Genomic DNA, 102,617 nt, shown 5'->3' on the forward strand with positions numbered 1-102,617 from the left:
GGAAACCCTAGGAAATCATTAAACACCTACTTTATAAAACGTTCCAGTGAAAAGTTTTAACAGATATCGTCATTAATCGCCAAGATTCTCGTCGAGAGGCGATTACCAGAGACAATAGAGGTGCGCGGTGATTAATACGCTCCCCGGGATGAATGTCCACTGAGAACTAGCAGCGTTCGCGCTAATCACCAGTCTTTATCGCCATATTTGAATAATTGCTTAATTTTATGAATTTATTTTGATTTCATTTAATTGCTATATGTTCGTTTTGACGGTGGAATCGAAAGCAATATAAAAACTCACAATATTTATTTACTTAGGCGTCCTAATAATACAGTAAAGCTTAACGGGCTTTTTCAGAAAGATGTGATGCATAAGCAGATGAGATTATACATTCATAGGCATCTATTTTCATAACATTTTGGTGGAAACCCCCCATTCCCATCAACCACAAACAAAATACCAAACAAACCAACTTAACAACAACAACGCAAGATTTAAACTAAATCCCCTGGCCAGCTCTTAATGGTTTTCGAATGAATCAGCCGCCCTGCTATCGGCCACATCTACAAATCGTACTGCAAGTAACTAAATAACGTTGAGAATTGTACTATGCACCTGGCCACCTGGGTGCTTTCGTGAATAAAGATTTATTACAGATTACAGAGATAATGTTATATTGATTCGTGTTGATGTTATTGGGAAAATATTGAATGTTTAATTACATGGACTTGGTCATAATTAATCCTACTCATTAGGATTGCGAAGGTAGCTCTCTATTAGGATTTCACGCAAAAACTACTGAACATTTTAAAATTTTCTTAACCAAAAATTTTCTTAGGATCTAAGCCTTAGATGCTAAGAAAAGACGTAGGCTACTTTTTAGGGGGAAATAGTTTACCTGGGGACGCGGCCAGAACCGCGGAGATAGAGTAAAGAGGAAACACTGTTATGTTTGTTTGTACCAAGGCTCCGAAAATACAGAAACGATTTGGAAAATTCTTTCACTGTTAGGAAGCTACTTTACCCCCGAGCAACATAGGCTATATTTTGCCCAGTTGCGAGAAGGTAAGGGACGTTACCGAGGGAGGTAAGTAAAACCGCGGGGAACAGCCAGTGGTTAATATTTAGAGTTAAGAGTGATCAGATTGCGGCGCTACGGTGAGGAGCCGTCATTACACGGCGGCTATTGTCACGCGCTCGCAGACATCTCGGGAATTCATCTGCGGCGCCCGGGGAGACAGCTGTGCAGCGGTTTGGACGCCGCGTTTTGTTATAATTTTATCATTTACCTAGTTGAGACAAAAAAAAATATATTTATTTTTTTATTATTGTTTTAGCAGCAGATTTTAATCTTGAAAAAGCAGGTTTGTTATTTACTAAGGAGTGTGAGTGATCGTGGGGGTACCCACGTTAGTTACTTATTTATGTAACGAATATTTCGAATAAATTCTTACAAGGTCCATTCGTCATTATAAAACACAGTTACTTGACGCATCTATCGATCAGTCTGTTTTTGTTTGCTATGAAATCAAAACCACGCAACTAAATTGATGAACGAATTTGCTAAAATTAAAAACTGAAAAATCAGTTCATAAATGGTTGAAAATATTAAAACGCGCTATCATAACCGCGGAGTCGCGACGCACCTTATCTGCTTGGGTGCGGCCGCGGGTATTCAGCGGCTATTCCAATTATACGTCTTATGAAATAGCGGCCGGTGTCTTTCGCCTCAGCCCGCAATATCGCGCCGATGCGATAGGCGATTGGAATTTTTGTTGGAATTACTACGTCAAAAGCGGAGCGGTTATGTTGGGTTATTTTTATTTTATTAAAATAAAAATAATTTCTTTTCTATGGTGTACATTTTAGTCAATAAAAGTGCAACACTCCCTTTAGCTAGCCTGGAAGAAGGGTCGCATGAAATCCAAACACAATTTTTTTTTTGTTAATTTTTGTTTTACGTCACACTAATATTATAAAGCCGATTGTTTAGTATTTGTAGCGATTTTGATGAAACTTCGGAGTTAAAGGTACCTACATAAGAATAATAAATTGGCTCCATGTTAATCAGAGGCGAGAAGTAGAAGTTGATTAAACCGCTGCCCGAAGCCAAAACTAAAAATGTTCATATGTAAAAATCTATATATCGCTGTATCTATCTACCGCTGCACGTGCTGTCGGCAGTTAGGGTGCTTACATAAAGAAACAGGTTTCCGGTACAGACAAACCTGTACGGGTAGGTACCGATCAGTGCAGGTATAATATTTCAATACAATCCTATTCACTCACTTATAAAGAAACAGGTTGTTTACCTGTTTCAACTTACCTGTTTCTTTATGTAAGAACCCTAAGATAATACTGTCAGGTCGCTTCAAAATAGTTCTTTTACCCGCTCCCGCTCCGCTTATCACGTAGTTCTCTCCCGAAGGCACCTCACGCGCCCCACGCCACGAAGAATGAGAGATATAGCGGCACGACCAAGCTTTTTAAATTCAGCCCAGGGATGCTTAGCGGAAGGACAATTCATTTATTAGAATTTTTCATTTCTTATTGGTATTCTTTTGAAAATTATTATATCTATTGATTGGGAATTATTTGGGGTGAGGGAGGTAAGTAAGTAAGAATTTGGTCGATGTAAATAGGTGAGTACCTGTAGCTAGGTAGGTATGTTTATGATTATTTTCATGACCCATTTCCCTATTTACTTTTCTTATCAAAAATATTGTGTGTCAGAGATTGCATATTGTGGAAGTTACAGGAGTACCTAGGTAGTTAAGTTATCGGTAATAGACGTTTTTAATTATATAAGTCGAAAGAATTATGTTAAATAATAGGTAGATATATGATACATTTCTGAGCAGAAACAGTCTCTAACATGTAGTTCCAGATATCATCTTTGGTTCTACCAAGTTGTCAATTGTTTGCCCGTACTAACCGAACTATTACAACACGAAATTACAACACGAAAAATAAAGAGGAAAATTTACGAGAGCGAAAACGCTGTTTTTATTATTAAAAATAGGCAGCAGAGACAACTTACCAAGGTAAGTTTCACATACATCTATGTCTCACCCTGAGATCTCACTTTTCGTGCAAACCTAACTGAAATAAGATTTATTTGGGCTAGATCGGAATGACATTTCATGTGCAATTAAATTTGACCTTTAACACACTACACCTAGGGTGGTAAATACAGATTAAACAAGTCTTATACTAGTACTTAATACACGGCCGGTACGGAGACCCGCCGCCGGTAACAATCTATTCGAGATTAAACCGAGAGCCGGCTCTAATGTAGTTAACTGTCCTATTAAAATTAACACCACCTGTTGATTACAACTTACAACCACTAACCGTTTAGTTCTTAACCTTGAGTTTATGGCTGAGGTAACGTACAGCGAAGAAGACTTAGAAGTCTTAAATTTTGACGGGTGCTGGTTGCAATAAAAAGACATACCTAATAAATAAATGAAACCACTTAATATCCACATATAGTTTTAGTAAATCAGCAAACCGCTGAAATCTTTGGAAATTCTGATAAATAGGAGTAAAACCAGAAAGACAACTCGTCCAAAGAGGTAGTCCAAAGTATATACAAACTTTTTTAGCTAAACCTTTTTCATTATTATTTTTGAGGACGTCATAGAAATGACTTTAACAATCAAAACGTCAAAACTTTAGAAATCACAAAAAGTGGTGTTTATTTTTTACTTTTTTTACAAAAACAGGTACCTAATAATCATTATGTTACATTTATATATTGGTTTATTACGCCGCAGAATGTGTGGCGTACCTACTTTAAGTGTTGTTCAAACAAATTTCTGTAGGAATCTACTTATCTACGACTGAAATGTAGCGTTGTTGTGTGAAGCTATATTCTTCCTCCTGCCCTGTTCCCTGTTATTTGGGGTCGGCGCAATATGACGTCATCCTCTTCCATTTTCCCGTGTCACTCGTCATACTGATACTCACTCCCTTCCTATTCATGTCATCTTTCAGGCAATCCATCCATCTTTTCTTGGGTCATAGTCTGAAGCTATGTTATGTGGAAACTCATGCCGTTTTCCTCACGATGCCTTTTCCTCTGCAGCAATCCCACATATATCTTGAATCTAACTCCTTGAAATAGGCAAGATCTTCTCCACCAGTCTAACATCCTTCTTCCTCACATCCTAGGCACAATGACGGAAGGCAAGTGCACGTTCGGCACGCGGATGCCCATTGACATCCACATGCTGAATGAGATCATCTACAGAGAAGTGAAGAACTTCAGGAACTATAAGATTTACAGGCCTAACTTCGGATGTAAGTGACTTTGCGACGGATTAATAGATGAGTAATTGGCAAAAGTTGCTTTTTATTTATTTCAAAACTAGCTGATCCCGCGAACTTCGTCGTTCAAACCTTCCCTGGACCTCTACAAACATTTTAAAACCAAAATCAGCTCAATCGGCCATGCCGTTCTCGAGTTTTAATCAGACTAACGAACAACATTTCATTTTTATTTATATAGATATGAATCTCGGAAAGTAAACTACATTGGTTGAACTCTCTTTAACCTAACGTTATCTAATTTCGGCGCCCCTGGGAACTTCTCTGCCCAGCCTGGTACAAATCCTACCTCGCTTTCCCTAAAAAATGGACTATCTAACTCTGAAAGATCTTTTAAATCGGTTCAGGAATTCCTGAGATTAGTTAAGTAGTAGAAGCTAAGAAACTGCTCAGGTTTATTTATAACACTAACAGCCAATTTCTTCATCAAAAGTAAAATCCAAAGTAAAAATCAAAGTAATGGTCTGAAACTGGCCGTTAGTAAGTATTAGATGTTCTTCATATACCTAGTTGGTCTTTTTTGTTATGGGAAATCATCAAATGATCCCTCCCGCTGTGAGTTAGCAGCGCAAGGGAATGTCAGACTCTGACTTAATCCCACCATAATCCTTTTGGAGCCCTTTATGTACCAGGGCCACGAAAACTTTTTCGAACAATCCCGCAGCCCTCATATTTGGTGTTCCCCAGCAATCCCGGTGACCGGCAAATTCTACGCATACCACGATCAGATGACAGCTGAGAGTGAGGAGCAAACGGAGAAGGTAGCTGATTACCACAAGAATGTGGCGCAGACCAGAGCCATGGGGCCGCGCAGCAAGTATGATGCGCCGGCTACTGAGAACCAAGTGTAAGACTTACTGTTATTTAGAGCCATTATTTTGAAGGTCAGGTAGGCAGTCGCTCCTTGTAAAGCACTGGTACTCAGCTGCATACGGTTAGGAAGCCCACCCCAACATAATTGCGAAAAAATCGCTTGTTTCTTATTTATTTAAGAACAGAGAGTAAAGCTCTTTATAATCCATTATACAATAGGAAAGATCCTCCGACCTACTGCCTGAATAACTTTGATTGTGCTTTAGGGCAGAGGGTTGTTTCTTCAGAGACTCAGCAAATTCCAGTGGGGCTCACAAGGGCAAAAGCCTGCCGGGGCTGCGGGTTAGTTACCGCGGCTCTGGTAAATAAAAGGCTCAAGAAGAAGACTCATGGCCTCATGAGAAGAGGGCTCATGGTGGGTTTCAGTCAGTAAGAGTCTGAAACTTCTTCACGGACCCTCGGCGGGCGAGGTCATTTGATTTCCCAAAATAGAAAGAAAGCAGTATGAAAGATTTTTACTAATTACTTATTTATTTTACCCATACATACACATACATTTAGTAGCTTTTGTAAGCTACTGAACTGACTATGTGTCTCAACGTTCCACTCGTAGGTACATATATAGTGAACATTGTAAATTACCTCGATACATTTACCACATTGATTCCCGTTCTTTACAGTTACGGCTGGTACGACCCACTAATTCCTCTAGACCGAAGCGACAACCGATTCTACTATCCCCAGCAAGAAAGCAAGCAGACCAAGATTGAAATCGTTATACTTATGTCTAACCCTAAGAATAAGAAGAATGAATGATCATAAGGTGCCTTCAATTATGTCGAGCGAGGAAAACTGAAAAGCCGATCAAAATGCCGTCATTATACGCTACAATAATTCATTATGGTCTCCCGAGCCTTTTCCCAACTATGTTGGGGTCGGCTTCCAGTCTACCAGCAGCTGAGTACCAGTGTTTGACAAGGAGCGACTACCTATTCAGATAGATAGGAGTTCAGCCTCCTCAACCCAGTTGTTACCCGGGCAATGAAATAAAATAATCGATTGAAATATCATGTACTGTTCTTCTGTTGAAAGCACCTGAAAATCTATGCTAACACCCTCGTGTCCTGAAGAAAGTACTTGCCTATAATAGATAAGGGCTATATAGTCTATATATTGTACTAATGTATAGGTACCTAAGCTATATTATATCACAGAAAACTATCATTAAAAGCCGTTTAGCAGTTTGTGTGAATGAAAAAAAAACACATCACACACTAAGGCGATTATCACACTGCCCCGCAAAAATATCTCCGTTTGTATGGAAAACACGCATAGTCCAACACACTGAAAATGCATCCACGCGCGTTCATGCGGATCACGCGCATACACGCGGAGAAACATGCACCCCCGCGCGTAGGTGCGGGGCGAGACGCATGGTAGTTGGCACACTGAATCCCGCAGTGCCGCGCGTGATTTTGAATGGGCGTGAGGCGATTATCACACTGCCCCGCATGATGCAGCGTAGTGCGTGGATGCGTTTTTTTTCCGTTGTATGGAAATATCTCCGTTTGTATGGAAAACACGCATAGTCCAACACACTGAAAATGCATCCACGCGCGTTCATGCGGATCACGCACATACATGCGGAGAAACACGCACCCCCGCGCGTAGGTGCGGGGCGAGACGCAAGGTATGGCACACTAAATCCCGCAATGCCGCGCGTGATTTTGAATGGGCGTGACGTGTATATTTGAAAATGGAACTCGCTGAGCGTGAATTTACAAAACGCACCTACGAGCGTGAGTGCGTGAAAAACCCGCACGATGATGCAGATCTGCACTCCCGCAGGAACGCGCGTAGGTGCGTCGACACGCAAGATGCAGCGTGATGCGGGGCAGTGTGAAGATCACCTAACGTGTATGTTTGAAAATGGAACTCGATGAGAGCCGCCGTGCGTGAATTAACAAAACGCACCTACGCGCGTGAGTGCGCAAAAAACCCGCACGATGATGCAGATCTGCACTCCCGCAGGAACGCGCGTAGGTGCGTCGACACGCAATACGCAGCATGATGCGGGGCAGTGTGAAGATCACCTAACAAATCATTTAAAACAGAATGCTTATAGTTTGTTGGTTGAAAGTATCTCATAGCAAGCAACTGGCTTTGCTAATTTTTTAAAAGTCCTTTTACAAGTATTTTCTACACGATTTTATTTGTGATTATAATAAGGTTATTGTTAACTAACCGCAACACCTCAAGAATAAATAAATTTATATCAATAATACAAAAGAGCGGTTTTTTATTTTTCTTAAGTTTTTATACCTTCCTAATTTTTTGGGTTTACACCATTTTCCCCCTGCAAGCGGGGAAAACTGAACTTTTCATTTCAAGGATGTCCAGAAATTCCCCTTAGGGGTGAAATAGAACCAGTTTCTTTACAAATCCATAAATTCCCAGTTGGTTCATTCCACTTTTCCCCCCCCCCCCCTAAAATATTGTATTAGAATGGCAATGCCATTTCTTGTTAAGTGTTTTTTTTTTGTCGCTAAGAAACCATGCATAAAATTTATTGTAATGAAAATAAAACACGAAATAAGTAATTATGAGCACCGTTTATCGTTTATCGTCATCTTCAGAATCAAACTCATCATCTGGGCTCCTCCGTTGAGTTGAGTACTCGTTCCACTTACGAGTGCATTTCTTCTTGAAGTCGCTATGGCCTAGCGGGTCCAAATGTGCTGCAGCCACGCGGTCCCTGCCAACGAGTATTTATTTAATTAAATATTCGAAAAAATATTCCTTGTTTTTTTCTACTTCGTGAGACTTTTGCAGCGGTCCTGAAAGCCGAATGAAAGAAACAGTCATAGTACTACCAACACATTTTGGAAAGTCACATTATTTTTACATGGTTTTGTCGTATGTGGAAAACCAACAAACACCATTAAGTCTGTTATCACCGATTTGCATTAGCGAAATCGAATCTAATATTATATTCATATCACCACCGTCAAGAGCAAGCTAATATAGGTATATAGCCAAGTACCTAATAATAATTTATGCAGCCTAATGCATCATCTACTTACGCAAATTCTTCATAAGTCTTGGCGGTTTGGATGGCATCACACTTCACGCTGTTCACCTTCCAGTACATATTATCCAGCTCCACAGAAGACTTCAGCTGAACTTCCATAGCTTTAAAATCGTCCTGTGTCAGAGGTTCCATGGCGGGAACTAATGTTCTTCAGTATAATCGGCAAGACCTCGTACGAATCTATAAAATTATACTTTGCTATCAACTCAAAGCAAATTTGAAACGAACTTCGAGGTATTGGTTGAATATTTTGGTTCATAATAAATGACAACATGCTGGTAAAAGTTGGGATGATCAATCTAAAATGATCATGGCTTTGGAGCCAGTGAGATGGTGACGAAACGATGCCATAATGATAATAAATTACCTTTGACGATTTCCACTGCAAGCAAACTATTGACATATTTGACCGTTGCTATGGCAACGATTTCTTTTTTATATGGCATCTTGCTCCTATTCAAATTTGGTAACAAACCAGTTCGATGCGCAATTTATTGATGTAACAAAAAATAAATATGAAATGAAAACCTTCACAGAGAGTTGGTCAAAGTGCAAAAGCAAACACAATGCATTGGCTCGATAAAGTGTGAGCTAACTGTTTGTAATACGATGTTCTGTAAATATACACACCTAATGTAGAGCGATCAATCAGATTAGGACACCCAGCTTTGAAAGAGTGCTCTGAAGAAAAATATTTATTGGAAACTATAGAGGTTTATGATCAAGGCTTACTACTATCGAAATACCTTTCATAAATAATTGGTGTGGAAAATGCTGTCCCAATTTTTCAAATCAAACTACTTTCACAGATATACCTAGGCGTAAGATGGACAAACCTACTCGCTACTTTAAATTGATATCTTCTATTCGTAGACAGAAAGCAGCTCCTGCCGCAATACACACGACTGCTTTTTTTTAAGTCGTTCTTTTCCGTTTCTACGTAAACATCGGGTGTTAGAACTGGTGTAACTTAAGTTACACGCTCAGTCGTGACCAAGGAGTCAAGCGGTGGATTGTAGCTAGCGACATTTCCGTTCTCTCGGAACCAACTAATATGTACACACGTAAGTTTACATTTGATTTTAGTTTAAAAATACTAATCTATACAAAATATATAAAATAGGAGCAAAGATTTAGCTGTTTATTTGTACATTGAATTAACTACACCTATGTAGGTTCGGGTTTGATTTGAAAAAATATTTTCACTGTTGGGAATCTACACTATCCCTGGGTGGCATACTTTATTCAGGGAAGAAGTTTCCCTGGGCTGCTTGAAGGATCGGGAGTATTCGGGAGACATGGAGATGAAATGGAAGGCATTGTATAGTCGTGGGACAGTTCGAGTGAGGAAAATTTTTTTTCGTAACTTTATTCTTTCAAAAAAGAATTGATTCAAGCTTCAGTCACCACGATTGAAGCTTGAATCAATTCTTTTTAGATAAAATATTAGCCTCATAATATAATGGTCGAAATAAATAGCTATTTCTGCAAAATCAAGATGAAATCTCGTTAGCCGGTATTATCAAACACACACCACAATCTGTAAACATTTGCGATAAAACGACTGTTGCTGTTGTTATAAATTGTAAACTAAAGTCTCGACTCCTTAGTTCTAGACCAACCTAAAATCTGGTAAAAAAATGTGAATAGCGCACTTCGCATTAATATGTTCATGCACTAGTATATTTACATTAGTATATACTCGAACTTTTGGCATTCATTTCGTATTCCCAGTTTAAAATATGTCTTGTACTTAATTGTTTTGAGCGTAAAAAATATCGAAACATTACTTGATATGAACCAATTAACAACCCTCACGATCCACCGACCCTTAGAACTTCAAATGTTATTCTTCATTGCCGTCGACGGCTAGAAGTATTTCTGATAAAGCGTCTGCAAAAAAAACAACTATAACGAAAATAAATAAAAAACCGTCCAAGTGCGAGGCGGGCTCGCGCACGGAGGGTTCCGTACCAGAGCAAAAATTACCAATAAAATCACGTTTGTTGTATGGGAACCCCCTAAAATATTTATTTTATTCTAGTTTTCAGTATTTGTTGTTATAGCAGCAACAAAAATACATAATCTGTGAAAATTACAACTATCTAACTATCACGGTTCATGAGATACAGCCTGGTGACAGACGGACGGACAGAGGAACGAAAACAATAGGGTCCCGTTTTACACTTTGGGTACGGAACCCTAAAAACCAGCCATTGAAGAAAAAGTTGCCCATTGCAAAAAAAATGTAAACAGGCAGACTATTGTATTTATCAATCTATGTATAGCTCAAACCTGTAAAGTTTCTTTGGTTTCCAGATCTAGCAGTGCTTTCAATAAACCTGATCACCTGTACTTGTTACGTGAACTACGACCTTTTTCGAGGATTCGAGGCTACCCCAACTCCTGGGAAACACCACAGCACTCTGGTGCCTGTCATTGAATCTGGGCAACGTATGGATAATACGGAAGAGACGGCTGCAACTAGCGCCATTACAAAAAACCATTTAAACTTTACGAGTGCTGGTGATGATGTTAGTATATTTCCTGGATAAATCACTGTCAGTTCTTATTCTTGTTTCCAAGTGTTAATATACACCTGCCGGGGCTGCGGCATTGTTCGAAAGAGTTACTGCGGCCCTGGTACGGGTTTTAATCAGTAAGAGTCTGACACTCCCTCACGCTGCACCCAGCGGAAGGGGTCATTTGATAATTTCCCATAAAAAAAATCCTTAGTAGGTAGACAGGGACCAGCATATTCCCAAGTTTAGACTTTATTGGGTCAAGAAGTTTGCAAATCCCTCTGTCCATACCCTTATTCGATTTGATTCTCACTTCAAGGATGAACTGTTCGTAAGTAACTAAGTCAATGAAAGCATTTTTTTATTTCCCAACAGTTCCTGATCACACCAGTAGTGAGAAGAAGGAGGCCAAAAATAAAAGTCAAAGAGTTCCAACTAAAATGTCCGGAAGATGAACGGCCTATGGCCATCGGGACGTACGAGATACCAACGCAACGAGACTTGGTGTTGTTCACCAAGAGAACTCTGATGAAGATGTTCAACAGCTATCATAAGAAGACACTGTACTTGCTTAAGGATATTAAAGAGGTTCGTGATCGTTTTTATTCCACTTAGAATATAAATAATAATTATGGACATTGACTACTGGTTTTGAATATGTAGACCGTTTAACATGAACTTATGGAACTCATAAAGTACTTATCAACGAGAGCAATTTCCAGATTGAAGATGGTTTTTACTGCCCTTAGGACTAGTTAGGACATTACGTCACAATAGCAACAGTTCCACTTCGATGTTCTATGGAGCCTTAAACAATAGGTACATACTCGACAACGGCGACATTTCCAATGACATGTATGAGATTAGCTAAAATACACTGCGGCCTCGCCATAATGTGTAAATGCCCTTATGGAAAGATGAAAGGAAAGTTGCGGTGATGATGATAAATGTTTGTTTATGTATATTAAACCCATTTGCAGGCTACCAAAGCCACTGTGGAGGTAGAAAAAAAATGTCACGGTAGGGGCAAGATAATGTACAAGAAATGTGTGAAGCAAATTAGCAAAAAATGTGAAGTCATCACCAAGGATCTAGTCCAGACGCTCGAACACCAAGAAGCTGAAGTCGCCGCTTTAACTGAGGTAAAACCTTTTTACGCCTTTTATTTACTAAATAAATTCTTGATGAGTTCTGTTCACACAAACTTTTAAATAGTGTACTTATTACGAACTTTTAAATAGTGTAGTATATATGTTATGTAACAGTCCTATGTTAATATTTGCAGGATAAAATTTGCACCATGGCATCCATGAGAACAGACCCCATACAGCTTATTAAAGTACTAGCCAAGGACGAAGCAACGTTAGACTTTGCATTACCAGCCTTTTTGCGACTTCTGGGTGGATGTACTGCTTATTGCACTAAGTAAGTAATTCCAAGCGATACCTACATAATATATGAATTTATAAATAATACGCATTTTAAATGTAACGGTAATTTTGCAGTTCAATGCCTCCCGACAACCGCCCAAGGCTACGTCAACTTACCGATCAAGAACTAGTCGTAAGACATTTTCTAACCAGAAAAACCTACATGCAACTTATTAAGGACACGGATAAGTATGTGTAAGGATAAAAGAATGCAGTTATTGGTAAACTGGATGCATTCCTAGCATTCATTGCCAGTGAACGCACCCACTACGGATCGATCGAGCTTTGTCGTGCTCCGCATGCCTTACGCTAGATGTCGCTACTATCAATGAACTTTTGACGTGAACTTGATTGAAACTTAGAATAACTTAACCAAAATATTCTAAGCTTTTTATGTGATGTGAATAGTGATAACTGTGGGAATACGTATATAAATATCAACATTTGTAATACTATGCGTGAGAAATGCACATGTGTAGTTTAAATCGTAGAATACTACATCCTGGTTCCTCCTTCCAAAACTTTGGACCAAACCTTAGGATAAGGTATGTTGTGTTATTTACTAATGAAATAAGCATGACTTGTAAAGTTATAAAGTTAATTTAGTCTAAATACAACCTATTAATACACGTATGCAGTAAAATTTATGTATTATCAGTTGGCGAAAGTCATATTAGCCCACTTTCTCGCGCGTATCCACTTATTATCAACTTAACTACTTACAAATTACACGTTGATTTTATTAGTTTTCTCTCTTTTACTGTACTTCGAATTATTCAAGATTTATTTGTACCTAGAATGAAACTTAGTTATGTTATTATTGTTTTAAAAAGCAAATTATTTTGAACTAAGCATTCTTGTTGTAAGTTTTGTAACTTTATTCTGTGTTAGTTATTAAAAAGTGTCTTATTTGTAAGCAAATTACAAATAATTAAAGTGTGATGGTAACTAATAATGAAGGTATGGCTAATTATTAAATCCTTTATTCTTATTCAATGTAATGCCTAAAATAAAAACAAAGCTCTTTATGTTCAACTTAAGAACAGCAGCAATCCAATATTCTGAGTAACATATAGCATCCTTGGTTTTCTTCATGCAACACCTAACACTCTTAAATCTTGCATGTTAGGTACCACCATAAAACACAAAAAAGACTTAAATAAAAATATGTAAAGGAAAATTTGTAATTTGTGTAAGGCTCTTGTTGATGGCAGTGGATGAATACAAGCTACTCGACCCAAGACTAGACTTTTTGAGCTCACTGGAGAAGCCTAGATTCAGCCATGGGTGGCAATGGGCTGATACAGTAATCATGTAATTCATTTAAGAGTGGTAGCAACACCTGCCGATGTCCAGAACCCCAGAAAAGCTCAGTACATTGTTTAAAAAAATATTACACTTTTAAATACAAATACTCTTTATTGTGGTTGTAAAAAATGGTGTTATTAAATAAAAGCCATGAGAAATCAAAATTATTGCTTTAATACATTTGTATTATATAATCTATGGCAAAACAATTATGGTCTTACTACAAAAACTTAAACATGTGTCTAAGACTTGTCTAAAAAAAATGTGGCTGCAAAATGGACCTTATTTCAACGTCATAATCTGACATTTTTTTAGACAAGTCTTAAACTGACGTTTAAAAGTTCTTGTGGTAAGACGGTTACCGTCTTACCACAAGAACTTCAAATTATGACGTTAACATATGGTGCATTTTGCAGCCAAAATTTTATTAGACAAGTGTAAAACAGGGTTTAAAGTTTTTGTAGTAAGGCCCTTACAGTATATTTGCACTATTTAACTTATTAGTCTATTTGAACATTACAATAATCAGCCTTAGTTTCAATCTAAGTCCCACTTACATAGACAAGTATGAGATATTCAATAAGGGTCAATTCCCACTGAAAGAGCAGCGGCCGGCAGCGGCCGTAAGAGCACGGAAAATGTAAGAGCGCGGCGCGGTGCGGCGCCGCGCGGCGCCGCGCGGCCCGCCGCGCTCGCGCTCAATCCCTTGCAATTACGGCCGCTGCCGGCCGCTGCCGGCCGCTGCCGGCCGCTGCCGGCCGCTGCTCTTTCAGTGGGAATTGACCCTAAGTGTATTTATTAAATTAAAAATAGGTTTTATTGATTCTAAGATAATATTTAGGGTAATTGACAATTATAACATTGATTAAAATATGCTTGTTCCACATCTCCTTTCATAAAAACTTATTACAAAAATTACATAGTCACTAATTGATTTAACAGAGCAACACCAGTATACAAAGTCAGTATATTTATTTAACAGATACAATAAAATTATGGATACATGAATGATACACACAAAAATCAAGATACAGAATACACATTATAATCAACTAAAAGGCAACCATAAACATTATTTTCTACTTTTTTTCCTTTCGCTATGAGACTTCTTGGATTTGGACTTCTTAGATTTCTTCCTATGCTTCCTCTTCTTGTCTCTGTCTGAGTCACTGCTGGATGTAGATGATGTTGATGATGATGATGAAGAACTGCTCGTTGATGAAGTACTTGATGACCTGTGCAATGATGACATTATATTGGTACCTTAATTATAGCAAAATCATGTTTTTATTGCCCATGTTGCAATCACTTTCCTGATTTATTGTATGGTCCCACAAATGTAATTATGTTAAAGTTAGACATAATTTATGTCTTTTAAAGGGAAAAATAAAGGCTAAAATAAAAGGAAAATACTTGTGCCTAGTGTGGATTAAGTTCATATGAATTCAAGTGATAAATAGACAAATACTTTGAGGTTGAGGAAATCATATTTAGAGAAAAAAAAGCCACACACAGGCAGAGAAAAATGAAACACGTTGGGAGAGACCTTTGCACAGCTATGGGACATTACAGTCTAAGTAGTAAGTGCATACCTAGATCTCTTCCGCTTTTTACTCTTCTTCTTCTGCTTGGCTTTCTGCAGCTTTTCCTGCAGCTTCTGCCTCAGCTCTGCCTCTCGTAGCCTCTGCAGCGGCGTGGCATACTCCTCTTCACTGTCACTGCTTGTGCTGCTCACGTCTAACACTATCTCTTTGTTAGGATCCACCTGTGATAACAATGTTAATGAGTTTGAGCCTTCCTTATTATCATCTCAATGCAGCTAATGATACTCAGCATGATTTACATAGAGCAAGTGAAGTTTGACTGAGTCTTCCTAATAGTTGTTTTATTTTGAAAAGAATGCAAGAAATGAGATATGTGTGTGTGAGTGCATATGTGGAAAGGAAGTCTGCAACAGCTTTATACGTAATTTTGTATGTAAATAAACTCAAAATGTTAGAACTTTTGTCTGAACTACAGAAATACTCTTGTAACAACAAACTTTAAAACTTCGTCAAACTATGAAATGCACTTCACACATGCACACATATTATGTGTCACACATGAAAAACCTCCCAAAACGTACAAAACTACAGAATATTCATAACTCTACTACGGGCAATGTTAAAGAAAGTAAGTTTACAAGAACCCTTACCTTTATAAAGTTTCTACATTGAAACGTAAGATGCCCCGCATAACCACACTTTTTACACGCAGCCCGAGACGTCTCCTTGCCGAACTTATTCACTAAATCTGTATAGTTAGACATACTTTATCGAAATAAGTATAGAAATATCGGAATACCAAATAATATTAGTCTAAATAACAAACAAAATTCTAGTAAACTCTAGACTAGACGTGAAACGTCAACAAACAACTCCCGTTCCGTTTTGCTAGTTGATGCGTCACATCGATCGTCGTCGTGGCATATTATTTTCAAACTGTATTAACTGTATACTGAAAGAACGTTGTAAATGATGTAAAATACCTCTAATCATTCGTCATTATTCATTAACTATTATTTCATAATACGTTTGATAGATTTTTCTACATATTTTCAATGTTTGCTTCAGAATTTATAAACGTGCCAAAGTATTACGTTAAACGAAATGTACTTAAAAACGTTCCGTTGCACGAAATGATTATCTTTCCTTTTAATATTATAAAACTATAAGAATAAACCTTTTTTCACAGTAAATGACGAAAAATCTCCAAAAATAAGTAGTTAAAAGAAATGTTTGGAAATGGCGGAGTTCCTGCCGCTGTGCGACGTGCTCTTCAACGTGATCTCGCTGGCGGGGTACTTCTGCGACGTCGTGTTCGATGTCGTGATGGGCTATGCGCTGCTTGAGAGAGGATATAAGGGCACGTTTGCCGCCGCTATATCTATTGTTATTACTTCTCTGCTTATATCTCAGGTGTGTATGTTTTAGTAGTATTATATTGGCACTTTGCCTTTTGAGCTACTTAAATTTAAAAAAAAAAATACAAAGGCCAATTTAAGTTTCACTAGCTTCCGCAAGCGGCTTCGCCCGCGTGGTGTTTTGATAAAAAGTAGCCTATGTGTTAATCCAGGGTATCACCTATCTACATACCAAATTTCAATCAAATCGGTCCAGCCGTTTTAGCGTGATTGAATAACAAACATACATCCACACATTCTCACAAACTTTCACATTTATAATATAAGTAGGAAGTAGGATTTTATCAGAAAACTTTACAGTAGGTACATTAGTAATATAAAATGATTTACACAGCTTTTAATTTTTTAATGGGGTTTAACGTATTTCGATAACACATTTCATCACTTCTAAAACTTCTCCAGGTGCTATCTCTCCGCTGGTACCTCCACGTATGGTGGGCAGGCGAGGGCCGCAAGGGCCGGCCGCCATGGCTGCCCATCCTACTGCATTGTCTCCAACTAGGCGTGCTGTGGAGGTACGCCAGGCTGCTGGTGCCAGTCGAGCTCAGGCGGGTCAAGCATCAAGTGCGGGACTTGTGTGAGTAGCCACGTCAGTACTATATGAGCTATAGGCCGCCATGGCTGCCCATCCTGCTGCACTGCCTGCAACTCGGCGTGCTGTGGAGGTACGCCAGGCTGCTGGTGCCAGTCGAGCTCAGGCGGGTCAAGCATCAAGTGCGGGACTTGTGTGAGTAGCCACGTCAGTATTATATGAGCTACAGGCCGCCATGGCTGCCCATCCTACTGCACTGCCTGCAACTCGGCGTGCTGTGGAGGTACGCCAGGCTGCTGGTGCCAGTCGAGCTCAGGCGGGTCAAGCATCAAGTGCGGGACTTGTGTGAGTAGCCACGTCAGTATTTGTACATATAGGAATATGTATGTTTCTCAGGGTTAAACATGCCGAAGAGTTTTTTGTTTTATTTTTGAAAGCGCTAAGCTCTGGAACCTTTAAAATGGTTGTATCCGCATTCATCTGGTATTCATTAAATATATTAATAAAAAATATAATTATTCATTAAATAAATACATAAGCGGGTACACGAGGGATTATATACCGAAAGCATACAGGGGCTTAAATGTGACATCACGGGCGAGCAAATTATGTTTTTTGGCCCATAGTGGCCACGACGATTTGAAAATTCTTTCGTCCAAAAATCCAGTCAAAATTTTATCCGGGTGTACGAAATAAGTCCCTTTAAACAACAGTAAAATCACGGGCGAACCTGGTTAGTCAAATGTAAGTATACCATAATGGCCCATTGACTAAAGTTCCACAATTACCTTCCCTCACCAGGTATGCTCCGCCTTGTGCACGCGTTCTGCGAGGCGGCGCCGATGCTGCTGCTGCAGTTACACATACTGTTCAAGGACGCTAGTCGGGAGCCCGTCAGCGACCTCGCTGTCACGCCGGAGCCTAGCATTGATGAGCCTTCAGGTAGGAACATCAACTACTTTGGACAAGATCTCTGCTAAGGAATAATGAATTAATAGACGGCGTAAATCCTATTGAGTTCTATTAGCATCACTTTTCGTGCTGGTCTAGAGGCTAAAGCACAAATACGAGGTGTATTCGATTCCATGACAAATTAGAAAGTAAATGTTAGTTGGACACCAATGAATGAATGAAGGACCTCAGCTTGAGGAAACCAGGACTTTAAAGTCTAATATTTTCTGATTCGGTTTCAAAGAGCGTGATGATTAACGCTCATTCCTCTGTGTGCAAAGAATCCTGTTCCCTACATACACTCGCTCTTAAGGCTGTTGCTTTAACCTCAGCCCACCACGACTTAAAACGATACACAATCTCTATTAAAACCATTAAGCTACTCATTCAATACCATATTTTTTCCTTCTTTTACCTAGAAAACAAAGCGTTTGCGGAACTGAACGTGATATCAGCATCACTATCCCTGTTCTCCGTGTGCTGGGCGCTGGCCAGCTTCAGCAAGAACGTGCGGCTTCAGAACGTGCACCGCCTCGTGCTGACCTGGCTCGGGGTTATATTTCAGGTAACATAGAATAGTATGGTATACTATAGTTCGGCCATTCAGAGAATGCGTTCCTGACACGTCGCGATTGAACTGACGACGTAATAACATTCATTGATTATTGATATAATAATGTTGTTTTAATGCTCCTCAATTGTTAAAACGGTAAACAACCAGCAAAAATATTTTTATCGTAACTGCAACGCCATTGCAAAGTTACGTCGTCAGTTCAATCGCGACGTGTTTCTCGCATTTGACGCATTCTCTGAATGGCCGAACTATAACACTATGAATAAGTTGCTACGATGTAAACATTTGAGAGCTGCTTAGTCAATCACGGTTTCGAGTTGCCTCAGTGGCGCAAAATAGCGCAAAAAATAGTGGCCTAAATAACCTTCAGTTAAGTATAGGATTTTTTATTTTTTTTTATTTATTTATTTGCATCAGGCATCTGAGGCCCATAGAAAATACAATACTTAAATATAATAACATTAAATTATAAAACACTAATACATAATATATAAATAACTTAAAAACTAATGTACACGAAGCGTCGGCGTCGTGTTACGCTGCGAGGTGTCGCGTAGCCTGCCTCGGAACCTCCGAAAGGCGACACCCATCGGCCAAAACTCTTCCTTGAGGAATGTCTCGACGTGATGAGTTGGAACTCGCACCATGAACGAATTGAAGTTCGTATTGTGGCGCGACTCCAACTTCGCCACCCTCAAGGTCCAGTCGGTCTTGGACCGGACATACTCCACGATTTGCTCCACCGTCGTGGTGTGATGTAGACGGGACACTACAACTGCGTCGTTGGTACTGCAGGACGCAGCAGGATGTTGGGTCCAGTTTGTGCGGTACCGCACTGATTCGCCATCATCGTCAGCGACATCGGCGACCGGTGACGCACTTGAATTCGCCGACTCGAAACTGATGACGGACGCGTTTTGCGCCCCGCGACGAGTATTCACATTAATTACTTCCAATGCCCCACTTACAGAAACAGCGTTGCGCAACAACGCCACTTCACCACGCAGGTCATTGATGGTAACCTGTGAAGCTTCCATCTTGCACTTCATATCCTCCAGGCTTGCCTTGAGACACATTATATCTTTCAACAGCCTGGTGACATCCACGTGATCGAACGTGACGGGAGGCAACTTATGTAAGTCCTTCGCCACGAATTCAGGCACGTCATCAGGATCCGTCCTCTTCAGCAGGGAGATGATGTCCTGCAGGCTCTTGTCGCCACTGTCCCTTCGGCGGGATGGCATCTGCTCGAGTTGTCCGAGCGACTGGAAGAGCAGCAGCTTTGCACTGCAAACCTCCTCCTCTTTGTAGGCTGATCTGCAGATCTGCACAATGCTGACCTCATCCATATAATCAATGGCATGATTAATGAATGCCAAAACTTTGTTGGCGATGAGCGGTTTAGAACTCATCGCGACGCTAAGACGGGCAGCGGCTATTGCCGCGCAAAACGCGAATATAATACTCGTAGTGTGCAGCGAAAACGCGACCGTTCTCGAGCGCGCATCGCACTGCACTGCGTTTGCGCGTGCAACATTTGAGTGGCGTTCCAGTATTCGACTGATAGTATACTAACACAAAATTGGAAACTTACATTAGATATTGAGACAATAACATAAGAAACAATAACATAGAATAACACTAACAAAGTTACATTGTGCTATCACTGTTTCTACCTGAATACACTAACACTAGGTCTGGTATAGTTATCGGCACGAATCTTGAGCTCTGACCTTCACTTGCGCAGAAGTAATTTATTGGGTCCCTTTTGTGGTATGAAGTGAGGCGCGGGGGCGGGGTAAAGCGGTGATTGGCCCTCAGTGCATCGCGTCATAGCCGTCACTCGGGATTGGTTCTTTGCTAATAAATCATTTCTGCGCAGATGTAGGTCAAAGCTCAAGATTCGTGTCGATAACTATACTACTACTTATGGTACATACATACTAGATAAACTCTACTTACATAGCTCTTAATATATTACCGTAAAATCCTCCTGTAGTTGTTGATGTTTGTCCTCAGTTCCTGTGGCGGCTGGGCACGATATCGGCGCGGATCTGCGCGCTCACGGTGTACGCACTAGTCTACGAGTACTGGGTCTTCTTAGTTATAGGTGAGTCACCTAAACTGTATCTTCTCAAATCTTCTAGAACTTAGACAAGTGCATAGTGTTCTAACGTCCCAATTTTCAGTTGCGAAAACATATGAAGCTAATATTGGTATAAATGAAACCTGATACTCTGATAGCCTAGACGCTAGTAACGTATATCAATGTCCTTTCTTTCTCAGGCTCTAGAGCAGTGGTTCTTAACCGGTGGTCCGCGGACCACTGGTGGTCCCTGGAGACATTCCAAGTGGTCCGCGAAGCTTAGCTTCGCGACGTTGCTATACGTTATCTAACTTAATTTTTATCGACTTATAATTGCGAGCGGGGGTTTTCGCATGGACGTATATCGGGTGTGTCGTACCTAGTCCCCATTCATGAAAATGTATGTTTGGGCTACATTTTACGTAATTTTGGTTTTGAAAATTTTAAAATTTCGCGCTCGCTTCGCTCACGTATTCAGAAACTGTATGCCCTTACTTTTGCATTTGTCAACAAACAAAAAGTTAAGTACGTTTGGGCTAAATTTTACGTAATGTTTGGTTAAAGTCCGATAAAAATTTCGCGCTCGCTTCGCTCGCGCATTTGGAAACATAGGCAAGTTTTTCTTTATTTGCTTACCTACACAACTGCCGACATGCGTTTGGCTTTGAGTAGAACTGACCCAAAAATTCTGTTTTTTTTTGATAAATAATAAAGAAATGAGTGCTAATTTAGGTACCCCGATGAGGTGGTCCCCGGCAAGACAAACTTTAGTTAAAGTGGTCCCTCATGTCAAAAAGGTTAAGAACCACTGCTCTAGAGTCTAGTACAATAGATAGCAAGCAAGTAGATTACGTTTTATGCGGGTGCGTTAAGTAGTTCAAGACGTGGGTGGAACTGCTAGCAACAGCTTGTATTATTGTTTTAATCAATTGTCTTTCTATTGTACATTTATTATGCGATATATTTATGTATCTATCTATGAGCAAATTTCAGAAACAAAGAATTGAATTCAATCTCCGTTTATTCATCACCAGGTCTCCACTGGCTGTCCATGTTCTTATGGCTGATCTCTCCAAAGAACGTGTTCCACGGCGAGCGCATCAGCCGGCCGCGCAAGGCGTACCTGTCTGCGCTCATAGCGTTCGTGTACGTCTTCGCGTATGTTAACCTGCAGGAGTTGAACCATCGCCAGAAGATGGTGAGTTGATTGTAGTTTTACTAAGTACCAGGTAATCTTTCCATATATTAATATTTCAGTGTTCAGTCATTTTAAGTAACCTACATTTTTTTTTATTCAGCTGACGTTCTAGTTTGTTGGTTGGAAGTCTACAAATTAAGACCTACTTTATTCTAATACCCACAATAATGCTGCATTTTGCAGTGTGACCCGCTATTATGTTAAGTGACACCATTTGGTAATTTGACGTGATGTCCCCAAAATAATCTTACCTCCAAGTTCAAAGCGAGTTACACTTCAGATTGTAACCCATCTTTCACTATATGCAGGTGATGCTATCCTTTGTGATGTTACTCACACTCTAGGTGACATTCAACTTCACGATGTTGATTGGTACCTAGAATTTACACTGTAACCCCACGTGTCGTTCTATATAATTTACATACACTATAATGACGACATCACATATACATGACGACGTAACTTTGCAATGGCGTTGCAGTTACGATAAAAATATTTTTGCTGGTTGTTTACCGTTTTAACAATTGAGGAGCATTAAAACAACATTATTATATCAATAATCAATGAATGTTATTACGTCGTCAGTTCAATCGCGACGTGTCAGGAACGCATTCTCTGAATGGCCGAACTATAATACATATAATGGATGGGTTACATACTTGCGTAATATGTAACTCATCCACTTCAAAATTAATTGGTACCATGTTGTTACCCACCCACCTATATACTCGAGACTATGACTTATTTATTTAGTACACTATGGAGAACTTACAGCTAAACAAAAACTAAACAGTAAAAGGAAGTCATAGTCGACAGAGAGCCAATTAAAAGTCCTCGCTTATAATGAATAATAACCCACAGATGAAGTTCGAGGTAGGTACAGTGTTGCAACTCAGCCACATACTTCTTCCGACTTTACACTGTATCCTACACTGTCGCCCTCAGGCCACTGTAACTCTGTAAATGTAACCCCCCAGGTGACGTTCTACTGCGTGATGTGCGTGGAGAACTGGCTGCTAGTAGTAGCGTGGTGGTGGTCAGGCCGAGCCCGTCGTCCCGCGCCCACTGCTGCCGCCGCCGCCGCCGCGTTCCTCGCTGGACTGACTTTTATGCTTATTTATTATAGGTATAGTGTGATACTATTGATATATTTGAAACTTGTATATCGGGTGTGTCGTTCATAATCACATTAAATTCTATCACATGTACTTCATGATATTCTATAGAGAATTGTAAAAAAAATAACAGAATCCATTCAGTGGTTTAGGCACAGGACTCATTTTTCGTTTTCATAATTTACAACATCATGTGTAAAGCAGAGATAAAGTTAGGATTATCGAATGTTTTGATCAGTTGACAGCTGTCAGTTTTCAAGGGAGAATTTCAGCTGTTTGTAATGACTGACTTCTATATGGTGTTCTAATTTTCGCACATTTTTATTCTATTTACTTTGTTTGAAAAATGCATTTTTTTATTTTCACGTATTTTTCTTTTTTCTTGGTGTTAATCGACATATATTAACCAGTATAAGATGTTTAAAGAAAATTTTAATAAAGTTTTCGAAGAACCGCGTAACGGCTTCATAGGATTACAATCGTGAAAAAATTACGTTATTTAAAAATAAACATTGTTTTAGCAAAGATTCGAATTTCTTGCAGTAATCTTAAAATGTGTTATGTAATAAAACTCCCGTAACAAGCATTTTTTTAATGAAAGAAAAGAAACTTTTAATTTTTTTGTAGATAAAATTAAGCATAGGTAGATTGAGAGATACATATTATTAAGACTGTATCTATAGTATTTTTCTATGTAATTTTGCAGATATTTCCACGTACGACGTCTGGGATACATGTTAGGAGAGCATCAGCAAGGAACGAATAGCACCAACACATCCTCACAAAATAAAGATTGTACGTTAAACTTTAATTATTATGATAATAAAATAACTCCTTCATTAATACCTAATCAAAAATATTTACTGTAGGCAGTTTTATGCTTTAACCGACTTTCAATATAGAGAGTTTCTCAATCCGAATGTTTGTGTTCTTTTCATTTAAAATCTTTTTAACCGTAGAATATTAATTTTAACTACGAACAATTTAAAATTTCAGGTAAACAGTCGAACCAGGCTGATAACCCGACGATACCAGGAGTGTTCAACTGTCGTTTCTCAAATCCAGTCAGTAACAGGTAAGCTAACTAAAATTTGTGTTATTTATAAACAAATAATAGCCTTTTGGGCGCAAAGGGTATTGAAATCTTTAGATATTGAGGGATTTCAGACAGATTTTATTTATCTCCAGTCCTTGAATAAAGTTTAACTTGCATCCCTCTTGTGTCTTGACCTCTTCCTAGATAGCTGTTCAAAGGTAACTTTATGAAATACCTCTATTTTTTTAAACATTTACAATGTTCAGGACAGAAAATAAGAATATTAATTAAATGTTGAAAATCAATACTACATATTAATAATCAACTGTATACATTTCCAGCGCGGGTAACGCTCGCAAGAAGAAGAAGCCGACGTCATTCGTGCCTCCCCCCGCCGCCCCCGCCGCCGCCTTCTGGCGCCGACCGCTGCCCGCCGCGCATAACCATCATGTCAGTGTCACTAATTATGTATTATATAGCACTTATTTACAGTGCTCGTCAAATTATCTTGCTTTGAAATTAGGTATTCTTAATTTCACAATAGTAGCAGTAGCACCAGATCTACTATAGAGCTATGGGTGTTCCTACTAATCTCTTCTTTTTTAGGTTCTCCCTTATGTACTCCCCCTGTAAAATCCCTCATATGTAGGTACCCCCATGTTCTCCCTTACATACTTCAATCGTTAATCCTCTTATGTAGGTACTACACCTATGTACTCCCTTATACACCCCTCCTATATACTCTCTAATGTACAACGACTATAGTACTCCCTTATGCAGACCCTATATTAATGTGTACAGTATACCCTTATGAAACCCCTTATATCCTTTCTTATACAGCCTCCTTGTATTCCTCCTATAGGTGCCTCCTTGCCGCTCTTAAGCTTTGCTTATGAGCAGCATCAAATCATCAGAATACAGTTGTCATGACCAGCTTAAAAGACCAGCAAAAATCAATAAACCATACAATACAATTTACAGGGCGGTTCATCAGAAAACGAGGGCTCAAGCGTCGGCTCCCGAGTCAACATACAGCAGAAACTGCAAGAGAAGAAACAAAAACAACTCGCCGAACTACGCGTCATTGAGGAAGAAATCAAACAAGGAAAACTCGCTAAAACAACACCAGTCGCTGCCGAAGAAATCTACAGCAGTTTGCAACGACAGCCCATCCCTCGAGCGAAGACCCACGCCGAACCAGCCTGGCCTAACCTCGACCCCACACATTCTTACCAAAACTACCCAGTCTGTAACATATACCCAACATACACAGAAATCAAACCAGACTTCACCCCCGAAGCCCCGGACATCACAGACCCCCTCAAAATCCGAAGACTCCCGAACAGATACGACAACACCCGAACGTTTTACGAAAACCCGGCGAACATACGTAATGACGTCACTCGTACTCCATTACGTTCCCCGAACTATTTAGCGTTAGAGAACAGGACTTATGAGACGAATTGTGCGACCGTCCTGAACAATAGTCCGAGAAATTATGAGAATAATTACGAAGGTTTGGAGAAAAGACTTGGGAACTCGTTATATTCTGAAGAAAGGGAGGGGTACGGGGGGTACTGTGAGGGTAATGGCGAGTGCGGGTATGGGGCCCAGTGTGCTCGTGGTCGGAGGGCTGATCACTTGCGGCGGTTGCAGAGATGTCGGACCCCGGAGATATTACTCGCGCCGCATTATCTAGAAGGGTGTTCTAGACATCTGTGCTGCCATTGGGGACCACCGTACACGTGAGTTTCTAGCATTTTCCTATCATCCGGGTGCTGAGTACCAGTATAACAAAGATAGTCCTGGAAAGACGGCATGATCCCAAAGAATATTTAATGGGTGGCCTGAATTGAGTGATACTTGCATGTAGAACCCACTTTCCAAAATTAACTTTCTTTACTTGATCATGCGTAGGTTTTTTTTTAATTAACGTTTAACGTTTTTCTAGAAACAGAAAGAAAGAGGAAGGAGGAGGAAGCAGCGGGGAGGAGTCTAGTCCGGATGGACCCACCAGGGAGACGCCCAGACCGCCCAGTGATATCGATAGCCAGGTATCTACAAATCTATCAACACCAACCAATTTCAATTTTGTATTACATTTTATTTTTTGGTGAATGATTGGTAAGCCATAATCTAATGTGCAAGGTAATTCAGATAACTACAGTTCATGCCAAATTACTTTGCTAACTTTGCATTTGCCGCCTAACGCATGTGTAATCTTTTGTTTTTTTCTTCAATATAGTCAAGTAATCGTAAGTAATTAGTAAGCCAACGATAGCCAACGTGTAGCAGTCAAATGCCAAACTTCAAAATTGCAAAGTTATGTAGACCAAACATGTCTTTTTAGTTTTAATTTTATGTTATAATAATCCTCAGATATCTCTGCCTCGTTCGTACACACTGCCGCGCGAGTTCCGCTACTGGCGCCGACGCCCGCGCCTGCGCGATGCGCATGTGCCCAGCAACAACAGCAGTGACGGTCAGTGCACATACACTAATATTGAGTACCCAGAATTTACTGGGCAAACATAACATAATATTTTCCCCTCGAATACTTGCTTAAATACTCCCTTATATACTCCTCCTATGTGTGTTCCTTATAAACTGGTATACTACGCCTGTGTTCTCACTTCCATGCAATACTCCAATATTCTTCCTTATTTACTCTAATCTCTCTCTTATATCTCTGCGTACTCCATTATGTAGGTCCTATCCTACCATGATAAACTATCTTATGTACTCCCCTATATGCGTCCTTATGTTGTCTCTTTTGTGCTCCCACCTTAGGTAGATATACTCGACCTTTATGAACTCCCTCCACATAATCCCTTATGTATGTTGAGTCCTGTGTTCCTTCATTTATGTATCTGAATTTAATTATTCCGAATTTTCAACCTTATATACAATAAAATACCCGGATACAATAAAACTCGTTCTGAATAAAACACACCGCCGGCACGGGATATCCCTCAAACATTTACACAATCAAGAAAACTAATATTCTAAATATAATATCCCAGGCGACGTCGACAGCGCGGATGACAACGACAGCTCTCACCGGTCGAACTGTTCAGCCGCGTCGCAACTGCAGAGCCCGACTTACGAGTACTACCGCCACGAGCGACACGACCGACACGACGACTATGTGTGCGCCCGCACGCGGCGCCCGCATGCGCCCCGCAAGCAACCCGCTAAGCCTGAGACTAAGCTATAGTGTAGTATGCGGCTTCAAATCATCAGAAGTTGGGTATGTTACTGAGGTACATACCCATAATAATGGTCGTCAGATTTTTTTGGGAGATGGCAAACATGTGATGAAATGTTCAACTCAATCTTGTTCTATTGTCTGCCAAAAGCCAGCCTTCATCATCTCAACTTGCAGATCACCGTCGCCGTCCGACCTTTGGTTGCAATTTGATGGATTGAATATTTCAACTTTTTTTTAGTCAACAATGGTGGGCAGCTTGCCTTAATCATTATAAAGTTTTGTGACTGATGACAACAATTCCCAGTAAGAAAGTATGTATACTAATAAAAATAAATATTAAAACTAATATTTGTATATTCAATTAGTCAATTACTGTCAACGGCGGATCCAGGGGGTAGGTCACAAGGTCATGACCCCCCCCTGGGCCAGGTTCAGGACCTAAGAGGACTAATAATTGAAATGGTTAAACACGATGTTTTTGTTATAAGTATAAGATAATTTTTATTCCGAGTGAATAGGTAGAGTATTTTTGCTGAAGAATTCGTGCTCGCAACGCTCGCTCTCTATTCTTTATTTACTCTTTATCCGTACCCAAAAGGAGGAAACGGGACCCTGTTACTAAGAATCCGCTGTCCGGGTTGTCTACATTACATGCTGTATCTCATGCAGGGCCGTCTTAACCTATGGTGCAGGGTGTGCGAATAACCCGGGCGCCTCGGTCTCAGGGGCGCCGCGGGACGCCCCACCACCAGGAAATTTCGAAGAAATTACACCCGTTCGATAAGGAAGTTCCACATTGTATCAATGATACTGACAAAAAAGCCGCCTTCGCTTTGTTGGATTGATCATTTTGATTATTTTTAACTTTTAACATCCTCCAACTAAGTGAAAAAATTCTAGCTCGCTACGCTCGCGAGTAAATGACTATGTCTGTGCTGTATTTCTGATTGTTTATTATTTTTATTGACGCACCGAATCAACGAACACAAATGGCACTCGCTCTAATCACGGTTCCTTTTTATTTGTACGTAATTCCCAGTCTGATTTGTGAGTCTTCAAACAAATAATCTAAAAAAGTTCGCGCTCGCTGCGCTCGCGGCTACTTGTTGCTTTACAATGTACTTAATCAGGTGCTTTTGTGTCGTAGGCTCAAAAAATTTCGCGCTCGCTTCGCTCGCGCAATATGAAGTTATCAAGGCAGGATACATATCATTACCTTGCCTTGATAACTTCATAAGTCAAATATAGCAAAAAAAATATATTAATGGAGTCCTCAAAAACAAAACTGTTTGCGCTTCCGACTGCTTGTTACTTTACAGCGGTTTTTAAAACATATAAACTTTTTGTGTCCCAAAATTAAAAAATTTGCGCGCTCGCTTCGCTCGCGCTAATTTTTACAATTACGTTGTCCTGTCTCGAATTTCATAACTTAAATCTGGCCAACAGTTTGAGCCTACAATGATTTGGAAACATTTTAACCTACCAAAAAAGTGACTTTCGTTCGAACGTTCTTATTTACATTCCTTGTAAAGTACTTCGATCAATATGTACTACTCATAATCTTTCAATAGATACATAGATGGCGCTGGGGTGATGATTGCACCCAGGCGCTATATGAGCTAGAGACGGCCCTAATCTCATGAACCCTTACCAATAGTAAGACAATTGAAGTTTTCAAAGAAAATGTTTTGCTGTTGCTGCAATAAAAAACGTACGCGCCCTTTTCTGCGTACACAATACTTTTCAAACGTTAAGTCTTCAACCTGAAAAAAATCTCGCGCTTGCTATGATCGCGCTTTCTTGTATTTGTGCTGTATATTTGTTATACAGCAAGAAAGCATTTTCATCTACTTTTAGTCCTCGAACTGAATAAAAATTTTCGCGCACGCTTTTTTCAATTTCGCATCTGTGATTATGTCCAAGAAATCGCGTTCGCTCAGCTCGGACCATTTTCTAGATAAAAAAACTTTTTTAACCTTAGTCCTCGACCTGAACACAAAATTTTCGCGCTCGCTTCGCTCGCGCTTTTTTGTTTGGCCCCTGTGTGTAGTATATAAATATATACGAGAAATTGCGCTCACTCTGCTCGGGCCATTTTCTACATGAAAACACTTTTCTTAACATTCGTAAAAATTTCGAGCTCGCTCCGTACGTACTTATTGTATTTATACTACTACTTTTAATATTAAAAGAAGTATACGATACAATATAATATTTTTTGTGACTTGACCATGACTGGGTGACCCCCCCCTGGCGCCGAAGCTGGATCCGCCCTTGATTACTGTACATACTAACGTTTGTAATAATCCGTCCATTATTGGATCTCGATGTTAGAAGTTTTCATATAATTGTAAACAATGTATGTTAAGTTTAATTTAAATGTAGCATACCTTTGTATTTTTGTATGATAGTGTATATTAAACTAATAGACTGCTGAATGAATGTGTGGAAATAAAATAATACATGACAGAAATTCATTTTATTTATAAATTCCATCATTTTCTGTCTGTCACTTTCTAGATCCTTTATTTTTCCTTCACAAAATACATTTTTATAGGCATTAATAAGAAGGAAAATTAAAACTCTTGTTTGAACAATGAAACAACAAAGTAAGTACTTTAACTATTTAATTTTCAATCAAAAGATTATTATTATCACAAACATGAATCACTTTGGAAGAGTCGTAATTTTTACCTCAAATTTTGTATTCGAACCATACATTCTACAGTAACAGATATTATTGAAAAGATGCATTATTATGGAGTAATTTGAAAATACATCAATTTCTAACTCCTATCCAATTGAGATAGGACTACAAGTACATTTATTATAATAACTACCTTTAAGAAATACACATAGGCTTAATAAAGTAGCCTAATAAAAAAACATGTAAAGGTAGTAAGAACATAGTGGAAGTCTTCGGCTGACGCGGCTGAGGACTGGCGACGCCAAGCTCAAGTTAAGTATATTTTGGTATTCATTGCAGGATTACATTATCTGATTAGCTGCAACAAACATAACATATGATAGATATTACAAGCGATTTATCAATATTTAATTAAATTCAGTTCTGACAACAGAATTTTAAAATCAATAGTCTTACTGACCCGCCAAGCATGAGGACATGGATTTTATTCAAATATTTATTTATGCATTTTGTGTTTCTTCAACTACATATACTTATAAAATTTGAGGTTCTGAAACTATAAGAAGCTGCGTTCTCCCCGAGTAACACAGGCTATATTTCATCTCATTCATTTCATTTATTTTGTGTGCGTTCGCGCAGCGGAATGTTGTTGAATTTAAAGATTTTAATTATGCAGATAATTAGTGTAAGACGTCCTATAATTGTGTATGGTAAATAAAAATTTGTGTATGCAGCCATTGTGGAGAAATTCACCAAAAACAGATTCCGCTGGGCGAACGTTGGCGAACGTTGTCCTGGCGGAACTTTTTTTAATCCATAGACTTTAGAAGAAAAGAGATGTGTCCGAAAATTAGTGTGTATTTGTGTATAATTGATTATGTATGAATGAAATCAGTGCATGCATAAACTTGGGAGAAATTCAAGTTTCCGCTACGCGAACGTTTGGCCATTGGCTAGTTTTCATTTAAAGCGCTTACATAGAGAGCTGTAGATTTTTACGTACGTTGTTTTGAATTTGTTTATATTTGTTTAAAAAACAGATTTAGAAAAAGTCGTAGGGTTTAAAAGATAAAAATATAAACGTAAAATACACTTATTAGGTCTTAGTTCTTAAAGTATGCAGTTTGGGGTCTAGATTTTTACGTTTACACAAACCTTGTAAGTGTCTCCAACATGTTGCCAAGTATCAATGATGTTCCGTTAGTAATTAAAAAGTTATAGGATATTTTACCATGAACAGACCACTGTTTACAAAGCAGTCGAATATCACGACGTTCTAAAGGAATTGCATGGTAAAATGTATGCCTATAATTAGTTTAATCATTCAACTATTCACTTGCAAAATTTCATGTCATTAAATTCAGTAATTAAAGAAAGACAATTATAATACTGACGGAGCATCGAAACCCTACATAATCCGACCAAGTTCGGATAGCTACAAAAAAGCGGCCGTGCCATATGTCTAAGCAACGTTCTTAACTTGGTAGGTTAGTATTTATTAATATGGTACAGTTGCGTACACAAGCGTTAGGAAAAAAAACAATTGTATTTCTTGATTGAAAAATATTTTTTTAATAATAATTTGCCACTATCTACGATAAAAATAAATCTTCAATTAACAAGTACTTCTCTATTTAAATATCCGTGTACAAAAATATTTTTATTATTATTACTTACATAAATTACTTGACTACGTGATTAAAAATAACGTTAATAAACGTTACGTATTTTAACTAAAATGTCGTAGATAGTGGCATTATTATTAAAAAAATATTTTTCATTCAAGAAATGCAATTGTTTTATTTTTTCCCAACGCTTGTGTACGCAACTGTACCATATTAATAAATATACTAACCTTCCAAGTTAAGAACGTTGCTTAGACATATGGCACGGCCGCTTTTTTGTAGCTATCCGAACTTGGTCGGATTATGTAGGGTTTCGATGCTCCGTCAGTATTATAATTGTCTTTCTTTAATTACTGAATTTAATGACATGAAATTTTGCAAGTGAATAGTTGAATGATTAAACTAATTATAGGCATACATTTTACCATGCAATTCCTTTAGAACGTCGTGATATTCGACTGCTTTGTAAACAGTGGTCTGTTCATGGTAAAATATCCTATAACTTTTTAATTACTAACGGAACATCATTGATACTTGGCAACATGTTGGAGACACTTACAAGATTTGTGTAAACGTGAAAATCTAGACCCCAAACTGCATACTTTAAGAACTAAGACCTAATAAGTGTATTTTACGTTTATATTTTTATCTTTTAAACCCTACGACTTTTTCTAAATCTGTTTTTTAAACAAATATAAACAAATTCAAAACAACGTATGTAAAAATCTACAGCTCTCTACGTAAGCGCTTTGTATGAAAACTAGCTAATGGCCAAACGTTCGCGTAGCGGAAACTTGAATTTCTCCGAAGTTTATGCATGCACTGATTTCATTCATACATAATCAATTATACACAAATACACACTAATTTTTGGACACATCTCTTTTCTTCTAAAGTCTATGGATTAAAAAAAGTTCCGCCAGGACAACGTTCGCCAACGTTCGCCCAGCGGAATCTGTTTTTGGTGAATTTCTAAACAATGGCTGCATACACAAAGTTTTATTTACCATACACAATTAAAGGATGTCATACACTAATTATCTGCATAATTAAAATCTTTAAATTCAACAACATTCCGCTGCGCGAACGCACACATTTATTTTATGGTTATTTAGATAATTATGGTTTTCAGCTCTCCAAATAACAAGGATTTAAGGCAACATTATAAGACTAAAGTATATATTTATCCAAACCTTTTACAAAAGTATATAAGATGTGCAGAAACTCACCGACATCACCGTTGCCCGGATCATACTCTTCTTCTTAGTAAGATTGAAGTCCGGGTACTTGTTGTATACTTGCACATACACCATCTTCATAGTTATGTGTTCCAAGTTTGCGTTCGCCACAATCTCCCTCACATAACTCTGGATTTCCTCATCCTAATAAGAAAAAATAATATGTACCTTTGAAAAATTTGTTCAAATCGGGTATATTATGTTTACAAAAACAGAAGTATTTTTGCTACATAAGGTGGTAAAATAAAATCAGACCCATACTGGGTCAGTGAGTCGTCTTAGGGGATTACTGAATAAAGTTATTCTGTTTTTTTGTTATTTCATAGCAATATTTTGAGTTAATTTATTAATTTTATGTAGGAACTTACACTGGGAGGCTGCAGATCCCTCATGATCACTTATTTCCTCCTCTCCTGACCTCTGCCGAGCTCTTGAGGCGCAGGCGGCCAAACAAAGTCAAAACCAACAGGATTCTTCTCAGAAACTTTGTTATTTTTTGATAACGATTTAACGAATAATAACAATTACACGTGACAAAATGACAGCCACTGACAACTACAAAATAATAACAAATCAATCGATACTACTTTTGGAATGGGCAACTAGAATCAAACTTAGTTATAATTTTGACGTTGACGTTCATAAGTGCTTGTAAAGGCCTAAATGAAATAAATGATTTGACTTTGACTTTGACTTTGATAGTAAATTCAGTGCTGCCAACTTATTAGAATTCCTGCTTCTGAACTTTGCAGTTGTCATTTCGTATTTAAAAAATGTTAATTTGTAGGCATGTGTGTATATATGTTCTATCAATTTCAACATTTATTAATACAAGGGCTCACTCTTCATGAAAAGATTGAAAACATTTCTTGTTTAGAAGGTGAACATTGTGTAGGGAGATGGAACAGACACGATGGCGCCCACTGCACCACACCGTCAATCTCACTGCCATGCCTCGAACAAGATTTGTTCAATAAGAAGACTACTTTTCTTCCCGCTATGTAAAGTACCAAGAGCACTTCCGGGAGTATTGCACGCCTATCCATGACCTAGTAGTGGGGCTTTTTTTATCTTGGCGAAGCAAGCAGTTTTTGAAAAGGAGCAAAGATAATGCTTGCCTACCCGCTTCTAATTGATAAAATTCTATTGTTGCTTAGCTTGCTTTCTCAGCCCTCTGAAGTGCTACATCGTAGGGCTCATTTCAAGCACACTAATGCATATTATGCTGATATATTGAACTCTTCATCCGGTAGTTATCGTCTGGTTATCATTTATTGAATAAAGAACCCAAAGAGGAATAAACTGATTTTGTAAACTGAACAAGGTGCAGAATAAGGAAGAGCTATATGACCACTGTATATGACCAATAAGGGGAGTTTAGAAATAAAACAATACATTTCAAACTTTTATTTATTTATTATCTATTATCCAATTGTAAAAGGGGGAACCAGTCACTCGCTATCACTCCATGTCACTACGTCGCTACAGATCTCAGCCATTTACACATTTATAAAGAAACATCAACCGAAATAAGGTTAAAAATTCACAAATACACATTTAATGTTGATTAAACCTATCTTATAGCTAAAAGGCTCGAGCACGCGGGGAGACGGCTATCAACTCAAGGAAACTGAACATAGGACATCGCTACAACCCTTAGCAATAACATGATGTTGAAAGTCTAGGGTTGCTCATCACCAATGCGGTTCACGGATAGAGATTATCGAATATAGACAAAAACAGGTCACCTCTACGAGTGAAGGCATTGCACCGCGTCGCCGCGCGGCCGAGCCCGCACCTACGTTAGCTTCACCCACGGGACTTGGCGACATCGGCCACAAGTTACATCGAAACAATATCAAATGCTATAGCAGCACCTAAATTATAAGAAGCTATTGATTCTTTCACAAAATAAACTTATGCACTATTTCATGTAACGAGAGAATTGCCTGTCTTAGGTAAGCTAAGCTCGGATTGTCACACAGTGATATGATGGATGACGGTCAATTATGTATGTATTCGTTATAGATACGATTATTGCACTAGGGGGGACACACTTGGCGGGAGTGGCGTGTGGGACACGAGACAGTGTCAGTAGCGAACATGAACACATTATGTACTGAACATTACGCTAACATACCGGAACAAACTAATTTACAACGCGGTACACGCACACAGTGAAACCACGCATTTACATGAACGTTTAGCATCCATCGTCTCGTTAATAGTACATGAAGATCATAGATACAATGCGACGATTACAACTCCACGTATTACATGAATGTGCCAAACACTTCACACGCATCATCCCCATAAATTGCAAGTACTGTGTAATATTTACACTTCTTAAAGTACACTTAGCCGACCCTTAATCGAATAGTTATGTGATAGTGCCGAACTGCGAGAAAACTTTTACCGCCTACGTCCGCGTTAAAAAAATATAAACTTACTTTCCCGAAACACCTTGTTACAACAAAATTAACGATTTAAACAAAATAGGAAAAATAATATGGTATTTTACACATACCTATAATTTTTGCATACCTAATATATTTGTGATAGAGTAGGTACCAGTTAATTATAATAAAAAAAAATGCAAAGGCAATGTCTTCTCGATCCCAATAAAAAAATAATTAATTTTGGATTTCATAGCACTAGTATTTAAATCCTTAATATAATATGCGGATTATTACAAGTGATATCACTATATTGAATTAATTTTGGATTTTGTCAAAATAAATTTATAAATAAATGAGCACATTGTGCTAATCAAAATTCCTGAACTTTGTACATATAATTGTATATTTAAGGGCTTAATGACTTGTGAGCGCAAGTGAACGCGGCTCGACAGTTAGGAATACGCTTACATAAATGTACTTTAACATAGATCATTACAAGCATGTGCTTTATATGTTGCGGTTCGTTTACACTCGAACTCGACACAAAGCTGTTGTCCGATTGTCAGCTCTAAAGCAAATAATAATCAAGTTATGAAAACAAAAACAACATTTTAAATATAAAACTTATGAATTTACGCTAACGATCGTGCGGCAGCTTCATGTTGTAAATACAAAATCGTCATCTTATTATGTAACTGATTATGAGAAAAAATAATATTCATTTTATTATCGAACTATAACTTATAACTCTAGGAATAATGGAAATACATCAGAAACTAGCTAACGAGCCGCATTCTTCAACATAATCAACGAACGTGATCGTAACTACTAATACAGGCACAGTTAAAATAAAACGTTCTTATATATCCTAGAGCTGTTTTACTTGGGTTATCCTTACTCTAATGGGAATTATTCCTACAACATAAAAATTACATAGGCCCGCGGCGCCGGCTGAACAGACTGTTGTATCTAGGAGTAGTATGTTGCGGTGCGGCTGCGGCCGGCTTGCGGGCATTAGTCTAAGTATTTTAAGTGGTGCTTACTCGACTATGTATGTGTTTGCGGCCGAATAGTCACCTGCTCACGATGATATGAGCTGCGGACAAATTATATATATGCGTTAGTGTTACGTACTAATAGTAAATTATATTCTGCAGAGCATTCGACACTGAGACACACATGATTTAGTTTAGTGTACCATACCATGTATGTGTGACATTCCAATTCACACATGAACATCACACAATTTAAACAGTAATGAAAAGTTTAAAAGATAACAAAATCTTGCAATAATAAGGTTGGCAATCAAACACATTATCTGGTTGTAACATGATTATAAATTCGTAAGGACAATCCCAAATAATATTTTTAAGTTATTAAGATGTAGGTAAGGTTTTTCAAAACGCGACTCATCTATAAATAATGTTACATCCGTTTCAAAAAAGAAAAAAAAGGCAATAAAAAATAAAATAAGCAAAACATCTACCTTGTAAAGTAAAGCGGGTGTTTATCCGTTCCACTTCATTCATATTATTTTTATTATTCATTATTCATAATATATTATTATTGTAATAATATATAGCTATTTCCTTTTATAATCTATAGGTATACTATGTAGACATCTACACTCCGCTCTTAACTCCTATCATCTTAAATACACTGCAACAAACAAAATAAAAAAATAAATTAAACATAATTTTGAAGTCATGCAATTTTAGGATCTAAAGTTGTTACAAAGCATGCAAGGGAGTCATAAGTATTATTACATATTCCTGTAAATAAAGAACCACGTGGACAAAGACAGAATTGTCCTCGCTATATTTCCATTTCAGGAATTCCCCTTGAATTGCTACTCAATGCAAAAATGGAAACTATAAAAAAATCGTAGAAGTTTCCATTAGATACAAGACTGAGAAATCCAAGTAGTAATGTACTCTCAAATTTTGATGATGTGAAGTTTGTAATTTCATAGGGCAAGTTTCGTAAGGTAAGTTTGTAATTTCGTAGGGGCTTTTTATTACGATGGTAAAAATCAAATGATCCCTCCCGCAGCGGGTTAGCAACGGTGAGGGAGTGTCAGACTTTTACTGACTAAAAACCCATCCTGTTTCCATAGGGGCTTGAACCAATTTTGAAAATTGTTTTACCAACAGAAAGATACATAATTTTAGAATATCTTAAGCTGTATTTTATGGATACGTGAACTAGTTCCATTGGTCATGTGTGGCGGAGTTTCTATGGGACACGATATATAAGGAGCAGTTACTAACCGACTTGACTGTGGCCTTGATGAAGTCCTTCTTGTGCGCGAGGTCGAAGTCCGGGTAGTGGCTGTACACCTGCTTGCACACCGTCTTCATCGTGATCTGCTCCAGGTTCGCGCCCTCCAGGATCTGCTTCACGTACTTCTTGATCTCCTCGTCCTGCGTCATATGTAGTTACTATTAGTTCCAGTAATAACATGGTAGATGTAGCCAGAAACGTCTTCTAAACAAATGTCTGGTGAACTTTTTATTTATTGTATAACTATCATGGTTCATTAGATAAAGACTGGTAACAGTCAGACAGCGAAGTTTCATGTCAGAATGTGTTACATTTATTTTTTCTACTTTGTCTGGTGGTGTATTCTGGCAGGATAAGGTATATAATGTTGAAAAGGCGATATAAGTCTGTTTATGTTTGTAAAAATCTTTGGCTAAGTTCAGTGACCGAGTTGCAACTATTTAAATGCATTGACTTGACTCACAGTAGGCGGCCGCTTGGCCTTCTTGTCTGCGGGGGTGTCAGACTCGTCTCCGCTCTCCTCCTCCTCGTCACTGGCGTCCTCCTCCTCCTCCTCACTGCCCTCCCCGGACTCCTCCTCAGAAGACGCCTTCTTGCCCTTCTTGGCCGGCCGCCCTGCAGCCTTGCCTGCTGGGGCCTTTTTCTTAGCTAAATCCCAACATTTTATAAATCAAAATAAAAACAAAAATAAACGAAAAATAATGGTGTCTCAGGAATGTAAAACATAGGAAAGGAAAATTAATTTCTGCAAAAGTTTACATAAGCAAATGATCTTTCTTGAGACACAAATTAAAACAAAAATTGTGGGCAGTTATACATACCTCGTGGATCGACCAACGAGGTGTTTCGGAAAGGTCGGGGGATGGATAGTATATAAAATATGCTCGATAGAGAAAACAATGTGGGTATAAGCAGTGTGACATACCGGGCGGCGTGGGCGCTTTCCGCTTGACGGGCGTGGGCTTGGCGGGCTGGCTCTTGGCCACCGCGCCCTTGCGCCCCTTCGCCGCCGGCGCCGCCGCGCGACCGCGCTTCGACTTCGGCTCCTACAACAAAATTACATTATATTATCTCTTATCACACATATATAATAAAGAATTTGGATCATCACAATGAATCTTCGAAAGTCTTCTACGGTAAAAATATGGACAACAACATTGTATGACCTACTACGCCGTTTGAACAGAACATAGGACGTAAAGTTTTGTCTGAGATCAGACAGAAAATATGCGGGCGTCATTCTTTGCCGAATTCGATCACGCAAATTGCAACAAAAAATAAAGAACATTTATCGACACAACACAAGACAAACACCAATAATTGAATAAAGTACACCAAAAAGAAATATGTATGCCAAATAGGTCCAGTAGTCATAAAGATATTGTACTCACATCAGACTCCTCTCCCTCGCTTCCAGACTCGTTATCGCTCTCACTCTCCGACTTTTCACTCTCCTCTTCACTGTCGGACTTTGCTCGTCGGCCGCGACCTGATTTACTTGGCTGCGCAACAAATACAAATCATGAAATTAAATATTTCCAATATGAATATCTACTAACTCTTTTATGAAAAAATATCTTTTAAAAACGAGGTTGGTCCAGTGGTATGGTATTGATGCAAAGTTTCAATATTGTAGTTTTATCCAGTAGTCTTATAGAGATGGCTTGTCTATGGCCCTTGGCTGATTTATTGTAGAATGTACTTCAAGCAAAGATTCAATCAGTATTACTGTGTCAATGAAAAATGTTATTAATCATACAAGATTAAAACTGGCCCTCACACAGCCGTAACTTGACAATCATCTGCCCTGTACACAGAACAGAATTTTAACCAAAATGTCGGCCGTATTATCTGGTAAAGTATCGTAAGGTCAATGCTACATACCCGTCCCTTCTTCCCCTTAGGCTTGCGTCCCCTCTTAGCCGGCTTGGCGGAAGAGCGGCGCCGGCCGGCCGACTTGCGCTTGCGGCCCGGCCCGGCCGCCGGCTCGCCCGCCTCCGGGTCGAAGTCCGAGTCCGCCTCCTCCGACCCGCTCGGGTTGAACGAGCCCTGCAATGTACATTCACTTACTCTACCTATACGTTGACATAAATACTCAAATTTTTACACGATGATATGCTACCAATTCATAAAAAAAAATCCCAATAAAGTCATGACAACTAAGAAACATTCTGGCAAACCATGTTTTCAATTAAATTCAAGAAAAATTGGTTGATCTGCTTCGGCTCCATGATTCGTACAGACCATATGTCCCAGTAAACTGTGTATTGGTTAAAAGTAATGGAAGTTCAAATAATGTACTTACATCTGAATCTTCTGAGCCATCTTTGGCAGGCTTGGGTCCCTTCACTTTAGTCTCTGGATCTGTCTCGTATTCTTCATCAGAGTAGCCTGTTGGACATTTCAATTAAATTATAGAATTCGTTTTGTCCAATCTTCAGAGACTAACTATTTACTACGTTATAGACTACTAGCTTCTGCCAGCGGTTTCACCCGCATATATGGGAACTACTTCCCGTACCGGGATAAAAAGTAGCCTATAGCCTTGCTCGATAAATGGGCTATCTAACACTGAAAGAAATTTTCAAATCGGACCAGTAGTTCCTGAGATTAGCGCGTTCAAACAAACATACTCTTCAGCTTTATTAGTATAGATAAGCAGGTTACAATTTGGGCGAAGTTACAAAAAAAAGCATAGTTGGTTAAAGTATTTCCATATTCTTTTATTCCCATTTGCTCCAACGCAGAGCTTGCGTTATCTATCTATATATACAGCATGTATTAGTTTGTTCAGAATCGTTTACTGAATCGATTTTTATCATTTGTAATATAGGTCATTTTTTTCCCAAAAATAATTAAAACTACGAAAATTATTGTCATATTAACCCTGTACAGGCAAAACAAATTCAAATAGACCGTAACTCAAAGTAATAAGACTTCGTGTATTGTCGGCTTTTTCCGTAGTTTCGTTATGTTGTGTCGAGTCGAGCGACGCGCGGCGCGATATTTGCGTGCGTAGTAGTATGACCAAAAAGTTCTCCAAGAATTGGTATAACTAATTTAGTAAATAACAGTGCATATACATGTTAAATTAAAAATTCAGTGTATGTATTATGATTATAACATAATATTCTAATTGGGGTGTTTGAGGGTGTGCGTTAATTACGTTACATGTTGTATATAAATATAGATAGATAACGATACGATATATAAATGAAACCCGCATTCCGTTGTCACGACATAACATGAAAACGGCTCAACCGATTTGGCTGAAAATTAGAGGGGAGGTAACTTAGACCCGGGAGAAGGATTTTTAGGATAGTTTTGGCACCATCCGGTTACGGGACGCGGGTGAAACTGCGGGCGAAAGCTAGTTTTTAATAACGACTTAACGCATTCCCACAATTAGGGATTGATTGACACAATTGATTTGTTTTTTAGTTTATTTTGTCTCTTTAACCTGTCGCCATGCGGTCTACAACTCTTGTATATTTGACGAAATATAAAGTCTAGTTTGCTTAATTTAAGGTTATGTTTACCTCTGTTGTGCACCTTGACGGCGGCGGAGCGTCGGGGCCGGCCGCCGGGCGCGGCGGGCGGCGCGGCGGGCGCGGCGCGGGCGACGCCCCGCGCGTGCGGCGAGTTGGGCCCCGGCTGCTGCAGGAACCCCACCAGCCGCGCCGCTAGCTCTGACGCCGATCCTGGGGACACCACATACGTACAGTACACACTTATTTGAGCTGCCACTCATAGACAAAAAGGAATACTAGCTGTGCAGGACTATATCACGTTGACAGAGAAAAATAAATAACTTGCTTGAGAGGGCAGGGTTACACAGGTCTTGGCAATATTCTTGGTAACATTGTATAGTCGATATTTTTAATTATAAGAAAGAAATCTAAACATAATATTATAGCAAACAATCAAAATTAACTAAGTTCCTTCCTTAACTCAGGTTTTTATACAAATGATTAACATTCCTTTACTTAATTTATGGTCAATAGAGGACACATGATGTAACTACACATCATTTTTCTAACAAAATTACCCCCACTCCACCCTAAAATAAATAATTTTCCTTACCTTTCTTATCAAGGTCCAACATCTCGCACATGGTCCGCAGCTGCTTGGGCTCCATCTTAGTGGTTTCCTCAAGCTTGGCCTTGTATTCTGAGGACCCAATGGCCCACTCATAGCCCTTGAACTTCTTGATGTTGCGTTTCACGTTGCGGTCCAGGCAAAGTTGCTGATAAAACATTTCAATATTAATTAATATTGTGTGATGACATCACTGTTTATAATAAGGAACAGATTTTTTAGACACTACTTAACTATTTTGTCATTTACACATGATTTTTAATTGGGGAAATTAGCTTTCATTTACTTAATTATCGAATTAGTCAAACCATCTTTATTGTCCTGGGTAATTTAGTTCAAATTTTCGAATTATTTACAGATTGCAGACAGCGGCAGCTCTGAAGTGTATAAAAAGTGTTTTCTTTTTTTGTGAATATAATTTAAAACAATTTTGAATAGTATAGCTGTAATTTAATTGTAATAGACAGCTGTGTTGCTGGGAAGTTTGTTCTTCAACACTTCTTTTTCCCAGCCATAAAACTAGGAAGTGCCGAAAGGCGTTTTGTGGGTGCTGCCCTTTTGTAAATTTGACGTTTTATCTAAAAACTGGCTTATTTTCAATAAACGTTTTTGACTTTGACTGTCTAGTTATATCATAAAATGCATAATATAATATAAATGATCTATTCTTGGAGTACAAACTCACCCCATACAGATACTGATGCAGCAGTTTCTGGTCTTGAGTCTTAAACCTGGATAGAGAGACCTCCACTTTGCTGATGTGGCCCAGAGGTATGCCCTTGCCGGCCGGCAGAGGGACTGGCGGTTCTGTTGGCTAGAATTACAATATAGGGATCATTTATTTGCTCTTAATATAGGTATTAGTAATAAGGATGTTACAGAAAGTCCTGGTTGATAAGATTAAATGTTGTTAAGTAAATACTCGAAACTATTAGTAGTTGGTAGAATGTTAAGGGCGCCTACACAAAATTGCGATGCGATGTGAATTTGTTTGGCAGCCCGTTTGGTAGGTAACCATAATTTCAAGTGTATCATTTTTGGGGGCATGGGGCATGTTGATAATATCGCAATTTTTGCATGGGAACCCTAAAAACTTCCTACAAAAAATCGGTTCGATTATTATCTGGCCTAAAAAGTCTGATGTGATCGTTCAGCCAAAGTTTGAAGGAACGCGAAGAGAAAAATGAAGTGATGTGTCTAAGTGTGGTGTAGGTTACCTCTTTCTTGGGCTTAGGTTTAGGCGCTTCTTCTTCTTCCTCCTCCTCCTCTTCCTCTTCTTCCTCCTCGCCCTCCTCCTCGTCGTCTCCTTCGTCGTCATCTTTAGCTTTCTTTGCGGGCTTCTTTACTCTGTAAACATCGTATTGATTAAGCAATATAAACATTTTAGTCAGCTATAAAGACAAAGATCTGAAAACGGCAGAAATATAAGTGAAAGGCGTAAACATGACAAATAAATATACACTTTTCATCAGAAAAATTTTGACAACTTGGAGGTTTCTGTTATGAAAGGATTATCAGAAAAAAATATCTATAAATGTATGTCAAATGCCATTTATACGTGAAGGTATAATATAAGGTTTCCAAATCCTAATGCAAATTTTCTAAATATGTGATCAGCAACTTACTTTTCTTTAGGTTTCTTGGGCTCCTCCTCGTCTCCCTCGTCACCCTCCTCCTCCTCCTCTTCCTCTTCTTCCTCCTCTTCTTCATCTTCCTCCTCAGTGTCCTAATAATGAGAAATTTTATTTACCACCAACATGTTTTAACTAATTAGGCTGCCTGCCAACGATAATTGGGTGACCGACTTTTTGTAAACTGATATCAATAATGCAAAGCACATGTCTTACAAAAAGTTTTGTCAGAAAGTCCTAGTAATAACGAACTACAAAAAATCGGTCCGATTATCTGTACTACAAAAAGTCGGACGTGAGCTTTCAGCTTTGGGTTTAACTTGAAGTTGTTACGGTGCGTCCTATGCGAGCGATCTGAAAGCGAACGCGAAGCAGCGCGACGCGACACGAAAACAACAAACAGTCGATTTATCTTGAAGTACGCTTCGGATCGCGTCCACTTTGATACGTCCACAAAGGACGCACCCTTACTCCCATGAAACGGCAAGACAGTATTTTTTATATAAAAAAAAATAGCTTCCTTAGGACATCCTTACCTCTTTCTTGGGTTTCTTCTTAGGGGCGGGTTTCTTAGCACCTTTGTCGTTAGCCTTTACGTCATCCTTTTCATCTTCATCATGCGCCTCGCCATTTTCTTCCTAAGTATTGAAAATGAGTTTTAGAATTATTGTAAACTAGCTCCCCCAAAAAGGAAATGAGCTATATTCATCCGTTATGTACGAAATAAAGGCTATTTGTGAGAGGGACGCGTCCTTGACACCGGAGGTTGTGTTATTTTCAGTTCGCCGATACAATTCTGATACCGACAATTTACCTGTATTTTCAGAAGTCGGTAAACGTTTAAGCTTTCTAAATGTACTTTATAACAGGTTTAATGACAAATTAAAATTATATTACGTTATTTTAATATGGCTGATAAAAAGATGAAGTAAAACATCTTGAGGAAACCTGGACTATAAAGTCTGAAATCACCAACTCTCATTGAGCAAGCGTGGTGATTAATGCTCAATCTTTCTCCGCATGAGAGGAGGGCCTGTGCCCAGCAGTGGGACGATAAAAAAAAGGCCTAAAGACTTTTTAACACGCATTTCGATCACTATGTCATAATTGTACGAAAACTATATTTAACAAAGAACGCGAATATCTAATGAATGAATAGAACAAGCTAAACCAGTTTTCTCGTATTTGTAGCGATGTAATATTAGCAAATGGTGATTTAGTGTGGCCATTTAAAAAGCAAGGAAGTTTTGATTCCTATTAGTTATTATTGTCTTTGCTTTATCATGAATTAAATAATTACACTTATTTAGTTTCGCTCTCTTCACAAACTGTGTATGCATGTAACTACATAGGTAGTATGATAAAGTAAGTATATTTTTTTATGAAATTACATAATACGAAACTGCCTTTATCTAGACAGCAGACTGATTTGCTTATGATTTGAGAGGCGGACAATTTGCTAATCTTTTATTCTACTATGCAAGATTACTGTTGATTAGACTGGAAGAGCGGAACCGACCGCGGAACACATTTTCATTTTTTTTTTTTGTCTAAATGACCCCTCACTTTAACGGACTGTAAGATGACTCAAACCCACCTAACCTATGTACCTTCTGAGGTCTGGAGAATACGATGCATGAGCATAAAGGAGTAGTTCTTGGGTAACTCAACGCAATTCTTTTCATACTAACTTTCAGAAACGGAAATTATCTTTGAAGTTTACAAGTGAATGTAATATGTTTACGTCATTAGATTGCTGGTAAAACGAACAGGTTTATTTTGCGAGATAGAGTGTAGGGTGACTCTCATTTGCATATATTTATGCACCTCAGAAACCTTGACCTGACGTTGATCATGCATTTTATTTAAGTATTTTTCATTTTGCTATCATAAGGCGATCATGTTAACGAAACCTTCTACTAGTATAAATAGCTCATTAGGAAAGTATCATGTATAACACCATGCCAAAACCTCCATTAAACACTTTGCTCGCTTGTCGGGACATAAATGAACAGTTTTTTCGTACCATAGACCCACAACCAAAAAGGTTATAAGTACAATTTTATTTCACTGACCTTTTTAGAATCTGCATCGGCCTTCACATCTCTCTTGTCATCTTTGGAGTCATCTCCTGCGCCGTCATCATCCTTGCCGTTAGCCGTTGTTGATTTTGAATCACCTGTGCGCGACAAAAAAGTATCGTTGTAACATTTTGTATGACATATATCTGGCTGGTAAGGACCCGTATTTGGAGATGCCGCGCACAGTTCGTGTAATAAAATTATGTACATTTAAATAATATGCCAAAATTATAGCAATAAATAGCTAGTAATTCGTATAATACACTACGCCTTACTAACATTTACAGTAGTAATAAAAAAATAAAGTGCGACATTAACCACCAATTTCTATAGGAGCTTGAACTTAGCATTGGAAGCACGAAGGAGAAAAGACTAGCGGAGATGCCCTAACGCAGGTAGGTCACGCGCCTTCAGGTAGGTCAAATACGTCACGACTACGTCACGGCAGGCGTGGCTGGACACCGCCCATATATCGTTCTTTACATCAAACTGACATCTTGTCATGGTTGTATTTTTACCACAATTTCAACAGATTTTATTTGTTACTCGATTAAAACGATGAAATGCGCTATCATTAATTGTAGAAATTGCTCAGGATCCAAACTCAAACATACCATAGGATAACATTTCACGTGTAAGTAATATTTTAGCTTTAAAACATATTTTTTGCTAGAGACATCTGTCGTCGAATAGCTGCATTTCTAGAACCTCTAAGTGAATTTGTATTATTTTCGTATCAATCTTGTATCAATGTATATTATTGGTACCAATTTTTGCCTTAAAAAGCAGCTTCATTTTCCCTTGCATCCTACAAGTTTTTTTTATAGATTATTTACAAACCAAAACATATGATATATTATCATGAAAATTTAATATTATAAAAACACCATCTTTCGGTAAGTAGTCGACTTACGTATATTTGAAGTAAAATTGTGTTCATCAAGACAGAGAGACCCGTTACAAAATTAAGTGCTACCAGACATCGAAAATGCAATCACCCATTCTTAAAAAAGGTCTTATTTAAAAAAGCTGCAATTATCTTAAAATTAATCATAACTCTAACTATGTAGATTTATTTATATTCATCACTAGCCGTTTTCCCGCGGTTTCACCCGCGTACCGTGGAGCTACTGCCCGCACCGGGATAAAATATAGCCTATGTTACTTGCAGATAATATAGCTTTCTAATGGTGAAAGAATATTTAAAATCGGTCCAGTAGTTTTTGAGTTTATCCATTACAACCAAACAAACAAACAAAGTTTTTCTCTTTATAATATTAGAATAGATCAGCAATGTTTTACATAGGTATATCTCTCTTGCCGTACATACTTTTTGAATGTACCTTTACTCAGAGCAACATCGGACACACATAATGTCAGCCACTTAGTGGATGCGCCGTTATGATATAGTTGTGAAAACTCTAATTTGATAAACACTGTCCCTATAATTTTAATTCCCATTTTTCTTGGTGAATTTCGTAATGTGGCAACATCGAAAATAACAACAGTCATCGCAGCACGGTTTTAGACATGTTCTAGAACAAATAGAACGAATTTTCGTGCTTGTGATGCCATAGTGGCTAGTAGACGAACTAACACAATGCCATAAGTTGATACTTAAATTACACCATGGGGGTTTTTAGACCCGTGGTGAATAAAAATGATTTTTCATCGAGTCTCCGTTTAATGGTTCCTAGATACCTATTTCATTTCTTGAGGAGTAAATAAATTGTTGTGGGGCAAGTTCTCTGCACAAAATAATACTTATATAACAATTAATTTTCTAACTTTTTTATCTCTCTCTTTTTCTTCGTTCATTTCAAATGAATGCTTCTTTAAACTTTCTAATTGAATTACTATTTTAAAAGAATTATTAATTTTGAGTATTTACTTTACTTTTGAGTATGTCACTAGTGGTCGATGTTAGTTTAGGGTTAGATTTTAATCATCCTATTCCACGCTAGATGGATTTACAAAAAATGGGTGGCTTCCCATAAAAGGCGTATAAGGGTGGAGCACGGGTGGAGCCAGTAACGTTCCTCGTCCCCCGCTCACCCGAATTTTGGCGCGCTGCTTTGTTAGGAGATTTTTCGTTAGGGCATCTCCGCTAGTCTTTTCTCCTCCGTGATTGGAAGTCTCAATTACTTAGAAGAAGTCGAGAGGATAATTTGAAGAGGTGAGATTCAGTGTTTTACATTAACCGAACAATATTTGGTGATTAAAATATCAAAGCGATATCGTACAATGGCACTGTTTGTAGATTTTTATCATGCGATAATTTGAGAGACGCGGGCCATACTGACTGCATGTTTTTAATGCTATTCCTGTTTCCAGATTTGTTTTATTACAAAGATCATAGTAGGTATCTATTTTGTGATACTAAAAAATAAATCGAAATAAAAATATGTACATTGCGTAAATCAATGTACTCACTAATCATTTAGAACTCAAATTGGTGCAGACACAAAAGATTTGCGAACGCGATAAGCGGTCGACGATAGCGGCTATCAATTTAATTTATATAATTTACACAAATAATAGTAGCCGAGATAATAATGTTACGGGTCCATAGGAACAAAAACTTGGTGTATCAGCCTGTTGAGCGTGCACTGAGATATAATTACCATCAGGGGTTCAACAGGGTTTTGATGGCTTAACTACGATAAACCGATTGAAAATACCAATCTTTGAGATATGATCGCTAAACCTTGACGCTTCAAGAGCTTTATTTTAAATAGAAAATAATACGCGGATCGAAGTGGTGAAATAAAATGGCTTTCTCACTGTCTACAAATGTACAAAATATTAATACAATATTAAAAAAAAAGAAACTTTAATGAATATAGCCTAATTTATGATAGTATCATCATTTAATTGTCTTTATGCTTTTCTTTTTGCTGGAAATGAATGTTTGAAGAACAGAACAAATCTGCTCTCATCATGTATAGGCCCTACCTACCTATATGGTTATTGTATAAAATCTTAGCAATGTACGATCAACGATGTGTCAATGCCCTTTGGTTCTAAAGCTACAATCAATTTGAATGTGCAAAATGTCCATCCATTTCTCTTTACGTGTTAGGAAATGTTCACACGTAATAATTGACTTCTCATGTATCTTATATTTTTCTGTATCTATAAACGAAAAGGGCTTTTATAATTTATAGGCTTTTTGGTTGTTTGCTGTTTTATGTTTAAATCTAATTCCAAAAGGGACGCCTGTATTAAATTAGTGGGAGAAAAAGTATTTTAGGCTAATCTAAAGGACGGTCTAAATATTTTTGTTCTTCATGCTTATTGTAATCTAAACTTATAATAAATCTCTAGTTCCGAATATAATCATGTATCTTGATCTCAACTGACGTAATCTTAACGCATTTACAAAAACACAAGCTAACAAATTCCTGAAAAAAAAGCGTCGACCCATTAATAAAACAGTAGTGTTTTCTAAATACAACTTAACGCATGAAATAAATGTACTTAGCGGTCGCGGCTGTGCCCACACGATTGGCTAAATTGCTCGACATGCTAACTGAATCTCGCCGGATAAAACTAAGTAGTTAGTACTTGATGCTAAGAGATTGTTAGTAAGTGAACAAAATGTTCATGAGGTGCGGACATTATGTAGAAATCCTGATATTGTTATATCGTAGTCATTGAATTGTGAATGAGTGATACATTTCTCTCATGCATATTAGGAGTCGAGCACACTGCGTGAACATGTATTTTTTACATGAGACGATGAGATCGCGAACGTAATTTTAAGAACCTTATCTACTTTTTGCGTAAAACAAGACTACTTACACTAATAGACTACGAATTAGCAACGTCAAAAACTTGAAATAGACACAATTTCGTTCTAAAACCGGTATACATTAAGTCCGGCCAGAATAATCATAAGACCAGTATAGAAAGAGCCCCGATTTCTCAACGTTGTAGTAGTGAAGTGGGGTCAATGTGTTTGCAGGCTCGAGTGAGTCAGACTTATACACCCAGCCTGAATCAGTAATTACTAATATCACACACTAATGTAACACATTATAATGGCGTTGGATTTATCTTCTAGTTGAAGTGCCACTACCGGGTGCGCTTCGAATGATTATCTCTTTAAATATCCATCAGTCGTTAGGTACACTACATTTGGTTTTGTAAAACATGAGTACCTACTTTAAACATTTTGCTTAAGGCACCTAATTCTAGTCTAAGTTCTCCTGAAAAATATGCTCAGGCTCAGTGGCGGATTTACAAATTTGCCGCTAGTAGGCCATTCATTTTTTGCCGCCCCTAATGATTGTGAACTTAATGATATTTCTGTCAGTTACTAGATTATTTTTGCAACCCGCTATGTACCGAAGAGTTTAATGTTGACCTAACAAGTTTATCTGACGGCGACTTTAAAGCGTAAAACCTCTGTAACTTTTAAACGGCTCAATTGATTTTCATGAAACTCGCCCGTAAAACACCTGTAATACAAAAAAAATACTAAATTAAAATCGGTTCATTCGTTCGGGTAGGTACTATATCAGAGGCGCACCCATCGGGTGGCACCCCCCCAAAAAAACGACACAATATAATCACGGACTAAAATTGTAATTGAAGTACTTAAAAATTGTGTAGAAATCATTCATGGTGCTTTTTGCTAGGTTTAACATAAAGAAACCGGAGTCATACCACTGCAAAGTTATAAAGCGCTAACTAGTTTTATAGAAACCAGTGTCAAGTAAAAAAGCCGCGAGCGCAGCGAGCGCAAAATTTTTAAGATTTAGAACAGTAAAGTACCAAAACGAGTTTATAAAACCGGCCTAAAGTGAAAAAGTCGCGAGCGTAGCGAGCGCCAAATTTTTTGAGTTTTGAGGACACAAAAGCGAAATTATTTGGGACACAAAAGTCCTCCACCTCCTGAACAGCTTAGAAATCGTCAGCGTAGAGCGTCAGTTGTTTTTGCTACTTCGGTGCTTTAACTTTTTGTTAGATTGGACTCAAAGAGCGCAGAATAAACCAGAAAAGATGAAGAAACCGCGAGCGAAGCGAGCGGATTTTTCAATTTATTTTTATTGAAACGCTATTGGAATATTTTAAAATTCATGATCACATAAACCTAAGCATATATTAAATAAAATAAAAAATAAAATAAAAATAAAAATAGCTATGACTCTAGTTTTATTCTTGCTGTACTGTTAGTGTATATGCTTTTTTTAAAATCCTAATGTATTTCTGGTCGACTCCTTGTTTCTTCAGACATTGCCAGATACTGTTGTGTTCTATTGATTCAAATGCCTTGTTGAAATCGATGAAGCAACAGTAGAAGGGCACTTTAAACTCTTTGGCTTTTTCAAAAAGTTGTCTTACCGTTAGTATATGGTCCAATGTTGAATAGCCTGACCGGAAGCCAGCCTGTTCCTTGGGCTGGTTTTCATCAAGAGTTTTGGTTATTCGCCTTAGGACAATTTTTGCAAAAATTTTGTAATGTTCGACATTAGGCTTATTGGTCTGTAGTTGTTAATTTCTCCTTTGTCCCCCTTTTTATGGAGTAGGATTATTGTTGATGTAGTCCACTGTGCAGGAATTTCCTCGGTGTGCAATATGTCGTTGAAAATGTGTTTAAGTAGTGGTACTAGCTCGTTTTTACAATCTGTAAGTAATTCGTTGCTGATATTATCAGGGCCGGGAGCTTTATCCTTCTTCTGTGTTTCTATTGCCTTGTATATTTCTTCTATTAGTATAGGTGGAACCGCGTCGGTGTTATTTAAGTTGGTGTTTACCACGAAGGAGAAAAGACTAGCGGAGATGCCCTAACGCAGGTAGGTCACGCGCCTTCAGGTAGGTCAAATACGTCACGACTACGTCACGGCAGGCGTGGCTGGACACCGCCCATATACCGTCCTTTACATCAAACTGACATCTTGTGATGGTTGTATTTTTACCACAATTTCAACAGATTTTATTTGTTACTCGATTAAAACGATGAAATGCGCTATCATTAATTGTAGAAATTGCTCAGGATCCAAAGTCAAACATACCATAGGATAACATTTCACGTGTAAGTAATATTTTAGCTTTAAAACATATTTTTTGCTAGAGACATCTGTCGTGGAATAGCTGCATTTCTAGAACCTCTAAGTGAATTTGTATTATTGTCATCTTGTATCAATGTATATTATTGGTACCAATTTTTGCCTTAAAAAGCAGCTTCATTTATCCTTGCATCCTACAAGTTTTTTTATAGATTATTTACAAACCAAAACATATGATATATTATCATGAAAATTTAATATTATAAAAACACCATCTTTCGGTAAGTAGTCGACTTACGTATATTTGAAGTAAAATTGTGTTCATCAAGACAGAGAGACCCGTTACAAAATTAAGTGCTACCAGACATCGAAAATGCAATCACCCATTCTTAAAAAAGGTCTTATTTAAAAAAGCTGCAATTATCTTAAAATTAATCATAACTCTAACTATGTAGATTTATTTATATTCATCACTAGCCGTTTTCCCGCGGTTTCACCCGCGTACCGTGGGAGCTACTGCCCGCACCGGGATAAAATATAGCCTATGTTACTTGCAGATTATATAGCTTTCTAACGGTGAAAGAGTATTTAAAATCGGTCCAGTAGTTTTTGAGTTTATCCATTACAACCAAACAAACAAACAAAGTTTTCCTCTTTATAATATTAGAATAGATCAGCAATGTTTTACATAGGTATATCTCTCTTGCCGTACATACTTTTTGAATGTACCTTTACTCAGAGCAACATCCGACTCACATAAAGTCTGCTACTTATTTAGTGGATGCGCCGTTATGATACAGTTGTGAAAACTCTAATTTGATAAGCACTGTCCCTATAATTTTAATTCCCATTTTTCTTGGTGAATTTCGTAATGTGGCAACATCGAAAATAACAACAGTCATCGCAGCACGGTTCTAGAACAAATAGAACGAATTTTCGTGCTTGTGATGCCATAGTGGCTAGTAGACGAACTAACACAATGCCATAAGTTGATACTTAAATTACACCATGCGGGTATTTTAGACCCGTGGTGGATAAAAATGATTTTTCATCGAGTCTCCGTTTAATGGTTCCTAGATACCTATTTCATTTCTGGAGGAGTAAATAAATTGTTGTGGGGCATGTTCTCTGCACAAAATAATACTTATATAACAATTAATTTTCTAAATTTTTTATCTCTCTCTTTTTCTTCGTTCATTTCAAATGAATGCTTCTTTAAACTTTCTAATTGAATTACTATTTTAAAAGAATTATTAATTTTGAGTATTTACTTTACTTTTGAGTATGTCACTAGTGGTCGATGTTAGTTTAGGGTTAGATTTTAATCATCCTATTCCACGCTAGATGGATTTACAAAAAATGGGTGGCTTCCCATAAAAGGCGTATAAGGGTGGAGCACGGGTGGAGCCAGTAACGTTCCTCGTCCCCCGCTCACCCGAATTTTGGCGCGCTGCTTTGTTAGGAGATTTTTCGTTAGGGCATCTCCGCTAGTCTTTTCTCCTCCGTGGTGTTTACTATTTGGTTCTTGCTGGAGTAAAGGTTTTCGTAGAATGTAGTTGCTATTGTTGCTATCATATCTTTTTGTTTTCGTTTTCGAAAGTCGGTCTTTCATATTGGGTATCCAGTTTTTCTTTTCTTTTAAAATTTTTAGAGCTTTTTAATACCTCCGGTTTTGCTTATGTATTTTTCAAAAGTTTCACGCCTAGTGCGTTCTCTGTCTTTTCTTATTTGGTTTTTGATTTCTTTACTTATTTCGCTTATTTTGTTTCTGATAATTTTTGTTTTCTTTGTAGTATTTAACAGTTTTGATCTTGCTTCTAGGAGTGTAATTACTTTCTCTGACAAGTTTTTCTTATCCTTCGTATTATATTTAGTATCAGGTTCTGGTCTCAATGTCAATATTTCATGTGGTATGTTGTACTTCTGCTGAGTATTTATATCCTCAAAGGATGATTCTGTCACTAATTTCAGTTTGTCTTTGATGGTGTTTAACATTTGTTTGTTATTTGGTGTTGGTCTTCTGACTTTGAAGGGTCGACTTTTAACAGTGCCCATTGACCTGCTCAGACGTGCTCTGAGGACTCGGTGGTCGCTATTAAAATTTAGATAAATGGTGCCGCAGTCGTCAATTAATTTTGGTCTATTTGTTAAGATGTAATCAATTTCGTTTTTGAAACTGCCGCCTGGCGATTCCCAAGTCCATCTTTTTGAAGTTCTTTTCTTGAATAGGCTGTTCATTATCCTCATGTTATTTTCCATCGCCATTTCTATTAGTTTTTGTCCGTTCCTTGTTCTTTTCCCTCTGATGTAAGGGCCAAGTACAATATCTTCTCCATTTCGTGGACTTCCAATCTGAGCATTGAAATCTCCCATTACTATGCAGTGTTTGTATGTGTACTTTTTTAGGGCGATGTTGAGAGTTGAGTAAAATGCATCGATTTCTAAAGTAGATGACTGCTCTGTTGGTGAGTAAGCTTGCACTATAGACCATATTTCCTGTTTTGGAGGAATTTTAATATTTAATTTGTTGAGTTTTGAGGACACAAAAGCGAAATTATTTGGGACACAAAAGTCCTCCACCTCCTGAACAGCTTAGAAATCGTCAGCGTAGAGCGTCAGTTGTTTTTGCTACTTCGGTGCTTTAACTTTTTGTTAGATTGGACTCAAAGAGCGCAGAATAAACCAGAAAAGATGAAGAAACCGCGAGCGAAGCGAGCGGATTTTTCAATTTATTTTTATTGAAACGCTATTGGAATATTTTAAAATTCATGATCACATAAACCTAAGCATATATTACAGTGAGTTTATTAATCGTTTATTTATATATGGATTGTGTACTCGTATAATTATAAAAAAAAAACTGTAAAAAAATTCGCAAAATTTGCCGCCCCTCTAAATCTGCCGCTCTAGGCACTGGCCTACTTGGCCTATTGGTAAATCCGCCACTGCTCAGGCTTCTTATAGTTTCCGAAACGTTTACATTATAAATTCAAGACCTCAATTTTTTAGGCTTTCAAGATTTCACTTAGAACCGCTCCTAATTGTTTGTTGTCTAATTCAAGTTCTCATAATTTGCAACAAATGCTACTACTTCATAGTCTTGTCAAAACAGAGTAAATTGTCGCGCTCACGTGTATCCCTTGCATATTTCGCTCGACAGAGAGTAGGTACATCCCTATTCTTATTCAACAGGTTTACATTGCGCGGGATAGTCATGTTAATTTCATACTACATAAATAGACCTAGATTTATTTAAAACCTGTTTTTACGCGAGCAGAGAGTCCTTTCACTGACAAATATTTTGGACGCTTTTGAGCTCTTGAAATCCTTACTCGAATTCCGAAAGAAAATTTTCTATAGATCATATTTTTATCAGAGGAGTTAAGGATTCTTTATTTGAGTACAAATATAAGCTAAATAGTTTTGGGAACGATTCGGTATTACTCAGTACGCACTAAAACGTCGCCATTGAAGCCTCCGTGAATGCTATGCAAGGAAATCAATAATGACAAGGTTGCAACTTTACTATTATAGCAGCGCTTTCGACAGTTTATTTACGTTTCTACATGTTGATTTATCATGTTATGGGCTCGGGTTTTTATTCTGAATGTTAGTAGAAGCGATTCAGTACATATCTTATGCAACACATGTCGGATTTCTATATATAATCTATCTGTCGATTTGACTAGAGATTGAATTTTGACATTAGCTCCACGTAAATTATATCGAATTTCTCGGAACAACAGATGAACATGTTACCTATAGAAATTGCAGTTAACCATTTCTGTATCATTGTATGCATTTTGTTGCTTCGGGAAGAGGGGACTTTTCGGGAGGGGACTTCAAAATAGGCAAATTATTGCTATTGAACTAATTATAATTATTTCACTGAAGTTTTTTTAGTGTCGATTAGGGAATAAGCCGAAGTCTTTTGTAACAGATTGTTATTTAAATAATGGCGGCAAAACCAATTGTAGGTACAGAAAAATACGAGAACAGAATTTTTAAAGTTTTTTTTTTTTGCATTGAAACTTTCATTTGACTTATGAACAGCCAAGTGCTTGAAATTGCCAGTTTAGTTTTTTTTTTCACTTATTAGTATGAAAAAATAAGTTATTTTTTATATTGTGGTTTTAAATGTTAGGCACTTACCTTTGATGCGGTCCAGAGATAAAATGGGAGGTGTATTGCGATGTAAAATTAAAATACAATAATATGATATGCAAATACAATACTAGTGAGAATGAGCTCTGTACAAGTATTATATTGCTGAAGTTATTCCTATTTTTTTCTATTTTTTTTCTTGTCATGCATAGTTAAAATTATATAACATTCTGAAAAAGGACATTTTTAAGTTTTTTTTTTTTTTACTTTTGTTTTTTTTTTATAATGAAGTTAGAGCTAGTAATGTATTTAAAAAATATGAAATGACACAACACAATTCTTTGCACGTCAACTTTGATCAAAACGAGAGGACATACAGACACAAACTGTTAACAAACACAAATGAAAACACCAAATATTTTTTCCCCTCTCAAAACCCAAGCAAGCCCACTAGCGCCATTGCGGCGGCAGTTTTAAGAACTACAACTTTTTTTCACAAAGTTAACACGCAAATGAGGTCGAGATCAGCCCAAAAAGGTTAGTTGCCATGTAGATGAACACCGACTTGTGAACACATTGACCAGACTGGGGGGCTGGTGCCCGAACCTGACCTTCTGTAGGCTGGGTTATAGGTGGCTTATCTTCCTCTTTGGTGTCTGGTTGATCTACATCGGCGTTACCTTGGACTGGGGCAGGGTCCGCAGTCGCCTGCGACTCACCCTTCGAGTCTTGGGACGACTCGTCTTCTGTTGTTTGGCCATCGCCTGTCCCAGACTTCTTATCTTCATCCTGCACACAAATACGTACCCATTGGAAATTGTTTCATGTAAAATATCTTATCTTTTTTTATATAAAAATACAGCTTTTTATATGATGCAGTAAAACAACTTGTGAGTAAAATATTTGATCTCTTTCATATATTTGCATTGATAATGAAGCGAAGGAGGTACAAATGGTATATTTCCCATACAAAATTACATCAGAAATTTTCTACTTCATAATTAATTACTTATGTCGCACAAGGCTACAAATTAAATAAGTTTATATGTGGAATAAATTGTACTGATGCAGTTGCATGTAATAGATTCTAATTTCATCATTGTCACAGTTATTAGTAAAACATACATAGATATTGATACAATTATTTCTAGAAAACATTACAAATTTTTTATGTTAACAACACAAAAATACCATGAGAGACAATTTCGGCCAAAAATTGTGAATAGCATAGAAGTGCTGCCGGTAAAAGAATAAAGCAAGTATTAAGTGTATGTTTTCACAATAGCAAGACTGCTTTGTAAGCATGACCATAATACATTCATGCAAGGAGGTTGCTCTATTAACGAAAGCAATTAATTCCAAGATAGTGAAACAATTCAGTACCTGTATTGCAAAACTACTTGACACTTGGGAAAAAAAATCATGATTTTTTGCATGAATATATCAATTTATAAATTTTTGATAAAAAATGCATCATTATTAAATAAAAATACAAAATATTGCAATTATGTATTGCCAAATCTGCATGTCGAACACCATTCTATTGGTGAAGTCGGCGTCACTTCCGCGCGCCGCCACTCAATTATCAACCTTATGTAAATAGACATAAGTCACAAACTTCAATACTTCTCCTTCTAGCACTACAGTAAGACGTATACAGCTGTGTACATACAATATCTATCTATGGATTACATTAAAAGGAATATTCTACATCTCTCCTGTCAAATCCGATGAGCATTTCAAGATATTTCTTGATAATTATTTTGCGTTCGCGCCATAAACGTGTACTAACACAAAAAATGTACCGGAAAAAAACTAAAGAGGTCAGCAATAAAGGCCCCCGAAAGGATACTTATGTTTTATTTACATCGCCGGCCGAGTTCCGAGCGTAAATAATGAGTCGCGAGGCCGCGACTCAGTGGAACAACAACATATCACGCTGCCTCTAAAATGGAATAATCGCAAGAAACGAAATATCAAGGTCATGCGGATTTCATATCAATGTCATATAACATCGTGCACATTAACAAAGGCCCTGCAACGAAATGCAAAGGGGCGGGGGTGGCCAAAATATGCGAAATCCTGAAAAATATCCCATTAGAATCAGTTTCGATAACTGATCAAGATGGCATTCACAGTTTTTATTGCAAAATATTGACTAGTATCACAACCCTCCGTGGCGTAGTTCCCGCTTTTAGCGGGAAGCAAACGTTCTGTCAGCCATGTTGAGACGCAGGCAAACATTAGTGATATAACACGGAAATAACACCACTACACAAGTTAAATTCATCTTATTAGACGCGCACTGTTACAGAGAAAATTAATACAAAAACATATTTCACAACTATACCTGATTGTCACTGATTTTCGCTTTATCGGTATCACCCGACATTTTTCCTACGAAGAAATTGAAAGCGAATTCCAAGCGTCTTCAAACACCGGACAACACAAATGCACGCACCCATAACATAGAAAAAAAGCTAGAACGTTTTGTTGTCTCCGGTGCATCGACCTATCATTTTCAATTTGAAAAGCCTAAAATGGTTTGTTTATCATATAATTCAACCATTTTCATCACTTAATTGGCATCATGGATAAATAATAAATTGATATTTGAATTAACTACCATTTTAACAAAGATAGAAGTTTTATTTTTTTTTATTTAGAGAGTGTACGATATACCAAGCACCTACAATTAGATTTATATATTTTTAACAAGATTGAGTAATAATGTAAATGCTTAATTAAAAACACAGATTTACAAATCCATAATTAAATATTTCTAACCTATTCTGATGAAATAAACCCTAATCAATAAGTTTGTCCACATGAAATTTTGTGAAAATGAAACTTTTATTGCCTATGCTAATGCTTTCCATTATATTTTTGAGTATTATGTTGGTTATTTTTTATCCGATTTTATTCAAATATTGTGTGGTGTCAGTGTGGATTTTCTGATGGAAAATTGAATACCGTTTATTTTTTCCAAATAAATCCTCCTTTGGCAAAGTCTATGACAATAACTAAACGTAGTTTCATTTACAACCAAAGACAACGTTTTTGACTTTTCTTAAAATTGAACTGAAGTTTTTAGTATGAAAAATAGCACAACTATTGTTCTATTTCAGATTGCTAAGGTTCAGCTATATTAGGGAACTCATTAATTGCACAAGTTCGTAGATAAATACAAAAAGAAATACTTTTGGTAAGCGACATTTAAAACATCTCTCATTTTGTCTATGGTCCGCGTCTTTCTCGCAACGAACTTGCGTTGCGAGAGAAACCTTTCATAAAGTTTTTGGGTCATTTTGATCCTTTTTAATGGCTGCGGTATTACGCGGTTGAATGTGAAATTGGGTTCAAATATGAGTGATTATTCTTCTATGGCTACGCTTCAAAACAATAGCCAAACGGCGGGATTTGCGGCTGCTGTACAACGTGCTAGATTGGTAAGCGCATCTTCTCTTTACAAAAATCGCGTCTATTGACATTTACGTGTTATTTATCGTTAATAATTGGTGTTTATACCCTCAACATGGTAATTGTCAATAATTAAAAGTAGATTTTATGCCAACCTACCCCTTTCTGTGCATACTATTGATGTTCTTTTGATGGATCGTTGGTAAGATGCTTTTACCTAACCTACTTATTGATTGTATTTTTCGCGATGGTTTCGTGGGTGCAATTCGCAAATACTATTCTGCCGTGTTGTTTAGATGTAAGTCCTTGCGGACCGGCTGATTTCGATTGGCGTACATGCCGAGCGGTTGTGCCGTTTCGCGGCAGGTATTATTGCGTTGTGGCACACAATAGGCGCGAATTAATCATGAGACGGCAAACTTTAGTTGCTTAGCCTGAATTTGATTCATATTCTAAATTCACCTGTGATAATACTACTCTCATGGTAATGTTCCATCAAATTCGCCATAAACGTATTCTATTTTCTATAAAATTTGTGGTGAAGCAAGAAAATTTTACAAATTAGTTGCTACATTGTTGCTAAATTATACTGTAGCTGCCAATGGATACTCTTTGGTTCCCTCTATCTTGTTAACGACAGGATGCAGATTGTTCATAACACCAGAGTTATCTATGAAGTATTTAATCATAATGCAAAAAATTGTTAAGTCCAAATACTATTGTGGCTTTTAAAATATCTATTTGTAAGCTCAGCAGACTATTCAATGTTCAGTGATTCCAAGTAAGAAATGTACAAACTTGAAATGCTGTGTACGGTAGCCATTAAAAGCAACAAGATAAAACTGTAGTAGCCAATACAAAATGGTCTCTTTTAGTGGCATTTTTCATATAGCTGATACAACTTGTCTGGTCTATGCTTAAATACCTCACATCACTATAGCCATATGGTGGCTGGCATATGCGGTAGTGTTTTGTTTCCACATTTTGTCTGTTCTCCAGTCTATAGAAAGCAACTTTGGAATGGAGCAGTAAAGTTACATGATGTGAGCTCAAGTGTGCTGTATTATTATAAACTTGCCAAAATCCTATGACCAACATTCGGTCAGCGGGTCATCTTAGAGGCAGATTTTAACAAAAAGTGTAGTTTTAGTAAAGTTTTGTTCATGTTTGTGCGATTCTACAAACAATCTCACTCTTAAAGCATCACTTTAGCATTTACAAAAAAAATGTGTTTATGAGGTGTTAGTATACCAAGTCATGATACTAAATAACTTTTGTCATTGAAAAATAGGAGTGTTTATTCATAAAGTTTACAATTTCTTAGAAAGTTCATGACCACTATTACCAGTAAATTGTTTATCTAAGTAATTAGTCATAGTACTACAAAGTAATGTTTTGTTAATGACCTACACAAATGAATTTGCAGATATCTTTGTGAAAGGAGACTTATATTCCTTTATTTTTTAATATCTCAAAATTATTCTTGACAAATTGGGAAAGCCAATTTGATTTGCATTTAGTACAATATCTATGATGCTAACATGCTAACTCTGTCACCGTCATGATAACATTCTCTTATTAATTTTATCTTTAACTCAATCCATTAATTTTCTTATCTTCTCCCTTTCCATCCATTCACATGAACACTTAACTTCACTTGTTTCATCCCACCTCACACTAATTCCACTAAAACACACTGACCAAAAAAATACAATCTAAATAATAATCACTTAAAAGGGTGATTTTTCAACCATCACTTACCTTACACCTCATCCTCCGAGCCTTTTTCCTTACCTTACACCTGAAGAATATAAATGAAAGTTTGACATATTTTCTATACAAAAGTATATTCTTCAAATAAAAGTTATTTGGCAATTCAACATTTTGCAAAGCATTTACAGCCTTACTACAAAAACTTAAACATCTGTTGAACACTTGTCTTAAAAAAGTGTGGCTGTAAAACGGACCTTATTTCAACATCAATAATATCTGTAATTTTTTCAAGTGTTCAACAGACGTTTAAAAGTTTTTGTGGTACAACGGTTATTCTTTACTTAATATTTCAGTATAAAATAAACATTATAACAGTATCTACATACTTAATTATTCTATACAGGTTGCTGCTAAGCTCGAAGGAGGTGGAAGCAAGAGGCCATTGGAGGAGGGTCCAGAACCGAATGCGAAGAAATTAGCTTCAGTTGAAGTACCGTATCAACAACAACAACCACCAATGAGGTAGCATATCTTTGTCAACCTCTTCAGTTGCTCCTTTATTACATGACTAGCTTCCGCCAGCGGCTTCGCCCGCGTGGTGTGTTGATAAAAAGTAGCCTATGTGTTAATCCAGGGTATCACCTATCTACATACCAAATTTCAATCAAATCGGTCCAGCCGTTTTTGCGTGATTGAATAACAAACATACATTCGTACATTCTCTCAAACTTTCACATTTATAATTATATTATAAGTAGGATTATAATATAAATAGGATTGTCAAGGTTCCACATGTGTCTCAAGATATTTATTTTCTGTACCCTGATAAAATATAGCCTATGATATTCCCACTTAAGAGCCCAACAATTGCCAAACACACAATCTGGAAATACCTTTTAAAAATATTAGTTTAGATAGAAAAAATAGTTTTTACATTGTGTCTGACTCGCTGGAATTTAATTTTTGTTTTATTATAACCTGTTTTACGTATTATATTTTTTTTTGTTATGCTAAACTAAGTGCTCACCTTTTATAAATGAATGAAGCATGGTACTGATTTTACCAGTATAAGTAGGCTGACAAGTATTAATGATATGAGTACAAGTACAGTTTCATCTTTGTAACTCATAAAAAAATAGTTAAGAAATACAGTAGAGTAGTGTTGCCCAAATGCAAGAACAAGACGAGACTTAGCCAGTCTTGGTCTTGGTCTTGCGCCAATACACCTGGTCTTGGTCTTGGTCTTGGTCTTGCGCTCCCAGTCTTGGTCTTGGTCTTGGTCTTGCAGCAAGAGTCTTGCAAGTCTTGCAAATACCTATTAGTCTATTACTATTTATTAAAGTTTACTTTAAATCTTAGAAAAACGTATTAGAATTGGAACATTGTGAGCTTGAATTAACATAGCCATAGTAAAGATCAAGCAGATTATTAAATAACTGAAGATTTGATAAGAAATTCGAAAAATCAACTGACCTACATGTCGTTTTCCATGGAAGTAACTGTTTCTTAATAAACATTTATGATTTATAAGCTTACATTTGCTAAAACATGTAAAAAAACAAATTAATTACAATAACTTGACTGTATTTTAAAGAACAATACTTATCTGTCTAGAAAGAGATTGAACCCTCGACTTATAAGAAATTTAATAAAAGAGTTTTACGATTTATCATTTATTTTTTACATATAAGTGAATGTTTTGGAGTACATCTATACTAATATTATAAAGCTGAAGAGTTCGTTTGTATGTTTGATGACAGAAGTTTTAAAATAAATAAATAAGTCCTGAACATACCTCCAAAGTTACTATTCCTCGTGGACGAAGTCGCGGGCACAGCTAGGAAATACTTACTCTCATCATCTCTCTCAGAGATATTCGGGCTGGTAAGTAATACAAAACTCTTATCGCAGGCTTTTTATTTTATTAGTAGGTAAGTACCTACGCGTTTTATATTATTTTATTAGTTTTGTAGAATTAATTCCAATTAAGAAAAAAAAGAAAACACTTAATTCCAATTCTTCCTTCATACTTTTACGGGCTTAGGACCGTCAGAAACATTTTTCGTAATAAAACCGAAACAAAGTGATGTAAGTTGACAATGACGTATTATCAGGCCTCTGTCACCCTCTGTACTTGCGCGCGATAAATGCCTACCACTCGCTGGGTTACCGGCAGCCCCACGCAGCTCAGGGCGCACAACAGTCACACGCGCCGCGCGCAACACAATATTTTTATTTCGTGCGGGTTGATCACTCCTCGGTTGCGTAACATTATTAGATTGTTAGGCGCAGCGTACAATCTTCTTGCTACCCTTAAATTGTCACCAGCTATTGCGTACACGCGTACCATTTGTAGGTACTCGATATTCGAGTAGCGACGGTTCCTATCACTCATCATGCAAGACGTTTTAAAACCTATTTTTAAGTAAAAGGCGGCATTTATCAAAGTCCACGTGGACTCTTTGAAAAGTGCCGTCGTCGTCTTTGGCGGTGCCGTCGTGCCGCTCGTGGAATGAATCTCATTGGATGACAGTCCACGTGGACTGTGCTAGATTGGCTTACGATATTTTGTCTCGTAAAAAATGGAGATGGAACGATCACTCGACTCGAGCGCTGGGAAGGTACCTACTTTCTACCGTTTGATACGTAAACATTATTAACAGAATGTTTCTTATTTCTAATGTATTAATTATTTTTCTTTGCACCTATTATCTTAATTAATGCTGTAAAAATAATAATCGTGCCTAGTGGTATTTTATGTCGGATACATTGAGTGGACCACCTTTGTAAGACGACTAAAAAGTCGCGGTGTATTTAAAAGTGGCTACAATATTTATTAAACGGGTGATATTTGAACACTTTTTTGCTATTTTTTCTTGTAAAAACTTAAGAAATATAATGACTAAATGTACAATAATAGTACCTAAGTAATTAGTTTAAAACCATATAAGTAATCAATATTATAATATATACTTACTAGAATGAATTAATATGACATCTACTACCTATCCTTACCATTTTATCCTAATCATAATACTACTTGCTTGATCAGTATAATGTATTCATTTTCATTCTAAGCACTCTGAAACTTATTTATTCTTTGGAACACCTGTATGTACTCTACTAGGAAATTATTTTGCATGAGTAACTATTATATAATCTGTGGTACCTATTACGTACGCCCTATGGCGGCAATCAAATAGTGTCAAATGTTATGATTTCGGCGTGGCGGCAACGATTGTTGTAGATTTCAAAAGAAGCCGCCGGCGCGTGTATCATAACCATGTACTTCCGAAAAGCGGCAAACTTTGAGAAGTAAGTACAAAACCTTTGATGCCGCATTATCAAAGTGCCGATGGTTAAAACATAACTAGGCATGCACTCAGTTTGATTTTAATAGATATTTTTTTATTCGCTATGTTTATGGTATTAGTCGTAATGCGCATAGGTCCAGTTTTTCATATTCTTTGATACAGTTTTTAGCGTCTCATAGAATTCCTAAGCGTACCTACCTATACACCGAACTGTTACACCTAACTACTCAGTGAAATAGCGCTAAGTCCTAGCTGCAAGACGCAAGAGTCTTGCAGGCTAAGTCTTGTTCTTGCTCAAGTCTTGCACGGTCAGTCTTGGTCTTGGTCTTGCTAAAAATACGCGGTCTTGTTCTTGGTCTTGGTCTTGCAAAAACGCAAGAACAAGACCAAGACTGCAAGACCAAGACTGAATTTGGGCAACACTACAGTAGAGAAATTAATTATCAACGGTAATGTTAACTATATGGTCTGCCAAAGTGCCAATTTGTCAATTCACACTTGTCTGTCTGTGGTTTATTTATAGACTTCTTTTTCTTATAAAAATAAAAACTTTCCTTAGTCAAAATTCTCAATTCTACACGATTTAGTCTTGGCATCAATTATTCATTTTTTTTTTAAACAATGTTTATTACTGTCTATGTATTTTTGATTTAGCAAACTTGTAATAATTATTTTTATTCTGTACGTGAATTAGTTCCTAAATTAAGTGTGTGAAACCTCAAGGACCATATAATAACACATGCGTAGTGATATGTTCAGTGCACCAACCGCCGCCCCGGCCGCGAGCCGGTCGGCGCCGGCCGCCGCGGCCGCCCCGCCGCCGCCCCCCAGCGCTCCGGCCAGTCTTATGCCGGATCAGACGCTCAACGAATACATACGGGTCCCCGATAAGATGGTTGGGCTTAGTAAGTATACACTTTTGTTTATATCTTCCCCACACACATAGGGCACTTATCCACAGAAACAAAGTGAAGTTGCGGTTTGGATAAATTCAGAAATATTAGCCAATTAGCATATAATAAAACAATTCTATTTCACCGTTTTTCTGCACTCTCTCCGCTTCTGAAGGCAAGTAGTCTTATACATGGATATGTATTATCTGCCTTTCACCTTTCATGGCTCATAGGAAGGCTATCAAAAGATAGCTAAATTTTAGCAAGACCCAGTAAACAGCACTGTGTAAAACAACATAAAAACCTTTTGAGTAGTCTGATTTTCTATCCATCCATGACAAACGAACTACGATAACACAGTTACTACCCAAAGGAGAGGTCTATAAGCTAATCATTCATTATAGTTCGGCCATTCAGAGAATGCGTTCCTGACACGTCGCGATTGAACTGACGACGTAACTACATTCATTGATTATTGATATAATAATGTTGTTTTAATGCTCCTCAATTGTTAAAACGGTAAACAACCAGCAAAATATTTTTATCGTAACTGCAACGCCATTGCAAAGTTACGTCGTCAGTTCAATCGCGACGTGTCAGGAACGCATTCTCTGAATGGCCGAACTTTAGTTGACTCAACCTTCACAGAAATAAAATCTACTTCCTCCTATTTTTATTTCTATCTTTAAAATCATCCCTTTACCAACAGTTATCGGCCGCGGTGGTGAGCAGATCACGCGCCTACAAGCCGAGTCTGGCTGCAAGATACAAATGGCGCCCGACTCCGGCGGTCAGCCCGATAGGTTGTGCACCCTCACCGGATCTAGGGAGGCTATACAGAGAGCCAAGTAAGTCAACTATGTAACTAAGTCATGATAAATATATACAAATAGGGACATTAGGCCTCGAAAACTACAAAACTTTAATATACATATAAATAGAGAAATTAAGCCCCATAAACAGAAAACATGTATCTTTAAAGTTGCTGCTAGATGCCACACTGAGTTAAAACAGATTTCTTATGAGTGAGTTAATTGAGATTGCTTGCAAGCCATCGTTCTAACTAACACTGCAAACTGCAACATAAGGGGAATGAAGGAACAACATGCAAACTATGTATTACTGAATACTGTACCATATTTATATCTATTCAGCAGCCTAACCTAACTAAATGTAATCCCGTCGCTTGTTGCTGACCATTGTTTTCATATGATCAGCAAATTCCTTATGATAGGAAGCATCTTAATACCTGAATGACTTTGCAAATATATGTATTAGCTTGATTGGAGTACGATGGCTGAATGAGTTGATAGTGCTCATACAAAAGTGAATAACTTTGGACATAAACATGAACTATGTTTTCATGGGAAAAAAATCCATACTGTTACGCTTTCACGTTTCTACGCTGACTGAATATATTGACATAGAAGTCGGTTAAAAATATATGTACGTTGGGCAGACCTCACAGATTATTCTTATGTTACACCTTTTTTTGCACACTTTAATGTTATAATGTATTTTAGGGAGCTCGTGAACCAAATAGTAAACCACCGCGGTCGAGAGAACGCGCCGCAGCACCCTGAGGGACAGGGCTCCGGCGGCGGCGGCGGCATGCCCCCCATGCCACGAGGCGGCGGCGGAGCACTCGCTGTAAGTTACCTAAAACTGCACCACCTTAGATTTTGAATGGCAGTTAGTGAATTAGAAAGCAAAAGTATATCAATTTACTTACGTCCATGTTGTTATATTTGTTTTTATACAAATTCATTTATTCGATGAGACCATTGTGTTAGTAACAAAAATCTTTAGACTTTTTTAGTATGTACTTGGTAACGACCTGGTACTATCGTTCGTATTTAATATGGACTTGACCAAGAAGAAATAAATAAAACTTCACATAATTGAGAAATTAAGTACATATTAAACATATTACAATATAAAGGTTAAGGTATTAACTTATAATAACATTGACTAACAAGCTTTTCAGCTGGTTGTGGAATATAACAAAGCTCGGCGGTTAGGCGTGATCTATGTATGTATATCCTGTACATTCGTCACGACTTCGCACCCAATCTGCTGGGTCGGCCCATGCGATTCCGTTCAGTTGGTTCTTGCTAATAATTATCTAATAAAATGAACTATTTATGTATTAGGAAATAGCTAAATAGATGAAGGTCAAAGTCAAAATCGTTTATAGAAATTAGGCCAATGTAGATTTGCACTTTTTAATGCCTTAGATTTGAGTTTTTGACAGTATACTAAAATATTATGGCTGGAAAGAAGCGATGAAGATGAAATTTCCCAGTTGCTTATTATAAATAAATATTTTTGTTAAAAATTACTTTTTCATCTTGTTTGAGTATACATTGATGTAAGAAACCAAGATTCTAATAATTGCGTCTATCACCTATTGTGCAGTCTCTGAACAATGAGATGAGATGATGCAATATTACTTGCTCTCTCTATTAACTAGGCAATCTATGTTATTTTTTCCATAGTTTGAGTTAGGTCCTTTAAATTCAGGGAGACTGTCAGTCAAACCCAATATGTATAATTTGTTACTTAATCGACTAAATTATAGCTTCCGCACGCAGTTTCATAAACTACTCGTGTCTACTCGTCTAAACCTTTAGCCTTTTTCGATAAATGGACTAACCAAACCAACACTGAATTGTTCAAAAAAGTCCAGTAGTTGTCAGATTAGGGTGTTCAAACATACAAAAAGTGTACCTTTATTCCTATATAGATTATATTTTAAGTGTAGTAAGAACCACTGAATAGCAAAGAAGCGTGGTCGACTGGTAGGATAGGAAGTAGTGACTCCAACTTGCTTGAATCCGCAGGGCAACCTACCAATCGGACGCGCGGATTGGGTGCAAAATTGTGACGTGAGTAAACATTTGCATTCTATCTATTTATATTCATTTTATTTAATCACGTATTCTGTAGAATTTACGGCTGTTCCCAATATTTTGCTTACAAGAGACAGAATTGTACATTAGCCCGATACGAGTAGCGTCAAATTCCTATCTTTATAGTAAGAAAAAGAATAGATAGATCGAATATTGGGAATGACCGTTCGTCGATTTGAATGGTTCGTGTAAATATGCACACTTCACTTTAGATCTATATGTATCATTTAATAGGCCATTTGTGTATCTTTAGACATTAAAAAGACGGTGGATAGATTTTCTTTATTTATAGATTGCATGTTAGAATGTAGTAAACTAGTAATTTAATAACCATGTATAAAAATCAATAATAATATGGAATGCTTTAAGAAACGCATAGTTTTAAAATTATCAATATATTGGCGTAGATATTTTTCTTTTATTTTAAAATTGTCACACATACAAAAATATTTGTTTCAGTAGTGTAAGGACACTTAGAAATATTTAATCACCTAGTTTTAGTCCACACACTGCTTTGTTTCAATCAACAACATTGAACAGTCATTTAATATTTCCCTTTATCACTCAAGCAGGATGAAATAATGCTGCCAGGGCCTAAAGTGGGGCTCATCATTGGCAAGAACGGCAAAACTATTAAACAGCTCCAAGAGCAGTCAGGAGCCAAAATGGTGGTTATTCAAGAAGGACCCAATACAGAATATGTAAGTATAAAACCATTAGAAGTCGTTTATATGAGGCAGATAGATCAATCTCTAGCTTTTCAGGTCTTCAATGTGATTTCAATCATAATATACCATATATTGTATGGGTGCCAATCTTTCAAAATTCAATTTCAATGATAAACGAAAATGTGAAAAAGAAACTATTGTGTCTGGTCATATATTTATGCCGCTGCTATATATCCTTCAATTGTTTTCGCAAATTATAATAAGAAAGAAGACAGTAAAGGACTAAGATGGATTGCATAAAATATTGTGAAAGAAAGGGCCGTCGCCGCAAATTACGTGCTATTATGTATACTCATGTGACCCATACCCTCGTACATCTTTTAATACGTATAAATGGTTTCTGCGCAGAAATTCACGCGACATTCCGAGCCGACATACTTAAGAATTATAACATTGTATAACATACATTATGTACTAATAAATATTTTGTTTAAATACAACTCAAAACTAATAAAGTTCCAATACAAATTCTCAAAGTTTCAATACAAATTCTCATTTACATATTTTTCTGTTCCTGTATAGGAGAAGCCGCTCCGCATATCAGGCGACCCAGCCAAAGTTGAGCACGCCAAACAGCTGGTCTACGAGCTGCTGGCCGACAAGGACATGCAGCAAGGCGGGGGCCAGCGACAGCCGCAGTACGACGACTCGTACCCGGGACACGATCAGGGCAACGGACTCGCTACTAATGCCACTGAGGTGAGGGGTACTTTGAAGGTGGAATAGGGTGAAGATTGAGAGTAAAATGGATTTGAAAATCACTGTGTACAAAAGACGCTACAAACACAACATTCTTGATTATATTCGAGTTCGAAAGTAAGTTTGAAAATAGTGTAAGTTTCTTTTCTAGTTGTATTTATCTCAACCCAGCTTACAAGTAATGGTTGACAAAGTTGACACCTCAATATCATGAAACCGTTTTATTAAGTTTCTTATAAAAATAATTAAATTTTACACACCAACGATAATTAAAGTACACAGAAACGATAGCGAAACTCCGCGTACAACATGAAGGATTCAATCATTCTTTAGCTATACACGAACCAGGCATTCCTACGTACGTATTCAAAATTTGAGCATTCAAAATGTAACCGAATACATTTTGAATGCTCAAATTTTATAAGCAGGGTATCGCTAACTATTATTTCTGTTTATGCGGAACTACAGATGTATATGTATAGAAGCGCCTAGTCTGTATCTAGACCATAAAGTAAATAACCACTAGAGAGCGCACTCGCCAATTTCTTCTAAGAACACGACTCACCACTGCGGGCCGGGGGACGCGGCATAATCCGCGGCTACTATTGGTCAGTTCAAGGTCGAGTTGCATGAGTACGCTCAGCAAGGGATTGCTCTCTTTCAATTAAAAAATATCGATAAAATGTATTTCATCGTAGTAATAAATACTCAATAAAAATCGTATAAGAATATTTAATAAAAATCAGTCTATTACAAAAAAGAACTCCGTACAAGAAAATAATTGATTCTTAAAAAGTATTAATTTAGTATAAGTTTTTCGAATTAATGTTTTAGGGTCTTGATTGTTTTTGGTAAAAAACGATAATAATCGAACGTCTACATATTTCTTGATATATTATAAATAGGTACACGATGTAATTATTCCAAAATTATGAAGTTTATAAAAACTTACTAAGATAGGCAAAAACATCGTTGGAATCGCTGAACTAAATAAACGTCGGCATTGTTTTAAATATTCAAAACGATTGGGAGTAAAGTGCCTCGAGCAAACAACACTGTATTTTGTTGGGGACCAATTTTCCATATTTCTGGAATCTTAAAAAATCTAAAATGATTTTTTTTTTTTTATTACATTAAAAGTAATTTGTGGAGGCACCAGGAACAGCTGCCTCTAACGTCGCTATGGTCAGTTAATTAACTCATTTGCCAAAATAAAACATATTTTTTTATTAATATAAATTTACTATTATCGATATCCACTTCATCCTTAAAGGTAACAGCCCAAATTTCATCGATAGGAATACAAAGGGCAAGAAAGAGATGGACGTATTAGAATTTCTTAATGAAAGAAAGGGACTTTTCCAAAAGACATCAACGAGCGTGAGCGCGGTTCACCAACCACCAATTTAAATAGACCCCTGTGGTATTTCGTAATATAATTAAATCAAAGTCAAATTTTGGTATTGATACTTGTCGATGCCATCCTTTTTGTGACTAGATATCCTGGATGTTTCCCGCACCATTTCATCGCACATGTAGGCATTTTTTTTAGTTTTTACTAAATAAAATCCTCAATAATTTAGCGTGTTCGCAGGTCTTAGACTTGGTCGATCGATTGGTTGGCTTGGTTGGTTGATCGTACTGATCGTAGCCTTGTAGTACGCGCAAAATCACTAACGTTTGGCGAGCGTCGGGGCACTGTATGCGCAGTCAAGTGGTTTTATAGTCTTTGATCTAGACACACGGCAGTGTGTCCGCCAAGTTCGAGCAAAAAAAGCGACACGCCGGCCGTGGGTTATATTACACGAACCATTTCGGGCCAAATTCGACCCCCCTATAACTCAAAATCTATTTTATTTACACATTTCAAATTTCTAGTATCTGTTGAGACCCCCTCACTTATCTAAAATACAAAATTTCATTAATATACCTATTGTAGATCTTGAGATGTTGACGTCAGAAAATCGCTATTTTTACTATACACTGATTCACTGACTCACTCATTAAAAACCTAGACCACTTTCAATGGTCGTATTGACTTGAAATTTGGCATGGAGGTAGGTCTTTATGTCAAGGTAAAGGGAAAAATCTGAAAATGGCCAAGTGTGAGTTGGTTTCAAAATATAGAAGGTGTAAAATACCCAGTGTAAATTTATACCCCTAAGGAACTAAAACGAACTAAATTTATCTATATTTATATAATATATCTTCGAATGGTCGTACCGATCTGAAATTCGTTACAAAGGTTTGTATTTAGTCAAAGTAAAAATCTGAAAACGGCCAAGTGTGAGTCACTTTCGAAAATAACGAATGTGTAACTTTGATCCACGAACATAATATATGATAACATGTCATGTCAGTCAGTTGGTAAATCTAGTCCATTTAGTTAATCTAGTTCATTTCTTTGTAAGAAGCATAGTGCATATTCAAAAATCTGAAAGATAGTATAAATGAGACATTTCCTTAACTAACTTAATCATAAGAAAAAAATAAAATAAACAACCTAGTGTTACTTGGCAAGTTTTAATAGAAAATTAAATACTTGATTCATTGCGTTTAGTAGGTTTATAAGAAGGTGTGTGAAAACTTGCCTCACTTCTTTTATAGGCGAAGGATTTCCATATTATCGAACTTGGCAGCCTTTCACATTTTTGTTTTGGGCTTTATAAGGATTGATTTTCTAAATATGATAAGTGCTCTAATACAAAACATTGTTAACAGGTGCTAGTACCGAAAGTAGCGGTAGGCATCGTCATCGGACGCGGCGGCGACATGATCAAGAAGATCCAAGCGGAGACAGGGTGCAGGGTTCAGTTCCACCAGGAACGAGACGATGGACCCGGAGACAAAAGGTATATCTTCACGACAGTACATGAAAATATCCGAGGAATGGCTTCTTGTAATTGGGTTGTTAATGTTTTGGTGTTGAAACAGATGTTACCTACAAGGCAAGCCGCATCAAGTTGACCAAGCCAGACAAATGATTGAAGATCTCATCTCTAGTGTAAATGTGAGTATGCTTATCACTTAGAACTACTTAGAAGTTAACTGCTATTAAATACCTGTCTTTGGGCATTTCAAGATGCACCAGGATATCGATTATAGTTTACTTGAGACATGGGTGAAACCGGTGTCGAAAACTAATGACTTTAATAAGGATATTGTGTAACAGAGACGCGAACAAGAGGTGCGGTCAGGACGCGGACGCGGCGGCTCCACGCAGCGCAACGGCGAGCGCGGCGCCGGCGACTACTCGCAGTGGCAGGACTCGCACGACATCCGCGTCACCTTCACCGTCTCCAACGTCAAGTGCGGCCTCATCATCGGCAGGGGTATGTACTGCAGCCACGGCAGCTGTTCTTGAAGGAGATCATCGTACACTCTAATAAAAACGAAAAACATGTATGACATCACCCCACAAGACATAGTGCTTTATGTATTCCTTCACTCTCATAGTTTGACCGCACAGCAATCCGGTAGGGCCGTCAGAAATGACAAGCAGGACCAACAGTCTTAATATCTCCGGGCTACTAAGTGGAAGTTCAGCTTGACCCAGGAATCGAAACAGTCTGCTTTGAAAACACTTTATTATTGAGCAAAGGCCTTACCTCTACCATACCTGCTTTCTTGCCGGATTGTTCATGAAACACCGTGTGTGTTTTCAGTAACTTTATCACGAAGTGTAAGATGTATGTACCCGTATTCGCAAAAATAAATAAATTTGAAAATTTAATTTTAGTTTGAAGTGCCATAAATAAGTGTGAAGAAACTTGCGTATCTGGTACGGGTCTAAAACGTACAACTTTCCCGCACAGGTGGTGAAGTAATTAAACAAATAAACGCGGCATCGGGTGCTCACTGCGAGCTGGACCGCCGCGCGCAGGGCTCCGACCGCAACAACCGCACCTTCTACATACGCGGACATCCCGACGCCGTCGAACACTGCAAGAGGATCATTATGGAGAAAGTCGGCATGGTATGTGCATGATATGTACAGGATTTTGATAGTAGTTTGATTTTTGATTGCAATTGGTCTCAAAATTATTTGACAACATGAGAGTGTTTTAGGATACAATGTGATTAACTGACATGCCCCTTCAGGCTTATTGAGCTTATGCGTTGTAAAGTGTTCAACAACTTAGAAATGGTATCACAAAATATCACTATGTGACTCAATGCATGAATTTTTCAATGTTCCGTAATCTTACTGTGCGGCATCACATCTCAGTTTTGAGCCGAAATTGTTACTAGATTTTACAACAAGCAAAGATGTATTGTTGAAATCAATTCAAGAAGACTAGTTTCAAAGACAATTTTTATATTCTCCACAAAACATGACTAATAGATATTATAACTTATGTACCCTTGCAGCCCGTAAACTTCATCCAAGAGGGCGGTAACGGCGGTAATGGCGGCAACGGTAACGGTAACGGCGTGGGCGGCGCGGGCGGCGAGTACTACGGCGGCGGCGCGGCCGGCCCGCCCGCCTGGGGGTACAACCCGCACTGGCACCAGCCCGCGCAGCCGCAGGCACCACAGGTACGCACTGGTTTACATATAAAATAGCCACAGATACCCACCTATAGTGGCTCAAAATCACCACTTTATGTACGTCAAATGAACAACAGAAAGGAAAATCGCCCATCACTTACCACTTCTTAAGCAATTTTGGAGATTAGCACACGATAGACAGAAACAGAGAGAGTTTCACTTGTACAAGGACAAGAGGCTCCTTAATTAAAGAAGGAGCTTTCTTAGATACAACTGCTTATTAATATTTGGTCCAAGTCTGCACACTATTCACGAACATCAATTTCCTCTTAAAATAAGTTTCGAATTTCAATTGCGGTGCACTGTAATATCTCCTACATCAACGCGAAATTATATACAATTTAATATATATCACACAATTCAATATCATTTACCGTCTACATAACTTAGGCATATTAGTTAAACCCTCTTCTATCTGAATATATAGCAACAAGTCCAAATAAACCCGGCGACCGGTCAGCCGGACTACTCGCAGCAATGGATCGACTACTACCGCTCGCTCGGGCTGATGCGCGAGGCCGAGGCCATTGAGCAGCAAGCCAAGCAGCAGCAGCAAGGTATGGATGGTAAATATCATTTTTATATTACTTATTTTTCATTTATGTAAGTAGTTAGTTTGGTATTAATGATCATTCCTTGTCGGATTCAGAAGAAGTCTTTATGTGGCACCTTAAGTCATGGATATGGCTACTTGTTTATTAAATTGCAGAGAGGAATTAGTAAGGGGAAAAAATGGGGCTGTGGGTGGTAAAGTCTTATCCAATGTCCTATGTTGGGATTGGATTCCAGTGTATCCAGATGCAACTGAGTGTCAGTGTTTCATATTGAGTGATTGCCTATCTGACTTCCTCAATCCAGTTACATGGGCAACACAATACAGCTTGGTGAGACTGGTGTCAGGCTTTCTGGCTTCTGACTACCTGTGGAACTTGTGAAAACTGCCAAAAGTGTTCAAATGACAATCAGGACCCACCAATTTAATGTGTCTTTTTCATTTTTTTTGTGGTTCTCTCATTATGTAACCCCAAAGTTCCCCATCTCATAAATCCTGTTTCGTTCCCTAGGTGGCGGCGGCGGCGGCGGCACCCCGCCGGCGAGCTCGGGCCCGGCGGCAGGCCCGGGCGCCGCCCCCGCGCCCCCGGCCGGCGGCTCGCAGCCCGACTACAGCGCGCAGTGGGCCGAGTACTACCGCAGCATCGGCAAGCTCAAGGAGGCCGAGGCTATCGAGGCGCAGATCAAACTTAAGGTACTCACAAAATCATATTTTGATCAGGTAGAAACTTGCACTTATGCAACAAATTTTCAGTCCATTTCTCAAAAACATTTTCGTCACCTTCTTATCGAATCAGACGCAGGTTCAATCACCCAAACAAGCTTATGTGTCTGAATTTTCTTGAATCCATCTCGAAGACAGCTTTTTTACCTTTTTTACCGTAACTCGCCGTTGTACATCAATTGTCTTTACTCTGTATATATTAATTGTTAAGTGTGCAATAAAGAATAATAATACTTAACTATTCACAAATGTGGTATTATTCATTTACATTAGACACTTTCACCCTCGATTACATTTGAAGATATAATAACTTGATAAAAACTTTAATAACTGTAAAGTGTGAAGGTGATAATAAGGGATTGTTTTTTGTCCAGTCAAGCGGCGGCGGCGGCGGCGGCGGCAGCGGCGGCAGCTCGACGCCGGGCGCGGGCGCGGCGGGGGCTGGCGGCGCGGGCTCGCAGTACGCGCAGTACGGCGTGTACGCGCCGCAGGTGTACCCCGGCTACCAGCCCTACCCCTACCCCGCGCAGCCCAACAGCGACCACCACCAGCAATAGGCCGTAAGTACCGCACCCTACACTCAAAGCTCACAGACACACAAACATACACGCTGGGTGTGACTGGACGCGAATGTAACAGCCATAACTAGACTCAAATCTGAACTACACTAAAGGCGGAAACACTTACATGTCGTGTTGTGACGTGACGCGCCAGAAGCATATCGCTTTCATACATATAATATGGTTAGAAACACATTTGTCTGTCGTGTCGTGTATTTGAATGTATGAAACCGAAAGCTTCTGGCGCGTCACGCCACGACACGACACGTAAGTGTGAGATGACGTGAAGTTTACATGACACAAAAATGTGATACATATTTTTGAAAATTGCACACGGTGCTTGGTAAAAGCAATACAAATACGTAGATATTGTTAATATAAGCTTACATTGGTGTCCAGTCATACTAACAAATTTCTAGCCCCACACAAGCCTACATTAGTTACAGTAAGTTGCACCATTTAACTATAACGATAATCGAACCATTTTCAGTTGGGGCAAGTCAATGGACGGCAAGTATACGGCTGATTATGGTTGGGTTATCGTTATAGTTAAATGGTGCAACTGACTGTTAGCTTTTATGTACATACAATATGTCTATCGTCTCGTATACAACCCACACATGCCTTATTTTATTTAGTCACCGCGCTTTCTGATTGTGACAGTATTATAGCCGTTTATGTATATTGGTTGATTATATAATAATATGTCAAGTGTGCTTAGGGAAATTGTCGTTTTTACTGGTTGGTAATTGATAAAATATATAATTATGTGATTGTGTTCGTCTATTGCCTGTTTCATATTATAATGGTCTTATGTACTAAAACGTTGAATGCTTTAATCGTTTTATGGCGTAGTTTACTGTTGTATTTCCTGTTATTACAAAAATATGATAAATCGAGTGTATTTCAGTGAAAATGTATCTTAATTTTTTTATACAAATTAGACTTATTATGTAGACATGTTAAACTAAAAGATGAAATGTCAAATAACTATTTATTTATGTATGCTTATTATCGGTTATCGTCGACTAGTATTTTACTAAAACCGTTTAGATCAATTTTTACACGATTTATAAAGTATGAAGGAGGTTTTTTTACTCTGAAACGTATGATATTATAGTGTTAATCAGTTAGTATTTTAAACACAGCATGTTATGATATATTTTGTGTACATCTATCATTGGTGATTGGTTTATTTTACATTGCAAATTAATCTTTATTTTACAGGCATTTTCCGTTATATATCACAAAAATAATTATATTGACGAAATGCATGTGTTAATTTATAATTATATTTTGTTTCAGTTTGCATGTATTACGAACCTATTGTAAAGTATTTGCGTTACCGAGGTGTCTAGTAGTGTCTGATATGTGTTGACCGGCAACTATTTAGTGTGTGTAGTGTTACAGATGTAGGCCAGTTCCGGGGTTGCCTGCTCGTGACCGCAAACATCTACTATTGTTTCGTAGCAAGTGTTGCCATGTTCGTTTGTTTGTGTGATTGCAGAGCGCCGACGGAGGGCCAGGAGAGCTGCCGCCGCCTGACACCCCCGTTGTAAATTCTAACGAAATAGTTTATTACTCGGAAAATGAACGCATCATACAACTTCTGCAGCGCCTAGCTACTGATGACCCACAATAAATAACTCAGCCGGCGGGGTTTAGATCTGAGTCAACCTCTAGTGCACCCAGCCCTCAATTCAGATATTATAACCATGATTCGATCTGATTTATTTTTACCACTTTAATTGTTATTTATTACTGTAAATAAATGGAAAGACTCGGCACGATGTTGACGTCACTCACATCTAAATTCACGTAATCATGAACAAACATACTTAGGCACATATCACATATTTATTTCTTGTGGGTAACTAACACATGAATATTGTCAACATAACGTACGGTTGGCGCCAAATGACTTGGTATCTGAACTTATCCATTTGACTATAAGCGCATTTGTTTGTACAGAACTTTATAGAAGCATTGTCCGAACTAAAACGTAGAACAAAACGCATATGCGTGGAGCGTCAAATGGCTAATTTCAGGAACGCAACGTTATTTAGCGCGAGCTCTATTAATGATTCTGATTGATGAGATTATTTTTTATGATCATTTTATTATTTAAAAACTTACGAACGGCTGTGTGGTTTATTCTTTTAACTGTGTTATATCATGTCCTATTTATACTGAAATGTTATGATTGTTTATGTGCCAATATTGATCATTTGACATGCCAGTCTGTCCAGGTATAAGTTAGAAAGCCACACTGCCTTAAAAGATGTAACAGAATGATCCGACCTACCACGGAGCTATAGAGAGAATGAACGCAAAGCGGACTACACGCCGCGAGGAGTCGAGGTAAATGCACTGTGCTGAGTGACTAGTTGACACGCATACTGTCCTATGAACACATGTGTAATCCACGTGAATTTGGAGATCGCACTTTTATTTTTCCAATATGAATCAGTTAGCAATCATGAGAGAACTCCCAATTCATGTACGAACTATGTTTAGCATAAGTTAGGTTATAGAGTTTGGCGCCACATCTCTCTTGACAGCTCGTAGGTTGCGCTGGTATCAGATGTACGGTTATAAAGCCTCGGTTTAATTACGTGTTAGTCTATGTGAGAAATAAATGAGAAAAAGGTAATGTAATACTATCTACATTCCTATCGACACTGTTCAATTATGGTTCGACGCGGTAATGACGCTCGACAGGCACCGAGGGCGCGAGCCCCCCCTTCAGACTTGTATTAATTTTTAAGCATATAAAGTGTATATTGATTCACTAGTGTGTTCATTTTATTTATAATCATGGTTTCTGTCCACAGTCCCTGGAGGTAAGTGACCCTAACTCTAATAATATACATCGTTGTGTATTTATCTCTTTCTGAATATTGCAAGGTTTATACGTGTCGTTGGCATTTTATTTGGTGATATTTTATAATTTCTGATACGATTATTTCGTGAAGATATTTACTATGCCCTGATTTACAATATTTACAGTTACAATTTGGCGTATGGCAAAGTTATAAGGTCAAATTCTTTAGAAGTTAAATCATTCGTCAAATATAGTGACCTCTATAATAATTAGCCACACGTCAAGAATGCTATACAATCGTCTTTATTTGAGTTATCATCACAGTACTTTATTCAGTGTAATTCTTACGTTGACATCTCGTAGATACTATCATGGCTCACTGTTGTATTCTATATCGTATGATGTTTGCATATTTTAAATGTGCTTTTCACAGAATCGCATATATCCAGAGATTTGACATCACTCTTATTAGCAATAAAGACGTTACTTCACCACCAAGGCGGGACATCTCTGGCATTTAATCAACATTTTTTAAACATTTTACAATGTTTTTGTGTTACGAATTGTAACAGTTCCACATTTCTCTGTATGTCCTAATCTTATGAATGTATTTTTTACATGATTGTGTACTTGCTATGTTGATTTTGATAATTATCTTGTGTGTATGCTATATTTGCATCTCATCGTGTGATTGCATCACTGTCCTCATTGTTGTCGATCTGTTAAAGGTGGGAGAAGTACTGCCACTCCTTAATATCATTGAAAAAGACACAAAAATGATACAATAATGTTGGATTATGGCGGAACGAGCACCAATGCTGACATAAAGGTGGTATTTCTGAGATTGTCTTGGTAAGTCTTACTATAAATGAAACGATGAATTGAACTGTGATTTTCTTACTGGTTATTCGCAAATATCATGTTATTTTTACTGAAATGATTCAACAATAATGCCTTGCTGATACTACTGCCTGTACTTTTTATTGAAAGAAAACTGAAACCGTATTTTCTTAGGAAGGATAAGACAGCAAACTAATTGGCATAGGGTCACTTTGGGTTCCATAATAACTCGTCAAAATTATGGGTCAAGAATTTGGTATGCGTACATCTTAACACAGGGGTTTTTTACATTATTCCATTCAAATATGTAATGACGAACTGTTAAAAATTAACAAAATCATCTCTGCACATTTAATAGCGGGCTATGGTGTGCAGATAGTTATGGGAAGCGCCTGGACGCACTTACAGAGCGACCACATTAATTCCAAAGACTATGAACAATCTCACTAGCCGAGTTAAGTGCGTCCACAGCTTTATGTTATAGACAAACCTAATGTCTAGTCATAATCGTAATCGATGATAATTTATAATGTTTATGTTTTGTTATTTGTGTTCAACTATTTCATTTCGCATTTTAGTTTCGTAGTCATCGTAATTTGAAATAACATTAACATATCTATTCCACATTATTTTATTTTCATGTTAAGTGCATTTTTACATATTTTGAATTTGATTGCGTAATATTGGTTTTCACAGCAACGAGTTAGGGGCGATATAATAAATTATATTAAAACTATGTTTTGTTTTATTTTATCACAGATATGAGAAAACATAGTTACACGATAAGTCCTGCCTTGTCTTCACGTAGTAAATACTGGTTACATCTAGTCAATAAATATATTTATTTTCTTGCTATCACTGTTAAATTAAAGCTAACGGTCATTTCCATCTACACACACACAAAACACATGAAACTATGTTTAATCGAACTTATAATAATATGAGTTATAAACACGTATTCTAGCTCTGATGACTAGGTAACAACTAGGTAGGTATATTATGATGAATAGTTTATCTCTGAAGTAATAAGTACTACACATCTAAACTAACGTAGAAATGCTAAAAATCTTGAAGATGGCAGTGAAGGCAAACCTTCCGGAATTCGTAACACGTTAGTATCTCCGTCGTGTTTGGCTGTTAGAGTCATCGTCTGACGTATGGGAGTTGAGCGATGCCGTGGATGCACTAGATGTCCTTATGAGCTGAGAGAGTCGGGACAGCGGCGCGGTTGCCCAAGGCTGCAGAGGACTGCCTGCCTCGATGACTGGAGAAGGAGATACCCTGTAAAGAACGATTCTTTGGTAACACGCTACGAAGTCATGTAACATGCTTTTCCTTGACTGTTTGTACAAGAGACAGCAAAAACCGTTAGATTGTGCGCTAAACGCTCCAAAACTTCTGAACCGATTAGAAAAATATATAACTGTCAGTAAGCCAGCTAGACTATCCACGAATAATATAGGCTATACCTATTTTGGCGTCGATGAAACCGCGGGAGTTAGTAGGTAATTAGATAACCTAGGTGCTATTATATTATTGATCAAAAGACTTGCCTATTTCGCCTAGGACGTGCAGTTTTCGGTCTCCGAGTTTTTACGTTTTTGTTTGCCACCGGAATTGGCGCAGCACTTTCGACGTCAGCTCCATTACCGGACCCTGTTTGAATATATAAAATTCCAGATTTTATGGGGTGTATCTTATAGGTACCTAATAATTAGTACGATCTTTATTTACGAGCAAACAGAACTTGCCAACAACTAGCATTGAATGCTGCACATGTTCAGGCCCAGGTGCCCCAGTAGCAGACAGGATGCACAGAGGTCTCGCGGCTCTAATGCGAGCCTTGTCGCCCAGGGCTCTGATGAAGAAGTTTAGTAGGTAGGTATAATAAAAGATATTCATTTAGTAAGTGAATATTTTAATTAAATGTACTCACGAGTTATTGCCGGAACTCTGATGGTCTACATCACTTTCCACAGCACTGCTTTCTGATGCCACCAAGTACATAGACCTGAAATTAGAGCTGTATGAAGTTTGTAATATTTGTAATGTTCTACACATTACAAATATTTCACTAGGTACTAGTTTCTGCCGTGTGTGATCGCGCAGCGGAATATTGTTGAATTTAAAGATTTTAATTATGCAGATAATTAGTTTAAGATAATATAATTTATGTATGAATGAAATCAGTGCATGCATAATCTTCGGAGAAATTCAAGTTTCCGCTACGCGAACGTTTGGTCATTAGCTAGTTATCATATAATGTGTACTCAACTGTACCAAAGTCAAAGTCAAATCATTTATTTCATTTAGGCTTTCACAAGCACTTATGAACGTCAAAAAATATAAATAAAGTTGATTCTAGTTGCCCATTCCAAAAGTAGCTTCCTATGGAGAAGAACGGGCAAGAAACTCCATGGTTACTCTTTTTAAAAATAATAGGTATTACAGCTTGTATGTATTGATACATACTATAATAACATGCGAAGATCATGTAGAATCACAATACACAAAGAATATGAGAATAAATAATAATAAAAAAGATTAAAATGCTACATGGTGTTCACATTTACAAATCAGTTTATATTTTTGTACAAAGTTACAAACAAACAATCAAAAGAATAACACAATCTTACTAGCGGGTGTAATTTTAAATTCGCTAAAATTTGATACTGTCAGTGCGTCCTATGGAGCAGGACCAGCATGTTTCCAAGCATTTTTATCTTGAATATAATCTTCTAATTTATAATATGCGTTTTTACAAAGTGTGGCTTTTATATGAGCTTTAAACCGCATGTCATTTAGTTCTAGAATGTTGTCTGGTATTTTATTATAACATTTGACACAATATCCCATGAAAGATGTATGTACTTTAGATAGTCTCTAAACTGCGGGATAGCTATTTTATTTTTATAAATACCATATTAATAAATACTAACCTTCCAAGTTAAGAACGTTTCTTAGATAATGGCACGGCCGCTTTTTCATAGCTATCCGAACTTGGTCGGATTATGTACAAAACGTTCGCGTAGCGGAAACTTGAATTTCTCCGAAGTTTATGCATGCACTGAACCCGATTAAAAAAAGTTCCGCCAAGACAACGTTCACCCAGCGGAATCAGTTTTTGGTGAATTTCTCCACAATGGCTGCATACACAAATTTTTATTTACCATACACAATTATAGAACGTCTTACACTAATTATCTGCATAATTAAAATCTTTAAATTCAACAACATTCCGCTGCGCGAACAGACACGCTTCTGCCAGCGTTTTCACCCGCATCCCGTGGGAACATCTGCACGAACCCGGATAAAAAGTAGCCTATAGTCTTCCGCGATAAATAAACAGGCTAGGTATCTAATACTGATTTTTTTTTCCTATCGGACCAGTACTTCCTGAGATTAACGCGTTCAAACAAAGAAACAAACTCTTCAAAGATGACGATTAAAATACTGAAGTTATAGTTACTTAACACAAACCTAAAATTCTAAGGTCATCTCAAAAATTACCTATATCCCAGGGGCCCGATTCTCCTAATTTTACTTAAGCAACATACGATTCACGTTCGACTCGATTCGACTGATATCCAATCCCGACTCGATTACGATTGAAACGTATGTGGCATTCCGCTATTTTTTCTTTGAAATAAACGTTTTTATCCTTTTCTGTCATTCAATAATGAATCATTTTGTCTGCAAATGATTTACGATTGCAAAATGATTGTACAGCAAACTACCGTATTGACCAAAATCACCAAAATAGCAGACCAATCGCACACCAATCAAATGTCAATCGAATACGATTGGTCTTTTATTAGTAGCAGAATGCCTGATATGGTTAAAACTGCTATTGCGATCATATTGCGATTAGATTTCTATTCGATTTTGACATTATTAACTTAGGAGAATCGGGCCCCTGCTTTGCGTTGATATAGTATTTAACTCTTTATTTATTGGTAAAAACCTCTTATTATATTATAATACATCATTATAATATAATAACTATAGTACTATAGTAACTATATATATATAATGATGTAGTAGTCTACTACATCATTATATATATAGTTACCGTTACTACTAGTAGTAATACCTGGGGCCCGATTCTCCTAAGTTAATAATGTCTAAATCGAGTAGAAATCGAATCGCAATAGCAGTTTTAACCATATCGGGCATTCTGCTACTAATAAAAGACCAATCGCATTCGATTGACATTTGATTGGTGTGCGATTGGTCTGCTATTTTGGTGATTTTGGTCCATACGGTAGTTTGCTGTACAATCATTTTGCAATCGTAAATCATTTGCAGACAAAATGATTCATTATTGAATGACAGAAAAGGATAAAAACGTTTATTTCAAAGAAAAAATAGCGGAATGCCACATACCCTTCAATCGTAATCGAGTCGGGATCGGATCTCAGTCGAATCGAGTCGAACGTGAATCGTATGACGCTTAAGTAAAATTAGGAGAATCGCGGCCCTGGCAATCAGTGCGTCCTACCTGTCATGACTTACGGAGCCGAAACGTGGACACTGACGGTACGGCTGGTCCACAAGTTTAAAGTCGCTCAGCGTTCTATGGAAAGAGCTATGCTCGGCATTTCTCTGAGGGATCGCATCAGAAATGAGGTAATCCGTCAGAGAACCAAGGTAATCGACATAGCAAACCGAATCAGCAAGCTGAAGTGGCAGTGGGCTGGCCATATTAGCCGAAGAACTGATAACCATTGGGGTAAACGAGTTCTAGAGTGGAGACCACGCCTCGGCAAACGTAGTGTAGGACGTCCTCAGGCACGGTGGCGTGATGACTTGCGCAAGACGGCTGGCAGGAGCTGGATGCGAGCAGCCGAAAATCGATCTCAGTGGCGTGCACTTGGACAGGCCTATGTCCAGCAGTGGACAGCGATAGGCTGATGATGAGTAATACCTTTTTTTTTTTTTTTTTTTTATCGACGTAAAATCATCAAATGACCCCTCCCGCTGTGGGTTAGCAGCGGTGAGGGAGTGTCAGACTCTTACTGACTAAAATCGTCGTGTTCCGTCATAGGCCTTTTATGTACCAGGGCCGCGGTATCTCTTTCGAACAACCCGCAGCCCCGGCAGGCCTTGGCCCTGCTGGGCCCCGCTGGGGTTGCTGACATCTCTTTGAGGAGCGCGTGGAACAACGCGCGCCGTCGACACGGGTCTGTCGTCTAGAAAGACAGAGGGACGATGAGCCACCCGAACTCACCGCCCACAGACCCACGCCTACGGTGGCCGGGAGTCATCTCGCGACACCCGGCGCCCATGGTGTCTACCTGGTCCAGCGCGGCGGCCGGGATGAGAGGTGCGAACTCTCTGGCGTTCCGCCTCCTCCTTCTCGAGCATGACCGCTTCGCAGAAGGAGGCGACGGCATCCCATTCCCTCTCGCCCCGGACCATGGCCTGAACCAGGGCCGGACGCGAGAGGTCGCCGCCGCCCAAAGCCTCAACGAGGACCCGGCGGTGCCCCTCCCATGCGGGGCACACCTGGACTGTGTGGTCCACCGTGTCCTCGGGGCTGTCCGCACAATGGTGACACCCGGGCGCCTCCTCACGACCGATGCGGTGCAGGTACCTCCCGAAACAACCGTGTCCGGTGAGGACCTGCGTCATGCGGTACGTGAGGGCGCCGTGACTCCTCCCGAGCCACTCCTCAAAGAGGGGACTTACCGCCACGATGGTGGCGTGCCCTCCACGATGGTGGCGTGCCCTATGATGAGTAATACCTGGCTGGGACATATAGATGAGGCGGCGGTGGGGCTGCCCGACGGGACGCCGACCGGGCTCGGCGAGCTCGCGACGCTCGTCCCAATAAAACAGATTCTGTGAAATAAAAATCGTATTTGATTTTAGATGTAGCTATGATGGCTGTAGAAAAGGTTAGCATAAAAGTTGTAAAATTATTTTAACACAAGCCGACAATCTTTTCCTTAGAGAGGGAAAAATAAAACCACTCGTATTTTCGTGCAACGATAAAATGTTGTCACGACATAGTGGGAACGTGTTCTAGATATATCTATCGATGTCTCGTCTGAGGTCGCAACATAGAGTTTAGCATCGCCTTAATACCAGCGTATAGGTACTTAGTCGTCAAGGGGTCCTAAGCCCAATATAAGTGGGGTCTACTGTGTACCTGACAGAGAATCGCTGTGTATTCTTAGTTGTCAAGGGGTCCTAGGCCCTATATAAGTGGGGTCTACTGTGTACCTACCTAAGTTAATAATGTCAAAATCGAATAGAAATTGAATCGCAATATGATCGCAATAGCAGTTTTAACCATATCGGGCATTCTGCTACTAATAAAAGACCAATCGTATTCGAATGACACTTGATTGGTCTGCTATTTTGGTGATTTTGGTCTATACGGTAGTTTGCTCTACCATATTGCAATCGTAAATCATTTGCAGACAAAATGATTCATTATTGAATGACAGAAAAGTCTAAAAACGTTCATTTCAAAGAAAAAATAGCGGAATGCCACATACGCTTCAATCGTAATCGAGTCGTGATTGGATCGCAGTCAAATCGATGAATCGTTTGTTGCTTAAGTAAAATTAGGAGAATCGGGCCCCTGACAGAGGATCGCTGTGTATTCTTAGTTGTCAAGAGGTCCTAGGCCCTATACAGGGTGTGTCGTTCACAATCACAATAAATCCTATCGCATATACTTTATGATATTCTATGGCGAATTGTAAAAAAATAACCTAATCCATTCAGTGGTTTAACCACAGGAGTCATTTTTCGTTTCTATAATTTACAACATCATGTGTAATAAAGCAGAGATAAAGTCAGGGAGTATCGAATGTTTTCATCATCGAGCTTAGAATGTTTTCATCTGTTGACAGATGTCAGTTTTCAAGGGAGAATTTCAATTGTTTGTAATGACTGACTTTTATATGGTGTTCTAATTTTCGCACACTTTTATTCTATTTACTTTGTTTGAAAAATTCTTTTTTTTTAATTTTTACGTATTTTTCTTTTTTCTTTGTGTTAATCGAAATATATTAAGATAAAGATAAAGATACTTTATTTTGTAAAACGTGGTACAAAGCATAGGTGTTATAAGTAGTATCAACTCATGTTTTGCCTTATGATGGCGTACAAAATTTCAAATGGTTCTTAAGCTAGCTTAAGATATTAAAATTGAATATATATAAAAAAAAAAAAACAATATTAAAATATGTAAGTAATTAAAGAAAAGACTCAAAATAAAAACAATCACTAAAGAGAATTTAAAATATAAAATATGTGTGTATAACTCACTTAAAAATTCTTGTATGCTATAGTAGCACTTATTTATTAAATACCCTTTAAGATTTTTTTTAAACATTGTATCTGGCATTTGTGTTATTGCTTTGGGTACTTTGTTATAGATTTTGGGCGCCAAAAGAAAACACTTTTATTCTTCAGGGTAGTTTTTGAACTCACTATGCTGAGGCAATCATTTTTCCTACGGTTACGAATTACAATGTCCGATTGTTTTTTAAAAATATGTGGATTGGTCCGAACAAAATTTGCTACTTCGTATATGAAAAGTGATGGCAGAGTCAATATTTTGTGTTCAATGAAAAATGGTTTGCAGCTATCTGTGGTTTTTAACCCAAACATAGCTCTGATGCATCGTTTCTGTGACTTGAAAATGATTTCTCTATTTGTTGAATTTCCCCAATATATAATTCCGAACCTGAGGACTGAACCAACAATACCGTGATAGGCCGTGCAGAGCGCTTCTTTAGTTATAACTCGAGAGAGTCTATAGAGAGCATAGGATGAGGAGCTGATTCTCGTATTGAGGTCTTCTGTATGAGCTTTCCAGTTAAGATTTCTATCAATAATAATACCTAAAAATTTTGTAGTATCAGCTTTATTGATAGCTGTCCCTTGGTATGTGATGTTAATGTCTGGCGCAGCTGATTTTTGGCTGAAATGCATTATTTTAGTCTTTTCTAGATTTATTTTTAAATTATTGTTATTTAGCCATTCTATTACTGATTTTACTGTATTATTTATTTCATTTTCATATGTGGTTTTGTTAATAGACTTTATAGTTATTGTACTGTCATCTGCAAAAAGAGAAATGGGATTATGAGTCACCTTTGGAAGGTCGTTTATATAAATTATGAACAAGAGCGGACCCAACACACTCCCTTGGGGAACTCCATATTCAACTGCACGTTTAGTTGACTTAAACCTTTCTTCTTTTTTACTTTTCGGATTAATTTTGGATACCTCAGTGTATATTTTACGGTTTTTAAGATATGATTCTATTAAGTTTAGTACATTTCCACGGATACCATATGCTTCTAATTTTCTTAATAAAATGTCATGACTAACGTAATCGAATGCTTGAGTCATATCACAAAATACAGCGCATACGGGTGTCCTATTGTCTACATTATTCATGACTGCACTCAAGAAATCGAAAATTGCCAGATTAATTGTTTTATTCTTTCGGAATCCTTTTTGATTATTTGTAAGAATGTTAAATTTCTCTAGATAATTGTAAATTTGTTCATAAATGTATTTTTCGAATATTTTAGAGATAATGGGAATTAGTGCTATGGGTCTATAGCAATTCATGTTTTGTTTATCGTCTTTCTTAAATAACGGTTTTACAATTGACGTTTTAAGACTGTCTGGGTATAGTCCTGTGTTAATACACAAGTTCATGATGAACTTAAATGTTCACAGATTTCAGATGCAACATGCTTAACTACGAGAGTGGATACGTCATCGTGTCCAACGCTTGTGGTGTTTTTTAGTGACCTGATGATTTTAAGGATATCGTGCGCTGTACTTGGTGCCATAAACATCGAGTTATTTGAATGACTTATTAATGACGTTACTTTTTCACCTGGCCCCGAGACGATGGGTTTAACTTTTTCGATAAAGTAGTTGTTGAAACAATTTGCCATTTCCTGTGGATTAGTTATAGTTTTGTCGCTTACTCTTATGGAACTGATAACACTTTTTGGTACATTATTTTTGGACTTATTAATGATTGCCCATGTAGCTTTTGATTTGTTAGATGCTGTTTTTATTTTATAAGTGTTTTGTGCTTTTTGAGTTAAATGAATTATGGTTTTATACAATTTTGAATATTTTTTAAATTTATTTTTATTAATTATATTTTTATTATGTCGATAGTTCCACATTAGCGCTCTCTTTTTTTTACTACAAATTTTTATTCCGCGTGATACCCATTGTTGTTTCTCTTTAATACTGACAGTAACTTTTTTTATAGGAAAGCATAAATTATATATTAATTTAAAAGTATGCATGAACAAATTATAGGCGGTATTGGGATTATCCGTATCATAAATATCTGAGAATGATAAATCTTGCAAGTAGTTTTTAAATTTTTGTAAGTTACATTTACTATAATCACGTTTTTTTATTCGCCATTGATCTATTAAAAAGACTTTAGTTACTGGTAATTTTAAAAATTGCGCTGTGTGATCTGACAGACCAAAGTCAATAACCTGAGATTTACACTTCTTGCCAAAATTATGAGCAAAGTTATCGATGCAAGTTCCACTTGCATGTCGAGTTGGCTGAAATAATTCCAACCTCAAATTATAATTTAATAACAGACATTCTAATTCTAGTAAAGTATAATTTCGCTTTAGAGAATCTATATTGTAATCAAGCAGTATATTAACGCATTTCATTTAATGTGATTGTGAACGACACACCCGATATAAGTGTGGTCTACTGTGTACCTGATATAGGATCGCTGTCGCTGTTCTCGTTCCTCTCACGCTTCCAGCCAGTGTCGGTCTGAGCGGGTGCGGCTACTCCGAACAGTCCTGACACCGCGCCTGCCACAACTTTTCGTGCAGACCGTGCTGCCGTCTGGTAATGAGAAAGTCACTTACAGGAGGCCCAATGTCTGAGATTACAACGACTTTGGTTCCAAAGTGTTGGAATTTGTATAATTATGTATAACTTATATCTTTTTTTGTCATTAGACAACAGTTTGCAGGTTTTGTGTCGTAATTTTTATGCATAAATTATTTGGTCTTTTTAATGGTGATTTTTCTAGCAACATAATGATTGAGCAGATAACACTTACAGAAACATTGATATCGATTTCGGGCACATGGTCTAGGTCTGCAGCCTTTTCAGCGAGAGCCTTGAGCTCCGAGGTGTCTGGTGTCGGCTCCTCCGCCATGATGATCAGCTCGAACAGATAGTCACGAAATACCTCGTCAGACACTAAAGAAGGAGGATTAAGATTACAGAACCAACTCAAAAAGAAGAACGTGGGAGAAGAAGAACCAAGAAGAAAAATGAAGGAATTTACCCGGCTTCTGAATTTGTATTTCAATCATTTGTTGCATCCCCGGACCATACATCTGTCCTTGAATCGGATACATAAGTCCAGGCTGCCCATACGGCATTGGACCATACATTTGCATGCCCGGTTGCATTCCTCCAGGAACTGGCATTTGTCCGCTCATTATCGGCATTTGAACTCCTGGTAGCATTTGAGAACCTGTTACTTGTATTTGGGGAGTCGGCAATTGCATTTGGGCGCCTGGAAGTGGCATTCGTGCCCCTGGAAGTGGCATTTGCGCTCCTGAGAGTGGCATTTGAGCTCCTGGGAGTGGCATTTGAGCTCCTGGGAGTGGCATTTGGGCACCTGGAAGTGGTATTTGCGCCCCTGGGAGTGGCATTTGAGCTCCTGGAAGTGGCATTTGGGCACCTGGCAGTGGCATTTGCGTGCCTGTGTAAGGCATCTGACCTCCCGGTAGAGGCATTTGGGCACCAGCTAATGGAATTTGACTGGAGTATGGCATTTGACCAACTTGCATTGGCATTTGACCTTGGAGCATTGGACCCTGTTGGGGCATAAAACCATATGGAACCTGAGTTCCTGATACCGGTATTTGGGCAGTACTTGTTATCGCAGCCGGGATTGTACTACCAACTGTAGTAGCAGTATGACCTATCTCTAAACTAGATTTGTTCTGAGGAAATACTGAAGGGACACTAAGTTGGTTAGGGGTTGAAACGAGCGGCATTTGTCCTGTCTTTCCGTTGACCAACAAATCTGGAGTCGGTTGCTTAGGTTCTGAACCTGAAATAAGAAGACCCACTTAGTGAAAAGAGAAGAGACCAAATCTTACTATATTGTATGATCTTCAGATCTCCATATCATTACATACCAATGGTTCCAGTGCCCAAGTTCATCTCCTGTGTAAAGGCCATGACGTTCAGAGCTGAAGAGAGTGCCGGAGCCACTCCGATGCCCTCGCCTCCTGCATGAGGTACCAGTGCGCCGGTAGATGAAGTCACGCAGTCCGGTGGGGGCGCCGCCGCGGCTCGACGGCTGGGACCAGACAGGTGAGTAAATTATCAGACAGGTGAGTAAATTAACCAGACACAGTAGTTGTGGAACTCAGATAAAACAAGAAGGTCGTTTTCCTTAAATTTCGCGTATTCAGACGACACGCACCGATCACGCACAGCACCCGCACACGCGCTGCATCCGCACATAAACTACTAGTGACTGGACTACTTCGTTCACTAGGCATAGTGGCTTCCAGGTATCACAATGCGTACGCGGCTCGGGTGCAGAGCGCGGGCAGGGCGAGTGCAGGGTTGGCGCGAGGCGGGCGCGGGGCGTGCGCATGGCGTGCACGTGTAGACCTCGCAAAATGTAATTTGAGATCTATTGATGCATTATAAGGCTCAAATTCTTATTTAACAAATTTCAATGCGAGTTGGACGCGGGTGGCGTGCGCTGCGCTGGGCGTGCGCGTGTCGTGTTAACGCGCCCTTAGGTTGTCTATTTTACTTATCAATTACTTGTTCTTTTAGTTTCATTAGTGTTATCAAACTTACCCTAATGGTGCCTTAGTAGGTGTAGATATAGACACCCTGCCCCACATAAGTCGACGTAATTCTTCGCCGCTGATGCCGCGTCGACGCAATTCCGCTATCGTCACTTTTCCGACGCGCTGTTATACAGATTGTGTATTTATTGGCGACAGATTATGTAATCGACAATACTATGCCACATACTTCCTATTTCATACCTTACTATCCTTAAAACCTACAATTCAATCTTTAGTCAATAATAAATAAAAAGACTTGAGAAGACTAAAGAGTCCCAATCCCAAATTGGCAATTTGCCTGATGGTTATTTTATTGTTTATCTCCCCTAAATCTTTCTGTCATTTCTTATACTTTGGCCCATTATCTATTTGCTATCGTGGTTTGAAGCATCTGCCTTCTCCTCCAAGTATAACATAAAAGCCCTCACCTTCCAATTAGTCAAAGCGCCCTTCCTCTGCTTGGCTCTAGTCTTGGCTGCGCTCTTGATGACCATGACTGCTCTCACCTCATACCGAGGGTCATCAGACGGGCCCAAGCCTATCGAGTACTCTTGTAGGTACTTGTGAGCATCCTCTTGGGCCACCGAACGTTCTAGAGATACGACTATTTTTGCCCACTGAAAAAAATGAATGCTGGTGACTAACTTAGACTCAAATATATCTTCGTATGTAGCCTAAAAATATGGAACTACCTATCTGGCAATTATAACTAAACTAGGGACCAGCCCCGGCTTCGCAAGGGATAATAGTATTTCCCTAATATTTAATAGATATTATTATACACATAAACCTTCCTCTTGAAATTTATCTGATAAAAATTACTGCATGAAAATCGGTTGCGTAGTTTTGAAGATTTACCGGTACAAAGGGACATGGGGACGGGGACATAGAGATATAGGGACAGAAAGGGCTATTTTGTTTTATACTATGTAGTGATAATAATGACATAGTTACTTCTAATACCAATACCAATGTTGGTAGGTCAAACTATGATACATTTTAAGTGAAAAAAAAGATAACTATGAGTAGTGTTACAAAAGTCATTTCAATGGTTACCTGTTTAACCCATTCCTTCTCGGACTGCTCAATGACATGAGCATAGGTGTTCCCCATCATGGCTATCAACATGTTTAGCAGTAGAATGGGTACAAACACCATGAATACTGCGAACACTGTCTTTGATAGATTTGGGTACGTTGTCATGCTGAGGTCTGTGTACTGTACAAAAATGTTAAGGGTAGTTTGAAAGTTATAAAATGGGAAATATTTAGGCAATTTTTAAACCAAAGTGACTGTCAGCCGCCGAAAGTGAGCGAACGTTAAGCATTTTTTTTTTTGTATTTCACATATGTTCACTTTTTTATGCTATGTGTAGATGCTGACATTGAGTTAGTGAGCCTGCTCACTTTCGGCGGCTGACAGTCAGTCTGGTTTGAACAAAACCTTACGCCCGAACGTTAATTGTCAATATACGAAAAAAAATAGTCGACCGTTTAATGTAAATTGAAGAACGTGAAACAGTATTATACTCACACTATAATCTCCTAAAGTTATTTGGAACAATGCCATCCATGTGCTAGGGTAGCTTGAGAACAGTGTCGACTGCACGTTAGGGAAACCTGCAAATTACAATATCCTATATATCTTCGGAAAACATGCTTTTGCGATTTCTCCTGACTATAAACGTCCTACATAGAGATATAAATCGGTACCTTTGTATAGAAAGTAGAAGGACTGCGAGAATCCAAACAGAACAATGGAGTAGATGATGCCGAAAGTGAACATGTCTCCTGTGATCATGCTGTAGATCATCGTCACGAATGGTCCAGTCAGCTTTACGGCACTGTGACAAATTAATATGACGATTATTTTCTCAAAACTACGACCCTCATTTGAGAAATTTTACATAGACTAGACAAAAGTGGCCAGTTCGGGTTATGTCAGGGAATATAATCATCGGCACGAATCTTGAACGCTGACCTTCATCTGCGCAGAAGTAATTTATTGGGTCCCTTTTGTGGTATGAAGTGATGCGCGGGGGCGGGCTAAAGCGGTGATTGGCACGCAGTGCATCGCGTATTCGCGTCATAGCCGTCACTCGGGATTGGTTCTTTGCTAATAAATCACTTGTGCGCAGATGAAGGTCAGCGCTCCAGATTCGTGCCGATAACTATACTTCATTCAGTTTTACTCACCCAGCGAAGAACATAAGCAGGAACCAACAGCCAGGCAGTAGAAATATGAGCAAAGCTTCCTCGAGCATGGGCTGCCTCATCAACCGTGCTGGTATACATGCTAGCAGTAGCAAGTTTGACATTAGGAAGATGAATTTTGCCGGCTCGTGGATCTAAGAACAAATAAAGGATTATGTAGAAATATATTTAATAGGAAGTTTAGAAGCTATTTAATATCACGTATGGCCTTAAGTTTTGGTACTAAGGTGTGATAAGGAGTACAGTTTTTATGTCTACTAACTCATTAGACTTTAAACCCTGTAAAATGTAACCAACTCGATTAGAACGACATGATGCCCAGTGGCTTCTAAATATAACTGAAAGAGGTCATTATGGATTTATTTATTTACCTACCCTACTAGTTTTTGTCTACTACTATTTGTTTATTTATTATAGTCACTAACTTAAGACTCACCAGCTGTTTGAAATACGCCACCACGCCCTGATTCTTCAGCTCATCTCCTTGCTGTAGAATAATATAGCAGAGAGTACTGGCCAGAGTTCCCAGTTCACTAGCCAGTCGAATGCCACTCCTCGCGTCAGTCACTTCCAAGCCCCAGTCGGGGTGAGCATCAGCCTCTGCGCTGCTGTGACGGAGGTAGACTGAGAGGGATAGGAGGAGGAGATGCAGCATCAGGATAAGAAGGCGTTTGAGGAATTTGTTCTGAAATTAATTTTGGTGATGACGTTTAAGTAACTTTCTGAATTGAGTTTGATTCTTTCTCTGTGTGAGAAACATATATAGTTATTGGCACGAATCTTGAGCTCTGACCTTCACCTGCGCAGAAGAAATTTATTGGGTCCCTTTTGTGGTATGAAGTGAGGTGCGGGGGCGGACTAAAGCGGTGATTGGCCCGCAGTGCATCGTGTCATAGCCGTCACTCGGGATTGGTTCTTTGCTAATAAATAACTTCTGCGCAGATGTAGGTCAGAGCTCAACATTCGTGCCGATAACTATACTCTGCAGTGGGACAAGAACAATGATAAACTTTTCACGTACCCTGGCAAATGTCTTCCATTTTTCTTCTAAAAGCCTCTGTATAATGCCACCATCTAACATGTTCAAATGTTCTTGTTTCGTTCCGTTCAGAATTATGAATAAGGCAGAGTTCCAATCTACAAATAAACATAAAGCTCTAAAGAAACATATATTTTCAGATGGATATAATTTAATGTTTTGACCACTTATTGTATTGACCAATGACTGTGTTTCGGATGGCTCGTTAAACTGTAGGTCTCGACTGTCATTGAACATCCTTGACAGTCGTTACGGGTAGTCAGAAGCCAGTAAGTCTGACACCAGTCTAACCAAGGGGTATTGGGTTGCCGAGGTAACTGGGTTAAGGAGGTCAGATAGTCAGTCGCTTCTTGTAAAGCACTCAGCTGAATCCGGTTAGACTGGAAGCCGACCCCAACGTCCATCCTCCGAGCCTTTTCCCAATCATGTTGGGGTCGGCTTCCAGTCTAACCGGATTCAGCTGAGTACCAGTGCTTTACAAGAAGCGACTGCCTATCTGACCTCCTCAACCCAGTTACCCGGGCAACCCGATACCCCTTGGTTAGACTGGTGTCAGACTTACTGGCTTCTGACCACCCGTAACGACTGCCAAGGATGTTCAATGACAGCCGGGACCTACAGTTTAACGTGCCATCCGAAACACAGCCAATGGTGTCTAAGATATACTTAGAAAGTACATACAAACTTAGAAAAGTTGCATTGGTACTTGCCTGACCTGGGATCGAACCCGCGCCCTCATACTTGAGAGGTTGGTCCTTTACCCACTAGGCCACCACGACTTCCCTAGCCGACCCCAACGTAATTGGGAAAAAGGCTCTCAGGATGATGATGATGTTTTGACTACTTACTAGTTCTTCCATCAGGTAGCAATGTATCCAGAGCGTTAAGGGGGTAAGCAGAACAAGTTATGTTGGAGTACCGCCAGAACTCCTTGGCGGATAGTTCCAACATCTCCCGGAAGACCGATGCTCGACCCAACTGGCATGCCAGGGTAAGTGGCGTGAAGCCTGCCAAGTTCATGCGACCGTTGCTGGCTGGCACCTTCGGGTGACGGAGCGCGTACCCGAACATATCCTTGGTAATAAAATGGGACAGATATAGATAAGGTGAACAGGAATATTTATTTGGGAACCTTTGATCTATGAAGAATCAACTATTTTTCTTAATTTCTTCACCTTTACATGGCATACCGAGTAATGTAATTGTGTAGCTTCAGTAGGCAATTCAGTAAATAAATAAATATCTAACCAGTTTATCACAAACGACCACCATATGAAGTATCATGTTTCCAAACGAGTCCTGTTTGTCAGGATCAGCCCCGGAGTCACAAAGCAGGTTGTATACGCCTTCGTTGGCACAACATGCTGCCCAGGCTAGGGGATACTCCCCTAAGTATGCTAGACCTTCGTAATTCGTCTGTCTCGCTGGAGGTACCCGTTGTTGGTCCCGGGGGAGGAAAAAGCTACCTGTGCCGAATCGAAAAGGACAAAATATTATACAAACACCACAAGACTTCGATCTGTTGCTTAGAAATATTGAAAATTTTAAGGAAGGTAGGTAAGTGTTGGTTTAGTTAGAGAGGACTGAACTCTTTCTAATCAAATCGTCAACTTCTCTTTTCTTCATGCGATAGATATTGATCTTACCAATAGCTCTCTGGTTGACATCCGCTCCTGCTTCCACAAGATCCTGAACCAACTCGTTATTACTGTATGCTATTGCCAGGTGAAGAGAACTTGCACCTACAAAGAACGAACAAGATGTTCAGGAAATAAATATGGTAGAAAATCCAAACATTTATCTCAAATGTTAGGAACCTTACCTAAATATTCCTCGCCTTCCACAACATCCAAGGACAGTTTTGGAAAGCATTTTACTAGAGTTCTTGCTAATCTTGTGTGTATCTGAAAAAACTTTTGTGTTGTGAGAGTACTTTTTGGAACAACAGTAATAGGCCAATTTTGGTCACGAGCGGATTCCACTAATCGCTTGCTGAGGTCTGTCTATGTTAGCTAAGACCTTTATCATTACCTATTTGTGTATTTAGTCAATACCTTGTCTTCCTCTCAAGACGATGTAAAAGTAGCTCGATATAATATAAGGTTCAGTGCGATACCTTCTTACTTACTTTGGTATCACAAATGATAAGTACGTGAAGCAGAGACTCTCCGAGAGCGCCTCTGTAGCACATCTGCCAACATGCGGTATGGTCTTCCCATTTAGCGAGGGGGTCGTGGGGAGAGAGCGACGCTTCTATTGGTAACACCACCTGATGAAGAAAATATTCCTGAAGACTACTGTTTAAATATTTAGTTACACCTCCCCAAATTCTCAGTTCATCATTGTAACTTGTCACCTTTCTATTTATCTACAGAAAAAGATAGGTGTTGTTCCGTTATTAAAATCGAAACGTCGGAAATTGTAAGCGATAAGGTACCGATAAGTGCTACGTGCACTGTCATCGCACCGTGCACATATTAATCGCATAAATCAAAACTAAATAGGAAAATCGCGACATCATATTGATCACACCCACATAGAACTTTGTATATTATAATCCATGGTACCTTGGTGACCGGCCCTCCGGGTCTAATTCAGCCCGATGCTTTACAATATTTAATCGTTGTCGTCACAGCCTAAAAACGTCTATTGCTGCATAAACGCCCCCAAACTGGGGATTTCCTCATACTTACACACCGCAGGTGGAATGGATATATTGCGGAGACTACCTGTAGTGTTCGCCCTATCTGTATCTCTGTAGTTACCATCCGATAATTAGGATATCGGCTCGCTTGCCCACATAACGTCTTACTTCCGTGCCACACACTCTCACGGTTTCCCGCCAACTGCCCATAGAGTATAGTGACAACGAGACGACAGGGGCCCGATTCTCCTAAGTTAATAATGTCAAAATCGAATAGAAATCTAATCGCAATATGATCGCAATAGCAGTTTTAACCATATCAGGCATTCTGCTACTAATAAAAGACCAATCGTATTCGATTGACATTTGATTGGTGTGCGATTGGTCTGCTATTTTGGTGATTTTGGTCAATACGGTAGTTTGTTGTACAATCATTTTGCAATCGTAAATCATTTGCAGACAAAATGATTCATTATTGAATGACAGAAAAGGATAAAAACGTTTATTTCAAAGAAAAAATAGCGGAATGCCACATACGTTTCAATCGTAATCGAGTCGGGATTGGATATCAGTCGAATCGAGTCGAACGTGAATCGTATGTTGCTTAAGTAAAATTAGGAGAATCGGGCCCCAGATATCGGTGATAATACTACACTACACTACCTAAATACCAAATACCATGTAATAAATAAGTTCCTACCTGTTCCTGATCTCTGAACTTCCACCTCAAGTATTCCGCTCGATTTATGACCCTGCCTCTCCCGCCGGCATACATATATGCTGCAAACTCATCTCTGATTAATTTCTCAGCTGCCAGCATTCCATGTTTGTTGTATGTCTCCAGAAGAAGCCCACCTAGAAGAGATATTTCTAGTTAACGGGGGTAAAAGAAAAGGCTTAAAGACCTGGCAGGTCTAGGTTAAATTAAAGGAAAGAAAAAGTAAGGATTATTGAGAAAGATGGCTGTGACTCTGGTAGGTACGCCAAAAAAAAAATTGATGATATGGATAAATTGGGATAGATATACACACATGGATGGGGTTTGGTGGGAATCTGACAGTCCACTCCGCTTATCTGAAGTAATTTTTAGTAGCTTTATTGTGTATAAGTTATTAGAGAGCTATAAAAATGAAAAAAATACGGTAAATGGGCTATCCAGACGATACTATGTTTTGAAAGGCTGATAATATTTGGAGATGTAGGTACCTCTGGAAGGAAATATAAAGATGAGAGAGACATAATGCCATCAATGTACATGTACGGTAACAGTTAGGTACACGAATCACTTACCCTTTTTATAATCTGCCAGTTTATACAACACTGTATGGTCTTCGCTGCTGGGTTGGGAAATGACCCTGTCTAGCACTGAACCCCCAGCTTGCACTCCTCCAGCCGATATAATCTTACTAAGTTTCTCACCCATTTTGAAGACGTTGGGGTTCTTATTCTTGTCTAAGCGTTAAATCTTCTGCTATAAATAAAATTGGACAACTACATAATTAGGTACTAAAAAACTTAACGGTCTCTATACTGTGGAGCTACCTCAATAGCTTTAGAAACCTCAATTTTTGCCAGATTAGAAAAAACGCGGGGCCAAAATTAAAGCTGGTTCCTATTGTAGTGTTAAACGGAAGATAGTATGGTAGTAGTATAGGTTGCAGAGACCCCGAAAAGACTGTCAGATTGCTTGTACACCCCGAACTCTGGGTGGCTCGGCTACTGGGACCCAGTATGCATAATACGCGGGGCCCGACGCAATTAACTGAGCAAAAGGCTAGGGAGTAACTCTGTGTAAAAGTACCTAAGTAAGTAGGTACTTACAAAGGTACTTGAGCAATACAGCTGCTTATTATATTCTACTTAATTTCTTAATAACGTTGGTGCGTGTTTTATAAAAATAAGTCATGATTTAAACAAGGTACCTATTTAATCTCACAAATTGCTACTTATTTTCCATCTAAGTACATATAATATCTCTAACATCTTTACCATAATTTTTTACAGAATAATTAGGCTGAAAATGCAATAGAATAACCTTTATTATTAGATTGAAAACTATTCAATATTGACCTCTTTCTTGTGGGTCACACGCATCACGAAATCAGGTCAAACAAATCAATGCAATTTAGAACTTTCATTATTAAATGCCGTGATTAAAGGTAGATACGTCATCCCGTGAACAAATATTAGAATTTATAAAACAATTGATTTTATATAGGTATCGTGGTATCGGTTTAGTTACAAAAAATCTTTTGTTTTTGTTTATTGTGTTTTTTTTTTCGAAAATGAAAACAAAAGCACGCCAACACAATGATTTGGTAAGTAGAAGATTTCTTCCGACTTTTGCAATTTTAATTATTATTTCATGGTTGGACACTTGATACAAAACATTGTAACGTAAAAAACATTTATTTTAAACACTCCAAAACAATATTATAGGTATTAGCAAAATTGAACACGATACTAGCAAAACTATATAAAAGTTTCCGAGGTAATAAACAATCTTTGTTGCCATGGAAACGCCACAATGGCTGCTACGATGAACATGACGATACCGACTGCAAAAACGGAGTAGCAAACCGGAACGAAATTATTAACACGCTTTTATTTAGGTCGACCTATATACAAAGTGTGTCGTACCTAATCTTATATTTATGCATTACCTACATAATTTGTAATTGTATTTACATTGATATTTAGCTTAGGTAGTCGCATTTTATTGTTAATCTGAGTTTTTTTTTACTTTGGTACATAAAAGTCATGAGTCATATTATTAAGTGCCCGTCTACTCAAATGGAGTATAGGTATGTGGGCCTACTTATGGCAAAATGCATACTTTTACCATATCTGTATAAATCCCTACTTTGGTATATTACAGGGATGGCGAACCAATGGCACGCGTGCCCGTGGTGGCACGCAGCTAAATAATTTGGGCACGCCATTATTTTGCAAGTTTTGAATTGAAATTGTACCATAACCACGTACTATTAATTTTTTTTCGTGGATTCTTCCCATATTCAGAATAGAACCTATTTTATTAAGAGATCTAAGCATTAATGTAAATTTAAGAATGAAAAACAAGTCCCTTCGTCATAATCTTTTACATTTTTAACCGACTTCCCAAAAAGGAGGAGGTTCTCAATTCGGCCGGTATGTTTTTTTTTCTATTTATGTACATCGATTACGCCGAGGTTTATTGACCGATTTACGTGATTCTTTTTTTGTTCGACGCGGACTGGCTGCCAGTTAGTCCCATAGTCATCAGGTCAGGATCTGATGATGGAAACCCTGAGAAATCGAGAGCAACCTTCGAAAGATGTAGGCAAACATAGGGTAAAAAGTTGACGCTCAGATGTATTCCTGAAAGCAGTATTCAACAGTGAAGGTTTGAAGCTGACCTGATGATGGAGACCAGAGAGGGTCGAGGGAACTCGACAACTGAATATGTAAACTACCTATAGTTCGGCCGTTCAGAGAATGCGTTCCTGACACCTATCAGTTAGTCAGGACTAGTGATGGGCACAACATAACACTGAGTTCGTTACCGTTCCCCCAAAATAAACCGCCGCATTATTTTAAGATTATTTTCGTTTTAAATTGGCGGAATCATTTAAAATTTATATTTTAGTTATTTAAGTGGAAACCAAAAAAAGGTAATATTCATATAATAAAATCGTTTTATTTATTCTTTGTTACAAAGTTACAATCTGTATTTCTATGCAATAAAGTAAGTACATTGAATTGAATGTGCGTACAGAATGTTAATCAGACTCCGATTCGCTTGAGGAGGTGGTGTCTTCATCATCATCTTCGCCTACGTGTATATTAGGTATTATCAATAACAGAATCAATCCTGATATCTCGGTCAAAATCTTCCAAAATCAGGTTTTTAGAGCTCTACCTCACTGGGACGCCATGGCGACGTCGCCAGCGGCACAGGTCTGGCTACTTCTGGCATCCAAATGTCGCCAAGTCGAGTGGCCATGGCGTCTCGACAGTCAATTGTTTACGTTGTCGCTCAAGAAATTGCAAGCTGACTGGCGACCACATTGGCGACTGTGTGAGGGAGGTGCGCTTTACCGTGTACATTATAGTGGCTACTGTGGCCACGTCGCCAAGTTGCCACGGTAGCCAGAAGCCACATAGGGAACTGTAGCTCGTTGCCACGCCTCCAATTTGGCGACGTTACCAAACCGTCGCCAAGTGAGTTAGGTTCCATACATTTCAATACTAACTGCTTGGATACGTAGCCGGCGACGTCGCCATTGGCGTCCTAATGAGGCAGGGCACTTAGTCTTAGCGCACGAAACGACAACAAATGACTATTTAGCGTCACAAAATGACGGCCCATGATGCCATTTGGGGTTACCATTTTCAACCTAAATATAAAAATGCTACTTTCTTTCGCGCGTTCAGTTTGATCATAGTTTTATTTTTATATTTCATAAAAGTTATCCTATAGTCCATTATTTTCAAATTCTTAAAAAGAAAAACAAAACGTATTATTTTATATTATAAGTACCTATAACTGTATAAGAACCATCAACCAGAACAGATTACGATACTTGCCTGTTATTTTTAGCACAGCACTACAAATATAAAGCGCTGACATAACCTTGTAATAGCGCAGTATAGATTTAGAAAAATATTGTTTACCAAGTTATTTGACACTCAATTTGGCACAAAATTACAACATTCATTGATTATTATTGATATAATAATGTTGTTTTAATGCTCAACAATTGTTAAAACGATAAACAACCAGCAAAAATATTTTTATCGTACTGCAACGCCATTACAAAGTTACGTCGTCAGTTCAATCGCGATGTGTCAGAAACGCATTCTCTGAGCGGCCGAACTATAGTGTTTGGGCTTATAATATTTGTATTGACGAGATCTTTGCAACAGTGAAGGTTTGGAGCTGACCTACGATGAAGACCAGAGAAGGTCGAGCGAACTCGACAACTGAATATGTAAAATACCTCGTATTTAGGCTTAAAATATGTGTATTGATGAGAACTTTCTACTTATATGGATAGTGACAGCTATTTGTATCACTGAAAAGCTGTAAATAAAAAACTTTTTTACAAAAAAATTAAACCGACTTCCCAAAACACTAAAAAGCCAAAAAATAACTAATTTTAGTGTTTTGGGAAGTCGGTTAAATTTTTGGGTAAAAAAGGTTTCATGTTAACTATTTGCCTTAAAGGCACGCCTCTATAATTATGATTGTGTTTTATATTTAATTTGGCACGTAAATCAAAGGTTCACCATCCCTGGTATATTATAAATGCAAAAGTAACTCTGTCTGTCTGTCTGTTAGTGTTACGCTTTCACGTCTAAATCATTGACTGATTTAAATATACTTAATTTGGTACAGAGATGACCTTGAGAAAGAACATTTGATGGTTTTTATCCCGGACTTGGATATAACCGAACTCTTCGAGCGAAGCCGCGGGCGGAAGCTAGTAAATGATATAATACATGGATAGGTTTGCACCTTCTAGAAGAAAAAAAGTACATATTTACTAGTCCGCGCTACCTAAGGTAGGAACTTAACCTAATTTTGTAAATGCGATCGTAAGTAGGTATATTGTTGTCTCAACTCAAAATTTTTATTTCCTCGTAAAGTTATTTACAGGTGTAAATAATATTATGGTACACCTTGACCTTAACTACAGATAATAGTCACTGCGTCCTTAACGGTTTATGTGAGCGGTCATTGCCCGGTAGCGCGGCGCTGGGCGCGGACGGCGATAGCACAGTTTAAAATGTTGATTGTAGTATCAGCGAGCGTTGCCCCATTATAGGCCCCTCCCCGTCAAAGCAGCACGTGAAACAAC

General features: G+C 38.2%; 7 protein-coding genes, 1 long non-coding RNA gene and 1 pseudogene across 17 annotated transcripts; 4 read left to right on the plus strand and 5 right to left on the minus strand.

Moving 5' to 3' along the window:
- The first annotated feature begins 4,037 nt into the window (after positions 1-4,037).
- On the plus strand, positions 4,038-6,441 carry LOC124641549 (protein FAM183A-like). The gene is made up of 3 exons (XM_047179650.1): positions 4,038-4,308; positions 5,023-5,182; positions 5,829-6,441. The coding sequence occupies exons 1-3, from the start codon at positions 4,185-4,187 to the stop codon at positions 5,962-5,964; spliced, it is 420 nt and encodes a 139-aa protein (XP_047035606.1). The 5' UTR covers positions 4,038-4,184; the 3' UTR covers positions 5,965-6,441.
- Positions 6,442-7,745: 1,304 nt separating this feature from the next.
- LOC124641550 (coiled-coil domain-containing protein 103-like) lies at positions 7,746-8,552 on the minus strand. Its single transcript, XM_047179651.1, has 2 exons — positions 8,232-8,552; positions 7,746-7,903 (listed from the first exon to the last, which is right to left on the minus strand). Exons 1-2 carry the CDS (start codon positions 8,369-8,371, stop codon positions 7,762-7,764), a joined length of 282 nt encoding a protein of 93 aa, XP_047035607.1. The 5' UTR covers positions 8,372-8,552; the 3' UTR covers positions 7,746-7,761.
- Positions 8,553-9,293: 741 nt separating this feature from the next.
- On the plus strand, positions 9,294-12,390 carry LOC124641436 (annotated as a pseudogene).
- A 207-nt stretch (positions 12,391-12,597) lies between these two features.
- On the plus strand, positions 12,598-27,510 carry LOC124641390. The gene is made up of 15 exons (XM_047179463.1): positions 12,598-12,736; positions 16,233-16,456; positions 16,864-17,038; positions 17,795-17,935; positions 18,364-18,509; positions 20,538-20,628; positions 21,639-21,802; positions 22,780-22,928; positions 23,624-23,712; positions 23,914-23,992; positions 24,295-24,403; positions 24,935-25,698; positions 25,905-26,007; positions 26,333-26,435; positions 26,977-27,510. Exons 2-15 carry the CDS (start codon positions 16,283-16,285, stop codon positions 27,168-27,170), a joined length of 2,481 nt encoding a protein of 826 aa, XP_047035419.1. The 5' UTR covers positions 12,598-12,736; positions 16,233-16,282; the 3' UTR covers positions 27,171-27,510.
- On the minus strand, positions 14,455-15,931 carry LOC124641391 (protein SREK1IP1-like). The gene is made up of 3 exons (XM_047179464.1): positions 15,694-15,931; positions 15,092-15,264; positions 14,455-14,734 (listed from the first exon to the last, which is right to left on the minus strand). Exons 1-3 carry the CDS (start codon positions 15,805-15,807, stop codon positions 14,572-14,574), a joined length of 450 nt encoding a protein of 149 aa, XP_047035420.1. The 5' UTR covers positions 15,808-15,931; the 3' UTR covers positions 14,455-14,571.
- Positions 27,511-29,774: 2,264 nt separating the features above from the next.
- Positions 29,775-33,317, minus strand: LOC124641392. Its single transcript, XR_006985679.1, has 3 exons — positions 33,043-33,317; positions 32,666-32,818; positions 29,775-30,169 (listed from the first exon to the last, which is right to left on the minus strand). It is a non-coding gene; the product is annotated as an uncharacterized LOC124641392 (long non-coding RNA).
- A 753-nt stretch (positions 33,318-34,070) lies between these two features.
- Positions 34,071-57,785, minus strand: LOC124641108 (protein DEK-like). 4 transcript variants are annotated; one of them, XM_047179087.1, is made up of 17 exons: positions 57,635-57,785; positions 56,004-56,073; positions 45,161-45,264; positions 43,622-43,723; positions 43,080-43,180; positions 42,672-42,801; positions 42,140-42,268; positions 41,440-41,602; positions 40,896-41,057; positions 39,662-39,747; positions 39,241-39,405; positions 38,748-38,858; positions 38,282-38,402; positions 37,820-37,983; positions 37,344-37,496; positions 36,560-36,732; positions 34,071-36,169 (listed from the first exon to the last, which is right to left on the minus strand). In XM_047179087.1, the coding sequence occupies exons 1-16, from the start codon at positions 57,674-57,676 to the stop codon at positions 36,724-36,726; spliced, it is 1,812 nt and encodes a 603-aa protein (XP_047035043.1). In that variant the 5' UTR covers positions 57,677-57,785; the 3' UTR covers positions 34,071-36,169; positions 36,560-36,723. The 4 variants fall into 4 exon arrangements, with proteins under 4 accessions (XP_047035043.1, XP_047035042.1, XP_047035041.1 ...); XM_047179086.1 differs by having other exon boundaries at positions 37,820-38,004; XM_047179085.1 differs by having other exon boundaries at positions 55,896-56,073.
- Positions 57,786-58,343: 558 nt separating this feature from the next.
- On the plus strand, positions 58,344-78,144 carry LOC124641138 (far upstream element-binding protein 3). Of its 7 annotated transcripts, none has more exons than XM_047179128.1 (17): positions 58,344-58,489; positions 60,821-60,939; positions 64,479-64,636; positions 65,334-65,472; positions 66,148-66,274; positions 67,468-67,512; positions 68,106-68,237; positions 68,787-68,963; positions 71,685-71,815; positions 71,898-71,973; positions 72,136-72,295; positions 72,779-72,939; positions 73,335-73,502; positions 73,942-74,080; positions 74,579-74,760; positions 75,165-75,350; positions 76,858-78,144. In XM_047179128.1, the coding sequence occupies exons 2-16, from the start codon at positions 60,935-60,937 to the stop codon at positions 75,345-75,347; spliced, it is 1,983 nt and encodes a 660-aa protein (XP_047035084.1). In that variant the 5' UTR covers positions 58,344-58,489; positions 60,821-60,934; the 3' UTR covers positions 75,348-75,350; positions 76,858-78,144. The 7 variants fall into 7 exon arrangements, with proteins under 7 accessions (XP_047035084.1, XP_047035078.1, XP_047035080.1 ...); XM_047179122.1 differs by lacking the exon at positions 58,344-58,489 and adding an exon at positions 58,510-58,733; XM_047179124.1 differs by lacking the exon at positions 58,344-58,489 and adding an exon at positions 58,510-58,733 and having other exon boundaries at positions 73,942-74,071.
- Positions 78,145-79,629: 1,485 nt separating this feature from the next.
- Positions 79,630-98,232, minus strand: LOC124641139. Its single transcript, XM_047179129.1, has 24 exons — positions 98,065-98,232; positions 97,475-97,629; positions 96,259-96,399; positions 95,953-96,034; positions 95,777-95,872; positions 95,379-95,596; positions 94,979-95,204; positions 94,113-94,228; positions 93,528-93,776; positions 93,074-93,225; positions 92,591-92,721; positions 92,412-92,497; positions 91,935-92,096; positions 91,307-91,495; positions 90,886-91,001; positions 90,207-90,370; positions 89,342-90,118; positions 89,111-89,253; positions 88,758-88,890; positions 84,762-84,858; positions 80,951-81,025; positions 80,766-80,872; positions 80,568-80,670; positions 79,630-80,295 (listed from the first exon to the last, which is right to left on the minus strand). Exons 1-24 carry the CDS (start codon positions 98,195-98,197, stop codon positions 80,127-80,129), a joined length of 4,020 nt encoding a protein of 1,339 aa, XP_047035085.1. The 5' UTR covers positions 98,198-98,232; the 3' UTR covers positions 79,630-80,126.
- Positions 98,233-102,617: the final 4,385 nt, after the last annotated feature.

The sequence above is a fragment of the Helicoverpa zea genome, chromosome 22 (genome assembly GCF_022581195.2).
Source record: "Helicoverpa zea isolate HzStark_Cry1AcR chromosome 22, ilHelZeax1.1, whole genome shotgun sequence".
NCBI lineage: Eukaryota > Metazoa > Arthropoda > Insecta > Lepidoptera > Noctuidae > Helicoverpa > Helicoverpa zea.

What these genes read in the sequence shown, in the direction of transcription:
- LOC124641139 (XM_047179129.1), bottom strand. Translation starts at nt 98,197, where the DNA reads ATGGGTGAGAAACTTAGTAAGATTATATCGGCTGGAGGAGTGCAAGCT. An exon ending in CTTGGGCACTGGAACCATTG is followed by an intron (nt 90,119 to 90,206) that starts GTATGTAATGAT and finishes TTCTTATTTCAG; the next exon opens with GTTCAGAACCTAAGCAACCG. An exon ending in CATCTATATGTCCCAGCCAG is followed by an intron (nt 81,026 to 84,761) that starts GTATTACTCATC and finishes CTCTAATTTCAG; the next exon opens with GTCTATGTACTTGGTGGCAT.
- LOC124641138 (XM_047179122.1), top strand. Translation starts at nt 58,650, where the DNA reads ATGAGTGATTATTCTTCTATGGCTACGCTTCAAAACAATAGCCAAACG. An exon ending in CGATAAGATGGTTGGGCTTA is followed by an intron (nt 64,637 to 65,333) that starts GTAAGTATACAC and finishes CTTTACCAACAG; the next exon opens with TTATCGGCCGCGGTGGTGAG. An exon ending in GCAGCAGCAAGGTATGGATG is followed by an intron (nt 74,081 to 74,578) that starts GTAAATATCATT and finishes TTCGTTCCCTAG; the next exon opens with GTGGCGGCGGCGGCGGCGGC.
- LOC124641550 (XM_047179651.1), bottom strand. Translation starts at nt 8,371, where the DNA reads ATGGAACCTCTGACACAGGACGATTTTAAAGCTATGGAAGTTCAGCTG. An exon ending in AAGACTTATGAAGAATTTGC is followed by an intron (nt 7,904 to 8,231) that starts GTAAGTAGATGA and finishes ACTCGTTGGCAG; the next exon opens with GGACCGCGTGGCTGCAGCAC.
- LOC124641549 (XM_047179650.1), top strand. Translation starts at nt 4,185, where the DNA reads ATGACGGAAGGCAAGTGCACGTTCGGCACGCGGATGCCCATTGACATC. An exon ending in TTACAGGCCTAACTTCGGAT is followed by an intron (nt 4,309 to 5,022) that starts GTAAGTGACTTT and finishes GGTGTTCCCCAG; the next exon opens with CAATCCCGGTGACCGGCAAA. An exon ending in CCGGCTACTGAGAACCAAGT is followed by an intron (nt 5,183 to 5,828) that starts GTAAGACTTACT and finishes CGTTCTTTACAG; the next exon opens with TTACGGCTGGTACGACCCAC.
- LOC124641390 (XM_047179463.1), top strand. Translation starts at nt 16,283, where the DNA reads ATGGCGGAGTTCCTGCCGCTGTGCGACGTGCTCTTCAACGTGATCTCG. An exon ending in CCAGTGATATCGATAGCCAG is followed by an intron (nt 26,008 to 26,332) that starts GTATCTACAAAT and finishes AATAATCCTCAG; the next exon opens with ATATCTCTGCCTCGTTCGTA. An exon ending in CAGCAACAACAGCAGTGACG is followed by an intron (nt 26,436 to 26,976) that starts GTCAGTGCACAT and finishes ATAATATCCCAG; the next exon opens with GCGACGTCGACAGCGCGGAT.
- LOC124641108 (XM_047179084.1), bottom strand. Translation starts at nt 57,676, where the DNA reads ATGTCGGGTGATACCGATAAAGCGAAAATCAGTGACAATCAG. An exon ending in CCCAAGAAACCTAAAGAAAA is followed by an intron (nt 42,802 to 43,079) that starts GTAAGTTGCTGA and finishes CGATGTTTACAG; the next exon opens with AGTAAAGAAGCCCGCAAAGA. An exon ending in CGTCAAGGTGCACAACAGAG is followed by an intron (nt 39,748 to 40,895) that starts GTAAACATAACC and finishes AATGTCCAACAG; the next exon opens with GCTACTCTGATGAAGAATAC.
- LOC124641391 (XM_047179464.1), bottom strand. Translation starts at nt 15,807, where the DNA reads ATGTCTAACTATACAGATTTAGTGAATAAGTTCGGCAAGGAGACGTCT. An exon ending in AATGTAGAAACTTTATAAAG is followed by an intron (nt 15,265 to 15,693) that starts GTAAGGGTTCTT and finishes TTGTTATCACAG; the next exon opens with GTGGATCCTAACAAAGAGAT. An exon ending in AAAAAGCGGAAGAGATCTAG is followed by an intron (nt 14,735 to 15,091) that starts GTATGCACTTAC and finishes ATCATTGCACAG; the next exon opens with GTCATCAAGTACTTCATCAA.